This window comes from Podarcis tiliguerta (genome assembly GCF_965153285.1).
Source record: "Podarcis tiliguerta genome assembly, chromosome: 13".
Lineage (NCBI taxonomy): Eukaryota > Metazoa > Chordata > Lepidosauria > Squamata > Lacertidae > Podarcis > Podarcis tiliguerta.
The window spans coordinates 36,301,656-36,425,734 of record NC_139546.1 but is presented as its reverse complement, the minus strand read 5'-3'; the positions used below and the strand labels follow the sequence as shown (position 1 = coordinate 36,425,734).

The following is a 124,079-nucleotide window of genomic DNA, read 5'->3' as shown; positions in this document are numbered from 1 at the left end:
CACCGCGCCCCCCTCCCCGGGCAGCTGGGATGTCCCCGTGCCTCTGCCATGCGCCCCCTCCCCTCCCCGAGGGTGCCACCTGCCGCGACACCCGACACCGGGAACGCGCTGCTGGCTCAGCAAGGACCACCCCCCTCCGCCATCCTCCCCGTCTTCGTCCTCCGCCCCCTTCTCCCCACAGATCGCCACTGTCCCGCCTCCTTATGCTGGCCAGGAGATCCTCCAGGCTGCCCAGCAGATCTTGCTATTGGAGACATCCAGGAGTCCTGGCAGCATCCCTTGTGAGCACCGAGGGCTGGTACTTGGTAGTGGAACACCCCCCCCCCCAACGTCTTCAAGGAACCCAGGTGTCCTAGCGCCCCCGTCCCGCCGCACGCTCCCCTTTTATTTATTAATTAATGCATACAATTTATATCTCGCCTTTTATTCCAAGGAGCTCAAGGTAGAATACAACCCCCCTCATTTGATCCCCACACAAACAACCCTGTGAGGTAGGTTGAGAGCCAGTGTGGTGTAGTGGTTAAGAGCGGTAGTCTCGCAATCTGGGGAACCGGGTTGGATTCCCCGCTCCTCCACATGCAGCTGCTGGGTGACCTTGGGCCAGTCACACTTCTCTGAAGTCTCTCAGCCCCACTCACCTCACAGAGTGTTTGTTGTGGGGGAGGAAGGGAAAGGAGAATGTTAGCCGCTCTGAGACTCCTGAAGGGGGGAGGTTGAGAGGCAGTGACTGGCCCAAGGTCACCCCACCTGGTGAACTTCATGGCCCAGTGGGGATTTGAGCCGTGGTCTCCCAGGTCCTAGTCTGAAACTCTAACCACTACACCGCACTGGCTCTCATCCCTAAGCACCATCGCCTGCCCACTCTTTTTTCTCTTTCTCAAGGAACTCAGGAGTTCTTTCCACACAACACCCCTGTGTGTCATGTCACAGTCACTACGTCTTTTCCAAGAAACTCAGGAGTTCCCAGGAAACACATCTGCTGCTGAGGTTGGACTCCTCGGGCGCTGGGTGGGGGTGCATAGCCCTCTGGGCCACCCTGTGTGGTCCAGGGGACTTTGCCTAGATCATCCCTACTGTCTTGGTCTCTACACCTCACTGCCCCTCCAATGCATCCTCCATAGCTGCTTTTGCCTGGCTGCAATGTGTCCTGGAACATTTTACCCCACAAAAAATAAAAAAATGCTGGGCACTGTAGTTTTATCCCTTGCAGAGATAATTCCCAGCAACCCTTAACACAATACCCTGCCTAGAATTCTTTGCAGGAGGGGATGTGTGTTGAATGTGCTTTCAAGGTAATAGTGTGTACAGAGCCATAATGCTTGTTGCTTGCCCAGATGAAGGAGAAGTATGTGGGTGGGTGCATAGAAACCTCTGACTTTTTAAGGGGGAATCGTCCCTGTTGTAGAAAGCTTGCTCTATCCCATCTTTGTCTTTGGCCCCACCTGGAATGAGAAGTTGGCTTGCTCATGATTTTCCTAAGGAACCCAGGAATTCTGACTTCTCCACATATCCCTTAGCACAAGCATGGGGATTTTAGGAAAACGTTTGCTGGGGATACCAAGTCAGATTAATCTGAAAGATTAGAAATTTGGATGGCTTCCATACACACCATAAATGACTTCTCCCAAAGAATAATGGCCGCTGTGGTTCGTTCACAGTATTGGGAATTGTAGCTCAGGGGGAGAGAACTATGGTTCCCAGGATTATTTCAGGGTGGGGAGCCATTTGCTTTAAACGTGCTTTAGATGTATGGATGGCTTTTTTGCTGACACATAATCTGGCAGTGTACGGCCTAACCTTTTAATTATAGCAGTTGTGTGCTCAACACCAGAAAGGCATCTGGAGGCATCTGCATAAGCCATCTGCACTGCAGTGAGGGGTGTATACTTTGCACATGCACAGAGGCCGTCAATCCCTCCAACAGCAAACTCAGTGTTCCCAGGCAAAGTTAAATGGAGCTGAAACAGGGACACAGAGAAATAAGAGTGACAGTTGGAAAAGAGAAGCTGAAAACCAAGCAAGGAGGAAGGTGGGCGAATTGTCTTGCTTGAGACCCTAGCAGCTTCCGCAGTAAGGCATGGCTGGACAGAAACTCTTGCTGCATGTGTGGATAAAGTGATTTTTTATTTTTATTTTTTTGGTGGGAGGTCCCACTTTACTCTTTTTAAAGTTTCTCCAGAGGGTTCCAGATCTGAGGCCTCCTGGCTCTGAAAATAAGCCCCTGGTTTTGTTTACACGACAGGGAGCTTCCGTGCTGGAAACAGAAATGACCATCCTGTGCAATTCCAGGTAGCCCTAAATGCAAACTGGGCAGGCCTCTGTGTCGCTGCACAGAGACTGGCGATCGAAACAGGGGTCCTCTCATCATCGAGCCCGACACTGCAAAAGACCCAGAGTGACTGAGGTGCTCGGCTCGCTGGGTCCCCTTTGCCCTTTCCCTGCGGCTGCTGTCGGGCCACAGAGAGCGTTTCTTCACACAACAGGTGTCACCTGTTGCCAGCCGTCAGGGGCCCGCGCTGGATTTCACTGACGCGGCGGATCAGGTTCTGACCAGGGTATTTAAAGTCAGACATGCTCCCTGTCCTGCCCCCCTACTTTGTGCCCTGCCCCTTGGCACCACCCTTGGGCCCACCTTCCTCTGGAGCCCAACCAGCTTTGGAGTTGGAGCGAAAGGTCATGCGTGTGTGCATGTGTGCACACACACACACCAAGGGGAAAATGTGCAGATGTGTGCCCAAACTTCACTGTGATTGGTATGTACATGAGGGGACGAGCATATGGGGGAGGGGGTGAATGGATGATCAACACTGACCCCTCCTGGTTTTATGTGGAAAAGGACACCCTGATGGGGAATGCAAAAGCACAGAGCTGGGAAAGTGAGTGAAGCAGACAGAGAGGACAACGGGGTATTGTGGCATACATGCATGCACCTGTGTGCAAAAGGGAGAAATAAAAAAGTATGTTTGCTATAATAGATTTCTACAGGACGTATAGCCATATGTCTCAGAAAACATTTTGTATGAGCGTACGTTCAAATATCCGAGTGAAAAGGCATGCAGATAACGAAGAGCACACTCTGCTTTTCTCGTTAAGGATTAACACAAGCCCTGGCCCAGTTCTTTCTTCCTCCCTGTGCATTTTAATGAGAAACCTGGTGATTTACAGCCTTAGGTGCCCTTCAGGGCGACATAGGTGTATTCTTTCCCTTCTGGTGTCTGTAGCGCCACATGAATGACTCCTGCAAGTTGGAAATAGCAAGGAAGCAGATTTTGGCTGGACATTAGAGCTGCTTATCAGTGGTGCAGGCTGCCTCAGATGGTGGTGGGCTCTTCTTCAGCTGAGGTATTGAAACAGAGACTGGGCGGCTGTTCCTGCAAAGGCTTCCTTGGTTACATCATTCCCAGTGGATTGTGCATTAAGCAAGGATGATCTCTAAGAACCCTTGCAGCCCTTTCAGGATTTTATGCGTATCACATCCTGAGCGATACCCTCCAGCCTCCCCAAGGACCGGGCTGTATGTGTGTGCCAGTCTCCCAATATTGCTGCATTTGGCAGTCGGACAGTACAGGGAAAGAGGCCTCATGATTCAGAGCTGAAACACCCCATGTATGTCTGCTGAATTGGCTGCTCTTTCCCCTGCCCTTCTCTCCACACCGGCCACTGCCGCGTCTCAGGTGAATGGCTCTGGATTCTTACACCTTGGCAGTGATATCCTCAGATCACTCCAAAACCAGACCCTGGTACGATTCCTTTGCTGGGAGCTGCATATGGTGTGGGTGGCTGGCTGGGTGGACGGGGTGAGCTCATAGGTCTTTCCCAGGCTCAGATTTCAGAGATTAATTCCAGGAGCAGCCGTGGACCTGACGCCACCGACAAAGATAGCACTTGTGGCCTGGGACAATGGGAAAGAGGCACGTCCCAAAGACAGCGAGGCCTGTGTGGAGAAGACACCAAAGAACATCTCTTCTTCCACTCCCTACAACCTAGTGTTTCACATGCAGACACACACACACAATCAAAACCAGACAAATATACGCCTACAAGGAGTCCTGTAACCAAGACTCTCTCCTCCTTGCACTCCTAATATCCTCCCGTCCTGCAACACTGTGCAACTCCCCATTTATGCATGTTCAAGGCACACGTCACTGTGCATACATCCATTGTCTCCCGAGACAGATGGATGTCAACTGGATCTTTTTTTATGGGAGCTTCCCATCACATCAAAATATCTGTCCAATGTTTTTGTCACAAGTTAATAATTTTATTGCATTGGAGGAAAAAGCACTACATAGCTTTTGCTATAAACAATATATGCTTTTCACAGGGCCAAAAAGTAACAGCGAAGTTTGGGTCAGGGAGAAGCTTTGATCTCTCGAAGAAGCTTTGATCTCTCAGAGAAGTTTCCGGGCTTCTGGTCCTTGAGATCAGTGTCTGCCGCCAGGTTCCGGCAGTGGGTACGAGGCTGCAACTGAAAGCCTGAGATGTCACAATGACCTTTGACCTTCAGGACAATCCTGTATTCAGACAAGCAATAACTGGTTTGGATGATTCCACCCTTCCGAAATCAGTTTGGGGTTTCCGTCTGTCCACTGGTAAGGGTTTCCAGGGGTTCAGGAGCCATTTGATCATTATGGTGGTGTGTGCCCTGCTTCTCATTGGCTGGGATCCAGCCCGTACACTGCCCTTTGGTTGGCTGGAAGAGATTCGCGCTCCAGCTCCCAGAGGAAACGTCGCAGGCGTGTGAGTTGGCGATGGAGGGTGTCATCTGACACGGGCTCTGAGAGGCGCAAGCGGAAACCGTCACATGGAAGGATCAGGGGCGGGTGGTCTGTGAAACTCTCAAATATGTCACCTGTGGGAAGACAAGGCATTTCTAAAACAACAGGTGTGCTCAAGCTGCTCTCGAGGCTGCTGCACCCAGAGGATTAGCTGGAAATTTCTGTGCCCTGCGTAGATTTAAAAATGTGAGGCCCACCCTGTCTGTCTCACACCCGTCTCCCCGCTCCCAGCTGCTCCTTGGGCAACTGTACCAGTAGCTCTACTCTAAATGACGCATGGATCACACCCTCTGGATAAGAGGTAGGGACAGAAATTGCTGCAGTTTGTGTGACCGTTTGTGGTCAGGTGTGGAAATGAGGCAAGCAAATGTGAGAAGCATTTGTTGTTCTTGTCTTTTTACTCCGCAGATGATACATAATTAATGACGTGCCCCCTTCCCCCGGGCTTCCTGGTGTTTCCTTTGCACTGAAATGGTGTGGAATTGTATATTAATTATGTCATTAAAATTAAGGACATTAAATTTGGCCATAACAGACAGAGATGAAAAACATATTTTTTTGGCAGAAGCTGAACTGCAGCAGAAACAAAGCAGTGCTGATTGTCACAGATACCAGTCCAAACAAAAATAGCACTGCCTTCATACATTCCTGGTAAGAGACAATAGGAGAAACTGCTAATAACATGAGATGTGAAATGCTTTCACATTCCAATTTCCACATTTTGAGGGCAGAAAGAGGGATAGCAGGGGATGGGCGTTTGGTGTAGGATGTGGCAGGTCACCAACGTGGAGTTAATGCAATGATGGGGAAAACTTCACTTGCTGAATTTCTGCCTGATGAGGGCACAGAAATCCTGCCAGAGGTGGTGAGAGTTGAGCCCTGTGTGGGTCAAAAACAAAGCATCTCCTTGACTTACTATGTGCAATCTCGTCTCTTTCCTTTTCAGGTGGGCTCCAGCATTCAGGAGACACTCGCCCAGGTCCCAACTGGTAATTTGTGAGCACGTGCTGGAGCTGAGCCGGGGTCAGTGCCGGATAGTCATTTCTCAGGCGAGACCAGGATGTCTGTGTGCAGCAGGGAAAAGAGAGGTTAGCAATAAACCCTGGAAGAAAAAGACCCACGAAACACCCGTTCTTCCTTAGCGGCTGCCATGTTTGGCTAGCTCTTTCTCTATGCCAACTGCAGCATTTACCTTAATAGGGGCAGAAACTAGACTTGATAAATCATGTGATAATTGACATATTAAAAGAATAACATTTCCTTATGAATGAAAAAATAGCCCTGGGAGAAGAAACAAACTTCCTTTGTATAGCCTTGCTGCATAGCAGGCGCCATCTTAGGAGAAGCATGCCTTTCTATGTGTAGGAGGGGAAGGAGCAGGATTTTTTTTCAGCCGAAACTTCCCAGAACTCAGTTCTGCACCTCTCAGGTGGGCACCATAGCCATTCTAAGAGAAAGAGGGAGGTGTTCATGGTGAGTTCTGGCACCTTTTTTTCTAGAAAAACAGCACTGGGCAGGAGGATGTCTCTTCTAAGATGGCAGCTGCCACCTGCAGTTTTGACAAGCACACACATTTTTAAAGAAAAATCAAGATGTTGGCTGCTTAACGAGAAAAGCCTTCCCTTTTTCAGTCAAGAGATTTTAATTAAATTGATCTAAGCAGTTTATTGGCAAAACGCTTTCCAAGTGTTAGCAGGAAGATACAGAAAGGCCACTTCATTGACACCATGCCTAGCTATAAGGCACAACCATCCACCCTATAGCTTTTACCCCTGTGACAGTGGTAAACCAACTCAATCCCAGACCGGAGTTTGCCCCAAGAAGATACAGGGTAGGAAGGCGCTTACAGAGCCAATGAATCCAGATTGGCGCATACAAACATGACTACTATTCTGCAACAAGATATGTGGGATTCTGCAACTTGCATATTTTATGCAAATTAGTATATTTGCATGTTGTTAAGGGTGGGTTTTTTACATGAAGTATTTGACCTCTGTCAGATATAAGGAGGCATCAGCAGCAGGGTTGGCAACATAGCCAACACATTTGTACAAATGTCATGCTTCTGAGATGACTGCATCTATTTCCATAGGGACTAGAAATTTTTTTTAAAGGGAAACTGAGAACCTCAAGGTACTGTTTTCTGAGCCCAACAGGAAAACCTGCACTGGTGTGAACTTGCAGAAACCTGCACCTGGGTCGATTAAATCAGGCTTCCTTATTCCTACACAAAGCAAGGAGGGTGGGTGCTTCAAAAAGTTATTCATTTTTAATAGTCTCTCCTGCACACTCTTATCTTAAAGAAACAGGCCATAAAAGAGGAAAGGGGGAGAAATGAAGCTTCCCTCCTCTGTGCCTTCAGCCACCTGTTCCCAGATAAAAACGGTGACACCTAGTATTTGTGGTATGTGTGCGTGTGATTCTGATGCCCAAGAGTTGAGCCGCTGCCACCCTAACCCTCAAGCCCCAAGAAGGGGAACAATCACCTGAAGCAAGCTGGTTTTGGGCACACACAGTAAGTTGGCCGTGGTGCTGAGCTTGCGGAAGAATTCAGTTGCAATGTCCCCCAGGCCCACCCCTTGTAGCCAGTCCAGCACCAGGTCCAGGTTGGTTCGGATCTGCACTGCCTTGGCCCACTGGAATAAGGACTGGTGGGAATAGCCTGGAAAAAGGGGAAAGCATGTTAAGAACATAGAGCCTGGGTGATCCTTCCTTGGCAAACCGTCTTGGGATCCCCCCCTGCCCATCCCCCTCTGTTCTGCAAATGCTGAATGAGGGAGCCACCGCCCCAAGCCAGCCTGCTTGTTTCCTGTCCTGCTTGGGGGCAGCCCTGAACTCTGGGACAGGCAGGAAACAGCCTGTTTCCACCAGAGACCAGGACAGAAAATAGGAGGAAACAGGAGAGGGAGGAGGGAGAGTTGTGAGGGGATTTGTTCTTCTCACTAGAAGAGAAGTTTCAGGCATTCTCCCTGGGCATTTTTGCAATGTGAATAGTGAAACCTCTCCTGTTTGGAATGCTCACTCAAAAAAAGAAAGAAAAAGAAATAAAAGAGCTGTCTCTCCTACTTCTTTGCTTTCTCAAAATGTAACTTACAAGTGATTTATGCCTCACTGTGAAAACATTCTCAGATCTAGCATGTATTATAACTCACTGCCTTGATCCACACACACCCTGTGTCTCACAGGATTGTTCTTGATTCTCAGAAGACCCAGGGTCCTAGTCTGTCGCACACTATCACTATTATTCTGTTTGGCTCCTCCACACACTCAAGAATCGCTTTCATGCAACCTGTTTCACAGTGCATTCATCCTGAGCTATGTGCAGGGAAGCTGTGAGACAATGTGAGGCTAGGCGGCATTAAGGCACAAGATGAGCCTGCTGGCTCAGACCAACAGACCCGTCTAGTCCAGCATCCTTTTCTCACAGTGGCCAACCAGACGCCCATAGTAAACCCACAAGCAGGACCCGTGCAAATGGGAGCAATGGGAGGGCATCCTCTAGTGCCCTGCTCATTCACAAAACGGGCTATTGAGCCTTTCTTCTAGTTCCCACCCTGAGAAGCCAGGAGCTCATTCTAGGCTCACCTCTCTCCATGAGAGTGTTAAAGAGCGAGGCATTGGAGAAGAAAAAGAGATATCCAAAGGTCTGCGAGACAAGGTCAGGGTGCAGGTCACAGTCACGGGTCAACTCGAGCGTGGCCTGGTAGATGGCCAGGGTCCCCTGGATTCCTTCTGGCATGCTGCTGAGCTCCGGCACGTGGGACAGGTCAGCTGTGGCCGTGAAGGGGTTACTGTCTAGCAAGGCAGGAAGAGCCGAGTAGAGAGTCTGCTGGGTGAGGAAAGGGATGAGAAACACAGGCTACTACAAAGGGTGGGTGGGAAGAGAAGGGGAGGCGGGGGGGGGCTTTACCGTCAAGAGTTTGCTCACCCACCTTAGTGAGGTAGTACACAGACTGCTGAAATGTGGACATGATGACTTCGTCCAAGACCGCCATTGCCTCATCACACGTCTCCAGGTCACTGGAGAGCAATGCATTGTGGGAAGCTCCTGCAGAGATGGGGGAAGAGAGCGAGTCTCAGGGTGTAGCTACATCACAGGAAAGCAAACTGGTTGCCGACTCATTTGCTCCCCAATGGGAACTGTAGCGCTGTAGTGCATCTTTACTGCAGCTTTCTCAGCATCCTCCTCAAACTGTAATTCCCAGGATTCTCTGGGGGAGGCCTTGGTAAACTGGCATAATGCATTATTCATCTGGTAACAGTGTGTAGAGTGTCTTGAGAGTTCTGTGATATGTCCCTCACATAAGGCTCCACCACAAAGCTTATGCAGAGGTTGGGTTATGTCCTGTCTTTTGGTTGGTTTGTGGGGAGATTTTGTGACAATGAGCATCCATCCTGATTTGTTTGTGGGGTGTTTCCACGTGTTCCCAGTGATTATTTGTTCCTCCTGATACTTTTTAATGCATTTCCCTGTCACTTTAATAACTGTGAAAAATTTGTTCAATGTGCATTCCTTATGCTAGCACGACAAGAGTGCTTCAGTCCATCTGAACTGGATTTTCTGTTATGTGCTTGAATCTCTCCTGTAAAATACTGACCGTCTGGAGGCACCCACAGAAAGCATAAGCTCCCTTGCTATTTGAACCCTTCCCCTTTCTGGAAAACCCAAACAGCTCTCAGCCATCAAGTTCTGACCCTCAGGATCTTCCTTTATCTGTCTCTTCTTGGCCCTCTGTTCTGATGTATGTCCTAGAGAACCAACAGCTACCCTTCCACTCTCCTCTGACCCCAGGGAATGTTCAGGATTCTTGGCTCACCCTCCAAGTCCAGGTCCTTCTCAATGTCCAGGACTCTTTTCTGCACGAGGCTGAGCAGCTCCATCGCGTTGGCCATCCAGAGCATCAGGGGGCGCAAGTCAGCAGCCACTTCCTCGATGCTGAGATTTCCCAATTCTCCTTTGTCCTGCTGGCTGCAGGGATCAGACAGCGCAAGGGGGATTAGCACACTGCCGAATGACAGGAGGGTGCTCTCACCTGCTGCCCAGAGGCAGCTGACTCTTGGCTGGGGCATTAAAACAACAGCTGGGCTGACTACTTGGAATTCAATCCATTCCACAAATTTTCAGAGTTCACACTGAGTTCAGGATTTCTTGACATATGTGAACTTTGCTTCCAAGGGACTTAGGTCTTCATTACTTGTGGATTTGCCTTCCACATTTGCAATGTCGCTATTGTGCTGGCTATATTATCAAGGAGGACTTATCTATGGACCTTTCTGGATGCATTACAGTTGTTACTCATTTCTGCAATGAGTACAAATTGCCTTCCCACAACTGAACTACCGCAATGGAGATGTTGCATTTTCACAGCACCCTTGACTGAACTATCTTTTTTGCAACACAGAAAATGCAGTTTGTCCCCAATTATAGTGTGCTTCTTCCTCTCCAGAAGTGGAGCATACATGTGCCGTTTGTTTGTTTTAATGGTGAAAATAGTACTGATATTCTCCTTCAGAAAATCTGCCTCTTCCTGCCACCCCATATCAGTTATGCCCCCTCCTCCATCAAGTTATCATGCTATTGATTTTGAAATGGTATTTGCAGAACGATCTATCACACAAAGGCCAAAATTAAAGTCTTTGCATAGAAGTGGATGGAAGGAGCTGACACATGCAAATATATTGGGAGGTATAATAATAATAATAATAATAATAATAATAATAATAATAATAATAATAATAATATAATTTATTTATACCCCGCCCATCTGGCTGAGTTTCCCCAGCCACTCTGGGCGGCTTCCAATCAAGTGTTAAAAGGAATACAACATTAAATATTAAAAACTTCCCTAAACAGGGAAGTAACAGGTAGTAACGTATACAAGAGTGGGAAGTGTTAAAGCTGCAGAAGGCTGGAAGGAACTTCAGTTGCTAGTCACCTAACTGATATTTGTCTCTTTATGTCAAAAGTACGGTAACTTATTTGCTAGACCACTACATCAAATAAAGCAGAGCAAACTGAAGCTTAGAAAAGTCTGTAGCTCCCTCGGGGACAGACTTTGAAAATGCCCATTGTGCTGTTTGCTGTAGAGGCATAACTCTACCCCTGCACCTTTATGGTGAAAGCCCCAAGTCCCTGGCATCAACCCCAACCCCAATACCAGAATGTGTCCATGAGGACTGCATTCAGACGTGGCAACTTCAAGAATTCATCCTAGGAAACAATTTAACAGTTTGATAAAAACTAGGATCAACTGCTCAGATGCTAAGTATAGCACCTCCCAAACATCTTGCGAGATGCGGAACAGCACCTTCCGGAAGCCAAATATGAGACATACTTTAGCTCTTACTTACTTTTCCGGCTGTCTATCTCCAATCTCTTTTATCTTCTCCTGGGAAGAAGGATATGAAAAAATAAAATGAATTATGGAGGTTTGGAACCCAACACAGAGTAGCCTCGAGCCCTTTCCATGCCTGAAAGCCAAATTGAAAGAAGTCCATGGAAAACAGGTACTGAAGGAACTGATGGGGAAAATCTATTTCCTTTCATTACATTTACAACTTCCTCTTAGGAACTCAGTGTTTCCTACATGCTCTCTCATACCAGCTCCAATTCTGCTTAGCTAGAACTACTTTAGTTGCCTTCAGGGAGAGCTTAAGGGCCAGAAGGATCCATGTTTTTACCCCAAACCATAAGAACCAGCTTCTCGCTGCCACCGCCGTTTCTTAGTGAAAGCGAAAATGCTCCAAATGCTGGATTCCTTCCATGCCATGCCTGATTATCAACTGCATCTTAATAGCTACATACACAGACCTACATAAAGGGCATCAGAACTGGATATGGAGGTGGAGGGAATACAAGGGAAGGATGTCAAAGAGGCAGGCGCAAAGGTCATGAACCAAACTGCGAGTCACTTACCCAAACAGCCTCCTTGACCAGCTGAGCGATTCTGGCTATCAACCTGGGGAGGTGTCCTGGCTCCAGCTCCCGGGCGGCGTGTTCCAGGCAGAGCCCAAAGAGGAAGGCAGGGCCCAACCTGCAGTTTGGCGCCTCCTGCAGCCTCACAATCTCAGCCAAGAGGGCCTCCTGCTCCTGGGGCCGGTAGCGTAGCTGAGGTTCTCGGCTCTTGAGGTAGGCCCGGAAAGCTTCCTGGCGCTCCTGCAGGGAACGGCCGCAGGCCTGGCACGCCAAGGCCCCCACCAACCCTGGGGACACCCAGGCCTTGGGCAGCCAGGCCGGCGGCCCAGCTGCAGCTCGCGGGTCCTTGTACATGAAGAGGAAGTGCTGCCCCATTCCCAGCAAGTCTCCGGGAGCCAGCTCCACCTGGCGATGGAGTGGGGCACCGTTGTGGGTTATCAACGCTCCCCGGAAGGGCCGCACCATGGCTGAGCCCCGGGGCTGGCTGGGGTCTGCGGGCGGCACCGAAGACACAACACAGCAGTGGCGCGGGAGGATGTCTGGGGCGCTCAGGAACGTGTCCACATAGTTGGATTGGTCTGGAGCCGGGCAGCGCTCAGGGCGGCCGAAAATGTGTCGGCGGCGTGTCATCACGTGGATTACAAACTCCTGTTGGTGAAAGAGAGAGAAGGGAATAGAGCAACACAGGAAGAAAGCATCAGTCACAGCAGTTGCTATTCCTGCTAGTGGCCCTGAGTTACCCCAAGTGCATGTGTTGGGCCAGTGGGACACTTGGTCAAAACATTGACCTTTTAGGCCAGGGGTGGGAAACCTTTTCAGTCCCTTCCTTAGGGGTGGGCCCATACCAGTGGTGGGTGGAGCCAGAGGCAAAAGGGATGGAGCAACAGATGCAACAGAAACAAATAAAGATGAGGGTTTGGAGAGGTAAGAGATCCACTGTGGGCTCATTCACACTTCCTTTTAAACACAGGTCTGGGATTTCCAGGTCTGTGCCTGAGCAGGTTTCCCCAGAAAAACCTGCATTTTACCACTGAATCCGAGGAAAACCCACTTGCTGTTTGCTCCAATTCAGCGGTAAATTGGTAAATTCAGCTGAAAAGGAAGTGAGGATGAGCCCTAAGTCACCACAAAAGAGGTTTTTATACTGGTGGCTCAGCTGTGGCTCACAAGGAAGAAGAAGGCTTCCCACCCACCCCCACGTAAATGTACGGGAAATCTTGCTCCCTTTCTTCTAAGAAGTTGCCTGAACTAAGCTTGAAGAAATTCAGTGGATCATCTTAACTTCACTCAGGCTTGGGTTACACCTGTTTGCCTTTCCCTGTGGCCTGACACTGAAGTGTCCTGCTTGGGTCATTCATTCCTGTTTGCTCCACAGGCCTCCAGGTGGACACGTCTGTCAATTTCAGTTTATCCCAGTTTCTTTTCTTTCTTTCTTTTTTGCATTCTTAAGTTCAGCTCTACACATTTCTGCAATAGTTTGTGATTTTTTAAAAAAACCTTCACAAAAATTGTCAACATTTGAGTGCACGTTTCTCCTTATATGCACAATTTCCATACGCAATTTCCCATGAGATACACAATTTCACCAGAATTTTTGCCAAATATAATGCATTTTTATTTTTATTAATTTTTTACTAATACATGCTTTTTTAATACTTTCCCTTTATAGACACATGCCTGTACACATTATTTGGCTAAAGAACTGCATCACAAAATTCAGACAAGTGCAAATTTTGAAGGACAGCTGTGTTTCAGTTTACATGTGGTTTCAGAAAGTGTGAATCTGTTAAGTCTGCAATCAGATCCAAAGTGGATTGAATTTCTCCCCTACCCCTAGGCAGATCCCTCTTTATTTAATTCTGCTCTCTTTTCCTGACAATATAGAATAATAGAGAGGGCAAGAGTGGCTGATAGGGGTGGGGGTGAGGACAACCAACCTTCCTTCAGCAGAAGTTTCTAGTATTTTCCAACTCTATGTTGACATGGAACCTGAAGGACCCTGAATCCCACAGTCACTCAGCTTCATCAAAACCATAGAGTTGGAAAAGATTAGAACTGCCTCAATTTTCCAGGCAGGAAAGTGGACCTACCTGCTTTTCATTGTAGCCCAACAACTGTAGGAAATAGGGGTGCTCTGTTGGTGGTTGTATGAGGCACTGGGAGAGCTGCTCCAAGTTGGCCACATCCATGGCCTCTGCTTCAGATGCTGGAGGAGCCGATGTGCCCTCGGCCCCCTCCGCTGCCTTCAGTCGTGACTCCTCGGCCGCTTCCTGTGGTTCCCCAACCGCCATGCTCAGCACTCCTTTGCGGTCCCTGCGGCGTTTTGTGCTGAGATTCATCTCGCTGATGCTGCGACGGAGGGAAAGGTTGTCCGCCCTCTCTTTGGGGGCCACATGGCCTCCTGAGGCGGCCCGAGAACGGCGAGATTGCTGCCGACGGGCCTGGGAGATACCTACAAGAGGCAGGGAGAGAAGGCAGACAGACAAATCTAATCTATGTGAACAGTCATGCAAAATAAAAACAATACCCGTACCTATAGCTGCTGGTAGTCACAGGACTATGTTTTCATTCCACAGTCCAGGTAACAACCTAACCTATATATTTTGAAAATTCTCCCAAGTTGGGGGCCCATGGAAGGGAAGGAGTACTGGGAAATATCCAAGCAGTTTTGGGGGGAAATAATTTTCTCACACTTCCCCTTTGATATATTTGTATACAAGGAGCTGGAATTCTTTCTCCTATTCAATTAGTTAAGGACTTTTGCTCCATTTACATGTATGGAATGTGTGAAAGGGGACTACATTAGTCTGTAACCCCTGGAATTCGGTTTCTCCTTGCAGCTGCCTGTGTGCCCACATTCCAATATAAATAAAATTGTTCTTGTAAAAAATGTAATGTGTGAGTACTTAGGAATCCAATGTATGCAATGTATGTTTGTTTATTGGAAAATCATAAATAAAACTTAAAGAGAGAGAGAGCACTGTTACTTAGCCCCCAGTATCTGGTACTAAGAGAGGTATACTGCCCTTGAATATACAGCTCTCAGCACTAATGGCCATTAATCAATCTTTCCTCCATGCATTGGCCTCAACCTTTTTAGAAGCCAACTAAATTAAAGACCATCGCCACATCATATTGTGGCAAAACAAATTCCACATGCTAATTAAGCACTTGACAATGAAGTTGATTAGCCTCTTTGCAGCAGCAAAGCTTTTTGATCTCTTCCTGACAAATCATAAGTTCTAGAAACCTAACTGGATGGTAAATGAAATGAATGAAAGCCAAGCTTCTAAAGAACTTGAAAACACCATGAAACCCTAGAGCAGAATTGAGACCTAGGACCCAGAAGAGCATCTATTGACAGTTCCCTGGAAGCCTCACCCACTACCAACAACCCCGCACATACCAGACCCATCGCCATCTTCGCCTTCTGCCATCCTCTCCACATCACATCGTCGGCGGATCTCAAAACGGCGTGTGCAGCCGGTCTTGGGTTTCCACACATCCTGCAGCACGAGCGGGCGTTCAGAATCGCCTACTGCACGGAGATACTGGGCCTGCCAGGAGCCATCTGTGCCATGGACGTTGCCAACCACGTCACATAAGACATACGCATCTTCGGCATTGGCCTGCGCCACGCCGTAGCGCTCAAGCGCTTCCTGCACCAGCTGCCGGGCAGTGGAGCGTGCTGTGGCCAGCACACTCTTGTAGTTGGCACCTGTGGAGATGTCGCCTCCGTAGATTTTCAGGATCCCTGGCACTTCTCCCTGCGACGGGGGCTCAACTCGATCTTCGGGCAGTGGATCAATGAGATCGGCCAGTTTCTTCTCACTGGCCCAGCGACCTCTTCCTCCGCTGGTGGGCACGCCGGTCCCACCCCGCTGGAAGAGCGCTGAAATCCTCTTGTGTCGACTGGCCTTATTCTTGGTGGCCGGGCGCATCTCCACAGGCTCACTTCCACGGCTGGCTGTATCCGAGGATGTCGATCTGTGAGGAGGGTAGACAGACTCAAAGAGACAGCAAGGGTGGCACCACAATGACAGGATGATGCAGCAGCCAAGCTGCTGGGTTCAGAGGTGGGAGATGTACCATAACAAACTTGCTCTGCCTCAAAGCTTGTTGGGCAAGTCATAAGAATATAAGAAGAGCCTGCTGGATCAAGCCAATGGGTCTTCAAGTTCAGCATCCTGTTCTTACAGTAGCCACTAAGACACCTATGAGAAACCCTGAAGCCCGCCCCAAGTACAAGAGCATTCTCCCCTCCACCCCCTTGGTTTCCAGCAAAGCCATCTCTCCCCTTAAACAAGTCACCATCTCTCTGGCATATAGTCAGAAATTTTATGGACAGGTAGCCTTGGAGGACGGCAGGAAAGTTTCACAGGGATAAGGTGAGTTAAATTATGATGTGACCCGATCAAGCAGAATCATAAATAGTGATGGGCCCAAATGCCCTCCCCAACTGTGTCACTGCAAGGCTAGGAAGGAACATTTCAGTAATTTGGCAAAAAGGAGCCAAGTATAGGGCAAACCTACTAGAGGCTTAGTACTCCAGGTTGCTGGTACATGCCTCCTCCCCCCCCATATATTCACCAGCTTCATGATGACATCATATATTAGTTGTCATCATGAAGCCAAATAAAAGTGAGGGCAATTCTTCTTGCCCTCACTCTGGAGTTTGGTGGGTTAAAAGAAAATGGTGACCACCAGCAGCTGAAGTTCCTGGAAGTGTGATCACTGCTGCTACCAGGATCAGGAAATGACTGGTGCCAAAACAAAGGTGAAGGGGGACAGTTTAGCAATACTTAGGGTTGCCATATTTCAAAAAGTTACATTCCTGACACCTGCAAACTTGTTGAGCTTTTTTTTTAGAAACCCACCAAAATTGATTTTAAGCTTTTTGAGCTATTTCCACTCCTGCCATACATACGATTCGGCAAAATTCCCCCGATGGCACTTTTACACCTGAAAATCAGGACATGTCAGGAATTTTTCTGACGTAAGGCAAGCCTAGCAATACTTTTCTTCACTTCTGAGTAAAAAAGTTATGAGAAGTTCTTGTTCAATTCTGATTGCAAATTAGTTTTTGTCTGTTTTGCTCATTTTACCCCATGCCCCGGAGAATGTTCGTTCATTGCAGTCCCCATTTCATTAGCACCGATCACACGTTTGTGTTCTGCTGTGTGCTTTGCCTACTAAAATATTCCATATGATTTCTGAATGGATTAACTTTGAATTAATTCCCCACCCTCCTGTAACGTAGCCCTGGCACCCCACCGCATAGTGGTGGTTCAGAGCACATGATGCTTCCCTGAATGCTGCATAACCAGGCAAAGGCTACAGTACACAACTTAGTCTGAGGTGAGAGCCAGTGGTAGCATGGAATGCACAGCTGCTCATTGCCAATTACTGCTAAGGATTGCAATTATGCAAATAGATGTGAGGACCGGAATGGTGTGATGTCGGAAAGGCACGGAAGTCCACATACACAGACCACCCTGCTATAGTTTTCTTCTCTGTAATTCCTGAGAGGTGATTTATCATGGATGGACCAGTCCCAGGGCTGTGAATCTTCTTAACAGTTGCACTATTTCATGGTGCCTCTTTTGCCTGAATGAGTAAGTGTTTTAGGCAGACCGACAACAGAATGGCCTATGTACTAACAGTGAACTCATTCTCTGAGTACCTATTCATATGTAGCCAAAATGGCACCATCCGTGTTGGAGGAGGAGGCATCAGCAGGCTTGTGGAATCTTTAAGGTTTGCAAAAATACAAAGAAATCTTAACTGAATAAACCCTAAAGAGAGGGGGACAGGGACAGGGGAGCAAAACAACAAGGTCCGTTAACAGTCTAGCTGGGCCCCACAAGGCAGTCACTTACTTGACAGACCCCACACTAGGCCACCTGCGTCCCAGCTTGGCAAAATGTTTCTTTGGGGAGTTGATCCAAAGGCCAACAGGAAAGTGAAGCTTCCCAAAGCGGGGGTTCCCGTCTTTCCGCTCATCCGAGAACATGGTCACAGGGACCTAGAGCCTTTGACAGGTGAATATGCAGGGGGGGGGGGGAGAGAGAAAGGCATAAAATAAGCAGACCCGTGCATCCTGTCCATCTACAACATTTGTTACAAGAAACATCTGAACATTTCAGCTTTAATTGATTGTATTTTCTTTAAAAACACAGAGACAACCCCAAACAGCATGCTTCTTCTAGGCTTTATTTCCAAGTGCCCTGAATCTGGGGGAGAGGAAAACAAAATTTCTATGCACCACCACTGAGCCAAAGGAGGAGATGACAGCATGGATCATCAGTGATCTGCAATATGGAATTTCAACTGGCCAGAGCACATCACGTGATAAGGTCCAACACCTATAAAAGCTTCCAGTCTGGTTGGTTCTTTGGTTTGAGCAACAAGCTTGGTGGTATCCTGTGCCACAGACTTCCTCCTTCTCTACCTTTCTCTTACCTGGCCACACCAAGCCTTGTTTTAACTTGCTCCCTGGATATCACTAAGGCCTGCCAGACCATATTGTAGAGTCCTAGAATTGTAGCGTTGGAAGGGAACACAAGGGTCATCTAGTCCAACCCCCTGCAATACAGGAATGTTTTGCCCAATGTTGGGCGCAAACCCAAAACCCTGGGATTAAAAGTCTCATGCTCTACCAACTGAACTATTTTTGAGGAGAGAGAGCCTAAGGGAACAGGGAACAGTTTTAGAGCAGCCAAAATTTAAACACGGTTAGCCTAAAATTATATAAGGGTGTAATCTGAACCTTGGGGCCAGGGGCATAGGAAGGGGGGAGTGGTGGGGGTGGACAGCCCTGGGTGCCCTCACTGAGGAGGGTGACATTCGGCGCGCCACCTGCCTGCAATTCCCAAGCCTACCCCGAGCCATCAGGTAAGGGGGGAGCTGCGCCGCTTTGCCACCAGCACTCCCCCATTCCCCCTTCGTTTTGACAGCTTGGGGTGGCTTGGGAGTCGCGGGTGGGTGGCGCGCCGAATGTCTGCCATGGGAGGCTCACTCCACCCCGGCTGCATGGCACATGCGCCGCTCTGGGCACCCGAGCGGCTATTCCGCACCTGGGAGGGCACCCTCCATGCCACGCCCCCCTCGGGAGCGCGCCCACCCTGGGCAGTGCAGGCATATGCTCCGCCGCTGCTTGGGGGGGGCCACTGCCACATTAACAGCCCTATAGTTCATGTCAGCTGAGGCAGAAGGTGGGGAGCAGGCAAGCAGAGAGGACCTTGCTTCCCAAGGAAGGCGGAGAGCTTTAAAAGCTATTTTTGCATTGAGTTTTCCCAGTATAAAAAGAGGTTTTAAGATTTCCACCTTGCTTGCATTTAATTTGAGGGATTTCAGCTAGTGGCCTTCAATTGTATATGCTTGAAATTGTGCAAGTTAAATGCACTTAAGATGCAATCAAACTGTATAATTTTCTTTTATTTTAATGTTATGCTTTTGATTGGCTGTTTTCTCATGGCACTGTAAGATGCTGTGAATATAACATACAGAAGAAGCAAACTAATGAATAAAGTCCATATATAAAATCCATGTATATTTGCACAGACAACACTCAGCTCAGTCCTGGTGCCTTGCACTCCTCTTTCACACCAGGCACTCTCCTTGCCTAAACCCTATGAGAGATCTAGATTAATTTCCCAGAGAACACACACTGCTCACTTTGCTTCATGGGGAGAGCTGCCTGGTGGAGTTCAAATCCAGATCAAAGTGGCAGCAGAGGCACCAGGCCTGTACTTCCACTCTGGCCACGAGGGGTGAGTCAGACGCCCTGAATCAAACAGTTACGTCAACAGGAAAAGCAGAAAAAATGAGTTGAGGGGGTTAGGATAAGCTTGAAGCCACACCTCATAAAGGTACCCCCTAAGCTACTGGGTTGTTAGGAGATGGGACACAATGAAGGAAAGCAATAAACACATCAGCCCATAGCCCATTCCCACCCTACCTCCTGCTCTGCCATCGTAATCAGTAGGTTCCTCTCCAAAATACTGAGTACTAATTCTTTAACTTTTTAGAATTCTGGTGTCTGACTTCTTTTCGCCTCCCCATAAGAAAACCCATGAGTTCTGGCTCTCTTCACCTCTAACTGTAACCAAGGACAACACAAACTCTTCTTTGGTGCCTGGGGGGAAAAACCTAAATGGTGTTCCACTCCTCTACTCCCACCCCATCTATCCAACAAATAATCCAACATCTGCTGCTTTATAAAGGTACATCTAAATCTGCCCCTCCAATCAGAATGCTTCACCCTGCCTAATGTTAGGGCCGGAGCGGACTGTAAACTTGCACATCTCGCAGAGAACCGAAGCATCTTAAGTTCTGTGTCCTTTCTCCATGCTATCAGGAGCTTTCTAGAGGCAGTAAGAAAGAGAAGGCAGGAAGGCCTGAACACTTTATATTCTGAAATAGAATCTATCAAGCAGGTAAATCAGAAGCAAGGAGCCAGGAGTCCTGGGTTCCCTGAGAGGAAGTTTTGGGCATAAGAAGTCCAAAGACAGATCTCTTTGGGTTCTCTTTGCATGAGATTCAATGGGCAGAGGAGGAAATGGGTTCAGCACACATTTTCCCACCTGTTTAATGTCCTTCCCCAGTTTTGAGTTCTGTAGCTTTGCTGCATGTTTACCTGTTCCACAGAGTGTCCCCAGGTGCTGCAGTCTCCCACTGTCACCCACTCTCACGCATCCAGCAGGCCAGGCTGCATCTTCCACTGGGGTATGGTGGCCACTCTCAGCTCTGGCGTTCCTGAGTGTGCTGTGTGTGACTTAAGTCCAGCGATGACTGCGCACGGATTTCCCGTGCCTCTGGTCATTCACACACAGGAGGTGGGGCAGGAAAGAGAGGTGGGGGGGGCAGGAAACTGACTGGGAAGCAGGGCCTCTCCCAAGAACCGGGGAGGGCGCAGGAGCAGGGAGTGGGGCAGACAGGCTAATAAGACATCTGAACTAGCAGGAGCAGGAAGCCCCAGGCTGTTAAACAGAGGTGGGGAGGGGATAGATTTAGAAAATCAGAAGTTGGGGTGTGCGGTTTTTGACATTTGATGGCTTTGCTGTCATCAAACAATGAGGCCTACAGGCAGAATCATTTGGCCTTGAGGGAAGCTATGTGAAAAGCCTGCATAGTCTGGCTCCTCAGAGCTGGTTGTATTCCTCCACTACCATGTGCAGGATTCAGCTTTGTGGCATGCTGCTAAGGTTGCCAACATTTTAACCAGCCACTGTAGTTGTGCCTATGCTATGAAGATATGTGCAGATTGGCAAGATTCTCGAAGCGATTTACAAAAACTGTAAAACTGAATGCAAGAAATGCAATAGTAAAGATCAAAATAGGGTAGATACCTTGGGGGACAGCCTTAGGGACAGCCTAGTGAAGCCTTCCCTAACCTGTTGCCTTCCAGATGTTTTGAACTACCACTCCCATGATGGCTAGTGTGTATAGGAGGAGTTGGGAAGGCCCTCCCTACGTTGTTGGACTCAGATTTCCATCAGGCCCAGCCAACATGGCCAAAGAACAGATATTATAGGAGTCATAGACATCAGGAGCCATATGCTCCAGTTAGATCCCCACTATTCAGGAAAAGCAAAAGCAATTGCAATTGCAAGCTAAGGAAAAACGGTGTGTTGTCTGCACTCAGTCTATATGCATGCTATCATAGGCGTGTGAATGTTGTGGGCAGTATTCTTGGCTCAGATGTGGCATATGGGTGGGAGAATTTGGCACAGTATTTGGCAGGGGCCAGGGCATGAGTGCTGCCAACCCTCTGGACGCTGCACGTGCATAAATACATTTCCCACACCTGTTTCCTTAGTCATTATTCTGGGCGGAGATTTGCTTCCCCTTTGCCACACTCCCCTTCATATGCACTTTCGCCCACCCGTTTCGGCTGTTTTACAGGGTGTGTGTAGCTTTCCCCCGACCCCGATCCTTTTTTTCAGCTGGGACTTGGGGTGTGTGCTTGCACAGTACATGAGCCTACATTTCCCCTACACCCTTTTCCCTGGTCCTGTAGGCTTGGGTGTGGGCAAGGGAGTGGGTGTTTATGACCTGACTTCACACCTTCCATTTGTTTCCAGTGTATGTTGGGTGTGCCTTTCGTATGTGCTCGCAGGACCTTGGCTTCCGGCAAATTGCTGATCTAGGTAATATTTGAGTCACTCCTGCGCTCCATGATATTGTGATTCTTCAAGCCTCTTGCGTCTCACATGGTCAGATGACAAGAAGTACTGACCAGTTTACTTATATTCTTCATTTTAAAAGACACAGCAGTGTGTGGGTGGGTGGAATTCAGACCATGTCACTGGAGGGGGATTTAATCCTAATAATTTCTTACTAGATCTGCTCCCCACCCACCAAATTAAAAGCACCTCAATCTCCCTGAAGCTGTTGTTTGACCTGTTCGGGAAAACTTACCTGTACAGATTTGAATGAAAATTAAATGTACCAATTTTCTGTGGCTTTTATGTTCAGGGTTCACAGAGGGAGATGATTGCAGAAACGCTCAGCAGTTTCAAAAGCCACCTCAGGATAATGGAAAAGGTCTAAACAATATTGGATGGAGATAAATCAAACATTCATGCATAAGAATGAAGGAGGGGGTGAAATAGGAAAGAAAATGACCTGAACACTGTCATTTATAGGAACAAATTTATTGAGAATGATTATTCCCTCAGCTTGTTTTGAATGAACATTTTATGTTGTTTTCCCCTTCTTTAAACCTACCAAAATAACCTTAACTCAGTGTCACATCTGCTGAGGTAACTAACAGCTTGACCAAGTTATTTCAGATGGTCTGGAAGAACATCTGCTGTGGGTCCATAAGGCAAGGGGAGGTTGAAGTTTATATCCTACCAGCAAAGGTTCCCTGTGCACGCTCACCATCCCAGCGTTGTATCTGAAGGGAGGGAAATAGAAAGGAGGTTGCGGAAGCTTAGTCAACAGCCCCAGACACTGTGGTACTTAGGGCAAAATAAATCAAGTTATATCTTCCCACAGTAATGAATAATATAATTAACGTTATCACAATTTTCAGTTCTCAAACAGTTCTCAAATCTCCCACCTGAGGGAGAAATATTGTGATCAAGAGCCTGTATACTTTGCTGTATTTTTAAAGTTTTAATTCTAGAATAATCTGATTAGGCCAGGGATGGGAATGTTGTTAGGGTGACTTTTTAATCAGGCAAGTTGTCATCCCCCTCCCCAAGGTCAAAATTTGGTTCAAGGTACAAAATAAGCCCCATTTCATTCCCAAAACGTTAAAGAGCATTTTAAAGCAAAAAACGAAAGGAAACCATATCTGTTGTTTCAACTCCATGTTGGTTACAACTTCATTGACATTGTCAAAAAGAAAGAGTGCAGCTGACTTGATGCTTTTTTACTTACCCAGGAAACAGGACACAGGGATTTAAAGACCCTGTGGTACCATTCACACACCTTGATGTCCTTGCCGTTGGCTTTTACGGTCTTCACACAGCGGTAATAATCTGCAAGAAAGGAAAAAGAAGCAACATGTCAACTTCTAAAGTGTCACCACTTCTGTTTCTGCACTGGTGGACATTTAATGTCTGCTTAACTTCCATATCATCTGTAGCTTTGTACCAGCAAGCAGGAGTCACCCTCTCTGTAATGATAAAAAGTTCCTCTAGCCAATAAGATATCTCAGTCTGAACCTACCAACAGGACACACTGAAGCAGAAGAGCACATGGCTCCTCTTGACTTTGGCTCCAGGGACATTAACAGTACAACCCTATGCATGTCTAGTCAGAAAAAGTAAGCCCTATTGAGCTCAATGGGAGTGTGAAAGATCTAGTGGAGGGGGCTTTTGCTTACTGGCAGACCCACGCATCCTTTCACTAGGGTGAAATCCCAAACTCTCCAGGAGGTGCTGGTGAGCTAAAGTGGAATATAGAGTTTCATTTAAAAGACAGAGTGTTACTTCCAGATGGGGAGAATTTTGACTTTTTGGTTTATGTATCAGAATGTCATTTAAAGCAGCATTTGGTTAAAAAAAGGGATCCTCCTGATACCCAAGACAGTTTCTTTGTTTGCCATTTTCACAGGCATTTCCCCCAGCTGTCTTGTTATCTGAGCAACAGAGTCAAAACTTTCTTAGCAATGAGTCTTTATTACTTCTGTGTATAATACACCACACTACTAAAGCTATAGGTAAAGGTAAAGGTACCCCTGCCCGTACGGGCCAGTCTTGACAGACTCTAGGGTTGTGCGCCCATCTCACTTAAGAGGCCGGGGGCAGTGCTGTCCAGAGACACTTCCGGGTCATGTGGCCAGCGTGACAAAGCCGCATCTGGCGAGCCAGCACAGCACACAGAAACGCCGTTTACCTTCCCGGCAGTAAGCGGTCCCTATTTATCTACTTGCACCCGGAGGTGCTTTCGAACTGCTAGGTTGGCAGGCGCTGGGACCGAGCAACGGGAGCGCACCCCGCCGCGTGGATTCAAACCGCCAACCTTTCAATTGGCAAGCCCTAGGCGCTGAGGCTTTTACCCACAGCGCCACCCGCGTCCCCACACTAAAGCTATGCTATATGAATAATAACAACAATAAATCTGTAGAGCAGGGGTCAGCAAACCTTTTCCACAAGGGGCCGGTCCACTGTCCCTCAGACCTTGGGGGGGGGGGGGGAATCGGACTATATTGGGGGGGGGGTGAACGAATTTCTATGCCCCACAAATAACCCAGAGATGCATTTTAAATAAAAGCACACATTCTACTCATGTAAAAACACCAGGCAGGCCCCACAAGTAACCCAGAGATGCATTTTAAATAAAATAGCACATTCTACTCATGTAAAAACACACTGATTCCCGGACTGTCCGAGATTGAGAAGGCGATTGGGCCAGATCCGGCCCCTGGGCCTTAGGTTGCCTACCCATGCTGTAGAGGTTAGGAAGGGCATCTAAGCATATATACGATGAAAAGCCTCTGACAAATAAAATATATCTTATCAGCCTGCCCCTCCCGAATATCTCAAAAGTACCATGCATGAAAAATTTTGCCCAATGCAGCCATATCCCTCTCTTTTACCCACCCAGGTAGTTCTGGTAGCAGTTCTTGGTCTGGTTGGTGTTTGGAAAGCGTGGGTCAAATGGGGCTGTGAGATAGTCACCCTGTTTTTTCTTCAGTTGGTTGATCTCTTCTACTGATGGTGCAGCAGCTGAAAAGGTCTGCATTTCTGAGAGGGGGGAAGATGAGAGACTCAAGTAACCTGCAACACTGCCTATCATCAGAGCAGACAGCCACCCCAGCTCTCAGCTAAATCCTAGAGAACTTAAGAGTTCTGGTCAGAAATAGCTTTTAATTCCCAGTTCCTTTGCTCTAAAGCAGGGTTGCCATATTTCAAAAAGTAAAAACCAGGACACCCCAAAGTTGTTGAGCATACTTTTTTTTTACAAAAACGCGATTTTTCGATTGATCCTGGACATCAATTCTGCCTTTGAAATCCCAGTTAATACCTTGGAAAATTCCGACATATGGCTGTCCTATCTAACATTCCCAAGGCGCTGCAAGATTAATACACCTCTGTTTTTCTCTTGGCCTAGTGTTCAACCCAATCCGGCCCATGCTTTAGCCTAGCGGTTCTCATATTCCTTCCAAACTCTTATTCCCCTCTTTGCCACATCTACTCCTCTTCTCTGCTTTAGTCCTTCCTTTCCACAGATGTCATATTACAGTGACTTGTCATGGGCCTCTTAACTCTTAGCTGTTGCCACCAGAGGTGTACCTAGGCTCCCTTGGCAAGGAGTTGTATCGGTGCCCCCCACCCCGACCCTTGCACTCCTCCGCTAAGGTGCCTAGAATAGCCTGTGCACCTCAACCCGCCGCCCAAAGCAGAATCACAGACTTGTGGTATTGGAAGGGACCACGAGGCTCATCTAGTCCAACCCCCTGCAATGCAGGAATCTTTCACCTGGCATGGGGTGAAAGACACACTCTGGGACCAGGCCAAAGGCCCTTTTAGTCCAGCATCCTTTTGTCACAGTGGCCAACCGGATGTGTCCACATGCAGGACCTGAATACAATAGTACTCTTTCATTCACAATCCCCTCACAATCCTGCTCCGTCCTCACTGGTGATTCCTAGGGCCTGGTATTCATAGGCATCCTGCCCCCCAACAGCATGGACAGGGCCCTAAAGCCTCTCTGCCAACCAAAGCGCTGAAGGAAAACCAACCCTGGGATTATGGGTTGTATGGCAGCTGCAAACTGGCAAGGTTTTCTAGAGGACTGAGGTAGTGGTTTCGTTCCGATTTTTCTCTCCCCCAACCCCCTGCATGGAGTAGCAGCCCAAGAAATTTCCAGAAGGCGCTGAAGGGAAAGCCTTTCAGCCAATCAAATGGCAGATACCCTCCTCCTGGCACAACTGACGGTGGGTTGGGAATAACTGCCACGGAATCTTCTGGAAGGGGTGCAAAGGGAAGAATGGACAGTGGTGTGTCTTAGGGCAAAATGTTCCCACCTCTGCCAGAGGAAAGAGGCCACTGTTCAATCCTGTATTTTCACACACACTCACACACAATCTGAAGAAAAAAATGAGGTGGAATCTTCCTGATTCAAATTAGAGAATAGAAGTCTGTCCATGCCGCCTCCCCACACCCCCTTTTTATGACTCCCAATGATGGATGTTGCCAAATTTGGAGAGGGGTTTTTTTTTTAAGAGGAGGGGGGATGTAACTGTAGTGAATTTGGTGTTTGCATAAATGTATGCCATGTCCTTTCCCTTGAGGGTGCAAATGTCCCCAAAAGAAAGCAAAGCAGACGCAAGAGTTAGGCACAAAGCAAATATGTTTATTATTCAGCTGAACAGATCTAACGTGCGGCTCACACCAGAAAGGCAGGGTAGACAACTTGCATCCACCAGGACCGTTCCTTAAACAGATACTCCTACAGCCTTTGCTCTTCTGTTGTCAGCTATAAGTGGAATTGCAATTGGCTTTCCACACTCCCAGTAGTCCAGCATTTTTGCCTTGGCCAGAAGGCCCCACTGCCAACAACAACAATAACAACAACAATTATTTATACCCCGCCCATCTGGCTGGGTTTCCCCAGCCACTCTGGGCAGCTTCCAACAGAATATTAAAAACACAATAAACCATCAAACATTCAAAACTTTCCTAAACAGGGCTGCCTTCAGATGTCTTCTAAAAGTCAGATAGTTGTTTATTTCCTTGACATCTGACGGGCGGGCATTCCACAGGGTGGGTGCCACTACTGAGAAGGCCATCTGCCTGGTTCCCTGTAACCTCACTTCTCACAGGGAGGGAACCGCCAGAAGGCCCTCGGAGTTGAACTTCAGTGTCTGGGCTGAACGATGGGGGTGGAGACTCTCCTTCTGGTATACTGGGTTGAGGCTGTTTAGGGCTTTAAAGGTCAGCACCAACACTATGAATTGTGCCCAGAAACGTACTGGGAGCCAATGTAGTTTGGTGGCCACTCCCAGTCACCAGTCTAGCTACCGCATTCTGGATTAGTTGCAGTTTCCGGGTCACCTTCAAAGGTAGCCCCACATAGAGTACATTGCAGTAGTCCAAGCGGGAGATCACTAGAGCATGCACCACTCTGGTGAGACAGGTAGGGTCTCAGCTGGCGTACCAGATGGAGCTGGTAGACAGCTGCCCTGGACACAGAATTGACCCACGCCTCCATGGACAGCTATGAGTCCAAAATGACTCCCAGGCTGTTCACCTGGTCCTTCAGGGGCATAGTTACCCCATTCAGGACCAGGGAGTCCTTCATACCCACCTGCCCCTGTCCCCCCAAAACAGTACTTCTGTCTTGTCTTGTCAGGATTCAACCTCAATCTGTTAGTTGCCACTTACCCTCCAACAGTGGCGCCATTGTCCTGTGGAGTTGTAGAGCAGTCTGTGTAAGGGGCTGCTCCGATCCCGACTCCCTAGCATAGGAGCAGCCAAAGTGGCCAGTTTCTCAGAAGTTATTTCAGCTGGCTGGCTGGCTGACTAGCCTGGATGGACTAGGTGCTGTTGCCTTAGCACACTCCACTCCAAAAGGTCCAGCAGCTCCTGTGGTCAGTGAGCCCAGCCCTTGACTCTCCTGGGCCTGAGTAACTAAATAACAGTGGAACGGACTTTGTCAGGAGGTGGTGGGCTCTCCTTCACTGGAGGCTTTTAATAACAGATTGGATGGCCATCTACTTTAGTTGAGATTGCCTGCATTGCAGGGGGTCCCTTCCAACTCTGCAATTCTTAGATATGATTCTAGGATCCAGGTACCCTATTTTGGACATTGCTGCCTCTTTAATGTAAAAACTCCTCCATAATGTTCTCCCTTCTCACCCTCCAAGGCCAAATAGTCTTAGTTTAGCCATGAACATCTCAGCACTTGGTGCTTTGGAGAAGCAGCTGAGAGTTGGCACCTCTTGCAGCACCATCATTTCCCTGCCCTTCATCTCAGGGGTGTGTGTGTGTGTGTGTGTGTGTGTGTGTGTCAGTGCAGCTGCAAGCGTATGCATAGCACCACCCCTGGTGACTATTTCTGGAATGCACCTTCCTCAGAAGACCCATTCCAGAACTCAGAGAGGATCTCTTCAGGCAAGGAGGGGGTCCCCTTCCAAGCCAGAGGCTTCTTGGGGCTGCTCAGTTGAGACAAGGGGAGCCTTCTGTGCCTCAGCTGAGCAGCTTAATGAGGGTCTCCCTGCCTTTCTGGGAGGCTGAAGAGCCTCAGCAAAGTCCCTTTGCGCCTCGGGCTCACAAGTAGACCCTCCCTGGAGCCTGAAGAGAAAATCATCTCCTTGCGAGCCAGAGGGGCTTTGCAGAGGCTGGTCTGGTCTCTCCCCTTACTTCAGGGCCCAGCTGAGAAGTGCCAGAACACTGTTCCAGCACTTTCCAGCTGAAAAAAAAGCCTGCTTTTACCACCCATACACTCTGTTTAGGTAGTTCCTTCTGGAGTCCCCCACAATCTCTTTTTGTTTTACTTACCATGGAACAATTTAGTATCATCAGCAAAATTGGTCACCTCACTGACCACTCCTAATTTTAGATCATTTATGAACAAGTTTGACCAAACTGCAGGAGGCAGTAGAAGCCAGGAGTGCCTGGAGTCGGACAAAACTAAACAACTAAACAACAACAATGAACAAGTTAAAAAGCACAGGTTCCAATACTGATCCTTAGGGCACTCCACTTTCTACATATCATCATTCAGAGAACTGGCCATTGATACCTACTCCTTGCTTTTTGCAGCTTAACCAATTCCTGATCTACAAGAGGACGTATCCTTTTCTTCCTTGACTGCAAATCTTACTTTGGGTGAGACACTTTGTCAAAAAATGTGAACTCATCCACATTTACCTTTTGCCCCGAGCTTTCTAGGCACAGGTCTGCACTTTAAAACACTGTGTCTCAGCACTTTTTGGGGGGCACCAGCACTTTCCCTGCAAAAACTTGCTGTTTAACACTAAGTTGGAACAAACAACAATTTGGATTTTCCAAGCTAGCTTTTTTCTCTGAGGGAAAAAATTTAAATGGTGCTCCAACCCTCCACCTCACCCACCCACCTATCCAACAAATTATCCACAAGTGGAGTGATAACATTTCTTCATTTGGCAGGTCACACTTGAGCAAGGGTAGGCAAACTAAGGCCCGGGGGCCGGATCTGGCCCAGTTGCCTTCTGGGTCTGGCCCGTGGATGGTCTGGGAATCGCCGCGTGGATCGGCATGGATCTGATTGTTCAGGCATGTGCATTCAGCAGCACCTCCTGGCTTCTCCCCACCCTGCCTAGAGCTGAGAGGAAGGGGACTGGGCTTTGTTGGTGCCAGCAGCAGCAGCGTTAGCACTCAAGTGGCCACCATTGTAAGCAGGCTCAATTTGGGCTTTGTTGCCGCCAGCCCCTCTCCGGAGCCCTTTCGCACCGTCCCGCTGCTGCCAGCCCCTGCCGCTCGCAAAACACAGGTAAGCAGCCACCGGGGCTTGTCCGGTACTGTGGAGAAGAGAGGGGAGAGTCGTGGGGGGGGGGGTGGCTTACCTGAGTATAATGTGTCCTTTTATTTAAAATGAATCTCTGGGTTATTTGTGGGGCCTGCCTGGTGCTCTTGCATAGAATGCTGTGTCCTTTTATTTAAAATGCACCTCTGGGTTATTTGTGGGAATTCGTTCATTTCCCCCCCCCCAAAAAAAAAATATAGTCCAGCCCCCCACAAGGTCTGAGGGACAGTGGATCGGTCCCCTGCTGAAAAAGTTTGCCGACCCCTGCACTTGAGGGTAACCATCTGGCTTACAGTCACAGGCATCAAGTCCTCGTGTCAACAATCTGTGTGTTCTGGTTGGCTTTGGCTCTAACCAGAAAAGGAAAGAAAACAAGACCTCCTCCTCTTCCTTCTTCTATGTTTATTAAAAAATAGTCTGGTACTTGGCATATCTATAGCAACGAGTTGTTCCAATTTCCTTTTATATATATATAAGTAATCTTTATTGAGTAGTATCCTGGTTCACTCATCACTTCAACACGGGCTGTGACAGGAACCAAACGTGCTGTAGACTCCATCAAGACAAGGTCCTTTCAAAGCGGCTCAGTTACAACTTCTGAAAAAAAGAGCAGGGGAGCACAATGTGTTACAACACACCATCTATTTAAGGTGGTCCTATCCTGTTTTGCATTTTAAAGCTCTCAAGGCAGCTTACCTAACAAATGCAAACTATATAAAACATAACTGTCAAAGAGCAGTTGTCCTCTTTGTCATTGCTTCCCCTACATCCAGGATCTCAGATACCAGTAAAAGCTTGGGTAATTAGAAGGGACCTAAGGGATAGTAATGATGGTGCCAGGCAAGCATGACTAGGCAGAGAAACCCTCTCCCTGTTAGCTGTCTACTAGGACTGTTCCTAAGCAGGTTCTCCTAGGAAAACACAGCCTTTGCTCTTCTGTTGTAAGCTATAAGTGGAACTGCAGTTGATTTGCTCAGGGCTAATGTTCTGTCCACCCTGGTCGTCTTCTTCTTCTTCATCATCATCATCATGGCTTGGTGGCCATGATGTAGCTGCAATGGATGGGGCAGCACACCTTTCCCACAACCCTTGTGATTTGTGTCATTTTATGACCCCAATTATATTTAAAGTCATTATTGTAATTATTGTAAAAATGGAATGTGTTTTGGGGAGGGGCCGTAAAATTAACCCTTATGGACAAATTTCCATTGGAGCTTCAGTGGTTTAGAAATGCAGAAAGAAGCCCCTGGAAGAAAGAAGAAAGCATGGGAGAACTTTTACACTATGGGCTGGTTCAAATATGACTGCAACCTCCAGTGAAGGGTGGCACATGGAAATGGGCTATCACAGATCATCACCTCAAATGCACATTTTGCTGTCTCACCAGTACCATCCATTTAATACTGCTCTTATATCATGGTCTCATGGATAACCCTGGCAACTGTAGTTTGTTCAGGGTGCTGGGAATTGTAGGTCTGTGAGTTCCGCGTCCTAAGCATACTACAGTTCCCAGGAATCTTTGGTGGAAGCCAAAATCTTTAAAGTTGCATTAGAGTACTTCAAATGTATGGTGTGGGTTAGGTTTAGCATCTTACATTAGGGTCCGGTACCTTGTAATCACCCTTGCCTTTCAGTCTCTCCAGCGATGAGGACAAGACACTATAGATGGTTATGAAAGTAGGGCTGCTTCTTTGTCTCGCTGCAAAGCAAATGGAGCCGTTAGTAGGTGCCTGGCTCTCAGTGATACTAGCACCAGGCAGCAGCATGATGGTGGGGGATATGGGAGCTAAGCATTGCTGTAGATCATTTAATTGGCATTTCGTCTTACCTGAACTCAGAGCCTTTCCCAATTTGTTTATGGACTTATTGCTCCTAGTAAAAAAGAAGTTTAATTAGTTCACTTTGTACAAGGAGTTAAACATAAAGATACAGTTATTGATTCCTTAATATTATTATTCTAAGGTTTATAATGGCCTGAGACCATTTACTGGCCTTGCTTGGAATCCCAGGAGTGTTCCATTGAGTGTTATACAGAATAGAAATGAATGAACATGGGGGATGTTAGGGTGGTAGGCTGCTCCCATGTGCATTCCTTGGAACATACAGAGAGCCCTGAATGTGCAAGATTTCTGATCATAGGAAGAAAAGGCTCTCAATGCCAGTTGGTTCTCCCAGCTTACCTGGGTGGTTTCCCTGTGGCGCTTCTGGACTGGATCTGCTTAGCTAGATCTTTACTTTGTTTTTCTGTTTCCAGTGCTTTGCTCTGAGGTCTTGACGTTTGGCCATCCACTTTGGAGGGCCTCACACCCGCATTATCCCAGCCTTGATCAGAAGGTCCCACTGCCAGCGATGCCTTTGTCCTGCGGAGTTGTAGAGAAGGCTCCTTTTCCTTCGGGGATGGACTCTGAGAAGGGGGGTGCTCCTGCTCTGGGGAGGGGCTTAAAGGAGACTGTGGCCTGCTTGGCGTTGGGGATTTCACATCTGTGCGGAGTTGTAGAGAAGGCTCCTTTTCCTTCGGGGATGGACTCGGAGAAGGAGGACGCCTCTGCTCTGGGGAGGGGCTTAAAGGAGTCTGTGGCCTGCTTGGCGTTGGGGATTTCAAGTCTGTGCGGCGTTGTAGAGAAGGCTCCTTTCCCTTCGGGGATGAACTCTTAGAAGGGGGGCGCCTCTGCTCTGGGGAGGGGCTTGAAGGAGTCTGTGGCCTGCTAGTCTTTGGGGATTTCACGTCTGCTGTCTGTGAACGCGAGGGGCTGCTCCGATTCCGACTCCCAGACTTAGAAGGAGCAGCCAAAGTGGCCAGTTCCCCAGAAGTCATTTGATCATGCCAGCTGAGTAGCCTGGATGGGTTAGACGCGGCTGCCTTAGCACCCACTCCACGAGGTCCAGCAGCCACTGAGGTGGGAGATCTTGGGGCAGAAGTGGCTGGTGGTGATCTGGACGTGTGCCCCTGGAAAGGAAGAAGGAGATGCTATCCTCCTGGCCTAGGTGGGTAATGGAGCCCCAAAAGGCAGAGAAAGATGAAGGCAATTATCATACCTTTGCTTCCAAGGAAAGCTTGGCCCACCCACTTCTCGATGAGCTAGAGCTCCTGCTTTCTCAATCCATTCAGGAAGGTGGTCCCCTGAGCACTGCCAGCTGAGCGCTTTCCAGCTGTTGGGCGGGAGACTCCACTAGACTACATGGGCAGGGGACCATGTAAAAACATTTTGCCTACTACAATACAAAACATGGAGCATCCCCCATCCCGATCTTTTGCTTTTAAACATCTTGCCTGAAGAGGAGTTCTGGAGAACTCAAAAGCTTGTACACTATTTTGTTATATCTTGGTTGCTCCTAAGAATATAAGAAAAGCCTGCTGGATCAGGCCAATGGCCCATCTAGCCCAGCATCCTGTTCTCACAACTGCCTACCAGATGCCTACAGGAAACCTGCAAGCAGGTCCAATAAGGGAATCGTCTGAATATGGATTGTAGAACATGGACAGCATTTGATTTCTTGTGAAGAACGGAAACTCTGCTCTCCTCCCAGGTTCTGGCTTCCCACACTGGTGCCATTTTTTGTCATAAAGCACCACGAGTCTGACAGTCAGTGGGTCATCTGTAATGGCATCTACAGAGTCGGAGAAGGAAACGTTCAGGGTCTTTTAACTATCCTTACCTCCCTGGCTGGGATTCCACGTGTTTCTTGAGCAGCGTGGCCAGCAACACCTTTAGAGGGGGGAAAGGAGAGGAGTCAGGAAGAAAGATAGTGAATGCTGTGGAGGCTCCGAAGAGACCTGTGGTTGAAGAGGGGTCTGTAGAAAATAGGGAAGGGGCACAGGTTCTAGGGAAATACACCCCTGCTCCCCCAGCTGCTTCAGGCACTCAGCTGCATAAAAGCTGACGTTTAACCTGAGCGGGGCCCTTGACTTCAATTCTTCGATCCTCACCTGATTTTCGGATGATATGTTTTGCAACAGGGGCACTTTCCCTGCAATGGAAAGGCTGGAATGAAAACTGCACCAAAAAAACCCCCAAAACTACCACAGTTTAACAAGAGCTGAATCATTGACTCCAGCCTTCCTCAACTTGGTGCCTTCCAGATGTTTTGGACTCTAACCAGGGCTGGGCCAAGGACACCTTGCCACTTGAGGCATCCCACCTCGACTGCTACTTTGCCTGTGTGGCAGTGGAGTATGTCACACAGACGCAGCTGTGGTGTGGGAAGGACATGGTTGTAGACGAGGTGGCAGATGAGGCAGCGTAGCCACAGAGACAGTGGCGAGAGCAGTGTGCTCCTTGGTCCTGATATGCTAGCTGAGGCAACTGCTTCACTGTGCCTCATCCCCACTGTGCCTTATCTCCCATCACCCCTAGCCAGCATGGTCAATTGTCAGGGATGGTGAGAGTTGTAATCCAAAACATCTGGAAGGCAGCACATTGGGGAAAGCAGATTTACTCACTCCACAGAGATGAGAACAGGGACACACTTGTGCTACCTGTATTGTCATTGTAAAGTTTGCTAGTAAGGCCTCTCTTCTGCTACTACCCTTCACCACCCCATTGCATATTACTGAAGACTCAGTCTTCCCCCCACCCCATAGGACTGGAGTGGCCTGACCACCAACTTAAAAGCAACAATTGTGTTTGTCCTTTTGGTTAAAGAGCAAAACACAAGTGCCTGACAATGTGTTCTCTCTACAAAATATACTTCCAGATACCCCTTGATTGTCAACTCATTGCATTTCCAGAGTTGGGTTGTTAATCCATGTTCACATGACGTTATCCAAAATGCCTGTGTCTCCTGGGATTTGTTATAAGATAATACTGTTGGGTGAAATGTTTCTCAAGCCAACTTCACACTGATTGGAGTGCTTAAACCATTCCTAATTTCTAGCCGAGATAAGAACACCTTAGCATAGGGTAAAGACATCCCCGCTTCATTAGTGTCCCCTGCTGTGTTGCCAAGCAGAAGCTAATCTGACAGTAATGAAGCTGTGCTGATGTGAACAGCTAGTGTAGCTGGCCAGGTACATTACCATGGTGCAAAGCATAATGATAAATGAAATGCAACTCCTTCTACACTCCAGGGCAGCTGCATTGGGCACTCACACTGAAGGAGAAAAAGTACTGCCTCAATGGACTAATGCAGAGCTTTCCAAACATTTCATGTTGGTGACACACTTTTTAGACATGCATCATTTTGCGACACAGTAATTCAGTTTTACCAGCAAACTGGAGGTTAAACTAACCCCTTTCCAGCCCGGGGAGGAGTGCGGGGAGGGTTCATGCGACACACCTACACACTGCAGCCAACACACTAACATGTCGCAACACACAAGTTTGGAAAGCTCTGGACTAACGTATCAGGGCCTGTCTAGCTTAAATGTTCTCATCAGCATCGCAAAGACAATGAGCTAGGCTGTGGTAAGTGACAGTGCTTTCCACTCCCTGGAGGCCACCTTGTCCTGGGCAGGGGGAGGGCTCTGTGTATAAGAGGTGTGTTTGTGACTTGGGCTGATGCTGGAAGCCGGAGGCACAGAAACATGTCTGCTCCGTGTTGGACTTGGGGCTCCCCTGGAAACCAAGTAGGGAAACAAGACCTGTTAGGATGCTAATAATGTAAGTCCCTCCATCCTATGCTCAGGTTGTATAGCTTAAAGACAACAGTGTCTCCGCTGGCCATCATTTCGAGGCAATGAACTCTGGGTAAGCACAGGCAACCCTGGAGTCTCTTGCCACTTGGAGAGTAGGACTGCATGCAATGATAACATGTTAAGGGTTGTTAATCCCAATACAGATGAAACACATACAGGGATCTTGACGTGCTCTTGACCAGGTTGGCTTCACGCAGCTGCTCCTTCACTATTTCATTGGAGTCTTCTTCAGCCATGACAATTGCAAGCCAATGCTGATGGAGAAAGACAGCGAGTCATACACATGTATAAGGATACAGTAAGGCAGGACCATAAAGAAGGCTGATCACCGAAGAATTGATGCTTTTGAATTATGGTGCTGGAGGAGATTCTTGAGAGTCCCATGGACTGCAAGAAGGTCAAACCTCTCCATTCTTAAAGAAATCAGCCCTGAGTGCTCACTGGAAGGACAGATCCTGAAGCTGAGGCTCCAATACTTTGGCCACCTCATGAGAAGAGATGACTCCCTGGAAAAAACCCTGATGTTGGGCAAGATGGAGGGCACAAGGAGAAGGGGACGACAGAGGACGAGATGGTTGGACAGTGTTCTCGAAGCTACCAGCATGAGTTTGACCAAACTGCGGGAGGCAGTGGAAGACAGGAGTGCCTGGCGTGCTCTGGTCCATGGGGTCACGAAGAGTCGGACACGACTAAACAACAACAACAAGAAGGATGGCAGCCAGGGACAGGGATGTGGGGGGAGGGGGAGGGTTAGGCACCCATAACAAACTACACTTCCCAGGATTCTTTGGGGGAAAGGCAGGTTTTAAATGTATGGTGCATGTACGCATCCAAAACAGAGAGACTGATGGGTTGGCCAATGTGACGGGCAAAGGTGGGCTGTGTTTCATGAGACTGACCTTCTCGGGCGTAGCACGAAAGCTAGCGCTCTTCCATATCGTGTGGAGCCCGGATTGCTTTGACGTAAAGCTGATTGGATCACTGATCCTGCCACTGGCCACATTCAAGACGTAAATGAGACGCAGCCAGCGCTGAAAGATGATGTCCTCTTGCCCTGCAGGGGCACAGAGTTGCAGATAATATTTCCGGCCATTTGCCATCTTCACTCTCAGCTGCCGTTCATTCATGTTATGTACTTGAAACGCCACCAGGTTTAAAGAGATCAACCTGCAGGCAGAGGAAAGACTCAGCCTAGGAACTTCTGAGGTGGTGGGTGATAGTTTCTCTGGGAAGGTTTTGGGGCGATGGAGAGCAGGAGCTGGGTGGCTGTGCTGATCTCACCTGGTGACTTCCAGGTCTTTAGCCTTTGCCTCTATATCTCTGACGCCTTTTCTCACCCGGGCAATGACCATCATGTCTGGAAGCAGCAAACCTGGACTGCTGGACAAAATGCCAACCATAACTAAATTGGGTTGGTTGTGGATCACGGCATATTCACCCGTCTTGGTTAACTGCATGGAGAGAGGAGGGTAAGGAGTCTGCTAAGAACGGAACAAATGCATGGGTGTTGGGCACCTCAAACAAGCTAGAGCACCTGGAACGGACCGGGCGCTGCAGGGAGTGACTAACGGGACATTTCCCCAGCTGTTCCTCAAAGGATGGCCTTCTGTGGGCCTGGAGTCTCTTCATCTCGCTATCAAAACCGGGTGGAAGGAGGCACAAAATGGTCATTGCCTCTGGCTCCTCCTCCTGTTTGGGCTCCCTGACTCTCTGCCCTATCAGTTCCAATGGGCACCAGCAGTGGCAGATCTTGGGGTCTCACATTTCAGCGGTGCCCAAAATTTGGCACACCCCACCTCTCATACTCAAATCGTAGTTGTGGCATTCCTTGGGTGGGCTGAGCCCCATCAACTGCATGTTTTTTGGGGGGGAGCTGAAGTCACCTCAGCCCTTAGGAGTTGGTGCCCCTCCTCCGACAGGGAGCCATGCATGAGAAATCTCTCCCTGTATGAAAAAACCCCCACTGCCCGGCCATGACCAACGGTCCATCACCTGTAGAAAGGTCCCCTCAAAGATCTCCCCTTCTCCTAATGGAGAATACTCCGGCCTCCGCAGCAGCTGCTTGAGTCTCCCTGTTGCTGAGGACCGGCCCTGCGCAACCCGTCTGCCTCTGTGGGTTTTACGTGGAGCCCTCCTCCACTGACGTTCTAGGAGACAGACGGGGAAATAAAAACAAACAATTTTTTTAAAAAAAATCCCACCATAACCCCTCCCCCAGACTAGAGGCCTCTCCCTTAAAATCACAGGCTGCATGCACACATCGTATGCTCAAATTGAATTCCTCCAAAGAATCCCGGGTACTGCAGTTTGTTAAGGGGCTGGAAACTACAGTGGTACCTCGGGTTACATATGCTTCAGGTTACATATGTTTCAGGTTACAGACTCTGCTAATCCAGAAATAGCACTTCAGGTTAAGAACTTTGCTTCAGGATAAGAACAGAAATTGTGCTCCGGCGGCGCAGCGGCAGTGGGAGGCCCCATTAGCTAAAGTGGTTCTTCAGGTTAAGAACAGTTTCAGGTTAAGAATGGACTTCCTTGAACAAATTAAGTACTTAACCCGAGGTACCACTGTATAGCTCTTTAAGGGGGTAAATACAGCTTCTAGGATTTTTCAGGAGGGTGTGTTGCTTTAACTGTGGGGGTAATTCTGCGGTGACATCATCTTTTGTTTTAGGTAACATTATTTGAACTCCAATTGTTTGTTAACTGGCTGGATCTTCCCTACAAAAATAATCAAGAAGTATGCCTCAGGAAGTTTGAATGCTTAATTCTAATTGTGATTTAAAAGATGTGGCCGGTATAACAGTTCTGCAACCTTGATAAATTCATCTGGAAGCATGATGTTTTCTCTAAAAGTATGAATTTGGGGGTGGGGAACAACCACCTGTGGCAATATATGTAAAGAGCAAACATTTCATGGGTGTCAAAATGATGGTAATGTTCATTAGAACAATTTTTAAAGGCTTGTTTTCCCTCTGCCCACTCTGTTGCTGAATGGAGCTGGTACTTTTACTCCAGGTTAAGACACACTAGCTTTCTTGTACTGTAAATAGAATTGTTCCCCTAATAATTATTAAATTCTCAGTGGGGAAATCTGACAGTCCTCAAAAGAGGTTTAAATGACACACACACGACAACACCTGTATGCTATTTAAGTTGCACCATTGTGGCATGACTTTGGTCACAAGAAGAGCTGCATGTAAAACACTTTTCAGTTAATATCACATTTTCTTAATGCTACCTAGCTCAAAGAAAAGAATAAAGTTTAAACATATAGATATTTCTGTTATTTGGGGGGTATGTGTTTTTGTGACCAATGTAGCAAACTCAGTCAACATACGTAAGTTCCATTGTTCTAAGCTCTTCAGATTTCATTCCTAACATAACATTTCTTGTCAGTTCACCAAGAAAGCAAGCAAAACTATCAATATAACAAAGGGCCATGAAATGAATTTCTGAGCAAAATTAGAGAAATTCTGAGTCGCCTTGCATGCCACGCTTCTGGTTGTTTTGCATGTGTGTAAAATGCCTTTTTGGAAAACTGGGAAATTATCTTTAGAATGCTATAGAACCTGTTAACTATATGTGAAAATCAAAAATGGAGTCTGTAGGTTGACACACCCCACCCAGCTCAACAACTCGGCATCTTAGCTCCTCCTACCTCGAGGGTGTTTGTTCATAGCTGCGTTCCTAGGATCACAAAATGCTCTCTTTTGTGACTTAAAGGATCAGTGTTCACCTCGCCTCTGCAACTGGTTCACCAGAAACTCTCCCAATGTAGTATAATGTTGGCTTGCAAGCCTCCACATTGTGACATCAGCTGTCCAACAGGGGCCAGGCTGCTCAATTGTTGTCAGGCAGCTGAATGAATAGTAAAAGGGGACAGGGTCAAACATGGGCATAGCCAGGATTTATGGTGGGGGGCCAGAAGCAAGCTTATTGCAACACGGTTGGTCAGTTAGTTTTTTTATTTATTTACTTGATTTAGGGGGGCAGATACCCCCCACCTCCCCCCTTGGCTACGCCCATGGGATCAAAACGTAGTGGAGCAAGACCAGAAAGTGCGATAGTTATGCATCCTGCTCTCTCCCTTTAGCAGCTTGACAGAAGGCAGCACCGCAGAAGTGTATAAATTTATGTGCAGAAAGTGGACAGGGAAAAGTTCCGCTCTGTCTCTAGTATGAGATCCACACCACACATTTAAAGCACACCCAGTGCACATTTAAAGTCCATGACGTCTCCCCCAAAGAATCATGGGAACTGTAGCTGAAAACCCATTTGCGCCGACTAAGCATGAAAGAGTGGTTTTCCCCAGTGGGAAAGAGCAGCAGTAAGGATAGGCCCCGCAGTGAAGAAGAAGAGTTTCGATTTGATATCCCGCCTTTCACTCCCTTTAAGGAGTCTCAAAGCGGCTAACATTCTCCTTTCCCTTCCTCCCCCACAACAAACACTCTGTGAAGTGAGTGGGGCTGAGAGACCTCAAAGAAGTGTGACTGGCCCAAGGTCACCCAGCAGCTGCATGTGGAGGAGCGGAGACGCGAACCCGGTTCCCCAGATTACGAGACTACCGCTCAGTGAGCACATCCAGTTCTTGAAAACTCCTCCAGTCGGTGATGCGCTTTGAGGCCTTGTCGGTGCTTAATGGCGGTAGTTGTGATTATCGCAACGCTCCCGTTTCTCTGTAGGACTCGCCTGCTAAAAGGCGTGCTGGTTTTATCAGTGTTGATGTCTATGCCCTTTGCTGGTTCTACTATGGGAGTTGTGTTTCTGGTCATCCCGTAGGAAGGAAAGCCCTGATTTTAGTAATGTCTGAACATCTATTGAGAAAGGAGCAGATACATACACAAAGAAGTGTGTGAGAGAGTAGGACATCTTTTACAACAGATGGGGAACTTGTGGTGGGAGAAGCCAACAAAGACCCTAAATCCAGTTCGTGTGCAAACAAGAGGATGACCTGATGACAATGACGATGATGATAGTAATAATAATAATAATAATTAAAGCTTTATTAGAAACCAACCCACAGAAATAGACCCTGAGAGGCCGCCGGAGACCCTCACCCTTGGGTGAGACAGACAAACAACAGCAACCCTGAGAAACTTAACAGTGAGCTGTGTGCCCTTAGCATCACTCCAAAACTGCAGCCAGGATCTGGTCAGCTCAATAGCACCGGGAACCAATTCAATCAATATTCCGCTTCCAGATCAAAGGCAGCACAGCAGGGAGAGGGCTCCCCCTTCAGGCCTCTCTGAGTAGTGCTGCCTCACAGCCTTCAAGAAATCCATGCCTGTAGTTCAAGATTTTCCATGTCTTCTCCTCATGTCTCAACCCGTAGAATCAAAAGTGCATCAAAGAATCACACATGAAAGGAGGACGGGATGGTGGTGGTGGTTGTAGCTCCAATGTGCTTGGATGCTGCTCCTTTTCCAGATAAACCCAGGAGTCCTGGTTCTCGGCCTCATGCACTCTAATTCACCAGATCTGCTTCCTTCATTCCCAACTGGTAACAGAGGCCTCTTCCCTTCTGCATGACCCAGGTAGCTGCATTCTGGCTCCCAACCACCTGGCCACTAAGAGGGAAGTTGCTGGTGTATAATCCAGGGAGGCATGAACATAGCAGGATTCGACAGGGGCGTAGTCCGTATCAGAGCAGGTCGACTTACTGCAAAGCGGCACAGTGCTCCAATTCCTTAGCAGTGCAAGTGCTTATTTAGAAAGGGGTTGGGAGCAAGGAACCACCCGTTGCAGATCCCCTCACCGTGCAGATTCACAAAAAAACAGATCCTGGCATCCAGATGGCTTCTGCTACAATCCTCGGCCTGAGAACATTGCAAAAAGTCATTGCCCCAACCCTCAGACACCAGAGGGTTAAACACGTGGGGAAAGAGGGCAGGAGAGTGAGATGGGAAGCCCACAACCACCAGCATCTTATCTGTCCATGGTGCAATTCCCTCCTAGGCTGGAGCTGTGCCACACCACCCTGAAGTAGTGACTGTGCCCATCACCAGAGCCTCAGGCCTGCACCTGCCAGACAATGAGGTGGCTTCGCTCGGCTCGGCGTAAGCGTGGGTTCGTGAGGAGCAGGTCGCCATAGCGGTCATCAGTGTCATCGCCTGGGTAGGGAGGGAAAAAACAGAGAGCCAAATGGAGTCAGAGAAGACATTGTACCTGGTGCTGGGATAATGGGGCTGGATGCCCGTATCCTGTTCCCAAGTCATTCCCTCACACCTGTAAAGTAAGATGCTTACCTATCCGGAAGTTGATATACCCCTCCCCTCCACTTAGCACCAAGCTGCAAGGTTTGCTTGGTGCCTCTTGGCCGTGCGATTCCTTGCTCTCAGAAGAAGATGGGTTCATACACCCTAAAGTAAGCAAAGAGCAGACAGAGCTGAAGTTTGCATTTATACATCCATCATTCTCCTCTCGTGGACAGCGATAGTCTGGCTACAGTGATCCTTGCTCCAGTAACATCCCATTTGGACTACTGTAAGTTCCTCAGGGCGAGGACTTGTCCTCTAGTACTCTATTAACTGCACATCTTCAGCATTATCTGGAGAATGGTAGCAGCAGCAGCTTTGGATTCCATGCTCTTAAGTTCTTTTAATCCACTGAATTCTATTTCCCCCAAAGAACCAAGGAAGGGGCATCAATTCCTCCATGCCGGTTACCTGGGACTGAGACAAAGAAGCGAACAGCATCGCGGTGCGCATGGTAGCTGATCTGGGCTTGCTCCAGAGCACAGTAAGGGATGCCAGTGGGAGAAGACGTTTCCGAGCTCCCAGCAAATTCTATGAGAAACCAAGAGAGAAAATTCACAGAAATAGCCACCAGGGAACTCTGCTACGTATACACTTGCAGCTGCACTCGCTCTCGCTCTCCCCCCCCCTCTCTCTCACACACACAGGTGCTCACCTGAGATGAAGGGCAGGGAAATGATGGTGCCGCCAGAGGTGCCAACCCACAGCCGTTTCCCAAAAGCGCCAAGTGCTGAGATGTTCATGGCTAAACTAAGACTGTTCGGCCCTGGAGTGTGAGGAGGAATTTTCCATTAAGCAGGCAGGAGATTCCAAAACTAGGGTACCTGGATCCCAGTCATCTAGTCCAACCCTCTGCAATGCAGGCATCTCAACTAAAGCAGATGGCCATCTGATCTCCCATGAAGGAGAGCCCAGCTGCCCCATTTGGTGAGCCATTGAACTGCAAGTGGCAGCTTCCCAGTGAGGCACCCCCAAAGCCCAGGGCTGGCCATTGGCTCCTCCCAGGCAGAAAGAAGCATGTGAGGCCTTCCTGTTCCGAGGTCTGCCTGCACTCTGGCCTGTTTCTGTATCCTTGGTTATTCTTTGGCGCTGATTTCTGGCTTGCTTTTGTCACTTGCACACAACTACTGTGGTGGGAGTGCACTGGAACCGGAGTAAATGGTAAAATAGACACAGCCTTCCTCTTTGGTCCCCCTTGGGACTAATGGCTGGTTCCCAGCTCCTGACTCTCCTCGGACTACTGCCCATGACCCAGCCCAGATACTGATGCACAGGAGAAAGCTGCAGGATGCCCCTCTCAGGCCTGAGAGCCTTCTATTAAAAGCTTCCTGCCCTCAGAAAACCCTCCTGTCCTGGACGTTCTCCCTGCAGCCTGCTTCTTTGCTCTTCTCTGCCAAGGCTTGTTTGTGGCTAATCCAACAGCTCTACCTTGCCAATTCCTTCCCGGATGCCGCACTGTCCCTGCATTCTGCTCAGAGTCCCACCCAAAGCCCCCAAGTCATGGCAGGCACTGACACTCACCAAGCATGCGGCTGACGTAGGGCCCCAGCTCCACTTCCTGCAGCGGCTGGCCAGTCTCTGCATGGAGGAGGCGCAGGGTGGACTCCAGTCGAACCGAGACCCAGATGCCGTTGCCGGCGGCTGCCATGTGCCGCACTTGGGTTTCCGGGTGCGAAGTCACCTCAAAGTACCTCTGGGGGGAGGAGGAGGAGAAAGTGGGTTGCAACAGGCAGCCTGGATTCAAGACCCTGCCCCAGACCCACATCCACAACATTTACATCTAGATTTTGGATCTCAACATTTCTCCAAGTTGTGCCAGCTAGCAGTTGTTCCTTGGAATCTACCCATTTCAATAGGAATGGCCAAAATTCCAGACTTTTGTAATGCGTGGGTACTTTTGCCTGACAGGCTTGTTCTTACACCCCAATTAATTTCACAGTTTTATCTGTCTTATGTTTCAATTCTTTGTTCAGTTTCTTTTTCCCCACTCTATATGTTTTTGCTTCTTGCATTTGTCCGAAAACCCAATAAAAACAATTAAAAAAAAAAAAAGAGAACAGCCAAAATGAATTCACCGGCTAGTTCTTGTAGCAATACTGTTCTAACACTGATTCACAGAATGACCCTGGCCATTTTGAACTACCGTTTTTACACCATAAAACCAGCCATGTAAGTCTCCATGGGTTTCAGCCACTGCCTCATGCTGCCTGAGGGGCACACTCACCTGGATGCGAGCAGTGCGAGGATCCAGCACATAGACTCTGTTCCCATATCCACACCACAGCCGGTCAAGTACAGGGATGGCACAACGAATGGAGCGCCGTGGCCGCCCCAAGTCAAGCAGGCGTGGGGAGCGCAGGTCCCAGTTCCGGACTGAGGAAGACAGGGATTAGGTGAAACCAAGGACCTGAGCTGTGGGGAAGGCAGGGCAGGGAGGAATGAAAGGAACAGGACGTACCTGTGTCTCGGTGGAAAATGGCCAGAGATCCATCCCCTAGAGCAGCTGCTACACGGCCCTGGGTGTGGCTGAGACAAAAACAGCAGAGTAAGGCCTCATCTGCACTGTATCATACTGCTTTAAACAGCCTTGGCTTCCCCCAAGGAATCTTGGGAAGTGTAGTTTTTTGAGGATGAGGAGCGTTGTTAGGAGACGGCCCAGTCCCCTCACAGACCTTCTCAGAGTGGTTGAACAGTCGGTCCCTCTTCCCAGGGAACTCTGGGAACTTTAGCTTCCTCTCAGCACCCTTAAGCATAGGGTTCTGGGGGGGGGGGGGAGAACCATGACTGCTTACAGCGATGTGACATTACTTAAGCATGGACGGGGGCCTAAAACTAAGGAAAGCTGCAACAGCACCAGCATGGGAAGGCAGGCGACATCCATGAGGGGTAGGCAGTGGGGCTCCATAGCATTCAGAGAGAGTGATGGAAGTCCGCATACTCACACAATACAGTGGACGGCATCCTTCAGCTGCACTTTGCCCTGGCAGCGGCGCCAATCAGTCTTGGCGGAGTGAATATAGATGCTACAGGGGGGGGGGGGAGATGCAGTCAGCCTCCAAAGGTGACACCACCTGAGCCCTCCTGATGACCAGCCCAACCCCCAGCACAGCTCCAGGCCTGCTCCCCCATCCCTCCCTTGAAACACCTACAGTGGCTCCCAGTATGTTTCCGAGCACAATTCAAAGTGTTGGTGTTGACCTTTAAAGCCCTAAACGGCCTCGGCCCAGTAGACCTGAAGGAGCGTCTCCACCCCCATCATTCTGCCCGGACACCGAGGTCCAGTGCCAAGGGCCTTCTGGCGTTTCCCTCACTGCGAGAAGCAAAGCTACAGGGAACCAGGCAGAGGGCCTTCTTGGTAGTGGCGCCTGCCCTGTGGAACGCCCTCCCATCAGATGTCAAAGAGATAAACAACTACCTGACATTTAGAAAACAACTGAAGGAAGCCCTGTTCAGGGAAGTTTTTAATGTGTGACATTTTGATGTATTTTTAATCTTTGTTGGAAGCTGCCCAGAGTGGCTGGGGAAACCCAGCCAGATGGGTGGGGTACAAATAATAAATTTATTATTATTATTATTATTATTATTATTATTATTATTATTATTATTATTTGCTCTCATCAGCCACCAGTAGTTCGGTTCCGGCTGTTGCATCTCCTGGGCACGCTCAGTGTAAATAAACCTGGTGGAAGCACATGGGATTGTCAAAGATGGCAGCCGAAGTGATGGTGGCAGCAGCAGCAGCAGCAGCAGCAGCAGCAGCAGCAAAAGGGCAGGATGCTGGTCCTGATGGTTGGAGTCGGTAGGAGCAGGAAGAGGCAGAGGATGGCCAGAGAAGCTCGATGAATCTGATGGCAATCCATTCAGGAACGGGGGTTTACCCCCACCTCCCATTTCTTCCCCGTTCAACCCTGCCGGGTGTCAATTACCAGCCCTCCTGGGTGCCAAACCACACGGTGGGCTCTGTGCCAACCGCCTCCATCTCCAGCGCTTCATCCTCGCTGTCGGATCCAGGCGCCAGGGGGTCTTCGAGGATCTCTGGCTCTCGCTCGGGACTCTCGCCACCAGGCACAGCGAGGCCTATGGAGGAAGAACGGAGAAGGCAAAGCGGCCTTCCTCAGGGAGCACAGAAACAGCTGGAGTCCCTGCTTAGGAATCCTACAAGGCAGGGCCGGGGAGAACCTTTTCGGTACAGCAGGTGAAATCTTTATCTAGCTGCACATAGGCTTATCAACTTGCCAATCATCTGGAGTGATAATGAGGAGTCCTGCCCAGCTTTCAAAGTTGGCCTGTAGGATTGCGGGGAGATACTAACCAATGAAGCTGAACCAAGCAGGTCTGAAGTCTCCACTCATCAGCTGTTGAGTGAGAGGTTGCTTAAACCCTGGTATCCCTGATCCCTTTGGGGAACTGGTGGGGGCAGACAATACAGGATTGAGCCCTGCCCACACCCGTCAGCTGATGTCGCCCACCCGTCGTAGTGATATCAGTTGATTAAGAGATGCGATGTGGTTTTGGAAAAATGCCATCGTGAGCCAAATGGGATCCCCTGGAAGGGCAGGTTTGCCGCCACCAGGCCAAAGTTTTCCCACCCGTGCTATAAAATCTCAATGGACACACAACTTCAGTCCAAAATCTATGGTGCTTGCAGTCTAAAATATATAAAGTTGGGAAAGTTTTGTGTACTTGAAGCTTGGCTACAGCTAGGAATAAGGATTAATAGGATGAAGTCAAGGGCCAAGTGGAAAAGGTGTGTTTTGAGATGCGATAGAAGGAAGAAAGAGAGGTGGCACCAGGTGCAAATCTCAAGGAGGGAGCTCCACATGTAGAAGCAGCAGGAGAGACAAGAGTCATTGCCAGGGCTGGGTTGTGAGGGTATCAGGAGCCATGAGACAAGACAGCAATGAGGACCAAAAGGCAGAACCAAAGCACAGGACTAAAGAACAAGCCAATCAGTCTAAGAGCCTAAGTGTGCATTTGTGTGTATTAAGAGACAGTATAAAATGATAGCTTTTCCTTCCTTGCACTGACCAGGCACGCATGCGATGGAGAGGACGTGAACTCCAGGCAGCACGAAATGTTCCAGGAGCTGGTTTGGGTTCTGGGCATCAAATAGAGTCACTTCGCTTGCAGAGTGGGTCCCTGAGGCCACCCACAGCCGAGAGCAGTGATGAGAGGTGCCCTGGAAGAGAAAGAAGCAGAGGGATCAGCAGGACATTGTGGGCGTCGACCAGCCTCCCTCCCTTTTATGCTGACGGGGGCGCGCACACACACACACACGCCCTTGACAATCCCTAAACTTCCGTCTTTGTACCTGTTTTGTCACTTCAGTTGACAAGCACACACATGCCTAGGCTTTCCAGGCAGCCAGGCAAGGACATTTACGCAACCTGGGGAAGTGTGTCCCCTTCCTCCCGACCCCCCTCCCATCCTGTGTTCAAGTTCTCCATGCAAGGCAGCAGGTTAAGCATGTGGGCGGGCAAGGTGTGTTTCTGGTCTTAAATCTGAAGGGGCATCATAGAACGGTTGAGTTAGGAACCCCAAACTGCAACCATGTCTTGTTGGCCAATACAGTGGTACCTCAGGTTACATACACTGCAGGTTACATATGCTTCAGGTTACAGACTCCGCTAACCAAGAAATAGTGCTTCAGGTTAGGAACTTTGTTTCAGCATGAGAACAGAAATCGTGCTCCGGCGGCGCGGCAGCAGGAGGAGGCCCCATTAGCTAAAGTGGTGCTTCAGGTTAAGAACAGTTTCAGGTTAAGTACAGACCTCTGGAATGAATTAAGTACTTAACCTGAGGTACCACTGTATATAAATTACAAAAACAGAACAAAGCCGCTGAAGTGTCTTACAATTTTATGTGTGCGTGATTATAACAACAATGAAAACATGAAATAAATTGAAAGCAGTATCAGAACAAAAACAAAATGCTGAGAAAAGTCAGAGGAAAAACCACTAACTTATTGAAGGGGATACACATCTTTTCTCATGTGTTACCAGTGCTGGATATCTGTTCTAGTCACTACTTCTTTCTTGCTAATGGTTCCCTGCCCCTCTAAATGCATTAATGCAATAATCCCAGCCCATTATCATCAACTTGCTGCTATAAAAATGTGCCGATTTACTATATATTTAAGCTCCAATGATCACCGACTGTAATTCTTGAATGGCAATCTATATACTTGCCACTTAACACATCTGATGAAGGCGCCTCGAGTCCACAAAAGCTCATGTCATAATAAATTTGTTAGTCTTTAAAGTGCTAAAAGACTCTTGCTGCAGGAGACAAACATCTCTCTGAACTGAAAAAAAGGAAAAAGGTAAAGGACCTCCGACAGTTAAGTCCAGTTGCAGATGACTCTGGGGTTGCGGCGCTCATCTCGCTTTACAGGCCGAGGGAGCTGGCGTCTGTCCGCAGACAGTTTTTCTGGGTCATGTGGCCAGCACGACTAAGCCACTTCTGGCGCAAAAGAGCACTGAAACCAGAGCGTGGAAACGCCATTTAACTTCCTGCCGGAGCGGTAACTATTTATCTACTTGCACTGGTATGCTTTCGAACTGCTAGGTTGGCAGGAGCTGGGACTGAGCAATGGGAGCTCAGTCTGTCACAGGGATTCGAACCACCGACCTTCTGATGTGCAAGCCCAAGAGGCTCAGTGGTTTAGACGACAGTGTCACCCACGTCCCTCTCTCTGAACTGAAGGTCAGCCTAAATGAGCAGTTTTCACTTCACACACACCAAAACAACACACACACACACACAAAAAACCCTGAAAAGGGAACCTTAAGTGAGAATTCTGAAGCAAGAGTAAAACCAATAATGATGATGGAGATGATGATGATGATGATACTTACGGTTTCTGCTTCATCTTGAGTCTCAGTGCCAACTGATGCTGCAGCACACCAGAGCTACAATGAGAGAGAGGCAGGCACGACATTGAGATCTGCTGGCCCCCTGATAAAAGGAGTCGCTTTCCATACAAGAATGACACCCCACCCTTCCCAATTGCAGCCAGAAACCTTTGCCACAGGAACTGCAAATGTGCCACTTTAATAAGCCTTAAGCCTTTTCTGAGCCTGCCACTGTACTTACCCACACAGGAACTGCCCAGAGTCTCTGCAGGGTTTGGTCTCCTTCCACTCACCCTTCAGAGGGCCTGATAACTCAGCTGGTGCCAACGCCAATGGATCACGTGAATCACTCCCAAAGCAGACATGCAGCTGAGTGGCCTGTCCTCAGAGGAGGCTGTCTGCTACCTCTCTGGACGAGTCCCTGCTCTGAACTCAGCCAACACCTACTCAAACTAACCCCTTTTTAGCACTTTACAGCAGGAAAACCGCACCATTTTCCTAGAGTGGCCGCAGATTTCAATTCAGTGGTGCAGTGGCTAGAGTGCCACTGGGAGACCAGGACTCAAATCCCCACTCAACCACATGAAATTCACTGGGTGACCTTGGGCCAGTCACAGTCCCTCAGCCATAAGCTACCTCACAGGGTTGTTGTAAGGATAAAAGAGGGGCAGGTGGAGAAGCATGTATGTCACCTTGAGCTTCTTGGAAGAAAGATGGGATAGAAATGCAATAATAGTAATAATAATAACTCAGGGGGAGGGGGGGGGGAAACATCCCTAGCTATTCAGCATTTGGAAACGCACTGCTTTGTTACCTTTGTATTGGCGTCCTTCTGGTCTAGCATCCGTAATTGTGCGAGCACAGGTACGTCGGCGGCCCCTGAAAGGGGGTCAGAGCCCTGCAGAGAAAAGGTGGCTGGATTTTAATGTGTGGAGACTCGCTGCAAGAGTGGCCAGTTCAAAACTAAGGTCAGATCCCATGACTGGGATAGAACAAGGCAAATGTATAGTCTAAAGCACCACACTGTTGGGTGACTCAATAGGGCCGAATTCAGTGGACCCCATTTCCTAGATGGAATTTGTTTATATGTTATATGCCAAAAACGGTTTCTAAGCAGTTCACAACTATGAAAATCAGTGTGTGAAATCGAAACACCCAACAACAGATCCATTGGGGGCAGTAAAACATCCTTAATAAAAAATATACAATAAAAACAAATGAACAATCGAAAGTCTAACAATGAAAAAGCAGTTCAAGCAATAACATCAGGAGTTCAGTTTTGGGAAATGCTTGCCCAAACAGGTGTGTCTTCAGGAGCCGGCAGGATGCCAATGCTGATGGCAATTGTTATTTATTAATTTTAGACAATCATTCCATTGTCAAATGTGGGGAAATTGTTGCACACTGTCTGGTATGATAAAACACACACACACACACACAACGCTGCATTTACCTTTTTCCTGACCTGCTTTGAAAAGACAGTACTTGAGGACCTAGCCCTTGGCATGGGATTTCCATAGGGTCAGATACCTTGCTGCCCCTGCTAGAATGCTCACCTGGAGCGCAGGCGGCTGGCTCCACCCATGGATCTGAGCCCGACCATGCTCCTGCCAGATGTGGGAGCGGATCTCACGGTACAGCTCTCTCCGCTTCTGCTGAGGGGAGGCGTCAGCTCTGCGGATATAAAAGCCAGATATAGTAGGGGGCAGCAGAGAGCTTCCAGTGACAACCCTGCGTCCAGTTGCAACCAGGGGAAATGCTCATGTTTCAGATGGGCCTGCATGCAATTGTTGCCCAAGGCGGACTTTTGCCAGAGACCCTGAAGAGCTGCTGTCGGCCTCTGATGGGCTAGATGGATCCAGTTAGCAGACTCCGTATAAAACCTCTTCATTTTATGTAGAGTGAGCCCACAAGGCACACTCTGAAAGCAGAAGGCTCCAGGGTTCAAGCCAGGGCGTCTCCAGTTAATAAAAGGGATCTAAGGTCTTGGGGTCGGGCAACATCTCTGCGCAAGACACTGGAGGGTTGTTGCCAATCAGAGTAGACCAGGCATGGGAACCCATGGGAACCTCCAGATGCTGCTGAACTACAACTCCCATCAGGCCCTGTATTTATGGCCAATGGCCAGGGGTGATGATTGCTGTAGTTTGGCAACCTCTGGAGGGCCAAAGGGTTCCCCATGTGTTATGTACTAAGCTTGGATCCTAGAGCAATAGGGAAGTAGGATCCTAGAATGCAACAACTGATTGGCCTGTAGGAAAAGACCAATCAGGCTCCAGGAGGGAAGCAGAATCAGGCAATCAGACGGGACTCATTGTGTAAATAATGTATATAAAAGCCTGAGGTGGGGGGGGGGGGCAATTCAATCACTGTTTTACAAGCTGCAATAAAGAGCATGAAATCACTACCGGACTCCAAGTATATTTTACCATGCCTGGAGGAGACAATACTGAGCTGGACAAACCAATGGTCTAACCTGGCATCAGGGAGCTGATGTCAGCCTGTGCTGGACTAGATGGATCCACTAGCAGCCCAACTCCATATAAAGGGAGCAACAGGTTCCCAAGAGGTGCCGATGATGGGATTGCAAAATCAGCTTATGCACTCTCTGGCTCCTACCTCTCCCCCTGCCAAGCAGCTGCCACACAACTTACTCGTTCGGCGAGGTAGCTCGTGGGATGTATCTCAAGGCTGGAGACAGCTGCCCCCCATTCCTTCCCAATTCATTGCGGCCGCTGGGGCTGGACCGGGCCCTCCCGGGTGGCAGCGGGGACGCAGGAGCCCTCTCTGGGGAGTCCGAGGGGCTAAATAAGCGATCAAAACTGCAGGAGGAAAATGCAATGCGTTCAGGGGAAATGAGGAGGGAACGGCAGGGGGCACTGTCAGTACTCAGTTTTGAAAAGTAAATCAAAATTCAACAGAAAGAAAAGGGGGTTTTGCACCAAGAATGATGGAACTGTGATCTATCGGGACCAGACTAAGAGGAGCCCACAGATTGTTTGCTTGCAGAGTTCTGTTTGAGTTTGGTCCAAGGCAATGCCATTGTTACGAATGGCAAGGAAGGTTCTCTCGCAAGGACATAAGGAGAGCTCTGATGGATCAGGTCAGCGGCGCATCTAGTTCAGCAGCCTATTCTCACAATGGCCAATTGGGTGTCTATGGGAAGCCTGCAAGCAGGAGTTAAGTGCAACTGCTGCTCTCCCCACTAGTGATTCACAGCAACTGCCTCTGACAATGGAGACAGAACACAGCCATTATGCCCAGCATCTGCAAACTAGTAGCCTTCACTAGGCATTGCTCCCTTGCATGCTTTCAAACTAATTCATGCAGCCATAACGTCTTGCTAAGGGAGAAAGAAATTTCTCAGGATGCAAAGTTGTATGCCCAATATCAAATGTCAAAGCAGAGTATGTCAAGGCAGAGCGTGCACAGCTACAGCTTCAGGGGCAGATCTTAGACGGTACCTACATTTTCCAGAAAGAGGATTTTTTCATCTGAACAGCTTGTTCCTCCCGCGAAGCCCTGAGAAGAGAGAAACAATTGCTTTACGGCTGCCACCATGCAGTGACTCCCTCCATTAGCCATTAGTTTGAGGCTGGAAAAAGGGGAAACAGGCAACCCGAACCATTTGCACGACTGGCTCCCTGATCCTCTGTTAATACTCAGGGCAGCCCTTCACCTGCTACACCTAAGAGCCATTTGCCTCCTCTTGTCTGAGTGACAAACTTGTGTTTTGAGTCTAGAATCCTCTGTTTAAATCTCACCTCTCCAGAGTGTAGTTCTATAAGCCAATTCTCTCCTGGCTTCCATTCTGACCTGCTTCCCTCCCGCCCAGTTTGTACTATGGGAAAATAATTATTGGCTGGGCAGCCACAGAGTGATTGATTACCCCGAGCAGCTTCAAGGATTGGGATAAGGAACCTCTGGCCCTCTGAACACCGATGGATCACAGCTCCCATCATCTCAGAGCTTGGGGCTGATGGGAGCTGGAGTTCAACAACATATGGAGGGACACCGATTCCCCATTCCTGGTTCCTAGGGAATGGAATGAGCAGGTTGCCTGCAGTTGCTGGTTTCTCCCGAGAGGGAAAAGATTCTACTAGCAGCAGTGGGGTGGGACTTAATGGATAATATGGTGTCATTCGTGATGCTGCTGAGTCTCCTAATTCCCTGCCTCACAACACAAGCCTCCGTGACTCGTCCTTCTCACCTCCAGGGCTTTTTTTAAAAGCTGGAACTCACAGGAACTGAGTTCCGGCACCTCTCAGGTGGGCACCATTGCCATTCTAAGAGAACAAGGCAGGCGTTCATGCTGAGTTCAGGCACCTCTTTTTCTAGAAAAATAGCCACTGCTCACCTCCAACATTAAGGGGACCCCTCAGAAGTACTAATTCCCTTCCTTACTGCTGCACTGGCAGCAGGGAGAGAGTCCTCTCCCTTCTTCTCCAGTCCGAACTCCCTGGCACTTGGGGTGCTGTTTGGGAAGGATCGCCAGAAACGAAGAGAAGCCTCTAGCTGCTCTGCTGCTAGAGCGAAGCAAGGAGGGTTGGGGGAGGGATTTCGACTTCCCATCATGCCCCTGGTGCCACATGGCAAGCTCCAACAAGGCTCACAGTCCTGAGCTGCTTTCAGACAATTCAAAAAGAAAACGGCTCAGCGGGAAAAACCCAACCTCACGTCAAGCTGAGGTAGAGGACGGCTTGTCAAAAAGAGTCATAACTTAGGTTATGGGGTCACAGACCCATCTGCCTCCCCCCCACCCAGCCCCAAGCCATAAACCTCGGCGCCACTGACCTTAGCAGCTCCGTGCGCCGAACAGCTTCCTGCAGCTCCATCAGCCGCTCCTTATAGAGGTTGCGCTCCATCACCACACGAGCCATCTCGGCCCGGGTGAACCGCTGAGGCCGGGACAGGCCTCCTTCAGCCTGCTGAGGAAGAGGGCAGATTCTGCCTCAAACTCACACAAATGCCACTCCCAGAATCCTGACCGCCCACCCCACCCCTGTCTAGTTACAGCCCGGTAGAAGACCCTTTCCGCACCCCCACCCCTCAGCCTTCAAGGGAAAGCTGGCCCCCTCCGGCCTGTCACAACATCCTTGCGGAGGGTGCTCGGCAGAAGATGCTCTGGTTACCTCCCCGTCCTCACTAGAACGTCTTGATTCCTGAAACTCCTGCCGTATCCTGGAAAGAGAAAGACGAACGACTGGAATTTGGGCTCACTCGTTTATTTCTTAAAAAAAATAATTGTAGGCCAGTGTCTCAGGGAAAGTGGATTCCATCTTCCTTTCTAATAAATGCTCATGTTGTTGGTCACACATAAGAACATAGGAAAAGCCTGCCGGTTCAGGCTAATGGCCCATCTGGTCCCATATCCTGTTCTCGCAGTGGCCAACCGGGTGGGAAGCTGAGCACAACAGCAATCTCCACACACACATGGCAGTTTCCAGAAACTGGCATTCAGAAGTAGAGGCAGAGCATAGCCATTGTGGCTAGTGGTTGTTATGTCCAGAGTGCTGGGCAGGATCAGGATCAAATCCACACCCGCCACAAAGCTTACTGGTTGAAATTGGACCATAAATTCTCTCTCTCTCTCTCTCACACACACACACACAAACACACACACGGTCTAACCTACCTCACAAAGTTGTTGTAAGGATAAGTGGGACAGGCATGTGACCTCTGAAAGAATAGCTAACTCAAAACACATTGGCATTTGTCTGCATTGCCTTGGTGACTTTGCTGGGGAGGAGTTGTTCCTGTGTACTACTAATTTTGAGGTGCCCCTCTCCTTTTTTTGCCAGCGCAGTCAGCAAGTGGTGGAATCAAGATGGCTGCCAAACACCAGGGAAGGCAGTTTACAAGCCCTTACCTGATCAGTTCCAGCTCAGCCTCCTTCAGCTGGGCTTGGCAGCGGCTCAGGGCCCCCAGTGTTCCTTCACGCTCCGCCCGTAGTGACTCGCGCTCTTCGGTGAGCTCCTCTACGCGGGCGATAAGATGGCGACGGGCTGTATCCAGAGCAGTTCTAGAGGTGGGACCATGAGGAACAGCAAGACCTCAGCCCAGGACTGGCTGCGATGGCCCAGGAGGAGGTGGAGGGCCAGATCCAAGAGGGAAAGCAGGCGGGGCAGCGGAGAGAAGCAGGCCAGGCCTGGGCCCATTTCTCTGCCTGCCAAGCACCCTTGACAAGGACCTTCCTTTCTAAGAAGCTCCAGCTCCCATCAAGATATAAAGACCCTTAAACAGTTCAGGACCAGGTAAATTGAGAGGTGGCTTTATCCCTTATACACCCAAGCAGGGTCACTACATTCTGTAGGTCAGTTTCTCCCTCAACTTCCAAAGAGATCAGAAGCTGCCCCTATCTGTACTTTCTGGAACCAAATGAATGCATTTTTTTCATTTTCTTTTGGCAAGCTTTTCCAGTTGGATGCCTTAGGTTTCAGAAACAATACAAAACCAACACCTACCTTGAGTTGTTGGGAGCATGTTTGTACTGTTTTTATAACTATTTTCAGCTGGTTTGTAAGGCGCCTTGGCACACGCGTAAAAGGAGATTCATAAATCAAAATAAACAAATGTTATCGCTTTCGGCTGGTCGCTCTTACCGTGCCTCCTGTAGCTGAGTGTTTTCTGCCACCAGGGTTTCCAAGGCATCCCCTGAAAAGATGGTCAAGCATGGACACTACTGAGCTACTAGGACACAGGTAGAAACCTTAACTCCCCATAGGCTGGGGAACTATGGGAGGCAGGTTTTCTGGATTAAAAATGGGGTGGGGTGGGGAGCTAGGACTCCTGGGTTCTCTAGGAAAGGAATAAGGTCCCAGCAGGACAAGGAGGCAGAGGGAGGGGGAAGGTGGGAGTTTCACCTACCCTGCAAATCGGCACCGCCGTCCATATCGCTGAGGAGTTCAGGACTGAGGCCCGAGACCTCGGCGAAAAGGGACACCGTGTTGCGCTCGAGGGTGTTACTCAGGGGGCTGAGAGACAGACAGACAGACAAATAGACAGACAGGAGTACCCACCCGCTCCTAACCTGGCAACAACACACACCCACATCTGACGTCACAGTAGACAGAAACCAGGGGCGGGGCTTTTTTTTATCTAAGGAGACAATGAACACAGAGAAGTCCTCCTCAGCCTCGTTTGCCATCCCAAGGCTGCAGTACTTTTGAAACGGCAGTTTCAAAGGCCGGTGTGAGGAGAAAAAGAAGTTGGCTATCTGGCTGGGAAACTCAGGGATGTGTGGCCCTTCAAAGCAGTGAGGAGGATAACCAGAAGAGCCAAGTCTCCCAAAATTAAAACACCTGTGGGGAAGCGGGGAGGGAATAGATGGGACAATGGAGGATTAGAGGACAGTGTGGGCATGCTGTGGTCGGAGGACACAGGAAAGAAGAGCCTAGCTGTTTCTTCACTCCAGTGAAGGAGCATCCATGTTCAAGCACAGACCACTCAGGCTCTGCCCACATGGGCTTTCTGCTCAGAGGCTTAATAAGTAGACACATCCCTCTTACCTGCTTGGCTGCTTTTGGTCCAGTCCCAGTTCTGGAGTGGAGCTCAGCAGATCGTCCAAGTCCAAGCGCCGCTGCAGAGTAGGAGAGGCTGACGAGAGAAGAAGGTTGTGGGGGTGCAAACGCAAAGCACATTATTTTTTCTAGATTATTATCCTGTGTTTGATAACCTCTACACAGTCCTTTCCATACTGAAATTAATCTAGAAAAGCATTGCTCCTTTGGGCAAGGACCTATCTGGCATTTTGTTGTCTGCATGCGGAGAAAATTCCTATTGTTATAAGAATAAAGAGGGTCAGGCAGGTCCCTGTCCCACAGGAGCTTAAAATCTAAATGTTGGCAGTGGTGGAAACGACTCTGGCAGGGGTGTGGAAGAGGCACAGCTTACAAGGAACAGAAGCCCAGTAAAAATGCAAAATATATAGCACAACTCAAGAACCGGCACACTATTAACTCATTGGGCTGCAGCAGAGAACCTGAGGCCCAGAGGCCAAATATGGCCCACCAGTCCTCTTCTCTTGGCCCTCAGGGCTTTCCTTTGGCCACGCTCACACCCCCTCACTGCCCCCCCATACCCTCCTCAAGTTATTTCCCCTGGCTTAGCCACACCAAGACAAAACAGAGGCTCCCCCTTCATACCATCCTGTTCCGGCTGCACCATTTCTTGTGCCAAGGGGAAATTGTTTCTTTCTGTGTCCCTCTGGGGAGCCTTCTCCGTGCTGGGAAGCTCCTGAAACTCTGCAGTCTTCTGAAGAGACGGGTGGTGGTGGGGAGAACATAAAAGGCCATTCATTCCTGGCTCCTCTTAATGCCTCTGCTTCCCCCCCTCCAGCCTCCCCGTCCACCGCTGCTGCTGTTTGCCAAGGGCCAAGGAACAGTTCAGGGGTTTGAGCCCCACAACACAAAGCCACTTACCCCTGGGGAATGAGGCAATTCAGGAGACCCAGGGTCCGAGGTGCTTGGGAGGAACTTTGGGGGTGCCTGGATGGGTGGGGGCTTCAACCTGAGCAGGGGGAGGAGGGAGAGAAAAATATCTATTTTTAGTTCCTTGTTACTGTACATGGCTAGCTGATCGGTTGCCCTGGAAAAGGCATGCCTGTAACCTCCTGCATCTTGCCTTCGACCCCTTCAACGTCTCCTTCTCTCAAAAGGGTTATTACTCACCTTTCTTCCCTGCCTCAACATGCTATAAAGCCCTCAACGTGGCTGCCAAAGCCAATCACCAACATTACACAGAAATTGAAAAGAAATCACTACAAAAAATGTCGGAAGATAGGCAGTAGAGTTCCATTGTTGTCAAAAGCTTGAAACGTGGCAATCTCGGAAGCTGCCTTGCAGAGCCAGAGTAGTCCATTGGTCCTTGCTTAGAAGTGCCTGCACTGACTGGCAGCAGCTCTCAGACAGGACTCTTCTTCCCTGGCATACCTAAAAATGCCGGGAACGGAACCCAGTACCTCCTGAATCAAAAACGTGTGTTTCACCAAGGCCTATGGCCAACATTCAAAAAGTATCATGTGGTACTATATTTGAGTCAGGCATTTCTGAGGAGTGAAGGAACGGGGGCACCACCACTAAAAAGGCCCTCTTCTTCCAAGAAACCCATCAAACCCCTGAAGACAATTGGGAAAAGGGTTCATGTTTCCTTGCCCGTGGCCCCACCCCCCACCCCATTTCCACCAGGTTTGCCTTGGAGCAGCTTGTCCTTATCAACCTTTCTTTGCCTTGGGGCAGGGGGAGATTAGATTTTAACCCAGCACCACTCGAACTATTCTGTCACACGCAGTCCTTGGTGGATTGCCGGCCAGAGTCCCATCCATTCCTGTCTTAATCCAGATGTGGTCCTTGCAGTAGGCCCGGCTGTTGCTAGGTAACCAAAAATGACTTCTACCTTTCCCCATGAAATGAGTGAAAACAGTTTGTGGTTTGACAGCTGCTGTGGTAAGGAACAGAATAAGCTGGAGTACAAAGCAAACTGGCCATACAGCACACTCCGCAACCTCAGCAGCTTGAGCAAAAATATCATTATTGGTAGCACCGTGCCCCTAAGTGAACCCCTGACACACACAAACCCCACTGCCACCCCACAGGCCAGCTTCCGCTTCCAAACCTTTTCGTTTCTGTAGTCAGAGATCCAGCTTGACTTGTAGCAGCCAACGCCACCCTTTGCGATTTCAATTCCTTGTAGTTTTGCACAATCTGTAAAAGGCAACAGACAAAATGAGATTGTAGCCCAGCTTGGCTTAAGAGTGGAGAAAAGGAAATAGCAAATGAGGAATGGCAGCTGCAGGCTGACGGTACCTTTGTGTGGCTCTGGCTGAGAGTTGAAAGCTCCTTTAGGAGTGAAGATTTTTGTTCTTCCAGACCCGCCACTGTGAAGAGAGAGCAGGGGGGCAGGGAGGCACGGTGGTGTGATTTTGATGTACATACAAGATACCTAAACCAGCTTTACATTAGTCTTAAGGGCATTTTCAAAATGGTGCTAAAAATGCATCTTGTGCGCTATTTGTATTGTGTACAGCGAAAGCAGGAAAGAGAGCAGGCAGGGCCGGCTCAAGACATTTTGCTGCCTGAGGCGAAGGACAAGATGGCGTCCCCCTCCCAAATCCATGTACTGCAGCCAACTGGACTGGCAGTAGAATCAATAACAGACTAGGGGGCCCATGAAACTCCATGTGGCAACAGAAGGGAATGTCTGGAGGCTCAAGAGGAATAGCCACAGGCTGCTCCTGAGCATCTATAGCCCAAGGCAGTTTCTCCACTCTGCCTAATGAAAGGGCCAGAAAAATCCATCTTTAAAGAAAGACGAATTTGCATTGCGCAGATTCTACTCAATGCAAGCTTTGCAGTGGCAAAATAGGCCAAATGAATAATAATAAGAAAAGATTCAAGCCTCATGGGTAAGAATATCCTAATGTCTTAGATTCACACAAAGAACACTGAAGCTGCAATCTGATACTTACCAGAAAATAAGTCCCAATAAATGAAATGTTGCCCACATTTTCATTTTGTGAGGGTATGGAGAATTTTGTTAGAGATACACTTTGATGGGGTATACAATTCTTTTTTTCTTTTCTAAAAGGATGAGGGGGAAATAATCCTGTCTGGGTGCAAAAAATGCCATTGTGTGTATTGGGCTGGAACCTTTTTCACAGCACTGAGCATAACTTTTTTATGAAGACTTGTGAATAGGAGGGCATAATTAAGCTAAAAGAGAAGCAGGTGCTGGTGGTTGTGGAATGGATCACTGGCAATAAGGGATATTAAATTAGCTCTTCAGAGCTAGTGGTAACAGTCAGCCCTGGGTGGTATGTGGTCAGGGTCTAAGAGCATCATTAAATATAACCAAGTCTAGATAATAGCAGGTCACAGAATTAGGTTGCGGACTCTGCAAAGCAGCTGAGAGCTGCTGGTTGGAGGGCAAAATCCAACATGAGGTAATTATAACTAAGACCCTTTGAAAGAAATAGAACAGGGGACGTGTAACCTTAGGGGTGTTAGCGTGACAATATGCCCTGTGATGCAGAGTAGAGAAGATGTGGAGAAGGAATTTAACCTTTTCCTCGCCTGCTGCAGTGCTGAGAAAAATCTCTCTTTTGAATCTGGTATTTGCAAGGGGAGGAAGTCCTCTGTTCGTGTCAATGAGAAATTCCCCTGCCTCCCACCACCAGCAAATATCGGCTTCAGAACAGGAAATTCCCTTCCCTTCAGTGGTTCTAAAGAAAGGGTTACATTTGCTCTCCAAATCTTGTCAGACTCCATGAATTATGAGATTATTGAAACTGACATAATTTGCCAGTTTATAAAACATGCACATTAGAGTCAACGATGCACCTAAAGTCACATATAGTTTTGTCTCAGCTTTTGCTAAAGCACCTACAAGCCCTGATCCCGTATGTGTTTACTTGGAATCAAGCCCCACTGAGCTCAATGGGATTTATTCCCAAGTAACTGTGTGCAGGACTGCAGCCTAAGACACGCAGGTATTGACAGGTACTATCCCTACCTAATTCCTAATTCCTTTTTTTAAAAAAAAAACCACCTAGGCTGGTGGCTACAGCCTCATTTGGTGGCAGGGAGTTCCATGATTTAATTATGCGTTGTGTGAAATTGTATTTTCTTCGGTCAACCCTACATCTGCTGCCCAGCGGTTTATGTGGAGCATTGCCAATCCTAATGTTATTGGAGTGGAAAAAATATAACACCTCCCTTCCTTTTCTCTGCTTCTTGCATAATTTTATAATCCTCCATCATGTCCCACATTGTATTCCCCCCCCCACACACCTGAAACTAAAGAGAGCCAGATATATATGTTTGTGCGCACACATAAACATATACTGGAAACAATTGCAGTTGTGACCAACAGTTGCCCCATTTTGCAAAGAGCCCAAAAGATACACGATGAGGTTGTTCTGCTCCCCGCTGCCTTACACCCCAATTTCGCAAACTCGATAGACCAGCCTAGCCAGAACTTCCAAAAAGGAGAGTGGGAAAAGGTGGGAGGGTGCAGGATTGGGCATGTCTGTCTGTGGGTGGGGCATGGGTGGGCGGGGAAGCCAACCCATCTGCGTCTGCGGGAAGATGGGAAAACAGGATTCATCCAAGGCCACACTTCCTCTGGCCTGGCAAACTGGCTTCCTCCTAGGCAAAGAGATAATTTCTTAGAGTGTCCGTATCAAACGCAGGTTCTTCAAACAATCTGCACGGGAGAACATTCAGCACTTCTGATTTTAAAGGCATAGGATGCGAAGGAACCCGCCTCTCTCACCCTGGTCTGCGTAGCTGCGTGCTTTCCCTTCCAGGGCACGGCTCTGGCCCTCCAGCCGGCTCACAGCCGCTGCATGCGCCTTGCGCTCCTGCTCCATCGCGTCCTCCAGCTCCATAAACCTCTGCAGGAAGAGAAGCCCGAGAGTCCAGGAGATCCCAACATCCTCTCCCGCCCAGTCCCAGTCCCGGCACTTTCTCCCAAACCCATGGAGGGCTGCTTACAAGAATCCCAGGAACTGTAGTTTACCGCTTACAGAGCTACAATTCCCAGCAGCCTTAAGAAAGCAGAGTTCCCATTATTCTTTATTAGGGGGTTTGCTTTGAATGTGTGGTGTGTATATACAGCCTTAGGTCTCTTTCATCGGCAGCTTCATCGGCCCTGTGCTACCCACTCCAAGTCTCAACATGCTGAAATTGGGCAGTCGAGATCATAGAATCGTAGCGTGGGGAGGGAGGCTGAGGATCCTCAGACCCCTGCAATGCACCCATACCTTACACTCAGAATAAAATAGACGGAAGGCACAAGGATCATTTTCCTTATCAAGAAAACTTGCAAACCGCTAATACTTTGAAGCTTTGCAGAAGCTAAATGGGAAGGTGGTGGTAATGTAAAGAAATCTCTTTACAATCTTAACTGATGCACAAAGGATGAATAATTTCCTCCTGTTCCTTCTCTATTAGAGCATGAAATCTCAGGGGCATCCCCTGAAACTGACGGGCCACAGGCTTAAGAAAAAGCAAAATAAGTACTTCCTGATAGCAACTATAACCAGCCCATGGAATGCCTTGCCACAAGATACTGCAATGGCAGCTCACATAAACAATGGTAAATATATATATAGGATGGGGCCCATTGGTACCTACTGCCTGTGATACACAGAAGAACACTTTCAGTTTCATAATACAATTGCCCTTCCATTAGCGGATGCCGGGGATTAGCAACCGGGGACAGAAACTGCCATCCTCCCCTGCTTGCAACTTGAGCCTAGATTATTACTTTCTATTTCTGTTGACTGGATGTTTCTTGGTTCCATATAACACCAAGACCTCTAGAGAAAAGTACATTCACATGAGTGGCACCACACAGAGAGAAAATACCTCTCCGTTGCTGCTAGTTCTGTAGCAAAAAGTGCTGTCCGCTAAAAAGCACCAGCCTGGTCAAGCACGATACTGGAGAAACTAAGACCAGATTTGCTAAGCATGAGAAGGGAGGGAATATGACCTTCACTCACCGTGTTTTGGCTCAGATTGGTGTGCCAGCCACATCTAGTAGTGTTGTAAAACCTTTGGCCCGAGACTGTCACCTATTTCTGACCTGCGCAACACACAGCCAAGACTAAGGCTGCATATACACCATATATTTAAAGCATCTCCCTCCGCCCCCCCCCCAAGACTCTTGGGAACTGTAGTTTACCCACCACAGAGCTACAGTTCCCAGCATTAACAAACTACAGTTCCCAGTGTTTTTTGGGGGGGGGCTGGAATGCGCATTAAATGTACAGTGGTACCTCAGGTTACATACGCTTCAGGTTACAGACTCCGCTAACCCAGAAATAGTACCTCAGGTTAAGAACTTTGCTTCAGGATGAGAACAGAAATCGTGCTCTGGCGGCACAGCAGCAGCGGGAGGCCCCATTAGCTAAAGTGGTGCTTCAGGTTAAGAGCAGTTTCAGGTTAAGTACGGACCTCTGGAACGAATTAAGTACTTAACCTGAGGTACCACTGTATGGGGTGTACACAGCCTAAACAAACACTTAAAAATAGTAGTCGTAGCAAAACAAGTAGAAAGAAAGCGGTACCAACCTCCTCTGCCCGCTTGCGCCCAGATCGCTCCCGCTCATACTGCTCCAGAAGCCGCAGCCGGTCATCCCGCAAGCGTTCCAGCGCCTGGTCCCGCTCTCGCACTTGCCCACAAGCCCCTTGCAGCGACTCCAGGACAGAAACCAGTTGCGGCAGGAGTCCGGAAACCGCACCAGGCCCATGGGCCCCTACAAGCCGCTCCAGTTCCCCATACAATCCGCCAGCCATCGCAGACACCAGCTCCTCATAAGGAGCAGGGTTGGGGTCACCATCTCCTCCAAATATCTCCTCAGGGTCATCCATCGTAACCTGCTCTAACCACTGCCCTCTCCAGCCTCCAGACACCCCAGGGGTTTCCTGGCTCCTTGATCCTCCTCCTCCTCTAACCCACCAGATCGCACCTTATTAAGCACAAAATCTCTTGCCCCACTTCGGCTCCCTGATCCCAGAACCCAGGAGTCCAGCCACTGTTCTAAGCTACTACTGGTGCTACTCAGCGCTCTCTCTGAGCAACCAGGACCCCTGATTCTTCCTGTCCCTGAATTTTCTCTAGAGTACACAGGATTATCTACCCCCCCCCAAATCTATCCACCCAGTTACACCCTAATTCCCTTCCCAGTCCCTTCCAGCACCAGGCACATGCACGCATATACAACCCCTTTGCTATAGCCACTAGGCAGCACTCCCCTTACACCCTGTCTCAATATGCCCATTTCCCTCTGCCAGGACTTTGGCTTCCAGGTTCTGTGCTCTAACCACTAGGATCCCAGGAGTCCTGCCTCTCCCTCCCACCCGCCCCGTACCGAGGGATCGCGGGGGGATCTCTCGATTCCTGCCTCGTGTTTTGGGCTCCCCTTCCTTACGCCTCCCCACCCCGCGCACAGGGAACCTCGAATCCTCCGCCCGGCGCCGTCGACAGCTGCGATCCTAACTTCATGTCACTTTCCAAGAGGGAAGAGAGGCGGAGCCAGAAGCCCGTAAGACGACCAATGGGAACGCGGCTTTCGTGAGGGAAGCCCCGCGGGCGGCCAATAGCGCGACGAGACAGGCTCCGATGGCCAATGGCGCGCGGGGGGTGGGAGTCTTCCTGCAAAAGGGCCGGCAGGAGACGCGGGGAGGGGGGGCAATGAAGAAGCAACAGCAGCCGAGGGAGAAGAAGTATTAACTTTCTGCCCTCACGTGACACCGGGTCATATGACATGTTAAAGCTGGTGGGGCGTTCCTGCCTGTAGATAGATAGATGCACGTTTCGCGTCTGAGGTTTATGGTTCTTCTCCCTGCGCTTTGGATTATTTGATCAGTTTTCAGTTCAGCTTCCCTTCAGAGTCACTTGTTGCTGAAGCAGCAGATCAACCCCACGGATGGCAGGATCCACAAGATCCTGGTGTTGATCTTTTATTTCCCCCCTTGTTCTTGATTGAGATCTTCTCATCCCCTCTTCCCTGGCGGGGAGTGGGGTGCCGTTTTGTGGTTTGCCTCAGGGGCCAAAATGCCTAATCAACCCTACCTTGAAAGGTTTAGCCCTCGTGCCATAGGGGGCCGAGGGATCTTCGCCTCCCCCCATAAAATATTTGAGGGGCTGCTCCCCCCCCAAAAAAAAGTTGCCATTCAAATGATGTGTGTGCACTGTATCATGTGATCAGTTGTTGAGGGGGCTTAGCTGGGCCTCCCCAATATTTTATTCACGTTGGAACCCCTGCCTCCTGCTACTCTGGAGGGTGGTCCCCCCCCCACACTTCACCCCGTCACTGTACCAGCCTGCCTTAAGACAGTTTTTAATGTACTTGTTGCTGTGTTGTTTCCTGAAAGGAAGTGGTTTTGTTTGTGTATCAACAGCTTTATCTTTCTGGTCCTGACTCAGACCTTTGGAACTTGGTTTCACAGAGATACCTGGTTTGCCTTTATGGAAAGCAGAATGCTGGGCTAAATGAATATTCTGGCTGTTCCTGTCCTGCTCCTATATGAACCTGCCCGACCTTAAAAATGGGCTGCTCTCTGTCCCATCTGTGTGTAACATCTGGTGGGCAGATACAAGAGTCAGGGCCGCCTTTGTGGAGGTGCTGGGGTCCGAAGGGGCTTCCTCCCAGGGCTACAGCTTCACCCACTGCATATGCTGTTAGTTGCTGGGTGTTTTAGAACCCTTGTCTTTGATGTTTTTAAAGTGCTAATATAATTATTCATGTTACTCATTTCAGCACCTGCTGAAAACATTTTTGTTTAGGCAAGCCTATCCAGCAATACAGAATGTAAACATATGTTTTAATCTGGTTTTTGGCTTATTGTTGATTTTAATTATTTTTGAATGCTTTAAATATTTTCAATTGTTTTTTACTGATAATTTCATTGTTTCTCTGTTTTTGTAACCTTGAGATTTTAAAAACAAGCAGCAAATTTTTTAAATAAACAAATAATCATTTAAATTTTGCTTTTTATCTTGTATTATTTATATTTTTAATTGGGATTTTAACTGATTTTATATCTACTGCTCTTTGTATTTGTTTCTGATTTTTAAAAATCTGTTTTATATTTGTTTCATGGTTCTCTCTTGATGCCTGCCTTGAAAATCTAGATTAATAAAATTTAATTAATTTTTTGTTTTAGTGTAAATCCGTGTTTGTACATTTTGTGCTTTCACAGAAAAGCGGGATATAAATAATGAATTGGAAGTAACTAAGCTACTGGCTGGTAATCAAACAGGCAGCTGTTCTTTAAAGGTTTTTCCTAGCCCTTAAAAAAAAACCAACTGTAGATGCCAAGGATTGATGCTGGGACTCGTCTGTAGGCAAATCATGTCCTCTGCCACTGAGCTAATATTACTAATGACTTAACTGTGAAAGTACTGTACAGCACAGCTCAATTGCCTCTGCTTGGCAGTGCGCTTGTTTCTCTCTCTCTCCTTCTAGAACGGGACTAGAGGTGCACATGTTTTTGGAAATTCTGACACAATATGTGAAAAACACCCCCCCCAAAAAAAAAACCCCTTCAAATTGAACTTTTTAGGAAACAGAAATATGTGTAGTCATTCTTTTTATTGTCGGTTCTAAACCTATGCATTGTCTAACTTTAGCATATCAAATTGAACTGTTCAGCTCTGTTTAAAAACGTGAGTGCCTTAATTCAACCGAACATTGCAAAATTGGGACAGATGCAGCACCTTGCGGCTCCATCACTAATGTACCAAACACACCTCGGTTTTTGCCAGTTGGGGGGAAAGGGGAACGAAAGATAGTTTAAAACAGACTCAATCAGCATTGTAATAAACAAGAGGGTGTCATTATTTGAGCTTAGAGGATGGCTCTTGAAAAGGAATACAATAACTGCTCTGGGTCCTTACTTTCTCATTTACAACAGTCTCCACAGTTAGCATTATCAGAAAATGTGGGAAGAAAACTTAACCCCTTCCTGTGAATTCATGATGACACTACACACTGGCTTCGTGTGTCTCAGGTTAAGCCGTAATGTATAGATTAGGGATGGGAGTGCATGCTGCTGAATTGCTCCTGCTGCACTCCTCCCTTTTGTCAAGCAGGGAGCAATTGACCATAAGCCTTGGCTTAGCATAAAGGTAAAAAGGTAAAGGACCCCTGGACGGTTAAGTCCAGTCAAAGGCGATTGTGGGGTTGCAGCGCTCATCTTGCTTTCAGGCTGAGGGAACCGGCGTTTATCCACAGACAGCTTTCCAGGTCAAGTGGCCAGCATGACTAAACTGCTTCTGGCACAACGAGACACCGTGACGGAAGCCAGCGCGCACGGAAACACTGTTTACCTTCCTGCCACAGTGGTACCTATTTATCTACTTGCGCTGGCGTGCTTTCAAACTGCTAGGTTAGCAAAAGGTGGGACTGAGCAACGGGAGCTCACCCCGTTGCACGGATTCAAACTGCCAACCTTCCAATCAGCAAGCCCAAGAGGCTCAGTGGTTTGGACCACAGCACCACCCACATCCCTTTGGCGCTTAGCATAAGGTACACCAGCACTCATGGTATCCTTCTCCCCAAACCCTCACAATGATAAGCCAAGGTTTGCCCTTGTCTTGCTGGTCATGGTTTGTTTGGGAGAAACAAACCATAAACGCTGGTTTGCATGTTAACACTAAGCTAAGGCCTGTGGTTTGTTCCTCCCTGCTTAATGAAGAGGAGCAAAACAAGCAATTCAGCACAGTACACTCGTTCTCTGTTCACTGTTTTTTTTTAAAAGAGGAAGGTTTGATGCATACAATAGACAACAATTATTATAATTACTGTATCCCGTGTCCCTACTGTATCTTTTACTGTTGCTTGTCTTATACAATTAGAAACTATTTTGAGAGAGAGAAATGCAGCTAACACAGTACTTTGCAACCCTGCATTATTATTTTTTTACATTATTCTAAAAGAAAAATGGTTTGTAAGAGGGGTTTTTTAAAAAACATTTTTACTGGGAAAATTTAAACAACTCATTCTTTTCTCTCCCTCCTCCCCCACTATCTTTCTATCTCCCATTTACCCCTTCAGATCTGTATAATGGGACCAATACAAGGGACATTTGTCATGAAAATTATCCTGAAAGGGGGACTTCCAGCTCGGCCCTCTGTCTTCTCTGGAGTGTCACACTGAGTTGTACAGGACATACTCCAAAGCCAGCGTTTATGAATTGTTGACCATAGACTTTTACTGATTCCCACATTTTTCACTGGGGATTGCCTTCTTAATCTGCATTCCTCTACATGCTTAAAGGTAAAGGTACCCCTGCCCGTACGGGCCAGTCTTGACAGACTCTAGGGTTGTGTGCCCATCTCACTCAAAGAGGCCAAGGGCCAGCGCTGTCCGAAGACACTTCCGGGTCACGTGGCCAGTGTGACATCGCTGCTCTGGCGAGCCAGAGCCGCACACGGAAACGCCGTTTACCTTCCCGCTGGTAAGCGGTTCCTATTTATCTACTTGCACCCAGGGGTGCTTTCGAACTGCTAGGTTGGCAGGCGCTGGGACCGAACAGCGGGAGCGCACCCCGCCGCAGGGATTCGAACCACCGACCTTTCGATCGGCAAGCCCTAGGCACTGAGGCTTTAACCCACAGCGCCACCCGCGTCCCTCCTCTACATGCTTACTTGGATATAAACTCCATTAAACTCATTAGCTATGTTTGCATACCATGGAAAACTATTGTTAATGGTTTGCCATGAATATGCAGATGGCTCTAACTTTGTCCCTCCCACAGCGCATGCAGGAGCCACAAACTATAATCCCTAGTTTAGTGTTGCGTCCAAACCAGGGACACTGGTTTGCTTCATTCCAAACAAAACCATAATGTGAATACAATGTTACTCCCAACTCTGGCTTGTTTGACTGAAGCAAACCAAAATCCCTGGTTCAAATGTAACCATAGAAATTATGATTTGTTATTTCTGCTCACACCAGGAGTGCAGTAATATAAGGAGCCACCTGGACCTTCAAAGTAAACCATTAACGACAGTTTACAGTGCTCTGCATACAATCTAGGCCACTGGGACGTAATTGAATAAATGTGCACAGGCTCAGGCAGTTAGCTGAATAATATTGCCTGGGTTGCGTCTCGTTTTTGCTAAGTGATTGTGATGTTCTTATTTTTGTGACTGCTCTGGGGAGAGCTGCCTTGGGCTTTGTTGCAAAGGAAAACTGGGCTATAAATCATTCTCTCTAAATCCTTATGTAGGTGGGAAGCTCTGACAGGCTTGCAGTAAAAGCAGAGTCACTGAGAAACAAGAGGGGTGGTATTAGCATGGTTGGGAAAACCCCAAGTTTTGCAGATGTACAAAAAGTGTGTATATATATATATGAAAGAATTAGAGACAATACTGCCCCCAAAATGACAGCCCAATGAGGGGACTTATCAAGCTCAGTAGCCATGGAATGCTGATTGTCACTTGAAAAAGAAAAATGAAAATGGAGTTTCAGCAAGAGGAAATGTTTTAGATAACAGTATTTTGGAAGAGGATGTGGCCAGCTTGCTAGAACCCTGAACAGGAGCACTCCTGGTAGAAGGTGAAAATACACTGTAACATTTTGTTGTTGTTCCTACTTGCTCGGGATAAATAGTGCTTTCATAAACTACCGTATTTTTCGCTCTATAAGACGCACCAGACCACAAGACCCACCTAGTTTTTGGAGGAGGAAAACAAGAAAAAAAATATTCTGAATCTCAGAAGCCAGAACAGCAAGAGAGATCGCTGTGCAGTGAAAGCAGCAATCCCTCTTGCTGTTCTGGCTTCTGGGATAGCTGCACAGCCTGCATTCGCTCCATAAGACGCACACACATTTCCCCTTACTTTTTAGGAGGGAAAAAGTGAGTCTTATAGAGCAAAAAATACGGTACCTGGTGATAACATCCCCATTTTAAAGATAGGGATACTGAGGCCAAAACTACCTCCTGCAGTGTCTCTGGCTGAGGCGGGGCTTGAATCCCACCACCCAAGTGACCAAACCCATTGCACAAGACACTCCAATACACTTCCCCCCACCCAAAAAAAAGAACTAGGTTTTTGATTGTTTTAAGGTTTGCCTGGGAGAGAAGCTTGCAAGCTTTTGAGTTACACAGATACTTTAATCAGGCAGAATGGAAAAACAGCTAATTCCAGCCAGAGGGAGAAGTGGAGTGGAGAACAAAGCGTGTTAAAAATGCAAATCATTTTATTGCCTTGGGGGTGGGGCTTGCCATGAAGCTTTTCCTACATCAAACAGTTGCAAAGATCAAAGCGTGTTCAGAAATGGCAGTGCAGTGTCTTGGAACAGTGCAAATTTATTATGCTCCGTGGAAAAGGGGGAATCTTGGCCATTTGGAGCTAGTCATAGGGTCCTTAGCCGTCTTATCCGATGTGCCAGAGATCTGATTCACATGTCACCAGCATGGTATCGAGGTTGCTTTCCCCATGCAGCTCTGGCGATGCAGGAATAAATGAAAGAATCCCATGAGACAGGAAGATCATGTGAAGAATTCCCACACTAGGCCAGCACTTTGCATGTGACCTGTTGGTCTCGCATGACTCTGCTGTTCAAACAAAGTGTGTTTGATCCTCCCACCAGGAAGCAACTGTCCTGCTAAGCAGGAAACACGAACCAAGCTTTTGTAGCATAGCCAAACACATAGTTCCACTTCCTTGAATTCCCAAGAAGCTGCTGAGAGGCGGCAAACCTGGGTTTCACCACATGGTCAGGGGCTATATGTGGCCACCATTTAGAGGCAACTTACAGAAAGCATTTAAGGGGCTCTGTGTAGCTTCTGGCACAATGGCCTTACATTTCAGGGAATAATAAAACTGTAGAGTTGAGAGGGGTCCTGAGGGTCATCTAGTCCAACCCCCTGCAATGCAGGATTTCTGTCTACCGCTGTCCCTGGGTGGATTCAAAGCATCAACCTTCTACTGACCCCTTGCACCACCACCTGAGATCAGTCTGAGATCTCTCGTGTTAGAAGAAGAAGAGTTTGGATTTCATATCCTGCTTTATCACTACCAGAAGGAGTCTCAAAGCGGCTAACATTCTCCTTTCCCTTCCTCCCCCACAACAAACACTCTGTTAGGTGAGGCTGAGAGACTTCAGAGAAGTGTGACTGGCCCAAGGTCACCCAGCAGCTGCATGTGGAGGAGCGGAGACACGAACCCGGTTCACCAGATTACGAGTCTACCGCTCTTAACCACAACACCACACTGTCTCTCAGATGTTAACCAGATGGCAGAAATGGGTAAGCCGGCTACATGTTCCCAGCTTCTTATTTGCATGAGAGTTTAAAACATCACCCAATACCTTTTAATAAAAGACAATCTCCTGGAGCTGCAGGTGTATCATTTGGGGTGACCCAAAGCTTATAGTGGTATGCACACCCATAATGCCTTACCTGTTAATGTCATCTGCAGTCATCATCACGCATGGATCAGGCCAATGGCCAATCCAGTCCAGCATCTGGTTGCCGCAGGTTGCAAGCACAAGATCCCTCTCCCCTCCTGTAGTTTCCAGCAACTGATATTCAGAAGCTTCAGAAGTAATGCTTTACTGCCTCTGAGCATTGCCACTGTGGCTTGTAGCCACTGATAGCTGTATATACGCCATTAATTTGTCTGGTTTTTTAATAATTGGAGAAGATTATTGTTGCTCTCATTTCAATGCTCTTTACTTCCCTGATTTCAAATACAATATAATGGTTACCTTAGTCTAAAGTATTGGTTGTGTTTAGAATAGATTTATGGAAGATTTAGAAACCTTATTGATTAGAATATTTGTGTGAGATTGTATGGGAAAAATACGGAATGACAGATACAATCTTGCTTAAAAGATATAGGATATAGGAAGTGCAGAGTAAGCGGTGGAAGTCAATCAATGAAATTTTATTAATATTTTCATACTGAGATATTTGTAGAATAAATTTGGAAGAAATTCTTCCAACTTTTCTTCTTTTCTCTATTTCTTCTTTTTTCTTTTCTAGTTTTTCCTCTTTTGTTCCTTTTTTTATATATGTGTGCTTATCTGAAATATATATGTATGTATGTACCGGTATGTATGTATTTGCAATATTTTGCTTATATTTTGTAATAATTATGTTAAATTAATAAATAAAATAAATAAATAAATAGGAAAAAATGGTTACCTTAATCCTTCCAGAATTATTTTTATTGTGTCATCCTGCCTTCAATACTATTGTTTGTGCCGGCAAAGTTACAGGAGGGACATACTGATTAGTTTCCAATCCTCGCATGTCCCATAACTTCCTGCTGAAACTATGTAACTTTTCACGACAGGTGTGTGTAGTCAAGAGAGGACACCTGCACCCACAAGGGCAAGTGTGAAATGCCTACTTTAGGAAGGCGAAAGATGGCAGGCTGTTTCCTATATGTTACCTAAGCAAGTCCCATTGAGTTCAGTGGGCGTTAGGCCCTTGCCGGTGCGCTTAGGAATGCAGCCTTGACTGCAGTTATTCCTGCAGGGCTGCATCATTGACAAAAGGCGGCTTCAGAAACACAATGCATTCCTGCGCATCCAGGGCTGTAAATAGCACCGCCACCCGCCACACCCCTTCCAACTTGGTTGGCTGTCCGCACAAAAGGGAGCAGGAAGCTTCTCTTGCGCCTTTATGATTGGGCTCATTGTAGTGCGTGCAGGAGTTGATGACTAATTCTGTACATGGTGAAAAGGGAACGGGGTTGAGAGGACAAGACGGGGACTCCTGGGTCCCCTGCAAGCCAAGTGAGAGACAGATTCTTGGGGAGGAGGTGGGGCAGTGAGAGAAAACGAGCAAGCATCGTGGACTCCCAAATTAGGCGGGGAGACAGGTTAGCTCAAGGTCGGCAGGCGGCTTGCAGAGCCTGGATTCCCGGATCGTGAGTGCAAAGCCAAGCCGATACGTCTACTACCTGTTCGCCGGTCCCTCCCCTTATGAAACTGGTCGGGCCGCTTTCCCGGGTCTCTCTCACCTGGGCCACTCCTCCTTCCTGCCCGGGCCGCCTTCCCCGCGGTCTTTCCTCGCCCTCCCTTTCCCCGGACGGGGTTTTGCCTGGAAGGGCACCGTCCCGGCTCCCCTCCTCTTCCTGCCCTCTCGGGTTGCCTCGCTGTGACTCGGGAGCTTTTGCGCCGTCCAAAAACTCCCACCCACCACCCCACACTTTTGCTTTTGCAGCGCCCTTCCCGATCCTGAAGCTCGCCCCGCTCCTCCCTCTTGGGAAGCAGCCCCGACGTGCCGCGCGGCCCTCCTGGGCGACGGGCGCCGCCGATCCCCGGCCATCATGGGCTCCCCCTCGGGGCTGGGCCGCTGCCGGCTTGCCTTGGCCTTCGCGGTGCTCATGGACGCCGCGGGCACCGGGGCGCTGCTGACGGGCATCTTCGCGCGGCTGCGCCTTCGGGGCCGCGACTTCGGCGACCTGCTGATCTACTCGGGCGCCGTGCTGGTCTTCCTGAGCCTGCTGGGCTGGATCATGTGGTACACGGGCAACATCGAGATCGCCCCCGAAGAGCTGGCCAGGGACTACGGCGCCAAGGGCGGCACGCTGGCCCGCCTGGCCAGGAAGATCTCGAGGACGTGGTCCCGGCGCCAGGACACTCGGCTGGCCATGAGGACGGTGCAGAGCAGTCGGGAAGCCGCCTAGACGAGGTAATGCCCAGCCCTGCCCGCCCGCCCCGTCTCCCGATGGACGGCTGCTGCCAGTCAGGGTCGGCAGTATTGGACTAGATGGACCGGTCCCGTGGTCCTTCCTTCTCGGGGTGTGTTGACGTTACTAGGCTCAGGGCGCAGTGGAGTTGTCGCCGTCGTTTTCAACGCCTTGCGTGGCTCTTCCCCGCCGTCCAACTGTTCACATCAGCTCCGCTTCATTAGTGTCAGATTCGCTTCTGTTTGTGTTCACACCAGGAGGCGTTGGCGGGGCAGTGCACGATGCAAAGGGGTTCACAAATTGGCTAGAGAACCAGTTGGTGTGAAGGTGGCTTGAGAAGCGATCCATCAAAGATACAGGTGTAAACAGTTTGACGGCGGAACAGACTCCCTTTGGAGGTAGTGGACTCTCCTTTCTTGGAGGTCTCAAGGCAGAGTTTGAATGACCATCTGTCATGGATGCTTTAGTTGAAATCTCTGCATTGCAAGGGGTTGGACTAGATGACTCTCAGGCTCCCATCCGACTCTACAATTCTATTATTTCCAGATTCTATTATTCTGTTTAAAAAACCAGCACTGGAAACCTAGTAAGTGTGAACCCAGCCTTGGTATAAATTACCTGCCTGTGTCCTGCTCTGATTTCCTTGGGCAAGTCTCTACAGCCACAAGAGCTTCAGACTTTCTAACCCGCTGCCTTTAATAGCTTGCTTGACATCAGGTGGGCAAGATTATGCTTCACTCCCCTGCTGATTTCTGCACACCAGCTTGCTGATAAAAGGCATTAGGAGTTATGTGTTTTTGAAGTTTTCTTTTCCTGGCCATCTGGATGATTTGGTTGAGGCAATGTCTGTCCCAATCGGTCACAATCCTTTAATATTGTGGGATGTGCATGCTTTAACCTGGACCAGTTGCTCCCTTGGCATCCTTTTGATCTACAATTAGCACAAAAGAGGTGGAGTTCAACCAGGCTTTCCCCCAAGGCATTTGTGACTGTGTGAGAATCGAACCAGCAGCTATTCTGGGACAGATTGGATTTGTAGGGTGAGCAGCCACACTTTCCCTCGATGGGCTGCTTCTGCCAACCCCAGCACCCCTCTGCTGCAGATCATTTAAGGCGAGGATTCCCAAGCCAACACAGATCCCTGGTGGTCCAGAAGCTTCATTCAGGTGGGCCGTGGTGTGTCTCTGAATTTGAAGACAGAAGATGGCACATCCATTGAGTTAAATATATTGATTTTTAATCATATCTTTATTGCTCCTTTTACTTTTTATTTCATTGCCACTTGGATTCTATAGAAATCAAATTGCAGTACAATAGAATACATTATGTAAGAAATAAAAGATGCAATAAAACTACGATTAAAAAATCATCCAGCCTCTAGCAACAGCACGTTGCAAACGCTACAACAGGCAGAAACTCGTTTAGTGGTCCGCCAAGACCCTCAGCAAATTTCAAGTGGTCCATGGCAAGGAAAAGTTTGGGAACCACAGCCTTAATGGAAGGGGAGCCTTGTTGACCCGGAGCATATTGTGAATGCGCTGCAGCTCAATGGCAGAGCAGATGCTTAGCATTATTACCTGTTCACTTACGTTTCCCTGGAGAGCTGAGAAAGAGCCCCAGTCACCCTTATGGACCAGCTCAGCTGCAAGTGTGTGTGTGTGTTCGTTCATGTGAGCAGCAAACAAAAATTCAGCTAGCAAAACTTTGCTCATCATCACTATCTCTCTGCCAGAAGAAGTTGCACCTGATAGATTTCTGCCCGCTGTGCGGATTTTTTGGATGTGACAACAGCTGAGATAACTTTTAAGAAGGATTGGACACATTCATGGAGAGCAGGTCTATTGGCCGTGTTTGCTAAATGAATCATCCGTGTTCAGAGGCAATATATACCAGAATCTGGAAGACACAGTGAGGGGAGGGGGGGAGGCCATACGCCTTGCTGGGATCTTCCCCAAGGCAGCCTTGGAAACAGGGCACCTAGTCTAGACCAGGCATCCCCAAACTCTGTCCTCCAGATGTTTTGGGACTACAACTCCCATCATCCCTGGCTAACAGCACCAATGGTCAGGGATGAAGGGAATTGTACTCCCAAAACATCTGGAGGGCCGAGTTTGGAGATGCCTGGTCTAGATTCTAGAATCTTAAGAACTTGATTCAGCTGATAGTCGGCGCTTCAGCCTCCTTGCAAAGGGCTTTACAGGCGCTGTCCATTGTCTGTGCCTGAAAAACCCCTTTTGACCCTGCTGCTATGCCAATCTATCCCACACCTGACACCATAGACATGATACCAGGTGCAAGGCAGGAGGGGGTGACCTGGCCAAAATGGCCCAGGAGACCAAAATCAAGGATGGCCCAGGTAGAGCCTTGGTCTAATCCAGCAGAGGCCAGCTTCTGTCCTTCCACATCCTTTGCAGACCACAGCCCTGCTCTCTCTTCTGCCTTTTAACTTCCCTTTTCACTTTTGTTCCTCTTTCAGTATCATCATTAAACTTTTAACACAACATGGCCTGAAACCAGAGACAGCAGGTGTTGTTGGGTGTTGGTTTTTTAAATCTGGATGAAACAAGAGACAATTCTGACACACACACACACACACACACACACACACACACACACACATCCTGGCATCTCTGGCGGACTGCGAGGGTGACCACCTTCTATGCTGAACACAGCATCATTCCTGCTATATATGTGACAAGCTCAGTTTTGTTTTCTGTCTGCTTGAGAGGTGGGTGGGGTGGGGGCACATAAAAGTCTGCTCACTGGGTTGCATTCAGCTGTTCTTCAAGTTCTTCACAGCCCTGTTTCTTGAGCTTTCTAAACCTGCATCTCCCCACCCTCTACTTTCTAAAACTTGCTAATGTGGCTCAGTCAGTAGAGCAGGAGACTCTTAATCTCAGGCTTGTGGGTTCGAGCCCCACGTTAGGCAAGAAATTCCTGCGTCGCAGAGGGTTGGACTAGATGGGTTGGACTACCATTCTATGATTCTACTTCTATTTATTTAGTTTATTGCTATGGCACCCTTCCTTCAAGGGGCTTACAGCGGCATACATAGCCTCCTCCTGCCCCCTCTGCCCAGCTAACCATTTCTCGCTTTTTTCTTTGCCTACCAAGCACCTGAACCCCTGCTGCCATTAAGATGTCTTATTCAACATCTTTATCAACGACTTGGATGATGGACTCAAGGGCATCCTGATCAAATTTGCAGATGACACCAAACTGGGAGGGGTGGCTAACACCCCAGAGGACAGGATCACACTTCAAAACGACCTTGACAGATTAGAGAACTGGGCCAAAACAAACAAGATGAATTTTAACAGGGAGAAATGTAAAATATTGCACTTGGGCAAAAAAAATGAGAGGCACAAATACAAGATGGGTGACACCTGGCTTGAGAGCAGTACATGTGAAAAGGATCTAGGAGTCTTGGTTGACCACAAACTTGACATGAGCCAACAGTGTGACGCGGCAGCTAAAAAAGCCAATGCAATTCTGGGCTGCATCAATAGGAGTATAGCATCTAGATCAAGGGAAGTAATAGTGCCACTGTATTCTGCTCTGGTCAGACCTCACCTGGAGTACTGTGTCCAGTTCTGGGCACCACAGTTCAAGAAGGACACTGACAAACTGGAACGTGTCCAGAGGAGGGCAACCAAAATGGTCAAAGGCCTGGAAACGATGCCTTATGAGGAACAGCTAAGGGAGCTGGGCATGTTTAGCCTGGAGAAGAGGAGGTTAAGGGGTGATATGATAGCCATGTTCAAATATATAAAAGGATGTCACCTAGAGGAGGGAGAAAGGTTGTTTTCTGCTGCTCCAGAGAAGCGGACACGGAGCAATGGATCCAAACTACAAGAAAGAAGATTCCACCTAAACATTAGGAAGAACTTCCTGACAGTAAGAGCTGTTCGACAGTGGAATTTGCTGCCAAGGAGTGTGGTGGAGTCTCCTTCTTTGGAGGTCTTTAAGCAGAGGCTTAACAACCATATGTCAGGAGTGCTCTGATGGTGTTTCCTGCTTGGCAGGGGGTTGGACTCGATGGCCCTTGTGGTCTGTTCCAACTCTATGATTCTATTCTATGATTCTATGGCTTTGCAGAAGCCTCTGCTTGAAAAGGAAGAGCTCATAGCGCAGTGGTAGAGCATCTGTCTTGCGCACAGAAGGTTCTAGGTTCAATCTCTGGCGTATCTGCAACTATGGCTGGGAATGTCTCCTCTCCAAAACTCTAAAAAGCCATTGGTGACGATAGACCACTGGGCGGCATCCAAACCAGCACTGTTATACCACTTTGACAGTCACGGCTTCCCCCAGAGGATCCTGGGAACTGTAGTTTGTTAAGGTGGCTGAGAGCTATTAAGAGACCCCTGTCCCTCTCACACAGCTACAATTCCCAGAGTGCCCTTGGAAGAAGAGGGGTTGATTGTTAAACCACTCTGGGAATTGTATCTCTGCAAGGGGAACCCTAATGGCTGTCAGCCCCTCTTTAACAAACTACACTTCCCAGGATTCTTTTTAGGGGAAGATTGGCTTGGGGATCAGCAGCACTACTGCCATATAAACATCCTCACTGAGCGTGGGAGGCATGAAGCCTTGCCACCATATTGTCCACCAGCAAGCCACACATCCTCTCTAGGGATTCAGACAGCCTTACCCTAGAGGTACTGGGGGGTTGGGCTTTGTCTGCACATTTCCTACCATTAAGCTGTGGGCTTTGCTTCCTGTGGCAGCCTCGCAATGTCCGGGCGCCTAGGCTTGCCACCTGTTTTCCATTTTTTAGCAAGGCTTTTAAAAATCGTACTAAATTGTGAGCCTGCACAGGTGCTAAAGGCCTCAGATGCCTTCCCGCCTGTCCCACCAACATCTGACGCATATTGGGCAGCAATTTCAGGGAGCAGCCTTCTTGGCTCTGGAACCCTCCGATGCCCTTCATTTGGCAGGCAACAGCATTTTTATTTAGACAGGCCTTTGGCCCACCAGCTGACTTGCAAATACGCTGAAAAACCGTTGTACCTGGTTGTTTTTAGTTCTGTTTCACTGGCCTTGTGGTGTTTCCTTTTCTCTTTTGTGTTCTGTTGTGTTTTATTGCATCTTACTGTGTTTGCATTTTTGTCATTGGCTGCCTTGAGCACCATTTGGTGGAAAAACTGAACAGCTACAAAACCTTGTGCGAGTGCCAGGCGCTTCTCATCCTTGCCCGGGGCAGGGGACTCCGACATGCCACTGCCTGAATTTCATTCCCACCCTCTTAAGTGCCTCTCCCCTTCCCCCTATTTGACTTGGGAGCTGTTGCCACTATTTCCATTCCTGCTCCAACCCCCAATTCTAATTTTCTTGCAGGTGTCCTGCTTGCCATTAACTGGAGGATCTTCCGGCCCACTTGCGGGATGAATGAATGGACTCACCAGGTTGGACGATGTTCTCCTGGGACTGGACCTGACCTTTGACCATATCCCAGGAAAGGGATATTAGACTCATCTCTTCGCCAGCTGTGCCCACCTTCGTCCAGTAGTTTCTGTGTGGATTTTGCTTTACATACATTTCAATAATGCATTCCTCCCCCCACCCCATCCCCAAGGTCTCTGTTCTTTTCTTTTTGCTGCAATGTGGGTGGGCACCCCTTCTGAATCAGGGCCCATAACAAAGGCACAACAGACAGAAATTCTGGCTTTCTACTCAGTGGCAGGGCCATGGGCGAGAAAGTGGCCTCCTTTCTTCTTGTCTCAGAGCTTTTGAAGTTGCAAAGGCAGAAAAATGGGACCGAAAAGTATAGCTGGGGTGGATGGGAGGATTGTCAAAGGTGGCCAGGAACTGGGAGTCCTGATTTCTCTCCCAGGGGACCAAGGATTCTAGGGGGATTGGGTCTAGATACCACAGCAATCACCAGAGGCTGGGGAAACTAAACTCTTTTATTGATAATAAATATATATGTGCTATATGGGGTGGTTATGCTGGTGGAGGAGCTGGTGGGGGTGGTTCCGCAGGTGGCGGAGGTGGTGGTGGAGGTGCTGGGGGTGGTTCCCCAGATGGTGCCGGGGCTGGTTCCCCAGGTGGCGGAGGTGGTGGTGGTGGTGGAGGAGCTGGGGGTGGTTCCCCAGATGCCGCTGGGGTTGGTGCCCCAGGTGGCGGAGGTGGTGGAGGGGCCGGGGGTGGAGGTTCCCCAGCTGGCACTGGCGGAGGTGCTGGAGGTGGTGCTGGCGGGGGTTCTGGGGGCGCCGCCGGGGGCAGCGCCGGGGTTTCCGCTGGCTGCATTGGCCCTGGGCTCGGTTCCGGGGTGATGTCTGCACTCCATGGTGGCTCCTCCATACTTCCCATTCTCGCTTCTGTGCTCCAGCGCGGCTGTTCCACATAATTTCCTTGCATCCAGGGGTTCCTGTGATCTAGGGCGTCGTCCACTTCGCTTTCTTCGTCCAGGAGCTTGACCAGATAATCGGCCATTTCGCCCTCGCTCCGCGGCCTCTCCAGCTCTCTTTCCTTTATTTGGAACTCCTTAAACTTCCTGTGTGGGAGAGAAGCACATCAGAGCATGGGGAGGGAGGAAGGGAGAGGTGGATTTCCTATGGCATGCAGGAGTGGGTGCATGCATGTAGGGTTTTCTATGGGGTGAGCTCTGCTTCCCCTACCCCTCTGCCACAACATTCCCTCCTCTACTGATAAATACACCTGGCTTCTATTATTCAAGTTGGCTGCTTCTCCCCCCCTTATCTGGAGCATGAGATTCTTGATCTCAGGGAGAGGAGTGTTTGGGGACTGTTTCATTACCTATCGGTTCTTCTCACAGTGTTTTACCCTTTGAAAACAGCTCTAATGGGATGAGGGAGGTGGCTTTTGACTTGGTAATCAGCACAGGCCCACAAAGGGGTGAATGAGAGATGATGATGCTTCACGACTGAGATACGGATCTGCTCTTCCACAGCAGGCTGCTCCCTGAAATCACGTTCTTCTGCATGTACCCTAGTTCTTTCTGACAGTGAGCCTTTCTAATAACTTTGGCTAAAATATGAGTCCACTGGTGGTATATTTCTGTCATGTTTCTGACAGTTCCACTAATCCCACTGCCACACTGGGTCATGGACAAGGCCCAGGACCTTTCCCAGGAAAAAAAGTAGCTACTTTAACAACAGTTGTGTTCCTAAGCATGCCAGGAACCCGTGTGGAGTAGTGTTACTGGTGAGTCAAGAGGGTCTCGGCCTAACCCCAGGAAGGCTGCACCGGTAGAGTTAAGGGATCTGCTTTTCTAGAGAGAAATCACAAAAGATGGTGAAGAGAAGGAGGAAAAAGGGTACGTCCTCACTACAAATCTTCACTCATTTCTGGTTTGCTGGTTCTTTACTAGTTTAGAACAAATTATCATCAGTTGTATACAGCTAAGCCCAAATGGGGAGGGGCAAACAGGCCTTTAAAAGCCTGGGGGCCACATTCCATTATGGGGCAGCCTTCTGGTGGCTGCAGGCCAGCGGGGGGAGCAGTGGCAAAATTTCGCAGAGAAACAGGTGAGATGCTCACCTTTGTACAATAGGCACACGGACTGAGGCACAACTTGGAAGTTGGCCCCTGAAAGGATCACCCCAGAGCCTGAATGGGTGAGGCTTCACTACCATGACTTGGGGGGGGGGGTGACACGTACTTTTCTCCCTTACACTGAGGGAGGCTTTTTCTGGCAGGAGAGGGAGAGAAAAGAATAAAAGAAAAGAGGGAGGGAGGGAGGAAGAAGAGAGATGCTGCTCTTTTGGTGAGCAAGACGGTGGGGCGTGGGGAGGTGTGTCGTTCATCTGGCGGGGAGCTGCAATATCATTTGAGACCTTGCCTTTTTCTGGGTTCAGAAGCTGAGGAAGAGACAACAAATGGTGGTCTCGAGGCGGAAACGGGCATGGCGAGGGGAGATGTGGTTGTGAAAAGGGAAACACTATAGGATGGAAACTGAGGCAAGGCAAGGGGTAGTGGCAAATAGAGCAAGCGGGAAGAGGCACCCCCTGTCATATAAAAAAATAATAATTAGGTACTTTGTTACAGGTGGGTATTGGAGGTGGGCCCCAAGAATGAAAAGGTGAAGTCATTGGTGATTGGGAAGGTGAGATGAGGTTTGGCAGATCCAGTTTTCTGGGTTTCTTTCTCTTAAAGGGAGCTGGATCTTCTATGGGCTTAGACTAGAAGTACTATGGAACATATTATTGTGGAAGAGGGCAGTTTTTTTAATATAATTTTTTATTAGTTTTTTTAAAACATATCATTTTCAACAGTAATTAAACATACTTTTACATCTTATTCAAATTTTTGACTTCCATCAATCCTGTCTGAAAATTTTCCAATCTAATCTCTCAGTATGCATTTCTTATCTCCCCTCTTACATTTCAAACTCATAACCAATATCAGGAAAAGGGCAGTTTTTAGAAATGAAGCCTTATGAGGCTTTGCCCTCGGGTGGGAAAAATATTGCGCCTGGGAAAGGGAAGTGGGAGTCAACAGACACTCAAGGAATCGGAGAAAAAGGTTTTATTTCTACCATCCATGAACTGGTAGAAGGAGCAAGTGTGATAAGTCACAAAAAGCATGAACGAGTTCACAATCATGTGCACAAGCATATATACCCCTTTCCAGTTCCCTCCCCCTTTCTCCTCCCTCGGGAGTTCCTCTGAGCATGAACAGAAAGCTGTCTTGGGACTATTGTGAACTCTTGACACCCTTCCCAGGAAAGGGGGGGGGGTGAGAAGCCAAGGGGTTTTCGGCATGTTCAGATATGTTTCAATCTCTTGTTCTGGCATGGTTCCCGGACAGAAAGTAAGTTGCAATGTGGTTCTTTAGCAAGGCCAGAAGACATGAGAAAGGCCTGAGAAACAATGGACTGTTCTCTACCTTTGTTACAGCTGAGGTGACTTCGGGCCTAGGTGAGGTCACCTGTCCTCACCTTCCTTCAGTATGGGGGTGGGGAAACATCTGACTAGTGGCGGCTGGCGGACTCTGGACCTTTTAGGGCAACTAGGTGGGGCCTTCTGAAAGGGGTGGGGAAGGCAGCATTTGAAATAATGCAAAACCAAGCAAACCTAAAAATAAAATAAAAAGAACATGGGACACAACCAGGTCCTTCTGGCCTATAAACATTAGACTTTACATGCATGTGCTCAGCAAATCCAGTGTGCGAGTGTCTGCTAGGGCCGTGGAGGGAGAGAGCAATCCATGCTCTTTTACGATACACAGGCTGCGCCCACTGCGTTCTCATCTGAACCATCTCTGCAGCTTCCAACTTTTTGTAATAGCATTTTAAATTTGCGGAAGTGCTTTATAATTTTTCACCCTCGCCTTGCAAAGCAGGCCACAGTACAATTCTAGCAAAACACAAAGAACAATATTTTCACTTTTAACAAAACCACAGGCTTGGGGGGGGGGGAGCCTGAGATCTTACCCAAATAAAAATAGTAACTGCCATACATTTGAAAACAAGATCTCAGGAGCGGTTGGAACAGATCTCACCCCCGCAGCCACCCCGTAATATCACTACCATGAGAAAAGCATTTTTAAAAAAACTGTTCTCAACCAGGCATTAACCCTTGAGAACTTTCACTCTCGTAAAAAAGGCAGAAGCATGATATTTCAAAAGGAGCCGTAGGCGCTCCAACCCCCCAATGCTCCATTCCCCAAATACAATGGTAATAAAGCTAAAGACTCACACTTTTCACACCAATGCTTTGCCATCTTGATCCCACATACAAGCACTAAAGTTCCCTCGCTGATCAAATCAATCATAACAAAATAAAGCAGCTAAAGCTGGCTGGGCTTTTAGCAAAACATCTAAAGGGTTGTCACATGGAGAACAGAGCAAGCTTGTTTTTTTCCTGCTCCAGAGGGTAGGGCCAGAACCAATGGATTCAAATCACGAGAAAGGAGATTCCTGCTAAACACCCGGAAGTACTTTCTGATGGTAAGAGCTGTTTGACAGTGGAACAGACCCACAAGAGGAGTTGTGGACTCTTCTTCCTTGGAGGTTATTAAGCAGAGGTGGGAAGGCCATCTGTCATGGATGCTTAAGCTGAGCTTCCTGAACTTCAGGGGGCTGGACTAAATGGTACCCTTGGGGTCCTGTTCCCAGTGGCGTAGCGTGGGTTGTCAGCACCCGGGGCAAGGCAAGTAATTTGCGCCCCCTAACCCAGGGCAAGGCAAGTAATTTGCGCCCCCCCCCCCGCTGCACTGTCCCTCCCCCAGATAGTCCCTCGCTCTCTCTCCGCACCGCACTGCACCGCACGCCTGGCACCCTCCCCTCCACAGTGGGCGGCAACCCGGCGGCTCGGATCCGATTCGCACAGCCAGCACTGCAGTGAGAGAGAGTGAGTGAGCCAGGTAGGGGCAGAGAGCTGCGAGTGCGAGCGCCCCCCCCAGATGTTGCGCCCGGTGCAGCCGGCCCCCCTGCACCCCCCACGCTACGCCACTGCCTGTTCCAGCTCCACAGTTCTGTGATCGAGTGTTTAGGATTTTAAAAAATCCATGCAGAGAATTCACAAACGGCTGTCCTAACGCACTGTGAGCAAATGCAGTGACCAGGTTTTGAAGGCACAAAGTATAACATTTTCTGCAAAAGGGACGCAGAACATTTGATTCCTGAGTATGCTAAAGGTGGGCTGGGTAAAGCAGTAGCATTTTTTTAAAATCACAGGTTTTTATGTGCATTTCCTTTTCTGCACGTTCCCATCCTTCTTCGATCCCCACCTAGGTACACAAAAGAAGCCAAAATGGAGCCACCTACCAGCTGAAATAAAGGCACATGCTGAGGATGGCCACAATGACAGAGATCCCACCAAGAATCCCTGCATTCCGGCGTTGTCTGGCAGCTGTTGGGTGGAAAGGCAGATGTTAGTGATTCCCTCACCCAGAGGCTGAGATGTAATGGGTGATGGCATGGCTTGATCCAGGCCGAGTTAGAGGGTGCCCTAGGGCACAGACCCACCTAGTCCAGCATCCTGGTCTCGCAGCGGCCAACCAAATGCCCGCAGGAAGCCCACGAGAAGGACATGAGCACAGCAGCCACTCTTTTCATTTGCAATTCCCAGCAAACAGTATCATGGACATACCGCCTGCAATACTTGTAGCAAATCACCATCATGGCTAGCGGTCACTGCTATCCTCCCGGATTGCTGCTAAAAATGCGCTTCTGAGGAAGGATACATTCTGAAACATGCAGTGAGGCTGGGCAACCTCAGACCGGGGGGAGAGCAAATGTGGCCCTCAGGATTCTCCCCCCTCAATCATTCGCCCTCCTTTGCACCCCCTCAGGTGGTTTTGCTTGTCTGGGATGTGCCCTTGAACTCTAATTAAGCTTCTCGCTTGCCTGGATGGAGGACACAGAGTGTTGAAACTGGCAGTTAGGGCCTGATTATTATTATTATTATTATTATTATTATTATTATTATTATTATTATTTCTGTTTATATACTGCCCTTTATCAGAAGATCCCAGGGCGGTGTACAACATTAAAAACACATTACAGAACATCAATGATCAAAACATAACAGAAAACATAATGGCAGACGGTCTAATAGTAAAATAATCATAATAATAAACAAAGCCTATTCCAAGCATCTAGAGTGCCCCCTTTTTTTCTTCAGGTGGGTGGGGCTTTCCCAGTTTTGTGGTTAGTTTTTTGCGCCATACCCCACAGGCTACTTATCAAAATCTATATAATGCTTACTCAAGCAAAAAGACCTCTAAGTGGTTTGCCTACACATGATGTTAGAACATCTTCTAGAGAGCTGGTTCCCAAGCTTCCCCACCTCACGGACTGGACCGCTTGAAATTTTTCCAGCATCTTGGTGGAACACTTAATCCTTCCCCTCCCCGCCTGTCGCAGCCATTGTGATGTGCTGTGTTAAATGCTGTATGTTTTTCACTTGTATTTTTACAGACAGGCTGCAGACCTCCTGAACAAAGGCCATGGAAACACAGGTGGGCCAGGTGTCACAGTTTGGGAATCCCTGTTCTAGGGAGATGCTCCCATCCCAAAACGATTGCAGCTGCTGTTATCGGCAGATGTTAAAACAAATGGGCACAGCTTGGGGGCACAGCCGGATATTCCCTCAGACATTCATTGTATCCACTTAGAACGAGGCTGTGTGCTCTGCAGTCAGTCCACTCCCGCCATTGGTATGTGAAGCCGTGTACATACAGCGTTGTAAGCCAGCAAAATGTACTCAGCCTGAATGAAAAGAGCTTTGCTGGCAGCAGTCCTAAGCAAACTGGACACCATGAGTCTTATTTTGAGTAAACATGGATAGGATTGTGCTGTTAGTTTTAGCTCGCCTGTGTGTCTCCCCAGAAAAAAATATAATAATTACAATTATAATAAAATATTTGTTAGTCGCTTGTTACCCAAAGGTCTCCAAATGACATTATTATTATTATTATATGTATTTATATCCCACCTTTCTTCCAAGATGGGATTCAAGGTGGCTTCAGACATTTAAAAACATCATGATGTGAAGAAAGTAATAATGACAAACTAGTAAAAAACAATAAACACATTTACGCAGAAGCAGCTGTTAAAATGCAATTTGCCCTGACAGTTGTCAGCATAAAGTTCACTCTAGTTTTCAAAGGACTTACGGCACTGTTAGAAACAAATAGATATATTGCACCATAAAACAGAACGAAAAACAACAACCCCTGTAACAGCCACTGTGGCTTTGGCAGCATACTAATAACAAACAATATAGTCTTAGTCTATCAAGAGCCTTGGGAGGGGGCAAGGTAAGTCTTTACCTCACATGCCATTGTAAAGGTGTCAGTGAAGGCATCAGGTGGACTTTGCTGGGGAGCTCATCCCTCAGATAGGGAGCCACAGCTGAAAAGGCCCTCTCCCTTGTCACCACCCCCTGAGCCTCCCTCAGAGGGGGGACCTGGAGAGGCATCCGAGATGTAGTTTTAAGGGTCCAAATAGGTTCATATTGGGGCAAGGAGTGTTGCCGAAGGCATTGGGATCCTGAGCCAGAAAGGGCTTTAAAGCTCAAAAACAGTTATCCCTGTCCTGATAAAAGTTGTAAATGGGCCACTGGCCCAAGCTGACAGAAGGCATTCTGTCCCACTGAGTCCACCTGTTACCTCAAGTGAAAGCAGTGAGCCCAGGAGAACCCCCAAACCACAAATTGGCGCCTTCAGAAGGAATGTGACCCCATCTAGAGCAATCTGCACACCACTCAACTGGTCACCACCAACAGTATCTCAGACTTGTCTGGATTAATCTTCAGTGTATTGGCCCTCATCCAGTCCATTATTGCAACCAAGCACGGATTCAGCAGACTGAGCGCTCATATCAGGCACAACGTGGCACAGACATGTGTGAGGAAAGACATTTGTTCCTGTCATCCGTGATGTCCCAGGCGCTGTCCAACAGGTGCCTGCGACAAGAAGTCTCTGCTTGCCAAGGGAAGGAGAATATTATTTATGCCACAGACTCGCACTGGCTTGACAGTCATTCTCTCTCCCCAGGACGTCCTGGTTCTGCAAGAGGGGCTAATGCAAGAGCATTGCCAGCGCCTCCATCAAATTCCAGTTCCCAAAGTCCTTTTGGGGCGGGGGCAGAGGGAAACCATGACAATTACCGTATTTTTCACTCTATAAGAGGCACCAGACCACAAGACGCACCTAGTTTTTGGAGGAGGAAAAGAAGAAAAAAAATTATTCTGAATCTCAGAAGCCAGAACAGCAAGCGGGATCGCTGCACAGTGAAAGCCGCAATCCCTCTTGCTGTTCTGGCTTCTGGGATAGCTGCGCAGCCTGCATTCGCTCCATAAGACGCACACACATTTCCCCTTACTTTTTAGGAGGGAAAAAGTGAGTCTTATAGAGCAAAAAATACGGTATACAGGAATGGTTTGTAGTGCAGATGCTGCCCTTGTGATACAGGCCCTCCCTGAAAAGAGACATGCTCACTTTGAAGAAAAACGTGCAACCAGTGAGCGGGAGTTGCCTTTACTTATGCTATGTAAGCTAATTGCCACGAAACTTTGCTCGTCCTTACCATCAACAGCATGGTAGTAGCAAGTGTGGTTATTATAACAGCATTTCTTCTGCTGACACTGGTGAGGGTAGAAACTTTCTGCTTCGCCACCACATTTTTTCTGAAAGGAAGAGTCCTGTTGGCATGCTAGAAAAGAGACAGAGATTCGTTCAAGCAACCCGTTTTAAGGTTGCTTCTGTCCTGCCACCTCTCACAAATAAATGACCTACAGCTCCACCACACTGGTAGGTTGGGACTCGCCCATAATTCCTATGACAATAAATAAACAACAAATCTCCTTCACTGGAAGTTTTTAAGCAGAGGTTGGGTGGCCATCTGTCATGGATGAGTCCTGCATTGCAGTGAGTTGGTCCTTTCCAACTCTACAATTCTACGATTCTACGAATGTCATGTGTGCAGCACACCAAAAATGCACCCAAGTTCAGCATTCAATACACATGTTCACACAGTGTGGGCAAATCAGGATGAACGCTCAATAAATGAATCACCCGGAGGATCCCACAATAATAATATGTTAAATAATTTGCCAATTCCTTTCCTGACACCCAGCGTCAGCTGCCTGAGGTGATTGCCTCACTCTGTGTCTATTGAGAGGGCCGCCAGCCCTGCTGGATATGCAGAAAGAAGGCATTCAGCCTCCTCAGTCAGGAGTAGGGAATCTTTGGCCCCAGTAAGTACAGCCAGTGGGTAGGGGTGATGAGAGTTGTAGCCCTCATATTTTATCAAAAAACACTTAGCTGCCAAGCAGGGCTTTTACAGTCACACCACACAAAATTGGTATTGAATGTGAAATTTGAGTACCCTGAAAGCATCAGGCTCGGCTACAACTGGAACAAATTGAATCGGTGCCAAGCCTTTCGTTCAGGGGTCAGCAACCTTTTCTAGCCGTGGGCCGGTCTCTCAGACCATGTGGTGGGCCGGACTATATTTTTAAGGGGGGAAAATGAACGAATTCCTATGCCCCACAGATAACCCAGAGATGCATTTTAAATAAAAGCACACATTCTACTCATGTAAAAAACACCAGGTAGGCCCCACAAATAACCCAGAGATGCATTTTAAATAAAAGGACACATTCTACTCATGTAAAAACACACTGATTCCCGGACCGTCCGTGGGGTGGATTGAGAAGGTGATTGAGCCGCATCTGGCCCCCGGGCCTTAGGTTGCCTATCCCTGCTTTAGTTCTTATGGCTGTGAAGGGAAGCTTGGGAAAGTGCAGGCAAGACAAGGGGGGGGGGACATTGTAAGCTGGGGGGGGGACCTGTGGCTTTCCTGATGCTGTTGGACTCCAACTCCCATCAGCCCCTGCCAGCCTGGTCAATTGTCCAGGGGACGATGGGACACATTTGGAGGGACACAAATTCTTCCAGCACTTGCTTTTAAGTGTTGGACTTCTTGAGGCTGTGGTTCTTGTTGTTGCCTCAGGAGGGAGCCCCTTGATCTCTCTCTTTTTCGAGAGCAGCACTTCAGGGTCAGAAGAAAGGAGGAGAGATAGGGGAGGAATCAAAAGAAGAAGCACTTTTACTCACTGAGAGGCTTGAGGAAATTCCCACTAGTACCTGCTGGAAGGCAAGGGGCAAAATCAGAATTTGAATGGAAGGCAACTGCAAACACAACCACCACCAATGATCCCACCACCACCACCTGCCAGATCCTCTTGCAACCTCCCACTTAGAAGCCTAAAACTTTGGCATGAAGCGGTACAGAAATTAACAAATGAATGGCAAAAGAAACTAGCATTGATCCCAGCCTGGGGGACGGAGGGAGACGGGTTCCTCTACATACCTTCTAGGACCAGCACTAGACAAAGAAGAAAAGCCAGACCAGGCTGGCTCATATCTCATATCTCTCTCCTTTTGGGGACGCCAGTTCCATGTGGCAGGGGGTGGGCCTGAGCCATGAGGCTGCCTGCGGCATGAACGGTGTCAGAATTGCAGAGAAGTGTCATAGAACCTGGGAGTTCTAGAGTATTCGTACACCTAGCAACCAGGAAGCTGGGGGTCTGGGGTAGGAGGAGGATCAGGATCCTGTCCGTTTGTTTCCTAAAAACATCTGGTTGGCCACCGGGAGAACAAGATGCTGGGCTAGATGGGCCACTGGCCTGATCCTGCAGGCTCTTTTTGTGTTCCTATCCAGACCTCCCAATAATAGAATCCTGAGGAAGAGCACGCAAGAGCACGATACGATACGATATCTTTATTGTCATTGTCCCTTGCGGAACAATGAAATTGAAAAACTACCTAAAACTACATAAAAACTACATAAAACTACATAAAACTACATAAAAACTACATAAAACTACTACAAAACTACATAAAACATTCAAAACCCCTAAAAACTCTAAAACCCCATTTTAAAATAACTATACTACAGAGACCCCTTATGCTGCGTTTATAACCAGAATTGCATTAGCGTAGAAACTGTTTTTCAGGCGGCTAGTCCTGGCCTTTATAACCCTATACCTTCTTCCAGAAGGCAGAAGCTGAAAGAGATCATTTCCGGGGTGCGTACTATCATGTGCTATCTCTGTCGCCTTCTTATGGCACCTGGCAGCATAGATTTGATCTAAGGTGGGAAGAGTGCACCCAATAATTCTCTCTGCAGTCTTTACAACCCTGGATAGCATTGTTTTTTCCCTGGCCGTGCAGCTCCCAAACCACACACACAGACCATAAGTTAGTACGCTCTCCACAGTGCAATGGTAGAATGCCATCAACAGGTCCTTTGAGAGATTTTTTTTCCCCGGAGGATTCTCAGAAAATATAACCTCTGCTGTGCTCTCTTCACCAGGTCTTTGCTGTTCTCTCCCCAAGTTAGGTCGTCTCTCAACTCCATTCCCAGAAATCGAAACACTGAGACCTGTTCCACGCACTTCCCCTCAATAAATTGGGGAGATCTCACCCACAATGGGCGCCAATGCTAGCGCCGCTTCTCTGCCAGTGGCGGAGGCAATAGGGTGGGTGAGGCAGGCAGCAGTGGCAAGGCAGGCAGGCACTTCCCATTTCGCCTCCAGCAGCAAAATGGAACGTGCCACCCCTCCTCACAGAGCTACAATTCCCAGCACCCTAAACAAGCTATGGTTCCCAGTATCCCTTGGGAGAAGTCAGGTGCTTTAAATGTACGGCGTGTGCACAGCCTTAGTGTAGCAGGTAATGCTGGGGCAGATGAGCCAAAGTTTTGATTCACTTTAGGGCGCCCTATGTTCATAAAAGGAGCAAGAGGATAAAGCAAAGACATGAGGGCAAGGAGGGATTGAAAGAGAAAGGAGAGAAGCAGAACCACATACAGTGGTACCTTGGGTTAAAAACTCAACTTGTTCCGGAGGTCCATTCTTAACCTGAAACTGTTCTTAACCTGAAGCACCACTTTAGCTAATGGGGCCTCCTGCTGCCGCCACACGATTTCTGTTCTCATCCTGAAGCAAAGTTCGTAACCTGAGGTACTATTTCTGGGTTAGCGGAGTCTGTAACCTGAAGCGTCTGTAACCTGAAGCGTATGTAACCCAAGGTACCACTGTATATGCTCAGGGAGTGAGTTCAATAGACAAGGAAACAATAGTGGAGAACGGGTGAGCTGTTTAAGGAAGCAGGAGACATTTGCCCAGCAGAGGGCAGCAGAATTCAAGGAGCACAGCTCTGCCACTGAGCTGCAGCCATCCCCATTGCAAGCTCATCCAAAGGAAACAACCTTCTAGTACTTCACCAAAACATGCCACCACTCTGGAAAGTGGGAAGCGTTTTAGGGGACATCTGTTTGTGTTGAGCAGTGGGACGTAGGGAAGCACCTAGCGAGACAGCACCGGTTCTGGAATGCGGCAATATCCTGCCCCCTGCCTCCCTAATAGTAAATCAGACACTCCATCTAGTCAGCTGCAAAACCTAGATTTTTGTCTCCTTTCCTGGACATTATTCAAGTCTGTTCTTCTTTTACCTGGGCATGCAGTGTGTCCTTGCCCACTGGTCCATGTAGTTCAGTATTGTTGACTCTGACTGGCAGCTGCTCTCCAGGGTGTCAGGTGGGAGCTTTTCTCTGGAGAAGATGAGAGATGGATGTTGGGATCTTTTGCATGCGAAATGACCAGGTTTTATTGATTCAGGGGCAAGGTTAACTCCATATCGACTCAAACTATGCCAGCCTCTATTAGCTGCCTGGATGCGGATTTGCCAACAAGTGCTGCTCTGGAAGGGACGGGTGGGAGAGCCTCCATTTTGAATCACCTTGATTGCCGCTGTAAATAAAAATGATTAAATCTGATTGCAAATAAAAAATGATTGTGCTGGCTACATACACCTTGACTTTTGCTGGCAAAAAGACCAGTTAAACTGCACTCATAAGTGGTTTGAAAACCAGCATTTTAAAACTTGATTAGCAGTTTGGCTTGTGTGTCGTCCCCCCGCAACCCGGTCTTTCTTGAAATGTGTCCTTTGATGCTTTCATTACTTTGTCCTGCTATCTTCAGTTACACACACACACACCCTCTTGCTCGTGGCTTTTCATCAACAGACAAGCCAATTGTTGCATTCATGGGCTGGGACTGAGGGGGAACCGTCCTTGCTCCCCACCCTAGCGGGAAGCCATCTTACAAATTCCCGGCCACTCGTGGCTCCGCCGTTCCTGGCGCCCAGCAGCGTGGAAGGACAATCTAATCAAGGGTTATTAAATGCAGATACAACCCCCCCACCCAGGCTCAGGCTATAAAATCTGGAGCCTTCACGTTTATTGGGAACTGAGGTCATGGCTGTGCTGCCCCAGGGGAAATGATGGGAAACAGCGATTTCCTACCCTGCTGTTCTTTGCAGATGCTCTCCCACATCCTATCCTGAAATGCTCCAGTATCCCTTGCAACTCCCCATGCCCCACATTTAAAAGCACGTGATTTCCCCCAGAGAATCCTAGGAAATGTAGCTTGTTAAGGGTGCTGTGGGTTGTAGCTCTGCAAGTGGGAAACTACAGTTCCCAGGATTCTTTGGGCAGAGGTCATGTGCTTTAAATGTATGGCGTGCATCTGCCCATGGTCCTGGGATTAGAGTAGATGGAGTAGAGGTGGCATCAAGACTTGGGGCTCAGCCACACTTTTCTGCTCGTCCTGAAAGCAAGGAGGATCCAAGCGGTTTTGCATTTGCCCCACAGCTTTCCCTTGGAAAACTGCTGGTTTTCCCACCTAGGGGAAAGCTGCAGGGCAAATGGAGGTACAGATGAGCCCCACTTGCGGTGGGATTAGAGGTTACTTCAACCTCAGTACTTTCTTCTGCAACATGGAATTACAGACACTTGTTGAGCAACTGAATGAGATTTAGGAAACTAAAAATGCTGCATCATTATAATGCTAACAGTTTAGCAAAAATGTTTTGTTTGAGGGGTGGGAATAGTTAAGGGGGGGTTATATAATTAAGCATGGTGTGGAAAAAATGGATTGAGCCTTTGTCCTCTCCCAAGATACTAAGAAGTGAGGGCACTCAATGAAATTGAGGAACAGTAGACTCAGGAAGAAAAGCAATGATAAACCTAGACAGCATATTAAAAAGCAGAGACATCACCTTGCCAACAAAGGTCCGTATAGTAAAAGCTATGGTTTTCCCAGTAGTGATGTATGGAAGTGAAAGCTGGACCATAAAGAAGGCTGATCGCCAAAGAATTGATGCTTTTCAATTATGGTGCTGGAGGAGACTCTTGAGAGTCCCATGGACTGCAAGAAGATCAAACCTATCCATTCTTAAGGAAATCAGCTCACTGGAGTGCCCACTGGAAGGACAGATCGTGAGAAGAGAAGAGTCCCTGAAAAGACCCTGATTTTGGGAAAGATGGAGGGCACAAGGAGAAGGGGACGACAGAGGTCGAGATCGTTGGATAGTGTTCTCGAAGCTACCAGCATGAGTTTAACCAAACTGCGGGAGGCAGTGGAAGATAGAAGTGCCTGGTGTGCTCTGGTCCATGGGGTCACCAAGAGTCGGACATGACTAAACAACAACAACAACACTCAGGAAGGGCAAAAACCAGTGCCTCTTCACACAGGACATAATTAAATTAAGGAATCTGCAGTGGTGCCCCCTACTTTAGAAGACTTAGAAGGGGGATAGACAAATACCTTGAGAATAGACGGGTATGTCCGTGGTAATTCACCAGGATAAATACATGGAAATTCCATGTTCAACAGTAGCGTAGCTGAAAATGTAAGTTGCTGGAGGGAGGCAACAGCCAGGAAGGAATATTGCCCCCATGCCTTGCTTGTTGGCTTCCTGGAAGCATCTGATTGGCTACTGTGGGAAACAGAACTGTGGGTTTAGTCAGGGCTGGGGAACCTGTGGCCCTCAAGCTTCCATCATCCCCGACCACTGGCCATACTGCCTGGGGTTATTGACAGCTGGAGCCCAACTTGTGCTGACCATTGCTTTGGCAAACGGCAACTTTATATTTACTTATTAATTTGCTTTTGCACTCAATTTATGTATTTATTAGCTTTTGCCCTCTTTTAAACTGGTGCAGTCACAGATTTTGGGCACTAGAGGTCGCCAACCCCTTTTTGGAGGAAAAAGATGAGCAGTTCTTTCTAAAATTGAGATCCCTCAGTTTACCTGATGTTAACCAGATTAAACATGGCCACCTCTCCCAGCCCCACATCTTTCTTAGATGCATAGAAATTTGGCAATTTGCAGCATCTCTCTCATTGGTTGGAGATAAACCGCGACTTTAGGCTACTCTTATGAAAGACAGAAGGGACCCTCCAGCCTGGCTGGGTGTTGTTGTTTGTGGCATAGCCTTCAACATATAATTAAGGCCGCATTGACACAATACATTTTGATACTGCTTCTTTAAACAGTCATGGCGTCCCCCAAAGGATTCTGGGAGCTGCAGTTCTTCAAAGGGCTCTGAGAGTTGTTAGGAGGCCCCCATTCATTCCCTTTGCAGAGCTACAATCCTTAAAGTGGAAGGATAATGGCCTACTCACTGTGGGAACCAAAGTGTTTGGCTGGTTGTTGCCTAGAGGGAAGGATCTCTGCAGAACACTCAGCAAAGAAGAAGCAATATAAAGAGCTCCAGCCTTTTCCATTGAGTTATGTAAGGGTTGCTCCACGTTGCCCTGAAAACCTCAAGCACCCTCCTCTGTTTTTCAGGGTAAGTAGTAGCTCTGAAAACTCTGAAAAAGCAATGTGTTTTAAAAGACTACCTCATGATCATTTCTTTGGGTAAGGCTTAAGAGAGAGAGAGAAAAGGCTCTCAGCAACAGGAAGGTCCAGTTCTGCCTCAGTGGGGTTATACTGGTAATAAACTCAACTTTTCCCACTTTCTGTCTGTCAGTGCAAAATATAGACAATTGGAATCAGACTTCCAGTACACACTTCTACTCAGAAGTAAGACTCATTCAGTTTAATGGGGCTGCCTCCTAGACAAATCCAAAGAGTATTGGATCATAACCTCAGGCTGCATTCCTTAACCCACTTACCTTGGAGTAAAGTAGGATTTACTTCTGAGTAGACATGACGACTTGCTCTGTGAGTTGCCCATGCTTTAGCCCCATTTGTTTCAATGGGACAAAAGTGTGACTGACTTAGAGTCCTGTATGCCTTTACCTGCAAGCTCCTGTCCACCTAGCAGTTCAAAAGCACATCAAAGTGCAAGTAGATAAATAGGTACCGCTCCGGCGGGAAGGTGAATGGTGTTTTTGTGTGCTGCTCTGGTTCGCCAGAAGCGGCTTAGTCATGTTGGCCACATGACCCGGAAAGGTCATGCCGGACAAATGCCAGCTCCCTCGGCCAGTAAAGCCAGATGAACACCGCAACCCCAGAGTCGTCCAAAACTGGACTTAACAGTCAGGGGTCCCTTTACCTTTACCTTTAAGTCTGGCTGAATTAAGTGGCACTTCATCATAAGTAGACATTTATGAGTGTGTTATTAGTCTGCATCGAAGTCACAGGACTTTCACCATTGAGATGCCAGCAACATCTGACACTGCTCTGCAGTGCACCCTTACACACTGCATTGCAGTGCAGAATTACAGATCTAATTACAGACCATGGGGGAGGGGGGAGGAATCAAAATCAACACAATCTCACTGCAAATCGAAATCTAGCACATCAGGGAGAAATTATCTATCGCAGTCCTTTGTCAGCCTGTGGTCATTTTCTAGTTGGCAGATAGTTTTTAACATAGAGGAGCGTTCAGAAATGTGACTGCCTTCGTGAGGTCTGGAGTGGTGCAGTTCATTCTGCTACATCAGCACTGTGCCAACTCATTCACTTGCAGGAATAAGTCAGTCCTAGGAATAGGGTTTCCAAAGCAAAGGTGGTTCTTTTTCCAAATACTTCATGTGGTGGTTGTTGTTTGTTTGTTTGTTGCACTTATTAGTTGGGTTGCTTTACAAAAAGTAACCAAGAGCAACTTTTAAAAATGATGCACACATTAAAACCAACAAAAAGCTAAAAACATGTTCATATTTCTAAAAAGGCAGGACTAACACATCCCACCTACCCACTAAAAGAGACCTCAGATAATTAAAGGCCAAAGAAAGGTCTGGTGGAAGACACATGCTTTTGTTTGGCACTTAAAAATAAACAGTGAAGGTGCCAGGTATGCTTCCCTGGAGAGAGTGTTCTGCACGTGGGGAGCCACCACTGAGAAGGCCCGTTCTTGTGTCAGCACCCTCTACAGCTTCCTTGGAGGGGGCGCACAGAGAAGGACCTTGGATAATGAATGCAGCATCTGAGTTGGTTCATGTGGAGAGAGGCAGTCCTTGAAGTACTGGAGTCCTGAGCACCATAAGGTTTTATAGGTCGAAACCAGCACCTTATGAAATCTGTGGCTATAGATCTGTATGCCTGGAACTGAAGCTCGGGGGTAGAGCACATCCTTTGCACGCAGAAAATCCCCGGCATCTCCAGATGAAAAACAAAATCCAGTGAGCAGGTGTTGGGGAAGACCTCTTTGCTTGAGAAGCTGGAGAGCTGCTCCCCCCATCAGAGTAGACAATAGTGGCTACGAAGCAGCATCCTATAACCACACCAACATTTTCTGTAGCTAATGTGCATGGGAAGTCCTAGCCCTCCCCAGCAGGTGGGGAGCTATGTCTTTCAGCCTACACTTACCCACTGCTGATGCCACCCATGCTTAAGGCTTAAAAGGGGGCATCTTCCCTGTGCCTGGGTCCTCCAGGCCTCGAGGGCTGAACTCCCTATCGTTCCTTGCGGCCGGGACTTGGCTTTTTGCTCCCGCCGTGATGGCCTCACACCCTCCGGTTGGCACAGACGACAAGCCGCTGTGATGAAAACAGGAGGTCGCGGCCACGATCGTCCTGTCTGAATCAACCACAAACCCACCGGGGCCCTCTAAGTAGAGTCACAGCAAAGAGGGAACACCCTGCGCACCAGGCACCGGCCCAGGAGGACGGGGAAAATGCAAACAAAACCATTGTGGATTGGGTGGTTTACAGATGCCGTTCCAACCCAAGGGGAGCGGAGCAGAACCGGAGCGGAGCACTACTTGTTGTGAAGCAACTGTGTTGTTGTTGTTGTTGTGGGGAGTGAGATAGTCCTGCGGCTGAACCGTCAGAGTTACGTTAACCGGCAATGAAAAGTTTGCCATTGTCTAGAAGCAGGCTAACATTTAAAACACACACACATACACCCTTGGCTTGGTGGCCAAAAGCGGGAGGGGGAAAAGGGCTGGTTCAATCCCAGCCTAATGGGCCAGAATGAAGGTGGCCGGGAGCCAGGACTCCTGGGTCCTCTGGAGAGCCGGGAGTGGTGGTGGTTGAGAAGCTACCGAAGGGGAGTAGGATCACGGCTCTGTCTGAGGGAGGGAGGAGAGGATGGTAGGGAGTAGGACAGGAATTGGCTCTGCTTCCCCCTCAAGTAGGCTGCCTCCCAAACCTCAGACTGGGCAAGAGTTCAGAGTGAGCGAGGAATGGAACAGCGGAGGCTTAGCTTGTCTGATGGTGCTGGAGGTATGGCTGGCCAGCTCCAAGGGAGGGAAAAGCCTGGAGCCCTTTGTAGGGGGGATGCCTCAGAGAGCTCACGGAGGCAGCTGGTTCAAAGTCGGAATGTGCTGGCTTGGGCCAAATTCTCTGAAAAGGGACCTACAGAGTGCAGAAGGATACACCCTTTTGTCAGGAGCCGTCTGACTCTTTTACTCTCTTTCTTCCCCACTTCACTTCCTCCAGCCACCCTTCAGACCTTCCTTCAAGGCTTGCAAAGAAGGTTCTTGGGATTCTGTGGCCAAAAAGTGGGAGCAAGGGATTCTGGGAGCTGGGGTTCCTGGCTTTTCCAGGAGTAGTGAGGTTTGTAGGTTGAGCTGGGCTGGTGCTGCTGAGAAATGTAGCGTGAAACTTTGGAGCAGCGGAAGTGACGGAATTAGGCAAAGCCTACTGGCACCTGTCAGAATCTTGCACCAAATAATTTGCAGCTCCTGGCAGAAGTCAATGAGGAAGTAGGGGAAATGATCCCAGGGTTCTGCAACAGCTGATGAGCTAAATTTCCAAACTTCTCTGTTTCAGAATATAATCCTTGCTGCCGCACACTTATCTGTCGTATTGCATGCACCTCTTCCTCCTTTTCAAAAATACGCTACCTTGTCTTCATTGCAGCCTCTTGAGCTATGCCACTATTATGCCTATTTTACAGATGGGGCACAATTGGCACTTTTTTGCAGCTGCTTCCATCAGAGCAGGTTTCTTACTCTGTGAGTATGCAGCAGGGAACCAGTGGTAGTTTTCCAGCACAAGTATGTGGAGCAAAAACCTACGTGCCAGGTTGATGCATGTTTATTTCTGCAGAGAATTGTGGAGAGACCCTCCGTGGGATTTGAACCCAGGACCACCATGCCCGCTCTGGCTCTCTTGTCACCCAGTAGCTTTTAGCACCCATGGCCTTAGGGAGGGCTTATCTCCTTCGTGATATGCATTCAGGACTGGGCTTACTGTTGGGTCACATGGCTACACTGGGGGCTGATGTGATGATACCTATTGGGCGAGAGACAAGGAGGCCAACATTTGGTGAAGCCAAAGTCAATGGCAAGCTGAGCCAACTAATTCACATTTTCTCCCTGTCCTCCTGTTGGCTGAATTCTGCAAGGGCGGCACTGAGGCTGAGGAAAGGCACTGAGGCCGAGGCTACGTTGTGGGCTGGCTGGCTGAAGACTAGTGGGAACAGTGCCTTCACTGCATGGATATCTCTCTGGGGTTCCAGGAACAGCTGGAAGAAGCCACCTCTTTGATATGAAGTGGAGGTCGGGGCCCTTCAGTTGCTAAGCAACAGCAAAGAACCTCTATTCCCCTAGAGCCAGAAGCCAAAAGGCGGCTCTTTGTGGGTTGCCTAGCAACCAATGGGCCTACTCCCCAACCACTTTTCGGCTGGGCCCATGCTGCTTTGCGGTTGTGTGTAGTCGTTGGCATTAGGCAAGCGTCTGCTAGGGCCCAGCACCAACTGGAGCCTCTGCGATTGCCTTGGCAGCAAGGAAGGGAAGCAACAATTTGCTCACCCTCTGGGCCCATCTCCACCATGGGGCGATAGCAAGCAGGAGGAGCTGCAGCTGCCAGCCATTTCAACCTCCCTCTTTTCTGTTTCTGGGCCCAAGCCGCCAATATGGGGTGGTGGAGGCAAGCTGCGGTGAGGAGGAGGACCCACAAAAGCCTAGAACCAGCCCTGAGTGATTGACAATCCCCCTTCTTTGGAGTTAGGAGAAGGGGAGGATGGAAGAGGTAGCAGGATCAGCTTAGAGCACAAAGGGAACAAGCTCAGTGCATCAAAGAAGGGCAGGGTGCGTGGATACGTGACCTTGCAGGAGGGAATGAATGCAATGACTAGGGGCTGACCTTGTGGGTACAGATATCCCCCTCCCCTTCCCTCCTTTGAGACAGAAATTAATTCCTTCGGAGCCTTCTGTTTGAAATCCTAAACTGACGGAATGTTTGTGGCATCCAAAAGTTTAGAGCTTGCCTTCAGCATTGCAGGACTCTGGCTGGCTTTTGATGTTCACAGCCCGGGTTGTTCCTGGGGTGTGTTGGCACGTCTGTGTACCCCTGCCTCCCCCAAGAAGCTGCTCCCCACCCACCCACTCACTCCCAAGTCTGTTTTAAGACTTCTTTTTTTTTTGGCTTTGTGCAGCGCAGTGCTTATTTTCATCTGTCAAAATGCGGAAGGGTCTCTCACCAGCCATCTGGCAGCATCTGCCGCTGAATACCGCGTCTTGCTGAAGAACACACACACACACACACACACACACACACACACACACGGGAGCCTCCCACCATGGCTGTTTCAGCTCCGTCACCTGCTAGCTAAGAACTTTTCCGTCTCAGCGCAAAAAATGACACGGACTCGCTGGAACGACTCATCCGCCCCATGAGCGCAGCAACCTCAAGAGTCTAACCGCCGTGCCCAAAAAGTGACCCCACCCCTGGCAACGCGTCCCGGATTCCCCTGGAATGTCTAGACGCCAGTCCGGACAAGAAGCCAGCCTTCCTTTTGCACGGGATTCCCTGTCGCGCTGGAGCCAAAACCAGGCTGGCAATGGGGACTTGGAACATGGCAGAAGGGGTTGCTATTCTGTTTTGTTTTTTTTCCCTTTTTGGCCGGGGGATTCCCTGAAGGCTGCTATAAAGCAAAAGGAATGAAGTCACGTCCTTTGAGGCTGGCTCAAAGGTCATGCACACTGTCAGGCTTCCGTGCTGTGGCTTCTTCCCCTGGGCTCTAGTACACAACACGAGAGGATGCAGTAGCGTCATCAATAACAACGACAACCGTAATAATTACTATTAATATAGAACCATGAAGTACTCTTTGCAGAGGGCACGGAGGAGCTTACAATCTAAAATTCAGCGCAGAGGTGGGGAAGGGAACGGTGGCAAGGGTAAACAGGGAAAGTTGTATGCACCTGAGGTTTGGTGGCAGGTTACAGTTGGTTACAGTAAAATGTGAAAAATAGGAATTGCGCCAAAGGAGATAATAGAGTTGTGCCAGGTTCAGGACACTGGGCCAGCTTCTGTTTCCAGTGCTGTGCTTAATTCCGGAAATATGCTGGGAATTGATAAAAAATAGCATCAGAACATATGCAAAACATGTGCTTTCCTTGACTGCTAGGTCAATACTGGCGCCCACAGGCAGATCTGAAGGCCTCCAGGCTGACCATTCTTGGCTTTGAGTCCTGGAAGACCTGCTCTCTGCCTTGCAGGCCTTTTCCCACCTGGCCTGGGAGGGCGGATCCCTGACTGACTCCAACTACAAAAGCAGAGACTGCTGAACAGACTTTGGGGTTGGAATGTTGTTTAGAGGGGGTTCTGTTGGGTGTGGGGAGTGGTTGTTGCTGTTATGGATATATCTATCAGTGCTACCTCGGGTTACATACGCTTCAGGTTACATACGCTTCAGGTTACAGACTCCGCTAACCTAGAAATAGTGCTTCAGGTTAAGAACTTTGCTTCAGGATGATAACAGAAATCATGCTCCGGCGGCGTGGCAGCAGCAGGAGGCCCCATTAGCTAAAGTAGTGCTTCAGGTTAAGAACAGTTTCAGGTTAAGTATGGACCTCCGGAACGAATTAAGTACTTAACCTGAGGTACCATTGTATCTATATATCTTTAGATTTTATGATTTATGTGGAAATGGTTTAATTTGGCTGTGTACTTTTTGATGTTTCGTTTATTGTTTATGACTAGTTTTGCTAAGTTTGTATTTGTATTTTTGTTTCATGCTGTAAGCCACCTTGAGCATGGTTTAACTATGGAAAGGAGGCATGCAAATACTGTATAATTATGGATGGATGGATGGATCTGAGCAACCACAGGGGGAGCCCTTGAAGCAAAGTGAGGAGGCAGCTGTACATGGCTGAACATGTTTGTTTGAAGCTGCTCCCCATACAGTTCAGGTAACTTTTGAGCATTACAAACTAAGGGCTGTGCCAGACCTTCTCCCCAGGGCACATCCATTGTCCCCTGGCCAGTTCTGCTCTGCACCATCCTTGCGTACTGGGCTAACACCTCTTTCTTGCCTATATTGAAGGCGAAAAGAGGTATGTAACCATCAGTCTTATGTGGCTGGAATGTAGCTTTTGTCCCTGCCTCCACCACCTACATTGGCATGTGGTCCCCTGGAAGATCACCATGAGGACACATGTCTCTCTGTCTGAAAAAAGGCTCCCCCCCACCCCCCGGTTTAGATTTAGATAATTAGACATTTCTGCACCCTGCGCAGACTTACATATCCGTAACTCCACACTCCCACACCTTTTCAATCTTCCAGCAAAAATGACAATCACAGTTCAAGACTGTTGCCTTTTGGTTTTGTCCCTTACATGAACTTTAAAACACTTTGAAAATACTGTTATTTCAGGCAACATGCAGGAAGCTGCAAAAGCAAGCAGTAATTGATCCACTCCGTGGTGAAAACAAGGCATGGCCAATTTGCCCCACAGTGTCTATATTCTGATGTCATGGGCCTAAACAATAGCTTGGTGTGATGAGGATAAGCCATGGTGAGCCTTGCACAATTCCCTCTCCTATTTCCCTCTCCTCTGAAGAGTTCAGGAAGTTTTGCTGCTGATTTTGCTGCTGTGTTTGAACTCTAAACTGTGGTTAATAGTAACTGCGACTTGCCTAAATAAGTCAGTTCATAACCCATGGTTTGAAGTTCACTTGTGTGAAAGAAGACTAATCATGGGGTTTTTTTTTGGTTTGGTTAGCACAAGAAGCTGTGGTTCACCTAAATCAGAGCCAAAAACTTTTACACTCCTCCTTGCTGCTTCTCACAGCTCTGCTACACTGGTATATGGGAGTGCACAAGCCAGGGTTTGCTGTGGCTTGTTCTTGTTATACTAAACCACGGTTTAATACTTTAGTATGATGTCTGAACTGGGCCAGACAGTCCAATGTACGAACAGATTTTCTTCCACTCCCCTGCTTTGCACAGGCAAATGTAGGTAGACACACAAGAGAGCTGTGCTCTGGGCAGCTGCACCAGTCACACTGCCTTAATGATGGCTGATGTTCCACTGGCCCCTAGACACAGCGGAACACACAGCTCAGTTCCCATGTGTTTCCAAACACAGGGTGCAATTCAGAATTTTCTTGTTCTGAAACCCTCGCAGAACTTCAGCGTTCAGCCCATATAGATGCCCTGGCTGGTGTTCATTTGTGCATAGATCTGCTGGAAGCGTTTTGCGCTTGGGCTTGAATGCGTTAACGTGTGTGGCTGCAAATGTATACGTGTGTCCTATTACTTACATGGAGTACAAGATGCTCTCCCTCCTTGTCCTTCTTCTCTGTCCTCCCCCCCCCCCAGCCTCCCCTCTAAACCAATGCAAATCCCCAACTCCGTAGCCAAACCACACAGCAGTCCCCCTCCCTGCACCCCCTCCTTTGCCTGCATCACGAAAAGGTTTGGACAAGAGCTGGGTCTCTGTCTCTGAAGGGAGGGGACACTTGGCACTTTTGCGTAAGGGTGTTTATGAGGATCCTGCAGGCCTCCTGGCACAAATAGGTAGACCGAATGGGGAAGGGGAGAGAGAGAGAGAGAGAGAGAGAGAGAGTTGTGTGTCTGCTGCACATTTTCTTTAATCCCAGCTGCTGATTCAGCAGATTTTCCACACAACCCAGGAATTCTCTCTAGCCAGGAACACTGTTTCTCTGTTGTTTGTACTTGGACGATGTTCAAGGCAAGGGCTGGGGGGTGAGGGGCCGTGGGGGGTGGGAGAGAAAGATGAACAGGATCCACAGACTTTAACCTGATATGTTGAACTTTCTGTGTTGGGAGTCAAGATCGAAGTATGTTGGTAGGGCTGGGGAAAGCCCAGAATTCATGGCAGGATGTGTGGGTGGAGAGGTGCAAATTGGAGATTGGATGCGTTGGTGGAGATGAGAGGAGGAAGGAATTCAAGTTGTGATACAGTAGGCATCTGTAGGCTAGGACTGACATATCTCAGCAGGATGCAGGTGGGGAGGGTCCAGATAGGGAAGCCACTTTGCTTGCAGAAGGTCCCAGGTTCATCTCTCATCTTGAAGGTTTCGAAAGGATCAGGTAGCAGAAGATGGGGGGAGACCCTTCGCTGTCTCACACTCTGGCAGCCAGAGTGGACAATACTGGGGTAGACGGACAGGTAACCTGACCCAACACAAGGCAACTTCCTGGGTTTCTAGGGGGTAGCAATTCTTGGCTACCAAGAGAAGACCCCGATGGCACTGTGGTCTAAACCACTGAGCCTCTTGGGCTTGCTGATCAGAAGGTCGGCAGTTCGAATCCCTGCAACGGGGTGAGCTCCCATTGCTCTGTCCCAGCTCGTGCCAACCTAGCAGTTCGAAAGCACACCAGTGCAAGTAGATAAATAGATATCACTGCGGCGGGAAGATAAATGGCATTTCCGTGCGCTCTGGTTTCCGTCACGGTGTTCCATTGCGCCAGAAGTGGTTTAGTCATGTTGGCCACACGACCCGGGAAAGAGCTGTCTATGGACAAACGCCAGCTCCCTTGGCTTGAAAAGCCTTTGACTGGACCTAACCATCCAGGGTCCTTTACCTTTTTTTACCAAGAGAGCCCAGGTGGAGGTCATGCTTGAGGTGTATTTGCGAACAATTCTACTGACTCATTCTGCTTCCCAGACGGCGCTTATGGGACAGCACCTGCCGTTGCTTTCCCAGCCTGTGCCCTTCCTGGAGGGTGCGCTCAGCCCGGATTCCCGGAGCTGTTGACATACTGCACATTCCTGCTTTTGCATCAGCGGCTTTTCGCCCGACTGCCTCTCTTATCCCCATCCTGGAACCTGGCACTCGGCTGCCCATGCACTCAACCAAAAGCTACGGATTCTGAGCATGAGGCAGGATGAGGTAGCGGAACACTTTGGGTTCCAGGTACAGGGTAGGGTCATGTGTTTTTTTTGTTTGCAATTCACCCCCTCCCACCTACTCACCCACATAAAATGTTAGCTCAGGGAGATGGCTAGGCTAAGCCTTTCTCTCTTGTGTGTTAGGGCTCAGCCAGACTTCCACTTCCCCCCAGGAAAACTCGATCTTTGCTGCTGAACTGGAGCAAACAACAAGTGTGGACGGGGCCTGCAGTTAACATCCTGGGAGAGAAAAACAACAGCAATGTGGTTGCATCGTTAAGTGGGACCGGATTAGAGAAATTCACAGAGGATAAGGCTTTCAGTGGCTGTGATGGTTATGTCAGAGGCAGTGTGCCTCTGAATATCACTTGCCAGGAATCTCAAGGGAAGAGTGTTGCTGTTGCCTTCAGGTGCTTCTTTCAAGCCTCCCACCTAGTTGGACACGGAGAGAACAGAGTGGTGGACTAGGTGGGCCGCTGGCCTGATCCAGCAGTAGGGCTGTTCTTGTTTCCTTCTGATTGTGGAATACACACGTCCCTCCTCCTATGGCTCTCCTTTCCATTTGTCCATTTTATATGTATTTTAAAACTGAGTATAGGTATTGGGAGGGGGTAATACCAATACTCAGTTTACCTCAGTTTACTCAGTTTCATAACTATACCCACTTTATGTATTTAACACACACACACCCCGCAAGCCCACATGTGGGTGTCAGTACATCAAAAACCACCTAACCAGATAAAGTATCTCAGCATCCACCTCTATCCTACATTTTAATGAGCCACCAAAACCTAGTTCAGGTAAAAAAGGCTTTACAGTGTGGTTTATCAAATAACCACAAACATGGGGAGAGTTTCGGCATTTCTTTTTACATCTAATGCAATCCAGTGGAAAGTTCTCCTGTGCCTTCTCCGTTACAATTGCGCGCGTGCATGCACACACACACACACACACAAAACTGTATTATAAATGTGTTCGTTTATGCTTCTGTGTTTGAAATGTATCGTGGGATATGACCGTAGAGGTCCGTGTTAAATTCCCCATGTATTTGTGATGTGAGACCAGTCCCTCACCTATCAGCCGATCCTCCCTCGCAGGATTGTCATGAGGATGAAGGTATGCTTGTGAGCTCCTTGTAGGAAGGGCAAGGCGAACAATGTCATATTTAACTTTAATCAATTAACAGTCATTAACTTTTGTTTTGAAATAACAACAATCAAACTCTCCAAGCAGATTGTTTTTAAACCTGTTTTCTGTTTGTAGTTGAGTGTGCCGATATGTACGACTCTCAGAACTTCATTTAATGTGCTGTGTGTGGTCTTTAAAAACGCTTCTCAAATGCATTTTTTAGACTATACTCCATGCGTGGTATAATAGATGTTGAAAAGAGTTGCCTTTCTGCACATCCATCTGCTCATATTTGTCTACCCGTCATTGACCTACCTAGCGATCAGATCGCCTAAGGTTAGGCTGCCTGTTGTCTGTGAACTGCTGCTCCTTGTGGTTATAGCTCCCCTGTCCAGCCCCCAGGAGAGTCATAACTCTGCGGTTGGACATGCCAGCTCTCTCTCCCCCCACCCCAGTAGCTCTGACGTGGCAGGAAGCGTCAAGGGGGATGTTTAGATAGGACCAAACTCTGCCGTCAGCAGCGCACACTGTAATCCAGGCTCTTGTGTCATCGGGACGGTGAGAGAGATGGGATTCACACCAGAGTGTGCACAGTCAGTGGCTGGAAAGGGGAAAGGAGATCTAGGAAAATATGCATAGACACACACACGCTCCACTCACAATACATGCTCATCGCAGTGTTTGTATATAACTGCCCACTCACAAACGCTCATACCTACACACAGACACAAATGTCACGCAGGAAATGCACTATGAATACACACAAATGTACACAAGCACACCCATGCAATGCGAGCTTGGAGATAAGTAGGTGGGAGTATGCATTGTTGCGTGCTAACATGCATATTTCTGTGCCGTCCCACACAGTTATTTGTGTCATGGAATAACTGTAGCATCTGGACCCAGATGTCTTTACTCAGAGTAGCATTTCTGTTGCAGGTATATTCACCCATCTGAATACATCTGCTAGCGCAAGTACGTTTGGCTGCACAAAGGAACATTCCCTACCCACTCACCCCAGTCCTTTCCTCACAGCCCTCATGCCCCCCCAATCTGTTCAGGGTTTCCCCACAACCCTCCAGAACAGATTTGGGAAGGGTGTTGGTGGGGGCGGAGGGGTGCAGGGAAAGAGGAGGGAGGGGAAGTTTCATTGTACAAGCTGAAATCCTTGTGCAGTGGATCTATTCAGTTGGATAGCACCCATTGCTGTTTTCTTGTGTTCGGTGTGTGGTGTCTTATAGCACAGAAAATTCCATTCTTGCTGCAATGAATGTGTGTATGGCAAGTTCTTAAGTGTTGTGTATCTGCTGTACCAAGTATAGAATCATTCTTGCACTAAGTGTCGCCCTTACAGGGAAATGTTTGCCTCATCTACACATACATACGTGCATGCACCCACCCACACCCAAGCCTTCTCCCTTACACCAGTCTGTCATGTGCATTTGTGTTCATAGCATGGATGCAAGGGCCTAGCACATAGATGTGCTGTTTGTTATATGTCCAATATGTGGTAAGACAATTGTGATTATTTCTAGAGAAGTTTAGTGGTTTCTCTCTGGCATTTACATTACATTGTAACATCCCCTTTCACAATTTAGGTGTGTATGTGTGTGCATAATAGCAACATACTGACCACATTTTCACTGTTTCCACATTTTCAAATGTGAACGTACAAATAGGTTTATGGCAACAATGATGACTAGTGGCTAAGAACACACTTCAATAAAAGGGACTATACTTGGGATCAACTACTCAGCTGTGAAACAGGACATTCAAGTCTCACCTCTACCATAAACTTACCAGGTGGTCTTATGAAAGCTCAGCTCCTCCATCTGCCATGTGAGGGGAATAATAATACTGACCCACCTTACAGGACTTCCGTACAAGGTACTGAGATCATGTATGTGAAGCACCTTGAACACTAAAGTAGCATAAAAATGTTGCTATACAGTACAGTGGTACCTCGGGTTAAGAGCTTATTTGGTTCTGGAGGTCCGTTCTTAACCTGAAACTGCTCTTAACCTGAGGTACCACTTTAGCTAATGGGGCCTCCCACTGCTGTCATGCTGCCGCCACATGATTTCTGTTCTCATCCTGAAGCAAAGTTATTAACCCGAGGTACTATTTCTGGGTTAGCGGAGTCTGTAACCTGAAGCGTCTGTGACCCGAGGTACCACAAACAACATAGGGACTGATGCCACTGCTCAATTCGAAGGGTCCAACCCTCCCCACAATGCCGCCTCCCCCTTATTCCTCACCAAAGACCACTCCCCATTACTTCTTGCCAAAGCCCCTCCCCATTTTCTCACCAAACCTCCGCAGCTCACCTGCACTACTGGACCCAGACCCCTCACTCAACCTGCTCTGTGCTGCAAGCCTAGCTTATTCATTCTCTCCACCCTGCTTGACTGTGCAGCCCAATGCTCCCATCACTGCAAGCCCACCTTGGTTACCCACCACCTGCCTGTCTCTGGTGCTTCCTTCACCCTGGAACATGCACAGTCCATTGCCAGTGTGACAATGGACTAGTGCAAATACAGTATAGAGAGAGAAAGGAAGGACAGAAAGTTGCCCTAAGCCAGGGGTCAGCAAACTTTTTCAGTAGGGAGCCGGTCCACCATCCCTCAGACCTAGTGGGGGGCGGACGGACTGTATTTTGAAAAGAAAAAAAATGAACGAATTCCTATGCCCCACAAATTACTCAGAGATGCATTTTAAATAAAAGGACACATTCTACTCATGTAAAAACACGCTGATTCCCGGACCGTCCGTGGGCCAGATTTAGAAGGCGATTGGACCGGATCCGGCCCTCAGGCCTTAGTTTCCCTCCCCATGCTAAGCCAACTTATTCTATGGATGTTCATCTTAGAAACAATCAGTTCTCCCCCCCCCCCCACATTTCCTTCTAGTGCCTTCAAAACCTCAGTGGCTTTTCATGTACTCTAAAATAATTTTGAACCACAAATGTTCTTATTTTTTGTTGCGCCGGACAGGAATAATGTGATTGCATTGGGGAAGCATAATAAATCCACAACTAGCGCACTGTTATTCTGTCAAGAGCATGTTTTAAAATACGCCTGCACTAAAACACCAGTCTGGAGGGACCCTAAGTGGTATGAAAAGTTGCGGGCCGACCAGATACCTGTGGGAAGCCTGCAAGCTAGACATGACTGCAACAGCGATTCTTCCAAACTGGTCTTCAGAGGCACACAGCCTCTGACAGTGGAGGTAAAACATAGCCACAGTGGCTAGTAGCCATTGGAGCGCTGGGGAGGGAAAAAAGCCCATTTCCCCATAGGAAATAACCTGAGCAAATGGGTCTCCTGCATGGGATTGGATCCCCGCCACCCCTGACAGCAATTGCTTCACAAATATTCCTTCGGAGCAGCCCCTGTGCAAAGTGACAGAGACACTGAGCTCTTCCAGAGAGGCCTGTTTATTGAACACTCATTCTGATTAGCGTGCACAAAATTTGCGTGGAGATAATACAGCATCACTGCTTCCCAAGCATTTGTGTTCCCAACCCCCTGCCTTTTTAATAACCACAAATTTAAACAGAACCTCTGAAGAATTATTATTTGCTTGCACAGAGATTACAGGGCATCATCCGGCATCAACATTATCCCACCCTTCTCAGGGCATTTTCTTGACACAAAAAATTCCGGGATTTCTTTGGAAGCAGGTTAGCTGCGCAAAAGCAAGAAGTCTGCTTTAGTTGCTCAACCTAAATTTCACAGTATATTATTAAATCATGCCTTCTAGATTGCGACAGCCCAGAAGCGGACTGTGTTTCCCATCCCGCCCCATGCTTTGATGGGCTGCAGCTGGGCTGCTTGAGCTCTGGGCCTGCTTGAGGCGGCTGGTGCGAGCCTCAATTCCTCTTCCAAAATTCTGTTTCACACACTGCTCTGAAATCTTGCCCCTATGCCTGTCTACTACGTACTAGATATTTCCTACAGAGGAGTGATTTCAACATAGGAGTTTTGTAACGTGTGAAATAGTATTTACATGTACACAGTTAAAGCTATGGTTTTCCCAGTAGTGATGTATGGAAGTGAGAGCTGGACCATAAAGAAGGCTGATCGCCGAAGAATTGATGCTTTTCAATTATGGTGCTGGAGGAGACTCTTGAGAGTCCCATGGACTGCAAGAAGATCAAACCTATCCATTCTTAAGGAAATCAGCCCTGAGTGCTCACTGGAAGGACAGATCCTGAAGCTGAGACTCCAATACTTTGGCCACCTCATGAGAAGAGAAGACTCCCTGGAAAAGACCCTGATGTTGGGAAAGATGGAGGGCACAAGGAGAAGGGGACGACAGAGGACGAGATGGTTGGAAAGTGTTCTCGAAGCTACTAGCATGAGTTTGACCAAACTGCGGGAGGCAGTGGAAGACAGGAGTGCCTGGCATGCTCTGGTCCATGGGGTCACGAAGAGTCGGACACAACTAAACAACTAAACAACAACAACAACAAAAACAAGAGCTGTTGAGTTCAGACGACTGCAGTGTGTTGTACGTGGGGCTGCTTCTGACGAGCGGTTTGCAATCACCAACGGGTTCAAAACTACACTGGCCGGGTTACTAACCAGATTTGTTTCTAGGTGCAACTTGGAATTGGTTTTGACCTTATGGTTTAAGCCATAAATGCTTTGAGACCGATGGTATCTTGAAGAACCACTTGCTCCAGGGGCTCACGCCTTGCAAATTGAGGTGCAGGCAACGGGGATACAAGCCCTTTTCTATAGTAGACCTCAGACTCTGATATACTTTCTGCAGACACTTCTGTTTTGACACCCACATTGCATCAGTTTTAAGCTTTTCTGCTCAGCTAAGCCAGACCTATTTGGGGGCTTGATCCAGTCCCTCAAAATGCCAATAATTTTAGAAGAAAAATAATTTTTTAAACAGGTAAACTGACCTGTAGTTTGGATTTGTTTTGTTCTTTGACCAAAACCAGTTTGCCACCTCTGACCTAAACAGTTGGTGGCATTTAATTTGCGATTATTATTATTATTATTTATTAGGCTCAGGTAGGTAGCTGTCTTGGTCTGAGGCAGTCAAAATAAATAAAAAATTGTCCAGTCTGTAAGGTGCTACTGGACAATTTTATTATTATTAGGCTGTTTTTGTTGTTGTTACGTTTTTATTATGCCTTGCTTTGTAATTAGTTATTGAGAGTCCCCTTTGGGAAGCGGTATTGCTGAAAAAGGTGGGAAATAAAACATTTTAAACACCCGAAGATTTAGATGGTGGCAGACTAGCTCCCGGGGACGTTTTAGAGCATGCGTTTCGATGATAGGCCTTCTCCCTTGGAAAGAACCCTCACCTAAATTTCTGCAGTAGCATAATGTGGTATTGGAGGTAAGAGCCATAAATGAAACCATGGATTTCGGAAAGCGTTCCCCTTGATCTGGCAGAGCCTTCGGCAAATTTTTAAAGCGGGGAGGGGGGAGAGAGTCTGGGAGGAAAGGGGGGCTGCATGATGAATATTCCCATCCACCCCCACCTCCTGTTTAAAGCCTTGTGGTCTTTTTTTCCCCTTCTCTGTCTCTTGCTCAGGGGCTGTTTCTTTTCCTCGGGTTTGATATTTTCATAGTGAGTCCATTTCCCCCCAAGGTGGGGGTCAGAGCCAGGGTGGGGGCAAACGACGCCGGGACGGAGACTCATCATAGCCTTTTGCTGTGGCAGTGTCTGAGGAAAATGCAAACAATAAAAGCCGGCAGACGCTGACCACAGTGACCTTTTGGGCAACTGACGCAGAGGACTTCAGGCAGCCCAGAAGACCCACGGGGGGCTTCACCCCTCCCCTGATATATCCCACCTCGGGGGTTCCCTCTTCGCTTTTACCCTACCGCCCCCTGCCTCCCCCCCCCCCGCTCCCTTAGCCATTCCAGATTCATCGGATCCCCCGCCTCGGCTTTTTGGCAGCCGCCTCCAAACGAAAGAAGATAACAATCAAAAAGTACACAAGCAAAAGGATATACCTAGTGGCGTACATGGGGAGATGGATCCAATATCGCACACTTGACATTGCAGGCCCCCACACCTACGCAAGAGGAACTCCTCGTCTGCTAGCCGGTTGGGTATGCATAATGCATATAATATGAAACAGGCATGGACTCAGTTCTTCCTCAAGACGGTGGTTCACGGGGCTGGGGGAGGCAGCAGAAGCAACACACAATCATGGACCCGCTTCTATAGATTTCTAGTATGGGATGGTGTCTACAGGGTTGGACTAGCACCTGGGAGACCAGGGTGCAAATCTCCAGTCACCCATGAAGCTTGGACCAGTCATTGCCTGTGGACACACCTTACTTTAGACACGCAGTTCCCCTTCACCAAAAAAAACCTGAGAACTGTAGTTTATTACAGGTGCCGGGAATCGTAGCTCTGTGAGGGATAAACAGCACTTCCCTGTGATTTGTGTGTGGGTGCTCTGAATGTATGGTGTGTACACAACCACTGTCTCTTAACCTGACCTACCTCACAGGGTTGTTGTGCGGACAAAATGGAGGGGGGGGGAGAACTATGGACCGCCACCTTGAGCTCCTTGGAGGAAAGGCAGGATATACATGTTGTGATAAATAATAGAAATGTGCTTACGCAGAGTTATGGTATCCACGTCCCTCATATGGGAAAATACACAGACTTTCCATTTCTATGTACACATCCACAAATATGCACACACAGAGAGTGAAGGGAAGAACCACACATATACCTCGTCGTAGAAAATGCACAGCTACACACCAAGGAATTCAGTTTTTCAGGCATGGCAAAGGGAGCGAGGGACTCACACACCCATGAAAGACACACAGAATGATGCAATTGCACACTTATCTACATGCTGTGGCAGTTGGGTGCTTCTGCTACCATGCAGATGGGTGCATGCAGGCTAGCCAAAAGCACGTACCTGCAAACATTCATAATTATGCATACGTGAAGACAGAAGCAAAGTACCACACACATATGCACAGATCCACTAACCGATCCCGTTATGCCTTTATACATACATTCATGGCATGTGAAAGTTCTGCCTGAGGAGGAAAAAACCGCAACCACACACACACACAGAGGCAGCAAAGCAAAGAACCACACGCATCCCCACACAGAAGAATATACAGATTCATAAATTCCAGTTCCACGGTTACCCACTCCCATATTTCTACCAATGAAAACAAGAACGCGCAGCCAACCAAACCTCATGAAGGAAAGCATACACAAAATTACTTTAATCCACAAACCAACCCAAGTTGCATGAAACATAATCCTGTACTGCTCTTTGCATTTCAGCAGACAACTGAATGCACAGTTACGTATACAAGAACTCACACATAGCCAGGCTCAATGTTGAAGCTCATAGCTTCCCACGGGCAACAAGAAAAGGTTGGATGCAGACTGAGGGTTGTAGCTGTTGTTAATCATATCCAGAGTTGATCCATTAGATGTGACTAACTTAGGTCCATTAGTTTCAGTGGGTCTGCTTTGAGTATAACTTACTTGGCACAACTCTAATTGCACTTCTATTAAAATCAGTGGGACAAGTTAGGCATGATTTATGTCCCATTGATTTCAGGGGGAACTAAGTATTATTAACCTGCTTCTGGACCCAGCTTCGTACTGTACAGGCTAGATTTATAACCCACCTTATCCATAAGGTCTAACCTGCTTAGAGGATTGCTGAGATGAAGCACCCTGTGCTAAGTTTATGTTGTTGTTCAAAGTTTGCATCTGCATAGGAATTGTTTTGAGATGCTTTAATTGTGTCAGTGTTATAGTTTGCTGCCCTGGGCTCCTTGGGGAGGAAGGATGGGATATAAGTTTAAATAATAATTATAATGGCCATGAAAGAAGAAGATGGAGAACATTGCTGCTTTTTAGTTTTGGCTCTCACAGAGGAGGTAAGCCTGTGTTTGGCTGTAGTATTTCATACCAGATCCACAGCAAGAGGTGTAGGGCCCCAGCCTCCAAAAGCAGATGATTAAAAATGAAAAAGTTGGGTGGGAATAAAAATTGGAACTTACTGCTTCTAAAATATTGTAAAGAGATGGCTATACAAACTTTACTAATGCCACAATACATGAGAAATATCAAATTGAGATACAATAAAATAATGGTGGTAATTGTTTTAATACAATAATAAATGTAGTATTATAGCCAATCAAATGCTTTATCCACTAACTAGTATGACGAATGTTAAGAACAAATGCGTTTCAACCCTTTAGGTGAAAGCTGACGTGACTGAATTTATTTTGTACGGAAAAGCATTCAATCTCCATGGAAATTAAACATGTCATGGAAAAAGGGTTCTGGGCTAGCCATCTCCAATATGTGAGGTTAAGATTTGTTTATTTCTTTTTAATGGAGGAGTTGTCCGTCCTATAAAGCCACCCCCACCTGCGGTTTGCAGTTGTCCTCTTCAGACCCAGGTTTTACCACCATAATGTGGACAAGACCTTAGTCAATTCTGACCGTGTAACTTTGGAAACATGAAAGGTTTTCTTTCTCCATTGCTTGTTTTATTATTCCTTTTGGTAGCTTTTAAGACTGCAGCGGTTGGAACCCCTGCTGATAGGAAAAGACTCATTATCTTTTACCTCAGAGTATAAAATTCCTTCTAGCCACCCATTCTTATAAAGTGTTGAAACCAGTAGTAACATTTGTCCTACAAGCTCTGTATCATAGACAGGAAAGGGCAAAGAATGTGAGTTGGGAGCCAGTTTCTGGAACAGAGAGCAAATTGGCTGACAAATCAAAATAGCATCAATTATTTGCAGTTTTATTCATTATTATTTATTTCATAGTGTGCCATGGTGATTTGCAGAGTAACACATTTTATTTCATAGTGTGCCATGGTGATTTGCAGAGTAACACATTTTACCTCACGTGTCTGTGATATGCTTTTATTCTAATTTTGTATCTGCATATCAGATGGTTTATGGCTTCCTAGCATTTTTTAATTGTGTATTTCTGAAGAAACAGTTCCGTTTTTTAATCCCATCGGTTTTAAGAACCTGTTAAGCATGCTAAATCCATTTTGCATTTTAGCAAGTGGCTATATGTAAATGAGGAAGCCCTGGTAGCTAGTGATGTATTATATCCACTTAGAGTTGCTTTATGTCTCACTTAATTGTATTTCGTTTTACAGTTCTCTTTTATTTTCCTGTTATATGAAAAGGCATAGAGAGTAGTAGAATTTCTAATAAATGAAACTGAATTAATGACTGGCAGTTAAGGCAACTGATGTTTAAATATTTCTTACAAGGATTTCTGGGGGCAGACATAGGTTATCCAGAAGTGCAGACATACCCAACAGGGACCTGCAGCTGATTCTAGCAGCTGATTCTAGCAGTCTAGTCAGTGTTTGCAGGCTAGGCTGGATCTAGACACATCAAAGAAGTGTTTCATTTAAACGCGTTTTAAACTTTGTATGAGAAATCGGGTTGGCAAAAATGGAACTTCACAGCGCCATCTGGTGACACGGTGTTAGGGTGCATCAACAACGCTTATAAAGCGCTTTTTCTTTGCCAGTGTAGCTGAGTCCCTAGTATCACATCAACACATTAGGGGTAGCCTTAGAACAGCTTAAGCATAGGCCTGAAGGTTCAATGTGTGAATATTCTCTGGGGTTTCCATGTACCTGGCACACTGATAGCCAGCCACCTGATCCCTGTCCTGATTTTGTGTGGCCTTCCACTTCTCCTTGCGCAAAGTAAGGGCACATCCAGGTTTGCGCACCCCAATTCTTGTCCCATTTATGCGCTGCAAACCAGCCCCCAGGTACCTGCATTCTGAGCGGTATAACCATTCTGCAGGTCTGAGTACATTTTAGATGTTTGCTGAAAGTATCCTTCATTGTCTGGGCATTCCCCAGCTGCTGGTTGCTGAATTGTACTGCTTATTATTTTTAATATTCTGCAGTCTGATGGTTTGAAGAATTTATTTGCATGTTGTTCATATTACCTGTATAGCTGTGTTGTTCTGCTGTATGTATTTGACTCTTTGTTATTTCAGAGAGTCCCTCCAGACTGGGGTGGGGGGAGAGACGGGGCGGAAGTGTTTGCAGGGGTATTCTGCACCATGTTACAGAACCCATAATATTATATTAGTTGCGGATTTATACAGTACTACACATCTTTAATGGGACGCGGGTGGCGCTGTGGGTTAAACCACAAAGCCTAGGACTTGCCGATCAGAAGGTCAGCAGTTTGAATCCCCGCGACGGGGTGAGCTCCTGTTGCTCAGTCCCTGCTCCTGCCAACCTAGCAGTTTGTAAGCACATCAAAGTGCAAGTAGATAAATAGGTACCGCTCCGACGGGAAGGTAAACGGTGTTTCCGTGCGCTGCTCTGGTTTGCCAGAAGCGGCTTAGTCATGCTGGCCACATGACCCTGAAGCTGTACGCTGGCTCCCTCAGCCAATAAAGCGAGATGAGCGCCGCAACCCCAGAGTTGGTCACGACTGGTCCAAATGGTCAGGGGTCCCTTTACCTTTTTACGCTTTATTAATTGTTCTGCGATGCTTCTCCAGTGTTTTGCATTACTGCCCTCTTAAGGGGCACTTTTGCACTATAGCACAAGAAAAGTGATACCAAAACAAAAGTAAACAAAAGCATTTCTTGGATGAAAGGTCACGTGATTTCAGCTGGAAGTTGCGGGACATGTGCTGATTGGAAATGAAGCAGTGCGTCTGCCGCAGAAATGATTGTATATGTGAATGCTATTGGAAGTGGGATTGTGTATTACTACCCCAATACAATAATCAGCACAAATAATCATGAGTGCATAATTAAAAGGATGTCTTCGGGAGGCAGACTCTTTGATTCCTTATTTTAAACCCTTTTGAGATATATTTATAGGATTGATTAAATAAAAATAAATAAATATTTCCATTTCTAAATGTAGGGAGCAAGGTAATAGGAGGAAATGTTTCAAAGATGTTGTCCATCTGTAGGACAAAGTGGATTTTTAATCTAAATGAATGAAATCATTTTCATAATTCATTCTGGTTACAGAATTGGGGGCTTTGTGGTTATAATGTTAGGGGTTATTAGTGATAAATCCTACATTGGCCTGGTTGCCTGTATGTCCACATATCTCCCCTTATTTATGGTCCACACTGCATACCAAATAGTCAACAGGAACCTTTTTGCCACAAGCAGTGCACTGTTTTTGCTAATGATTCAGGCAGATGGTACATGTGACTCTTTGCAAAGCCTCAAAGGCCTGAAAAATTTGGTTAACCTGTGTGCGGGCAAGGACATGTATATGACCTCTGCCAGGTCCCCTTCCCTTGCGCAGGGGGCTGGATCCATTCCGAGTTGCTTAATCTGGGCACCCTGCTCTGACAGTCATTCCACCGAGTTGGTGTGCCATTGGAAAAGCCCCCATGGGCGTCAAGCCAAAGGCGGAGAGAAGGTTTCCCCCATCACCTCATGGCCAAATATTTGCCCATCCGGCTTGTGTTTTCCTTGGCACCAACCCTGCTCCTTGACATTCCATCCCGGGTTTTGCTGTTATATGTCTTCCATGCACAGAGTGTTCTCAACCCAACGAGCACCTAAAAAAATTGCAAGGTGACCCATGATGACACAAGGCATTGCCAACACAGGTTCAAGTCTAGCTTTGCCCTCAAGAGGGATAGAAACATTTTAAAAAGGGAAGCTGGGGTTCTTGGGGAGCTGAATTCTGTTACAGTTCTGTGCCTTGCTTACATTTGTTCATAATTAGAGAATAAGCATAACCAGTGCTCTTTTTTAAAGAAAAAAAAGGTTCTGGTATTCACCATGTTGTTACAGTCAGTGCCACACTTTTAACATTGGGGGGAGGGGGGAAGGTGCTGGTAATATGTACCCTTGAGTACCCCCAGAAAAATGCACTGAGCATAACGTTGGTTATAAGGTTGTTACGAGGGTGGAACTGAGACTCACTTTTCTCACCTCAAGTTATTTTAGAAATTATTTAAATGACAGCACACTTTTGGAATGTGAAGTGATACGGATGTTTGCCTCTGAGCATCTTGAGTATCCCTGCCCCAATGCACGCAAATGGGTAATGGTATTTGGGGCTTTTACGTGGGGAAGAGCAAAAAAAGGGGAACAAAGTTTATAAAACTATGCCTGCAGAAAGCGGATAGTTGAGAGACAGGTTTTCCTCCCACTCTCGTGATGCTAGAACCTGGAGCCATCCAATTTAACCCGAGTAGGACAGACGAAAAGAAGTACTTCTGTGTACATGTAATTAAACTATAGAATTGTCCACACAAGATGTTGCGATGGCTGCCGATTTAGCTGGCTTTAAAATGAGATTAGTCACAATGGCTGTGTATTGCTTCCAGAATCAGAGGCCATATGCTTCTGAATACCAGATGCTGGGAATCATGAATGAAAGTGTACTCTTGGGCTCATGTGCTGCTTTTGAGCTTCCCACAGGCATGTGGTTGACCACCGTGAGAGCAGAATGTTGGACTAGATAGGCCTTTGGTCTCACCCGGCAGGGACGTGTTATGATATGAGATACATCCCTTCCCCGAATGCCAGGCATTGTGCCCACAACTTCTAGATCAAATGGCTTTCATGCAGCTTTTACTCTCCGCTGTGACACACCAAATCAAGGACACCTGCCCAAGGTACAAGGGAACTGGGGGGGGGGGGAGGGCTTACAACAGCCCTCCATGCTTGCTTGCAGCAGATTCAAGATCAAGTCTTGAACTGTGTTTGAATGAAAAGACTACATTCTGATTTCTCACCAGATTCCTTTTCTCCTCTCCTCCTAATCAGCCTATCATCTTCTCATGAGCAGTGCCCTGCACGGGCCACACAGCAGAATGAACAGGAGAGCCCTTAAATGCAGCAAAGCTTGGTTACTACATTTTAAAGTAAGTAAAACCGTGATTATTACAATTTAAAGAGCACTCCCCAAATAAGACCATTCCACCCAGAGTCTAAAATCGCCTAATTGCACCACTACTTCTCATATTAGAGCTGGTGGGTTGTTGTTTTTTTGCAACATGTAATTCCCTCCCATTTTTTTGCTAAATATTTTTATTGCCACTGACACTATAATAGCGCATTAATGGTGAATTGATACTGGATTGTCCGCACATCAATCTGCTTTACTCGATCTGCAATGCTTCCCCAATGTTATTGCATTTTTGCCACCCTTGCTCTATAGCGCAATGGAAGTGGGGCAGAAAGCAACAATCCAGAATATTGCAGTGTAAAAAGTCACAGGAGTTCAGCAGGAAGTTACGGGTCGTTGAAAATGAAGCAACACATCAACCCCAAAACTTTAGCAGGCACAAACAGTATTTTGCAGGCTTATGACCACCCTGATGCACAAATGCACAATAAAAAGGATGTCCAGAGGGAACCTGAGGTATATATCACATTTCCCAAATACTAGCAATAAAGGACTGCTTAGATATTACATGCTGAAGTGGTGCAATTTAGCAAGCCGGGTTTCTGCTAACCTCTTGCACTGGTGGCATCCTTTATTCTGAACATGATTCAGAAGTCAGACAGCTTATCTAAGATGGAGAAAAACCTGATCTGTAATAGGTTTTATAAGGCACCAAGCTTGCCACTTATATGGCTGAACTGGGAACAACCAGAACATGGGAAATCAGCAGAAGATGCTTCAGGAAGGTTAATTCTCACGAGACCTTTCAGAGTAGCTATTGAAGTATCTGGGGGTACTTCTCTGGATTCTGTTCCCCTTTGGGGATTTTTGGAGACCTTGTAAGGCCTGCAGTTCCACATTGGGAATGAAAGGACCTAGCCATGAAGTCTGGCTCCATATATGGCCAATTCTTAAATAGAATTTCTTTTACTTGTATGGGGGGGGAGGGAGAGGAAGAGATATTGTTGCAATAAAATTCCAAGGTGCCTTCTTCGGAAACATCATAAGAGACAGACAGACAGACAGACCACTTGAGGGGAGTGAGACCAACTCCCCCCCCCCCCAATGCCCATTAGGACATGCAGGCTAAAATTACTACAGGCCAGAAGATGGTTCATAGTGCCTCCTCTACCCCCCAACCAAGAAAAACAGGGGAGCATATGAGACATCAGTTTAAACGTTTGTCTCTCTCACACACACACACACATACGGAACGCGCCACTCGCTCCGTTGAGCTGATGGTAAAGTTCCGATTGCACACACACTTACACACCCCCTCACGCCACCTCACAGCACACACACCTTGGCCTGGGGCTGTGTTTATGCCTGAGTCACACTGGGGGAAACTGTACGTCTGGGGCCCGCCCGGCTGGAGGGCTGGACAGACAAGCCTTCCAATGGACAGACAGAAACTGTCTACCTGGGAAGGCTGTCCCTCCCTCCCTTCCTCTGTGTGTGTGTGTGTTTGGCAAGACATGAGAGAGCAAGGACCTGTGTGCCTGCTTTTGTAAGACTGTATTCTCCAGTCCTCCACTTTGGCTTCCTTTTTGCCCCCCGCCCCCAAAAAGAGACTTTGGTGCATTTGAGCCCAGTGCCAATACTGACTTCCTGGCCCCTAAAAGTGTGAAGAAGGAGAGTATTCAGCTCTATAACCTTCTTGCCTCCAAAATCTACCCGGAGCTGGTTCTAATTGTAAACCAAAAACTCCCACAAACTTTGAGACCCGCAGACAACACTTTGCATTGGTAGGTAGCAAGGGGTTCACACCCACTGAGCTCCTCAAAGGAAAATCCGTAAGAATTGTATGAGGCTCCTCAGATAACCCTCTCTGTTTGTTAGGTTTTTCTACTCAGGCTCTTCTCTGACGGCCTCCTTGTGTCAGAGGTTGGCTCTTCACTCACAAGGGAGAGGACTTCCTCAGCAGTCGTGCCCCAGTTATGGAATGCCTTCCCTAAAGTGGCTCACCTGGTGCTGAAGTTGCAATCTTTTCTGTGCCGGGCGAAGAGGGGTTCCACATCAGGCTTTTAAAAAATTATTTGTGTTATTACACCTCACCTCCTCACAGTACACATGACACCCCAACACTTGTGTTGATGGTGCTACCTCTGATCCTTCATGCCAGGATTTCCCAGACTAGTTTTATGCTTTCTTTCTTTTTTTAGTTACTGCATTTAACTTCTGCTATTCTTACTGGATTGCCAGAGTGGCTTTGATCCTGCAAAATTGATTTGGTCCCCCTTTTCCACATCTTCCTCCTCCATCCCATTTTTGACCATACAATGGCTGTGTGAGAAGGATGTTTTATCCTCAGTTTTCAGTGATGACTCCCCACTTGTGGAATGCTCTCCCAAGGAAGACTCACCTGGCACCATTGTTCCATATCTTTAGGCATGAGGCAAAAATATTTCATTTTCACTAGGTCTTTGGCTTTTAATTACCTGCGGCCTCCTTGAGTGGGTGGGATGTTAAAATCCTGTTGTTTGAGAATAGGATTGTGTGTTATATTTCCTTTTTCCTTTATTTTATGCTGGTTTTAATGTTTGTGCTTGCTTATATACTGTACTATAAATCACTTTGAGTTTCCTTCGTAAAAAAAAAGACCAATAATTTTTATTAATAAAGAAACAAATAAATAAAATTTTATTCCCATCGACTGAACAGTTATGTTAATGATCGCCATATTTAATATATATGTGGATGCTACTTCCCAATGCACACCTGTGCTTCTGCACAGCTCCAAAGGTAAGTTTTCAAATAAAGTACAGTGGTACCTCAGGTTACAGACACTTCAGGTTACAGGCGTTTCAGGTTACAGATTCCGCTAACCCAGAAATAGTACCTCAGGTTGAGAACTTTGCTTCAGGATGAGAACAGAAATTTGGCACAGCGGCAGCAGGAGGCCTCATTAGCTGAAGTGGTACCTCAGGTTAAGAACAGTTTCATGTTAAGAACGGACCTCCAGAACAAATTAAGAACTTAACCCGAGGTACCACTGTATAATCATTTTAAAAAATAAATATATGAAAGAATGAATCTAAGAGGCTGTCTTCGCCAAAGAAGCTTCCTGGCTGAACTTTACCCCATAAGTTGGTCCAAAAAGACTGTTAATCTGACACTTCACCCCAGCAGGGGTGCTGGAAGGAGCAAAAGTTAGGAATGTTGACAAGGGCCAGAAATCCCAGCCTCCGTTCCCATCAGAGGGCACTTAGGGGAAGCGAGCAATGAACACTCATTAGCTCTGCACCTTGTGGTCACTGCGAACTCAGACGATACTTCCGTTTACTGTGCAGCGTTGACGTGAGCTGGGATTTTCATTCCTTGGCCGAGGTTCAGGATTTCCAAACTGTTTGTTTGTAAACTGCAGCGAAGCACTTGGTCATTCTCACTGATTCACTGACATTTCTCAGAGCCCAGTTTGGGACAGCCCCTTGAAAAGCCCAGATTGCACCAATTCCTGGTCTCGCCTTCCCTTTTGTTTGTTATGCGATGACGAAGGGGAACAGGCGCTTCCATTCAATGCCATCTAAAAGGCACATGGAAAGAAACCTAGACTCCATTTCCCCCAAGGTTTTGTTGTTCTTCCCTCATGAAACTTCCTCCTTCCCTGGTCTCGAAGTTGGTTGAGAAGTTGATAACAAGGTTATATCACACTGGCAACTCAGCTTCCTCTATCCCCAGTATTTGCGAAATGGTCGGTCGGTCTGAAATGGGAGATATAGGAGCAGCTGATTGCTCAGACCCCACTTCTCCACAAAACTAGTACCCACAGGAAGCAACTTATTATGGGTTTTGATCCTGCTGTCAGAGCCAGGTCAAGGTCAAATACCTGACAGCATACCTCCAGGTTTGGAATGTGTGTCTTCCAGCTCCAGGCTTGGGAGATTTGAGCATACAGTATACAATTCCATATACCTCCCGTCAGCCAGTGTTTCAAGCCTCAAGTCTCTGGTCTGTGCTAGCTGTTATATGTAGCTGTGTGTAACTTTTTCTTTATGTTTTTGAAAAGCAGCCTTAGGAGGCTGTTTTCGGGAGCAGAGAAATGGTAGGTGGGAAGGGAAGCAATTAAAATCCCCCACAAAAACCCTCAGTTGTTTTGTTTGTTTGTTTTGCTTCCGTATAATCTCCACCCTTGCTGGGCAAAAAAACAAAAACAAAAAACAGCTTTTGGAGGGCGATTTTTCTTAAAAATTTGTTTGTAAGCACCTCATCACGGTTGCCCACAACCCCTCCAGCCTTATTTCCAGACTCCTGAGGCTGCTTTCAGAAAAACTCAGTAAGTGGCCCTCTGATTCCCACTGGACTGTAGCAAGGCACTGAATGAAGGTAGGCTGCTAAAAATTATTTCTGTGGCTGTCCTTTAAAACAAAGTGCTTACATGTCCTTGTATCAGCCCTTGAGACATCTCACTTTAGCTCACATTTTTACTCATGGGAAAGTGATAGCGAAGCTACCCAGTGAGCTTTCTAGGCCAAGGAATTTAGATTCTGGCCGCTGTAGTGAGCATGCTACCACTGAAGACTGAAAGTCTTCATGGCATTTATTTGCTTGCAAAATCTGTCCTGGTTTTCTCTGGGTCTGTGGCCCCCCGTCCATTAAAATCCCTCACTTAAGAGTCATTGATCAGTGTAAGGAGCAGGGCCTACACTGTGGTGGCTTTTGTAGTCCCTCCAGAAGGTTCTAGAATAAATGTGTCTGTGTGGCCTCACCTGAATAACGATTGAGACTCTGGCATGTCAACTAGCTACAGTATGTGACCTCCAAGCAGTTTGCGTCCAACTTCTCTTAGCAACAAGTGGCGTTCAGATGGAGCAATAACATGTGAGTTAGACGAGGTAACTATTCAGTGGATTTGTAGTTGGTTGACTGACTAAACCCAAAGAGTACTCTCTAATGGTTCCTTGTCATCCTAGAAAAAAGTGACAAGTGCTGAGGGTTCTGTGCTGGGTCCATTGTCGTTCAATGTCTTTATAAACGAATTGGATGAGGGAATTGAGGGGATGCTTATCAAATTTGCAGATGGCACTGAAATGGGAGGAGTGCCACTGAAGATGGAATTGGGATTCAATATGACAATAGCAGGTTGCAGAACTGGGCCAAAACTAACAAAATGAATTTAAATAGGGGCAAACGTAAGGCCCTACACTTAGATGGGAAGAACCAGCTGCACCAATATAAGATGGGGAACACCTGACTTGCCAGTAGTAGATATGAAAAGGATCTAGGGGTCTTGGCAGACCACAAGCTTAACATGAGTCAACAGTGTGATGTAGGAGCAGAAGAAAACCTATGCTATTAGAAGAAGAAGAAGAAGAGGAGGAGGAGGAGGAGTTGTTTGGATTTGATATCCCGCCTTTCACTCCTTTTAAGGAGTCTCAAAGCGGCTAACATTCTCCTTTCCCTTCCTCCCCCACAACAAACACTCTGTGAGGTGAGTGGGGCTAAGAGACTTCAGAGAAGTGTGACTAGCCCAAGGTCACCCAGCAGCTGCATGTGGAGGAGCGGAGACGCGAACCCGGTTCCCCAGATTACGAGACTACCGCTCTTAACCACTGCACCACACTGGCTTCTAGGCTGCATTAGAAGAAGTATAGTGTCCCAATCAAATGAAGTAATAGTACCACTCTATTCTGTTAGACAAAACCTGGGGTACTGTGTCCAGTTCTAGGCACCACAATTTAAGAAGCATATTGACAAGCTAGAAGGTGTGCAGAGGAGGGCGACCAAGATGATAAAGGTTCTGGAAACCAGGCCTTATGAGGAATGATTGAGGAAGCTGGGCATCTTTAGAGTAGAGTAAAGAGTAGACTTGAGAAGAGATGTGATAGCCATCTTCAGATATCCCAAGGGCTGTCACACGGAAGATGGAGCAAACTTGTTTCTTCCTGCTCTGGAGGCTAGGGCCCAAACTAGTGGATTCAAGTTACAAGAAAGGAAATTTTGACTAAACATCAGGAAGAACTTTCTGACAGTAACAGCTGGAACAGAAAGGAAAGGTGGAGGACTCTCCTTCCTTGGAGGTTTTTAAGCAGAGGTTGGATGGCCATCTGTCATGGATGCTTTAGCTGAGATCCCTGCATTGCAGGAGGTTGGACTAGATGGCCCTCGGGGTCCCTTCCAACTCTATTATTCTGTAGTTCTATGAACGTAGAAAATTGAACCAGATTTAGCTTTAAAGAGCAGGTTTTTGCAGGGAAAACTCAGGGCAAAAATCAAAAAACAATCCCCCACTTGGACATGGAGTGTTATAGCACGGACATTTGAAGAACTGGGGCAAAAGTTAAGTGTGGATAATCCCTGCTGGCTCAGGAAAGAGGGCATCCCACAGAGTGGCCACAAATTTTTTGCCTCCAGTGAACACCTCAGGAAAACATCTGAGGAATTCTGAGGAAAGCCTTGAGAAGATCAAACAGGGGGATTTTTGTGCGCTTGATTTGGGGTCCTGCAATCTCTAGATTTCTGCCAGATCTCATCCCATGTGAAATTCCAACCAGGCTCTTCAAATTTTGAAGGAACCTAAAAGGGTTGTGTTTGTTTTCAGTGCAGGCCCCACCCCTCAGTCGGCACCCCTCATTTCCCTCCCTTGTGTGAAATGGCATGCATTTTCTTTCTCGGGGCCTAAGGTACCTTTGAGCTGGACTTGTAGGCAAGATTTCAAGTAGGATGGAGAACCACCTTGCCTTCAGGC

General features: G+C 47.8%; 7 protein-coding genes and 3 long non-coding RNA genes across 27 annotated transcripts in view; 4 read left to right on the top strand and 6 right to left on the bottom strand.

The window, feature by feature from the left end:
- Nucleotides 1-4,239: 4,239 nt before the first annotated feature.
- RASIP1 (Ras interacting protein 1) lies at nucleotides 4,240-22,221 on the bottom strand. Of its 3 annotated transcripts, none has more exons than XM_083409197.1 (12): nucleotides 22,117-22,221; nucleotides 17,574-17,726; nucleotides 15,101-15,681; nucleotides 13,785-14,146; nucleotides 11,695-12,342; nucleotides 11,130-11,167; nucleotides 9,596-9,747; nucleotides 8,711-8,826; nucleotides 8,364-8,607; nucleotides 7,265-7,440; nucleotides 5,695-5,842; nucleotides 4,240-4,852 (listed from the first exon to the last, which is right to left on the bottom strand). In XM_083409197.1, the coding sequence occupies exons 2-12, from the start codon at nucleotides 17,705-17,707 to the stop codon at nucleotides 4,653-4,655; spliced, it is 2,799 nt and encodes a 932-aa protein (XP_083265323.1). In that variant the 5' UTR covers nucleotides 17,708-17,726; nucleotides 22,117-22,221; the 3' UTR covers nucleotides 4,240-4,652. The 3 variants fall into 3 exon arrangements, with proteins under 3 accessions (XP_083265323.1, XP_083265322.1, XP_083265324.1); XM_083409196.1 differs by lacking the exon at nucleotides 22,117-22,221 and adding an exon at nucleotides 20,333-21,113; XM_083409198.1 differs by lacking the exon at nucleotides 22,117-22,221 and adding an exon at nucleotides 20,333-21,113 and having other exon boundaries at nucleotides 8,364-8,604.
- On the top strand, nucleotides 16,481-21,845 carry LOC310662371. 3 transcript variants are annotated; one of them, XR_014504270.1, is made up of 4 exons: nucleotides 16,481-17,309; nucleotides 17,874-18,079; nucleotides 20,054-20,132; nucleotides 21,780-21,839. It is a non-coding gene; the product is annotated as an uncharacterized lncRNA (long non-coding RNA). The 3 variants fall into 3 exon arrangements; XR_014504271.1 differs by lacking the exon at nucleotides 21,780-21,839 and adding an exon at nucleotides 21,104-21,187; XR_014504269.1 differs by lacking the exon at nucleotides 20,054-20,132 and having other exon boundaries at nucleotides 21,780-21,845.
- Nucleotides 22,222-22,336: 115 nt separating the features above from the next.
- On the bottom strand, nucleotides 22,337-26,106 carry COX6B2 (cytochrome c oxidase subunit 6B2). Of its 2 annotated transcripts, none has more exons than XM_083409225.1 (4): nucleotides 25,895-26,106; nucleotides 24,753-24,896; nucleotides 23,086-23,186; nucleotides 22,337-22,597 (listed from the first exon to the last, which is right to left on the bottom strand). In XM_083409225.1, the coding sequence occupies exons 2-4, from the start codon at nucleotides 24,892-24,894 to the stop codon at nucleotides 22,544-22,546; spliced, it is 297 nt and encodes a 98-aa protein (XP_083265351.1). In that variant the 5' UTR covers nucleotides 24,895-24,896; nucleotides 25,895-26,106; the 3' UTR covers nucleotides 22,337-22,543. The 2 variants fall into 2 exon arrangements, with proteins under 2 accessions (XP_083265351.1, XP_083265352.1); XM_083409226.1 differs by lacking the exon at nucleotides 25,895-26,106 and adding an exon at nucleotides 25,792-25,839.
- A 2,357-nt stretch (nucleotides 26,107-28,463) lies between these two features.
- Nucleotides 28,464-30,103, top strand: LOC310662372. The gene is made up of 2 exons (XR_014504272.1): nucleotides 28,464-29,628; nucleotides 29,862-30,103. It is a non-coding gene; the product is annotated as an uncharacterized lncRNA (long non-coding RNA).
- Nucleotides 30,104-30,121: 18 nt separating this feature from the next.
- GARIN5B (golgi associated RAB2 interactor family member 5B) lies at nucleotides 30,122-39,059 on the bottom strand. 4 transcript variants are annotated; one of them, XM_083409200.1, is made up of 10 exons: nucleotides 37,289-37,739; nucleotides 36,578-36,747; nucleotides 36,196-36,463; nucleotides 35,453-35,550; nucleotides 33,590-33,630; nucleotides 33,319-33,368; nucleotides 31,842-32,608; nucleotides 31,490-31,533; nucleotides 31,257-31,360; nucleotides 30,122-30,258 (listed from the first exon to the last, which is right to left on the bottom strand). In XM_083409200.1, the coding sequence occupies exons 1-10, from the start codon at nucleotides 37,547-37,549 to the stop codon at nucleotides 30,250-30,252; spliced, it is 1,812 nt and encodes a 603-aa protein (XP_083265326.1). In that variant the 5' UTR covers nucleotides 37,550-37,739; the 3' UTR covers nucleotides 30,122-30,249. The 4 variants fall into 4 exon arrangements, with proteins under 4 accessions (XP_083265326.1, XP_083265327.1, XP_083265328.1 ...); XM_083409201.1 differs by having other exon boundaries at nucleotides 31,272-31,360; nucleotides 37,289-37,738; XM_083409202.1 differs by lacking the exon at nucleotides 30,122-30,258 and adding an exon at nucleotides 38,958-39,059 and having other exon boundaries at nucleotides 30,633-31,360; nucleotides 37,289-37,443.
- A 1,222-nt stretch (nucleotides 39,060-40,281) lies between these two features.
- On the bottom strand, nucleotides 40,282-63,453 carry LOC310662412 (C-Jun-amino-terminal kinase-interacting protein 4-like). 2 transcript variants are annotated; one of them, XM_083409323.1, is made up of 27 exons: nucleotides 62,480-63,453; nucleotides 60,678-60,798; nucleotides 58,211-58,281; nucleotides 58,020-58,108; nucleotides 56,828-56,915; nucleotides 56,552-56,660; nucleotides 55,916-56,003; nucleotides 55,275-55,381; nucleotides 55,010-55,061; nucleotides 54,277-54,429; nucleotides 53,540-53,588; nucleotides 53,202-53,335; nucleotides 51,876-51,929; nucleotides 51,062-51,229; nucleotides 49,964-50,081; nucleotides 49,222-49,305; nucleotides 48,411-48,464; nucleotides 46,582-46,732; nucleotides 45,480-45,630; nucleotides 44,496-44,576; nucleotides 44,012-44,079; nucleotides 43,778-43,926; nucleotides 43,075-43,246; nucleotides 42,209-42,319; nucleotides 41,965-42,084; nucleotides 41,545-41,658; nucleotides 40,282-41,409 (listed from the first exon to the last, which is right to left on the bottom strand). In XM_083409323.1, exons 1-27 carry the CDS (start codon nucleotides 62,777-62,779, stop codon nucleotides 41,309-41,311), a joined length of 3,057 nt encoding a protein of 1,018 aa, XP_083265449.1. In that variant the 5' UTR covers nucleotides 62,780-63,453; the 3' UTR covers nucleotides 40,282-41,308. The 2 variants fall into 2 exon arrangements, with proteins under 2 accessions (XP_083265449.1, XP_083265450.1); XM_083409324.1 differs by having other exon boundaries at nucleotides 53,202-53,332; nucleotides 62,480-63,446.
- Nucleotides 63,454-70,982: 7,529 nt separating this feature from the next.
- Nucleotides 70,983-78,133, top strand: TMEM238 (transmembrane protein 238). The gene is made up of 2 exons (XM_083409153.1): nucleotides 70,983-72,568; nucleotides 77,904-78,133. The coding sequence occupies exon 1, from the start codon at nucleotides 72,204-72,206 to the stop codon at nucleotides 72,561-72,563; it is 360 nt and encodes a 119-aa protein (XP_083265279.1). The 5' UTR covers nucleotides 70,983-72,203; the 3' UTR covers nucleotides 72,564-72,568; nucleotides 77,904-78,133.
- Nucleotides 78,134-78,454: 321 nt separating this feature from the next.
- LOC310662348 (uncharacterized protein) lies at nucleotides 78,455-88,527 on the bottom strand. 2 transcript variants are annotated; one of them, XM_083409146.1, is made up of 5 exons: nucleotides 88,354-88,527; nucleotides 88,098-88,127; nucleotides 86,566-86,691; nucleotides 83,299-83,383; nucleotides 78,455-79,062 (listed from the first exon to the last, which is right to left on the bottom strand). In XM_083409146.1, exons 1-5 carry the CDS (start codon nucleotides 88,403-88,405, stop codon nucleotides 78,510-78,512), a joined length of 846 nt encoding a protein of 281 aa, XP_083265272.1. In that variant the 5' UTR covers nucleotides 88,406-88,527; the 3' UTR covers nucleotides 78,455-78,509. The 2 variants fall into 2 exon arrangements, with proteins under 2 accessions (XP_083265272.1, XP_083265271.1); XM_083409145.1 differs by having other exon boundaries at nucleotides 88,098-88,130; nucleotides 88,354-88,526.
- A 4,413-nt stretch (nucleotides 88,528-92,940) lies between these two features.
- Nucleotides 92,941-124,079, top strand: part of IL11 (interleukin 11) — a 64,220-nt gene continuing 33,081 nt past the window's right edge. Inside the window, exons 1-3 of one of the 8 annotated variants that reach the window (XM_083409219.1) lie at nucleotides 92,941-93,681; nucleotides 117,274-117,371; nucleotides 123,938-124,079. The exon at nucleotides 123,938-124,079 is cut by the window's right edge and continues 57 nt beyond it. The gene's annotated coding sequence lies outside the window, so the exon portion shown is untranslated. Of the gene's footprint in view, nucleotides 93,682-100,186; nucleotides 100,423-110,381; nucleotides 110,583-112,765; nucleotides 112,833-116,690; nucleotides 117,123-117,245; nucleotides 117,372-119,556; nucleotides 119,987-123,937 lie in introns of those variants that run through there. The other 7 variants (XM_083409218.1, XR_014504268.1, XM_083409222.1 and 4 more) reach the window with 7 other exon arrangements.
- LOC310662373 overlaps nucleotides 120,310-124,079 on the bottom strand; it is a 6,041-nt gene continuing 2,271 nt past the window's right edge. The window contains exon 3 of the long non-coding RNA XR_014504273.1: nucleotides 120,310-121,095. This is a non-coding gene — a long non-coding RNA (uncharacterized lncRNA). The remainder of the gene's footprint in view (nucleotides 121,096-124,079) is intronic.

Coding starts and splice junctions, on each gene's coding strand:
- GARIN5B (XM_083409199.1), bottom strand. CDS start 37,549: ATGCAGCCTGTGATTTTAAGGGAGAGGCCTCTAGTCTGGGGGAGGGGT. Junction 36,464..36,577: donor AAAGACCTGGAAGTCACCAG/GTGAGATCAGCA, acceptor CTCTGCCTGCAG/GTTGATCTCTTTAAACCTGG. Junction 33,369..33,589: donor ACATATCATCCGAAAATCAG/GTGAGGATCGAA, acceptor CCCCCTCTAAAG/GTGTTGCTGGCCACGCTGCT.
- LOC310662348 (XM_083409145.1), bottom strand. CDS start 88,405: ATGAGCCAGCCTGGTCTGGCTTTTCTTCTTTGTCTAGTGCTGGTCCTA. Junction 86,692..88,097: donor GAATTTCCTCAAGCCTCTCA/GTGAGTAAAAGT, acceptor TCTCTTTTCTAG/CATGCCAACAGGACTCTTCC. Junction 83,384..86,565: donor CTACTACCATGCTGTTGATG/GTAAGGACGAGC, acceptor TCCACCCAACAG/CTGCCAGACAACGCCGGAAT.
- LOC310662412 (XM_083409323.1), bottom strand. CDS start 62,779: ATGGATGACCCTGAGGAGATATTTGGAGGAGATGGTGACCCCAACCCT. Junction 44,577..45,479: donor TTTGGCACCCAGGAGGGCTG/GTAATTGACACC, acceptor CCCCCCCTGTAG/CATCTATATTCACTCCGCCA. Junction 43,247..43,777: donor CTCGCACTGCTCGCATCCAG/GTGAGTGTGCCC, acceptor TCCTCCCCCCAG/AGGTACTTTGAGGTGACTTC.
- COX6B2 (XM_083409225.1), bottom strand. CDS start 24,894: ATGCAGACCTTTTCAGCTGCTGCACCATCAGTAGAAGAGATCAACCAA. Junction 23,187..24,752: donor CTGCTACCAGAACTACCTGG/GTGGGTAAAAGA, acceptor CCTTTCTTGCAG/ATTATTACCGCTGTGTGAAG. Junction 22,598..23,085: donor CCCTGTGTCCTGTTTCCTGG/GTAAGTAAAAAA, acceptor CCCTCCCTTCAG/ATACAACGCTGGGATGGTGA.
- RASIP1 (XM_083409197.1), bottom strand. CDS start 17,707: ATGTTCTCGGATGAGCGGAAAGACGGGAACCCCCGCTTTGGGAAGCTT. Junction 12,343..13,784: donor TGGGCTACAATGAAAAGCAG/GTAGGTCCACTT, acceptor TTTCACCAACAG/GAGTTTGTAATCCACGTGAT. Junction 4,853..5,694: donor AAGAGACGAGATTGCACATA/GTAAGTCAAGGA, acceptor GTCTTCCCACAG/GTGACATATTTGAGAGTTTC.
- TMEM238 (XM_083409153.1), top strand. CDS start 72,204: ATGGGCTCCCCCTCGGGGCTGGGCCGCTGCCGGCTTGCCTTGGCCTTC.